The sequence below is a fragment of the Agelaius phoeniceus genome, chromosome 15 (genome assembly GCF_051311805.1).
Source record: "Agelaius phoeniceus isolate bAgePho1 chromosome 15, bAgePho1.hap1, whole genome shotgun sequence".
NCBI classification, from domain to species: domain Eukaryota; kingdom Metazoa; phylum Chordata; class Aves; order Passeriformes; family Icteridae; genus Agelaius; species Agelaius phoeniceus.
In genome coordinates, this window is record NC_135279.1 from 9,064,366 (window position 1) to 9,207,726 (window position 143,361).

The 143,361-nt window shown below is 46.4% G+C and overlaps 3 protein-coding genes and 1 long non-coding RNA gene across 6 annotated transcripts; 2 read left to right on the forward strand and 2 right to left on the reverse strand.

Moving 5' to 3' along the window:
* Positions 1-1,402: 1,402 nt before the first annotated feature.
* On the reverse strand, positions 1,403-16,026 carry SLC25A48 (solute carrier family 25 member 48). 2 transcript variants are annotated; one of them, XM_054643089.2, is made up of 8 exons: positions 15,853-16,026; positions 13,599-13,642; positions 9,769-9,840; positions 8,836-9,088; positions 7,400-7,648; positions 6,064-6,197; positions 3,643-3,772; positions 2,935-3,073 (listed from the first exon to the last, which is right to left on the reverse strand). In XM_054643089.2, exons 1-7 carry the CDS (start codon positions 15,896-15,898, stop codon positions 3,650-3,652), a joined length of 921 nt encoding a protein of 306 aa, XP_054499064.1. In that variant the 5' UTR covers positions 15,899-16,026; the 3' UTR covers positions 2,935-3,073; positions 3,643-3,649. The 2 variants fall into 2 exon arrangements, with proteins under 2 accessions (XP_077042639.1, XP_054499064.1); XM_077186524.1 differs by lacking the exon at positions 3,643-3,772 and having other exon boundaries at positions 1,403-3,073.
* An 18,571-nt stretch (positions 16,027-34,597) lies between these two features.
* LOC143695280 (uncharacterized) lies at positions 34,598-62,558 on the reverse strand. Of its 2 annotated transcripts, none has more exons than XR_013184381.1 (3): positions 62,166-62,558; positions 41,474-41,543; positions 34,598-40,560 (listed from the first exon to the last, which is right to left on the reverse strand). It is a non-coding gene; the product is annotated as an uncharacterized LOC143695280 (long non-coding RNA). The 2 variants fall into 2 exon arrangements; XR_013184382.1 differs by lacking the exon at positions 62,166-62,558 and adding an exon at positions 46,348-46,576.
* A 30,812-nt stretch (positions 62,559-93,370) lies between these two features.
* On the forward strand, positions 93,371-100,793 carry CXCL14 (C-X-C motif chemokine ligand 14). Its single transcript, XM_054643013.2, has 4 exons — positions 93,371-93,749; positions 94,588-94,693; positions 99,130-99,240; positions 100,710-100,793. Exons 1-4 carry the CDS (start codon positions 93,686-93,688, stop codon positions 100,723-100,725), a joined length of 297 nt encoding a protein of 98 aa, XP_054498988.1. The 5' UTR covers positions 93,371-93,685; the 3' UTR covers positions 100,726-100,793.
* A 16,586-nt stretch (positions 100,794-117,379) lies between these two features.
* NEUROG1 (neurogenin 1) lies at positions 117,380-118,803 on the forward strand. The gene is made up of 2 exons (XM_054643212.2): positions 117,380-117,466; positions 117,649-118,803. Coding segments are annotated over exons 1-2 (534 nt in total). The 5' UTR covers positions 117,380-117,464; the 3' UTR covers positions 118,181-118,803.
* The last annotated feature ends 24,558 nt before the right edge of the window (positions 118,804-143,361 follow it).

Below are 143,361 nucleotides of genomic sequence, written 5' to 3' on the forward strand. Positions count from 1 at the left end.
AACTCCCATCACCAGGTCCCTGAAAAATTCTTTGGAGATCCTAATTTCTATCCATGGATAATGATAGTGATTTTATTTCCAAAAATTAATGCATTTAATATACCATTCAGAAGATTATTCACAAGACACAGACTTTTCAAGTCTCTGTGTGTATAAATTTTAATTGCCATCCCTCCTCTTTGGGACATAGGGCTGGCCCCCTGTGGTGTCACACAACCCCAGCACCACTGGACCTCTCTCACTGGTGACACAGCCACACGCTCTCACTACTGCAAGAGCAAGACTAAACACCTATCAGGGTCAAGCATCACAGACCCATAGAAGGGTGTGGGTTGGAAAGGACCTTAAAGCTCATCTCCTTGCAGCCCACTCACCATGGGCAGGGACACCTCCCCTAAACCAGGGCCCTGTCCAACCTGGCCTTGAGCACTTCCCAGGGGTGTGATGGGTCACAGCGAGGGTATCACACAGTGCTGTGCCTCAAAACCTGCTTGGCCCAGCCCCAAGGTGTCCTTGGTCCCCAGCAGTGGCCCAGAGGCAGCTGAATCTCCTTCACAGTGGCCTGTGTTGCTGTCACCCTTGAAACCCTCGTGCTCCAGCCTGGAGTTGCTTTGCCTCTTTTGTGCTTTGTCTGTGAGCACTAATGGCATGATGCACTGATTCACCAGTTGTCCAGGGCTTGCCTCCACTGCTGCCAGACCAGGGCAGCCTTTGGCAGGGCAGGGCCACCCCAAAATCATCCCGAGGCTGTGCAGTGTGGGGCTGCCCATGGGGCAGGGAATGTGTGCTGGCCGGGCAGCAGAATGGACAAGGCACAGAGGGGTTTCTTGGCAGCTCCAGTGAGCCACACATGCCCTGCCAGGGATGAGGATGCCATCAAGTGGCCAAAGCTTTGTATTCACTTCCCACTTGATCTTCATGATTTTATATTTACGTTATATATATTTATATCATATGTATTTCTATTATTTAGAATAACTTTCTGCCCTCTGCTCCCTTTCCACACCAAGTTGCCCATGGCTCTCCCTGACAGCTCCTTCTGGCAGGTGTGTGCTACATGAGAGTTTTGTCCAGGCAGATCCTGGGCTCTGATCTCAAAATTGGTTTAATTGGATGAATAATACCATGAATGATCACTGTGCAACTCCTGTGTGGGTGTCAGGGCTTTACACCCAGAGAGCACTGAACAGATCAAACCTGGGCACCATGAGAGCAGGATCATGCAGATACACAGCTTGTTGTGAACTCATCAGTTTAAGCCATTCATGATCCATTTTACATTATGCAGGCAGATGAACACACAATTTATTTGCATTAAAACATAGTCTGCCCAAGTATTATCCCTGGGGACACATGATATTATCCATCCAAAAAACATGTTTTACATGCATGCAGTTAAATAGGCAACATGAAAAGGATGAATCTTTAAATGCAGCCAGCAACAAATACTCGTGTGAAGGATCATCAATTTTTTCCATATTGTTTATTAAAAACTGTTCCAGGTATCCTAAAGAAGATCAAAGGCACTGTGAGCCTTTTGAGATGAAGCAACACCAGCTGTTTCTTCCCCATTTTAAGGCCAGTTCTGGAAGCACCCACAGTTTTGTTTTTAATCTCCAGTGATGAGGAGCCCAAAGAAGGTGACCCCATGTCCAAGTTCTGCTCCAGACCCAAAGTTTTAGGCACTTTCTGCTGTGATCTTCACGTGTTGTGACCAATTCCCCCATTCATCCAGGGAAGAGGATGAAGGAGTTTCTCTTTCTTTTTCCTCATTTTATGGAGGAAAGCTGGACAGCTGCTCCACATTGTCTTCAGAAACCTTGTTTGGAAGGCATCTGCTGAAACTGCAATCACTGGGCTTTTCCCCCTGGGCTCTTCTCCAGAGGAAGAGCTGTTTCTCTAGAACATTTCCAGATGAAGTGTTGTCCTAGATTATTCCCCCATGTCATGCGTCCCTCTGCATGTGAGCCCCCTTGGCCTGTCCTGCCAGTGCCACCAGAGTCCTCCTGTCACAGCAAAGCTGGTTCTTCTTGGGCTTTGGCATCAAAAGCTCCATGCTTAGAAAATAAATCATATTTAACAGCATAAAGAGAAAAAATCATGATGTAAATGATCTTGGAATAACTGAGATGCTGAGGTAGACCAAAGAGAGACTGGGCCTGCCCCGGTGGTCTCAGTGGGATTCCAGCAAAGAGCTGGAGGTCTGAAGTACACTGTGTCCTAAAGAGACTTTCTTTGGTGATGGTCTGCTCATGGCTGCAAAGTTTTGTCTGCAGGTTTTGGCAGCTGGCAAGTCATGTCAGGGAGCTCAGAGGGTCTAAAGAGATACCTCAAGACAGCCCCTGGAGGGCTGCACCAGGCAAGCTGTGTCAATTAATAGGCAGCCTTCTATATGAAATGCAAACTCTTTATTGTTTTATTGTTTTCTGTATTAAAAAAAAAAAGCACCTTAGTCTCTGAATTTAACATCCTCTTGTTTCCCAATTTAATTTACACCTTGGAAAACAGACTGAAGTTGTTAAAGCCTTTACATTTTTCATGATAATGTGTTAAATTGTGCCAAACTGTGTTGTAGAGCACACGTGTTTGTATGGGAGGAGTCACCCTCTTCTTTGAACCTGAAAGCAAGCTAGGATTTGGTGGCAACCAGAAAAAGCACCTGTGTACCCACCATTTTCTCCTTTCCTTGTTCACCAAAGAAGATGAGTGTTATAACACCGTGTTGTACAAAAGATGCTCCCTTGGTGATTTGAGGTGGGCTGGGTTTGGGTACATCCCTTGGGAAAGGGAAGCTCTCTTCCTGGTTCAAGACAAAAGTGCCATTGGTGAAGAAGCCCACCACCACCAGCAGAATTTCTAGGGTGCTCTTAGTCAATAGAGAAAGATTTGATAATAAAATAGTCTTTGGGTTTGGTTGAGCTGGTGTGATTTTTGGCGTGCTCCATGGACCACGTGCCCACAGCAGGTGCTGTAGGTGCAGGATGGGAGTCTTCAGAGCAGCTGAGCCCTCACCAACACCACACTGCTGATCTGGCTCAGGAAGGCAGGAGACTTTCTGGTCTTCTTGGCAACACTTTTGAAATAAGAAAGAAGGAGATTTATGAAGTACTGCAGAAAACAGCCAAGATGGCCAAGAAAAATCTTGAGTATCTAGCTGCTAAAAAAGTTTCTTTAACCAGATATTTTTAATGCTGCTCCTTTATGCAACTCCAAGTTAATGAGGGAAAGAGTGAAACAGTGACTTGATAGTCAAGGCACTTTGAAAGAGCTTAATTTCATATCTTTGGGGCTGGAACAGAATACTGTGCAGGGACTATAGTAAAAATGATATTTCAAAATTTATAAAATATTAGAGAATAACCTCCTTTCAAATTTTTACTTCTGAATGATGTGAATTAAAATAATCACAACAATCAGAACAGATTACAGTGAAGCTCCAGGAGATGAGGACTGAAAATAAAATCCATTGGCACATTTGCAGTCTGCTCTGAATCCCACAGACCCAAATTGTGTTTGGCTATTCAGGTGTAGATACCCATGTAATTTGTGCAACTTTCAGAGGATCTATACAATTGCAACTCTATTTGATTCAAAGATTAATTCTGTAATTTTAATAAAGCTAGAGGGTCTTTATGTGCTGACCTGGAAGTTAGGGATTGGTCTCACTTTGGCATCTTTTCATTGCTTTGAGAGAAAGCTCATAGCCAAGAAACATGGCTGCACTCGATGGGAATCCTCTTATTGTATTGACCAGGAGGCCCCTAAAAAAGACCTGTTGGGAATGAGCAAGGTTAGAGCATAGGTATATATGGACTATTTTAAGAAGAGAAAGAAAACATTGAATGAAATCGTGGTGGGATTCTGAAGGACCAAATCTTTTGGGTTTGCTTGGAAGATGCACTCCCACTGCTGGTCTTGGCTGGGGTCTGCACTGGGGAAGGGGAGCACAGTGGCAGAAGTCACTGGTTTGGCATCCTGGTGCTCCCCACTGCAAACACCACACCCTGTGAGAGTGTGCACAAAGCCTTTACTGTGGGGTGAGTCTGCTCACAACGTGGTGGTTCCAGGAGGGATCTCTGCTGGCCTGCTTCTCACACAATCACTCCATTAACCACCAAGGCTCACCACAACAAGTCACTAATCTATAAATACCACAAGTTCAGAATAGATGTGAAAAAGAACTTCAGCAATCAAACTCCTTTCCAGGCTTTATAACAGCAAAATTCCCACACCTACTGTAAAAAAACATGAAAAATCTTGGCCCCAAGATCAGAAGACCTTTGATTTAAGCATATAACCAATTTTTGCCCTGAAATTACTGAACTCTACTAAACACCATCATATCTTGTGTCAAGAAAATCCTAAGCATAGTGCTGACTTGTTTGAGACAGAATCAAAATGCGTTCACATAGTTTAAATAAAGCTTGCAATGTGAAATTGCAGTATTGGGACATTTAGGATATTATTTGATTTCTTGAGATGTTTTGTTTTGTTAGGAAAGAGAAGTTTCTGGGAAGAAATTCAATGTTTTTGCATTATGCATAAAGTAACATAAGAGACCCAAGTTAAATAATAATGAAGGTTTAGGATGAAAAGCCCAGAGGCATAAATTTTTATTATCTGAGTGAACACACCTGGCTGTGGAGAAAGACAAGGGTGTAGTTGTGTTTCTTTGTGTACATCAGGCAGTATTGCCAGCACTGAGAATGCTGTTCCTTTGTCCCAGAATGAAAACATCCAGCCCTGGGTTTGCCATTTGTCAGTTGTGAGTCTCCCAACTTTTAAAAAGATTTTCCTTATGAGAGCAGATTCCAGTCTTGCTATCAACTAATCACTCAATCCTACTGATGGCTTTGGGGCAGGTGCCAGATGGGACAGCAGAAAAACTACAAGAAGTACAGAGCTTTACCAGAAAACTCTTTCAGTTGTTAGTTCAGGCAGGACAAGGAGGGCAGAGGATGAGGATGGAGAGAGAAAGGAAAACCCATGGAAATTCCCATTTCAGCCACCCTGCTGTGGAAGTGCACTCCAAGTGGAATGCACAAGGCAGGTACTGTAGAGCCTGGGCACCCTGTCCCCCATCTGACTGTCCAAGCACAGTCCTCAGCATCTCTCCAGGTGCTTGTGCTTCACACAAATGTGACTTTCTTCACTCAGTGGCAAAAGCTAAACCAGACCACAGGCTCCTGAGACAGCTGGCATAACACAGTGGAACGTTGGCAAATATTGAAATCACACTGACTTGTGATTCTGCAGGATATTTTCCTGTTTGTAACTTGTTACATTTCTCTTAGAATGTGAAAATTACCACTTTGGGGCTAAGAGACTACATGCTGTTCTGATGATAAATACAGAGTTATTTCAATATCAGACGTTACTTCCACAACCATGCCTTGGCAACACAATAAAGCTGCAAACCCTTATTCTCTGCCGTTCACATTTAATTGAGGCAAAGTTTGCAGGTAGAACAAATATCTTTTATTACACTAACAGACAAAATCAGAAAAGGGAGATAAGTTGTTTGGCACGCAGCCCTTCTTCATGTTTGAAACGAAAGCAATTCTGATATAAGAATGCTGACATTCAACAGTGCAAAAGCAGCATTAGTTCCACCAAAGCATTGCCCAAGGTGACCAGGCACATCCAGAATGCCAGGACAGTCCCACTGGAATCAGTTTATTGACACCAAAGTCAATGGGAAACATTGACCTCTGCATTTTGCAGAAGAATCGCAGAGGTAAGACTTTCTACTTCTGATTTATGATAACTCAAATTATGTCCATGATTAAGTGCACTAACATGAAATGTTGTTTGAAGTTAATTACACCAGCAGTGTGTGACCCCCCAGTCATTCATTTCTTCATTATGTAACATGTATTATAACTCTCACTATTTTGATTTTGAAGGAATCTACATGATAATTACCTACTGCCATAATAATAATTTACCACTAACTGGCTTTAACTGTCTCTCAGCACTGCAGGTAGGTTCTTAACAGTCACTGTGTTTTCCAGTTGACAATTACATACCTAATAACCAGATTTAACTTCAAATGTCACTTACTTTTAAGCCCTCATTCTGGTAGCTCTGCAACATGCAGTCAATGGTCCCTTTGTACTGGTTTGAATAAACTCCATCTGCCTGAAGTCGACTTTTCACAACATCCATTGGAGTACATACTGCCCAGGAAACAGCTCCTGGAAAAATGCAGAAGTATTTGAATAATTCCTTCTCTATACTTCCATGCCTACAGGTCAGTGCTCTCAGAAATTGACGTCTATCACATCATATTAATGTGATTTTTCATTCAGGGCATTCACCCTGCTCAGGCACAGAAAGAGTATTTCTGAAAGTTCCCTGTTTCTGGAAGGTGTTCATATTTTGGAGGCTATGCTGCTGATCAGATGCAGGTGACTCAAGAGGGGCTTCTCCAGGTGCAAATACATCTCCTGCTGTGCTCCTGGTGGAACATGGACATGCCATGGGAAGAGCCTGAGCTGCTGCTTGGGGCGACTTCAGAAAAAAATGAGTCTTCTGATAATTCCATTGTAAAGAGTGTGAGCTGAGGTTACAAATAATGGGTTGGTGCATCTCAGGCTGCCAGGACTAGGCTCCACACAGTGAGATACCCTGTCATTCCTTTAAAGAAATACCTGTTTCCATTGATCAGCCTGCAGCTGAGTGGGATGGTTTGCATCTGCAAAGATCAGTACATGACTGCAATCCATAGTCTAACTGGACAGACAAGAGTTGGTCTGGACCTACGTGAGTGTTGGGACACACTAGAAAAACCACCCAGAGGCACCAGGGGCCTCTTTATTTGAGGAGAAGGCATTTTGTTATCATTACCTGAGCTAAGGGTTGACTTGCCTTTATGGATCTGCAATTTATAAATGGCCAAGAAGTGGGGAGTGGGAGTAGGGGTGACCTTTCACATGGTGGGGGCACACATGCCAGTTTTACTGGCAAGGGTACACGTGGAAAAAAGAAGAAGATCAGTAACAGTCAACTGGGCTTCTGCTAGGTGTGGGTAGGTGCACACCCTCCTGGTGGGCAGCCAACAGGTTGAAGTCCTCTTCTGGAGGCATCTTGGCTACCACATACCCCTGCAATGGGCTTGGCAGGCTGCCCTGAGGCACCCAGGGAGATGAAGGCGCTGTCTGTTCTCCTCTTCGCTGACAATGAGCCCAAGGAAGGTCTGATAACATGACTTCCATAAAGTTTGTCAAGTCATAAAGTGCAGCTGTGGTGCCAGGGAGCCCAGCCCTGGGGAAGGAAGGTTCAGTACCATGTCCTCTGCTCAGGAGGATGCAGTGGCCCTTGAGTCACCCTTGTAATCTGCCCTGAGAACCTTCCTGTTCTTGTTCTGCCAATGCTGTGAGGAAGTAAAGGTGCTTACCTGCTACACCCCCTGCCACCCAGATGGAGAAGGGATTAGGAGCAATGCTTCCATGAGGGGTTATCCAGTCACAGAACATCGCGTACGGGACGAAATAGGCGCAGTACCCGGGAACATCCCTCAGGAGCATTGCTACATTGCCTCGGTATATTCCTGGAATCCCCTCTTTCTGCAGGATTGTCCTTAAGCAGTGAATTGGGCCTCGGTACACAGGAGATCCAGGAGCTGAGGAATTTAGTTTAGCATTTGCTACAAAAAAAAGAAGAAAAAAGATACAACTGTTGTAATAGATATATTGCCACAGAACTGCTCTCCAAAGCCCACTGCCATTCATTAGAAGTCACTGCCATCCAGTTTCTTCTGCTGGGGTCAGCAGATAACATGGGGAAAATGTTTTAGGAGAGAGTATTTAGGTCCATTTTCAGAAAACACGTAGACACTTCAGACAGATTTTCTTAGATGCATGGCATACCTCCCAATAGGTACGTGCCCAGTGAGACTTCCAAATAAATTTAAGGCAATGTGCCCAATTTTCATGGATTTTAACTTCAATTTATGCCAGGTCACATATCTGGAAGCCTTAACATCTTCAGAGTGTGGCCCTTCCCATGCAGACAAAGTTGTTTTTGTAAAAGGCATTAGGTTTCTAAGCTGCATGGAGGCTTTAAAAATGGACATAACATTGTTTTATCAAAGCAAAAGAAAAATGCCAGCATTTCACAGTTAAATGCCATAATTGTAATTGTGAGAAAGGTGAAATGCTGAAATCCAAGCTGTTCAGCTCTGAAGCTGCTCCATGTCTTCATTTAGCTGTGCATGTGCTCTGGTGGGGTTTGCTCCATGCTGGCAGCCTGCAATGGAATTCAGCTGGTGTCTAAAGCTGAAGCAGCCCCTTCTGCCTGTGGACAGGGAACAGCCACCCACTGCCATCCTGCTAGTGTCCCCTCCTGACCCATCCTGCTCACACCTGGGCTACCTGGCACCCTGTGTGAAATAAGTCGGGTTTTAAATGTAAATGGGAAACTTCTGCTTTTGAGCAGAGAAGAGTGGAATAGCAGAGGTTTATGGGCAAATATATGTGGGACTGAGTGTGCAGAGGGAGATGGGGAGCTGGCATTGCCACTGGCAGCCATGGTGCTGCTGCTGGGATCTCCAGGAGACCCCACAGCCCAGGGACTCACAATTTCTGCAGCTTCTGGTCTTGAGCAGACCTACCTCATGTTCCTTAGAGATCCCAACTGTTTGGAAACACCATTGATAAAAACCCTTCCCTTGAGCTGAGCAGGATGGGGTCTATCCTCAGGCAAAAGGGAGAATTTTTAGCCCAACTGCAGCAGCACAAAGCAGCAGAAAGCCCAACCTTGCCCAAAATTGTAAAGCTCTGCGTACGTACCAAAGACCGCCAGAGACAGGAAGACGAAACTCTTGCTTCCTACCTTTGGTGTAGGGCTGTGTTTGCATCTGTAGCCTGATCTTGACCAGTTCCACGGGGGTGCCAATGCCCACAGAGATGACCCCAGCCACGAGGCTGGCCAGGGTCATGTCGGCGAGCGAGGGCGCGGCGGCCGGGTCCCCGTGGCGGAGCTGGGTCAGAAACCGCTGCGTGTTGCTGAAGACCCCGAACACCACCGAGCTGTAGATGCCAATGCTGGCCAGTGGGAAGGACATGCCCTTGAAGAAGCCGGTCAGCTACCCAGGAAAGGGAGCAGGGCTTAGGAGACTGAGCAGGACTGAGCAGTGTAAACCCCAGCTTGTCTATCGGGTTAGAAATCACGGAGGCACGCAATGGTTTGGGTCGGAAAGGACTTGGGAAGTTGTCTCCTTCCAATCCCCTGCCACAGTCAGGGATGAAATGCAAATCCAAGTAGCAGATGTCTCCTGGAACCAAGTGTTCGCACATGCTGAGCAAAGGAAATTGGTTCATGCTGCTAAAGGCCTATAGAGATCGTGCAGAATATGGGATATGCCTGAAAGCACAGGAACCCCTGTAGAAGTGCCTCATATAGACAGTGTTTGTTCTGGCTTCACCAAAGTCAGCAAAATCCTTCTGGGAGACCTCTGCCAGTGGGATCAGGCAAAAGAGTCACTGTTGGATGCAACCCATGTGGACACACTGATCATTCCATGCCAGGGATCTCCCTTTTCCCTGGTGACTTGGTGACTTCCCTATAGGAGTCACCAAGTGGTGACTTAACCTTAGAGTTAAGCAAGACAAGGCTGTAGGGATTTGCAGGCTCAATTGCATCAACTTTATTGGTCTTTATATAATTGCTGGTGTCAACAGCATTTTGTACAATTGCTTTATATATTTATCTATTTATTGACTTGCACTTTCTACCAGCACGTTTAATGTATGATGAAGTACTTACAGACTCATTTCTGTACACGGTCAGAACACACTTGAGTGTATTTCCATATCCTTGTCCAGCTTGCAAACGAGTCTGCAAAAGACATTTGTAAAATGTGATTAAAATCCTATGTTTCCAGCCCAATGGAGGGTCATGCTATGTAAACAATGTGTACTTTGCTTTGAGAGCAAGTCCTTCCTTAGTCGTAAAGAGAACTGAGCAATAAAATAAGATATATGTGCATCCACCCTCTTGAACTTGGCCAGAAGCAAGGCTAAGCAGGATCTCACAGCCTGAAGCTCTCTGCAACATCTGGAATCAATGACTGCCAAAAATTGCTCTCCAGCCTGGACCAGCAAGCCTGACCCAGCACAGCAGGCTGCTGGTGTGCAGTGCTGTCATTGGCAAGGGCCTGATTTATGTGGAAATTGCAGTGGTGTGGTCTTCTCCATTTGGAGACTCTCAGGAAAGGCTGGGATGTGTTGCAAAGAGAGGAGAGGTGAGCTCCCCTGGGAGACTTCTGGGGCCCTTCTGCTCCAAGGTGGATTTTAAGACACAGAGATTCTAATTGGAGCTAAAATAATTCAGCACCATCTCAGAAATTCTCCATGCTTCACTCAAAAACAGTTTTATATAATTTCCAAAAAGACATTTTATTTCTGGAAAGCAAATTGGTTATACACCTTCCAAGAGATGTAAGAAATGGCACATAGGTCACAACAAAGCCTACAGGATTAGGCATTTCCCCTTCTCATATGTATATATTTAGATCATCTTTCATTCAAGCTGCTCACAAGGTTGCACTAGAAACATCCTAACAAGGGATGCCTTTTTTGAGCTTAGAGGTGTGCAAGGAAATGGAAACACTGCTCATTTCACAGTGCCTCAGGCTTCATCTTGAGGCCAGAGCTCATTTGTTAGAGAAAGACACACATGCTCCATCAGGAATATTTTTAGGAAATGGGGACATTTCTGACTGCGTTTATCAGCACTGCTGCTAGCAATGAAGGCTGAAGGGACACTGTGCTGGGCGGATGGTGTCCAATCCCATCCACTGGCTCAGCCCTGATTTACACCAGGGTGAAGCAGGAAATTATTTGGGAATTTAAAGCCCAAAGTAATGTGTGTCTGCCAGGGTTCACGGCTAGTGGGAGCTTTTGGATGGCAAACAGCATGTTGGATGGCACAATCACTTGGCCCAGAGCCCTGCAAGAGGCTGCCAGTGCTGCGTGGGACCCTGGCAGGAGCAGGAGGGACCAAAGTCTGTGTTCACCCCCCAGCCCAGGCTCACCCCTCACCCTGGGGTGGCTCCATGCAGCTCTTTGCACACATGGAGCATCCCTGCTCCACTCCAGGCCTGGCCAGAGGCCACAGGGAAGCAGCAGCAATATTTCCTGGGCACTCAGAAGGAGCTGGCACATGAGGCTGCTGCCCGGGCTCAGCAGCACACGCTGTGCAATGTGGGCAGGCTCAGGCCACGGGTGCACACTGGGCACACTGTGACTCACACTGGGGGTAGCAGGGCTGGGGGGACATGGGGAAGGTGGTTACACCCAGAGTGACCCAGGACAAGGTGACCCCAGTGCCCAGCCCTGGGTTCATCTTAACCCAGACATTTCCACTTCGCCTCCCTGGGCTTGTTTTTTGTTTTTTCTATTCTTTTACTCAGTAACCAGGTATTTAGAGGTTGAAGTTAATATATTTTTTGAGTAACTGGGGGGAACTGAGTGTTCTCACAATCTGGTTCTCACACACGTCCCTTAGCTAATCTGTTAACACCCAGCACTGAAATCCCTGCTGGCATCTGTGACAAAGTCAGCTACTACCAGTATGGATATACCTCTGCAAAGTTCTCCTTTTTGTTGTGTTTTGATTAGATAGGGCTCTTGGGTGGCACCCAGAAGCTGAAGAAAGTTCTGGGAAAATGAATGCAGTGGGTAGGATGAAAAGAGAGCAAAGGCACAAGTTTCAGAGTTTTGCAAAGGAAAAGGACGTAGGAAAAAACAGCTGCTGGGGTTTGATGGAAGCTGCAGTGATGGGAAGAGGTGGCTGAAGGGGGAAGAGATGATTTGATGGGAAGTGTGGTGTAGATGCCACTTACCCCACAGAGCCTGATACTCAGTCCTGCCTCCTCCCCCAAATGGGGAAAGACACCTGATCCCCTGGAGGCTGCAGATTCTGCTGAGAGCCCCTTTGTAAAAAACTCTCTTTTCCCCTTTCCTGCTCCTGAATTTGGAACATAACAAGTCTGCCTACTTGGTATTCCCGAGGCAAAGCCTTGCCCAAAGCCAAGAGCAACAGAGGGGGCAGCCTGACAGTTGTCTTTATAACCACTGAAGGATGGGCTTGCTCTTTCTTGGCACCCAAACTCGATGTTTGCAAGCAGGATTCCCATGGCCAAACTCCCCCAAGCCAGGCAGTGATGCCATGGCCACCAGCCTGAGATGGCAATTGCCTTGGCAATGCTGGGCAGAGCCTGCCTTTGCTGCCTGTGCCCTGCCCAAGGCTGGGTGGTGTGGGCAGCCTTGTGGTTCCTCCTGCCTGGGGTCTGCATCACCTTTGCACGGGGACGCCCTTGGGGCTGGTATCACTTTAGCAGCTCAGAATAAAGAATGGGGCTGGCTGGGCATCTCCTGATCCCAGGAGAGCCTGGTGTGTGCAAGGGGGGGGCTGTGATGGCTGGGGAAGGGATGTGGTGTGGGGCCATGCTGGGCCCTGCCTCCTTGGCATCACCCTCCAAAGGGTGGAGGCTGCAAACATGACCACAGCTGGGTTTGCCACAGCTGGCAGCCCTGCCTGGTGCCAGAGCCAGGCTTCAACCAGAGCAGGGAACACAGAGTCACAGAATTGCTGGTAATTTTGAGTTAAAAGGGATCTTTTAAGGCCATCTCGTTCAAACTCCCAGCAGTGAGCAGGGACATCTCCAACTAGACCAGGTTGCTCAGAGCCCCATCCATCCTGCCCTTGAATGTTTCCAGGGATGGGCATGTCCCCACCTCTCTGCCAGCCTGTGCCTGTGTTTTACCACCTTTTTTTGTATACAAATTCCTTATATATCTAATCTAAACCTCTCTTTCTGTTTAAAACCAGTACCCCTTGTCCTATCGCAATGCTGCTAAAATTCTGGTTTTATTTCAGACCTCCTTCAAGTACAAGAAGGCCACAATAAAATTTCTTTGAAGCCTTCTATTCTTCAGGCTGAACAACTCCAACAAGAGAAGCTAAAGTGATGAAAGCTGCCCAGAAATGCCTGGGCAAAAAAAGAAAGGAGCAGGATCCTCCTCCCTGTCTCTGCAGCAGTAGGGATGGTCAGCTTGGTTGAGTCAGGATGCACTGGTATGTGCATGGGCTTGTCTGCATCATGCTGACAAATACCTTCTTACTTCTCTAAATCCTTCCATTGGAGGAATAATTATCATGAGGGAATCATAAACACTGTGTGTCACAGCCCTGGGATAACGATTTCAGAACTCTGCCCTTCCAGCATTACCAGCACAAGGAAAACATAAAAATGTGCCTGCAGCAAAACAAATACAGTGCCCTCATTGCCCTTTGAATACTAGTCTGTGGCAAAGTTCAATAAAACATTGCCAGAACTGTTCAGTGAACCACACATTAAGGAAGGCCAGGTTAATTTTCAGCATTAATTCTTCACAGAGGAACTTGCACCTATCAGTCAGTTCTTTTAGTTTCTCATTCAAAATGAGCCTTGGACAGGAAGAAAGTCTGTGAAAACGTTCTAAATTCCCTTTTGGGATGAGTGAAGGCCCTTTGAGGCATCAGCTAGAGAGAAGGTGTGAATTGGTGGGGGTCTGGCTGGTGACATGTGAGCACAGCTCAAAGTGTTTTACCTTGACCGTGTCCAGGGGATGGCCCGCAACCACACTGGCGATTCCTGGGGATGAAAGCAAAGTATTATGCACAACACTGAAGCTTTTGTGGCAGGAGAGGATGCAATGGGTTTAGAGAAGAGATTTCCACAGGAACAGTGGTAAGGGGCCTAGCCAGAGCAAAGACCAGCAGGATGCCCCTTCCCTGACAGCTAAAAGCTGAGCTTACACACTTTTATGTGCACACTCTCCTGGACTCCTTCAGCTTTGCATCTCAAAGGCACCAGAGAAGGAGAACTCATGTTTGTGTATCTTGCCCAGGACCAACCCCTTCTGCACTCCTGAAAGCTCACACAAATGTTTAGCCTCAGAATGGTGAGATTCCTGTTCAACACAAGGCAGTGCTTTCTCCTGGCTCATAGTGATGTCCTGGTCCCATTGGCTGACTGCTAACGGGTCCTGCAAATTCCTCCTCCTTTGCTGTTTTAGGAGCAGTTTCTAGAGATACCAATCAGAGAGGATTCAGACACAAAGGATCCTGCTCTGCACAGAACTGTCCAGTGCCATCCTGCCTTCCTCCCCATGGTTCTCTGGGGAGAAATTGGCCCATATTCTCTTACCTTTCACCCACCTACTCACACCACTCACTATCAGGAGCTCTCGTGGCAGCACAGAGCACAGTTTGGTTTCCCTCTTCTCCAGAATGGAACACCTCTGTGCCATGGCCAGGATATGGCTTTGTGTCTTTGTTGCAAGCAACACTGGCAGGTTTTAGGGTTTGTGGAGAGTGGGTAAATTGTGATGCTTCCTCACCAACAAATCTCTGTGCAAACCAGTGCCCACAGGTGCTTTGGGCACTAGATGTAATTTCTCACTCATAGTGGATTGGTACTGAAAAGAGCATCATGTTCTTGGTCAACACATTATGACTTTTCTAAAAACGCGTTAAAAAAATGTCCCCTCTCCTCCCAGACCTGGGACCACCCATGGTCAAGTGCTATGAATGAAAACTCTCATCTGTCACTGCTGCAGAGCACTGGCTCACCTCCAGGACATCCTGTCCCATTGCCAGAGGCGTGCAGCAACAGCACAGGGCAGTGGGGCAGAGAGAGCAACCACAGCCTACAGAGATCCAAAAATCAGCTGCTCACACAAACATTTGGCAGAGGTTTTGGGTTTTTTAGTCTGCTAATTTATTAACCTCATCTGGCAGGACACCTGTGAGCCACCTCTCACCCTGCTCCTGTGCTGGGTCTGAAGGGTCACTTGAGCAGAGGTTTGTTCTGCTGTGGCTGGTGACCCTGTCCTGCTGCAGCCCCAGGGGCAGCAGAGCTGGTCGCCCTCTCAGCTGGCATCTCTCAGTTCTGTGAACCTTGTCCCATTACTAACGCCTCTGCGTGTCGTTTACCTTACTTTTATTTTTGTTTCCCGGTGCTTGCCATTGGAATTCCCGGCAGACAGGATCAGTCCCTGCCGTGTCCATCAGCCCTGTGCCGGGGTGAGGAGCCGGCAGTGCCTCCCCCGAGGATGGGGACGCGGGGAGCCCCGGGCTGAGCGCTGCCAGCCCCTTCCAGCCCCGGGGGCAAGGGCGGCAGAGCCGGCGGGGGCTGGGGGCGTGCGGGGGCCTCTGCAGGCCGGCCCCGCACAGCAGCATCACAAGTTCTAAACTCGAATTTTAACCATCCCGCACATGGAAGTGCGATTAAACCGCACTTGTGTAGCAAAGCAAAGCAAACCGGGGGAGACGCCGGGCAGAGGCACAGACCGTGGGTGACCCGGAGGGGTTTATCCCCGGAGCGGAGGGTTTTATCACCGGGGGGTTTTATCCCCGGGGGGTTTTATCCCCAGAGGGGTTTATCACCGGAGGGCTTTATAGCCGGAGGATTTTATCACCGGGGGGTTTTATCCCCGGAGCGAAGGGTTTTATCCCCGGGGGGATTTAGTCCCGGAGGGTTTTATCCCCGGAGGGTTTTATCACCGGGGGGGTTTTATCCCTGGAGGGTTTTATCCCCGGAGGGTTTTACCCCCGGAGCGGAGGGTTTTAGTCCCGGAGGGTTCTAGTCCCGGAGGGTTTTAGTCCCGGAGGGGTTTATCCCCGGAGGGTTTTATCCCCGGGAGGTTTTATCACCGGGGGTTTTACTCCCGGAGCGGAGGGTGTTAGTCCCGGAGGGTTTTACCCCCGGAGCAGAGGGTTTTACCCCCGGAGGGTTTTATCCCGGGTACCCTCGCCGTGCGCCCTTCGCCGCCTCCCCAGCCCACTCTCGGCATCACTCACCGCCCACCAAGCCCGCCACGAAGTCCTGCAGCTGGAGGCTCCCCATGCCCGTCCGGCAGGGCCGGGTCCCGGCGGGCAGGGGATCCCCGCGGGCAGCGCTCCCGCGGCTCCGTGCGGGCTCCGTGCGGGCTCCGTGCGGGCTCCGTGCGGGCTCCGTGCGGGCTCCGAGCGCTCCGCGTTCCGCGCCCGCGGCTTCCAAGCGCTGTGACATCACACACCGCGCTTAAAGGGGCCGGGGACACCGCCCGGCCGGGGCGGGGAGGGTCGCGGTCCGGGCGGGCGGGACCGGGGCAGACCGGGCTCAGCATCAGCCCGGGGCGGGAGGAGCAGCATCGCTCCTTGGGCGGGCAGCGGGGCCGGGGGAAAGGTGGGGATGCGGGAAGGTGTCATGTACACTTGCGAGTTGAAGATGGAAGTACGGAGATAAAGAGTATTGCACCCGTAATCAGTTGAAAAATATCTCCGTTCCCTTCATTGAAATGACTGGGTCATCGTTTGAGGAGATACCTCCAATTTTTGTATGATTTTCCCAGGAGATAACTCCAATTTCGTTATAATCTTTCCAGGAGATAACTCCAATTTGTGTATTTTGGGAAGCAATGAACAATTGCCCCCCTGAATGAGTCCTTCTATGTAATACTCACAATTTTCTTATACATCTGTTATGCTTCTCCCTTTGTCCTGTCTTTCCCAGACTCAAGATTCCAGATCTGGTATATTCTGCTTTCATACAAGACACTCCTTTTCACCCTCTTCAATCATTTTTGTTTAAAGGTGCAGCCCGAGCCACAAGTGATAAGAAAGAACCACTCAGCAGAATAAAGATATTTTCTGTTTTGACGTCAGCCCCTTTTCTGGGGATTCCTAACATGCCTTTCTGACTGGGGCTGAAGGCTGGGCTCCCTCTCTTGAATCACAAATACCTGATCTTGAGCCCAGCCTGGCTGTTGTGCCTCCTCTGTGGCACTTTCAAATAGTAAATCCAGTGTTTTACACCTGAACAGCACTTGGCCACTCAGCACAGGCCCTCCTCACCATCCTCAACCAGCTCTCCTTGTGCTCACCAGCTCCATCAGAAACGTTCTCTTGGACTTCAGGGGCATGGCTGCTCCCAAAAAGATGACTTGGCCCTTGGCCACTGTACACATACATCTGGCTGAGGTTTATACCACAGCCCAAAGCAAACTTTATTCTGTCTAGGCTAGATTTCTGTAGGTGGCAGTTCCTTGGGTCAGTTTTGGAGGCTTTCTGACAAGATTAGCATCAGGTTATACATTGCCTTCCTTAAATGCAAGGTTGGATTTTCTTGAAATGTATTTTGTCTACATGTTCTGGTAACTATAGAAAATGTTGGTAGCTCATGAGCAAGAAATCCTGAATGCCAAAATACTGGCTGAAAATATAAATATTTAATTTTTTTCCTTAAAAAATTGGTATTTCCATTGCTAAATTATATATTCCTCCAAAAGGCCTTAAAACAATGTTCCCTTATGTGCATGCACATATACACAGGAAACCTTATCACCAAGTTGGCTGAAGGGGGCTTTTGTCTAGAAATTGCTTATAGAAATTTAATATTGTGTGCATGGTTATCAGCTCAGATAATCTACACCTGAAACTTTAGATTTTTCAATGCATATAACAATGCTCATTCTTCCTGAGGAAGGTTTTCCTGAAGCACCACATCTTTAATGAATTTTGAGGGGGACTGGGGTCCTGGATAGATGTTGGAGAGAACATGTGTGCACAAGCACTGTGGAAACTTGTCAGTAATTTGTTTTCTTAAACTTGCTTTCTTCTTTTTAGAAGAAATATTATTCCACATATACACTAACACAGAAAAAGGATTTTGTCCTCATTTTTCACGCACTTTTTCTTGCAAAACCAGAAGAAAAGCTGGCTGAATGAGGTAATTATTCAGATAGCACATTAATCATTAATCATATGAATTCTCTTTAACTGGGAGGAACACATTTCCGTGACAAATTCAGAACATCTGCTAACTCAGGGAAAATACTGGACATGGTCTTTGTGCAACACTGGACCTGGAGCTGAAACCACATGTTATGGAGAGTTTACTCTAGAAACCCCTGCCTAGAGGAGGCAGCAGGGAGGCTGGGGCAGGCTGGAGGGAGATGCCCTTGCAGCTCAGGACACGCCCAGGGGTGCAGGATGCTCGGGGCTCCTGCTGACAGCAGTGCCCACAAACCTGTGGATGATCCCAGGGTGGGCAGGGACCTGTGTGCAAGCCAGGAGAGCCAGTGTTTGCTCAGCCCCTCAGTGCCCTGCTCCTCTGTGGCTGGCAGGGGGTGTTTGTCCCTGGAGCACAGTGGCTGCCACTCAGAGGGTTTATCCTTAGTGCCAGCAATGGACTGGGAGCAGGTGAGTCTGTCCCAGCCAGGCTGAGGCACCTCTCTGGTGATGCTGTGCTGCAGCTCCTTCTGCTGCTTGGAGCAGCCTGGCCTTTGGAAGGTGTCCCTGCCTGGCAGTTGGAACTGGATGAGTTTTAATGTCCCATCCAACCCAAACTGTTCTAGGATTCTGTGGTTCTGTGATTTTTACCAAACTGAACTGAACTGGGATCGCTAAAGCAAAGCTGCTTTTGAGCAGGGGCATCTTTGCTCTCAGGAGTCCTTTCCAGCACACTGCCCCATCCAAAGGCTTGGGGCTCTTATCTCCAGCTGCTGCTGTCAAATGCAGCTCTGTTTGTGCAGAGCTGTGCACACACCTCCATCTCCCAGCTGGCAGGACATCTCCTTTTACTGGTAGCAGGCAGCAGTGACATATGGAGAGCTGGGAAGGGATCCATCCTTTCTGCTGCTCTGAGTCCCAGCCTGGGCTTGTAGCCACTCACAAGTGCTGGTCAGAGGCAGATAAGTGTGGTTTCCATTAGGGATGAGGAATTCTCTTCCCCCTGCCAAGAGGAAAGCAGGGAGATTGTGTCATCCTGAACACTCTGGATTCTGCCTCCTTCTCAACCACAACCCCCTTTTTTTTTAGAGAACCACTCTCTTTTGACCAGTTTACATAATTTCCACAGCAGGTTTATAATGCTGCCAATGAAAAGGAAGGAATTTCCCACTGTCTTACCTCGGGCTGTGTATTTTCTCTGGGAAAGCACTGCAGTGAAGGAACTGAAACAGACTCAGGAACTTGTGGTAGATTCACACTTAACTGCTCTTGGAATTAAAGAATCAACTCAGCTGAGACAGAGAATGCTAGAGATAGAAGGGAGTTATTAATTTCATATCCATCTGTAAACTATTTCTGGGCTAGGATGCATTTCACTGTAAATTCACTTTCAAATTCCCTTTAAATATTTCTTTTAAATTCCTTTTAAATATTAACCTGTTAGTAACAAATAATGGCTTAATCTGCTGGACAAGATACACGTAAAAGGACATTCAACCTCGCTGCTGCAGCCAGAGTCACTGGTACCACATTCTAATGCTTGGTGTCTCTTTGAGGGGCTGAGTCACATGAGCAGAGCTCAGTAAATTAAAAAAAGCAATGTACAAACAATCTGAAGCAATGTGTAAGTGGTGATAGGACAACCTCATGGCTAGAGCAAGCAGACAGATCCAGGCTGTGGGAAGACATGTCAGGGGGCACATAGCAGAAATAGTTTTTCCCTCCAGGAGCTACCAAACAAGCCTGTTTCTGTAAGCAGCAAAACATGGGTGCTTGCTCTGCAGAATGTGCATGGCAGATGAATTAGAGGCTACAAACACATCAGAAACAGGCATGGAGGGCCCCACTGTGAACAGCTGGAAAGCTCTGCTCTGCCTTTCCTTGCCTAGGACCTGGGTAGGGTTTACTGGAGGAGAAGCATTCCAGGAAGAGGTAGGCAGTGAAGGGAATCCTCTGGTCTTTTCATCAGCTGTATCTATATCATCATATCATATCATATCATATCAATCATATAATATCATATCATATATCATATAACATATCAAACCATATAATACCATATCATTATCATCATCATATCATATCATATCATATCATGTCATATCATGTCATATCAATCATATCATATCATATCATATATCATATATAATACCATATCATCATCATATCATCATCATATCATATCATATCATATCATCATATCATCATATTATTATCTCTCTATTTATTTTATTTAGGGAACTCTTCTGATGAATGCCATGAGAAGATCTCTCTCCAGACCTACAGGCAAGCCCAGCTGATGCAGTTCCATGGTGCTGCACAGAGCTGGGACCAACTGCCCCCAGCCTCCAGCACCAGGATCTAACAGATCTAACATATCCAACATATCTAACAGGTCTAACATATCTAACATATCCCCCCAGATCCCAGCCTTGCTGAGCTCCAGCCAGCAGTCAGGGCAGATATTTCATGAGCAGCTCTAAACACCATCCAACACCTTTTCTTCCTCTCTGCAATCAATGCCACCAGGGAGAGGAATTGCAAACACAGTTAATAAGAGATTTCAAAGTAGCAAATACCAATCCTGGTGCTTGAAGGCTAAAGGAAAATTTAGATGAGAGAAGCAAACACCACTGCTTTGTGGGCAATGCTTTGATTGAATGGGCACAGTGAGACAGTTTCTCATTTGTGTTAATGGAGAAGCATCCTTTGTTTGTGTTCAGTCTCGCTGATTCCCTGCTCACAAAGTCCTATTTAAGGCCCATTAATTCACTGTGGAGTCTATAGGAAGAATTTGTGTTCATCCTTTCTGGAAGGCCTTGCAGCATCACTGTAGTGAAAGGAAAAATCAAGACAGCATCAAGCTGAGAAGGGCTTGGGTAGGAAAACTCAGCAGAGTGAAGATGGGAAAGTGGGGAGCAGAGCCTTGGGTCTGCTGGAGAAATCCTGTTCACCCTTTGCAAATCCCTCCATGGCAATTCTCTGACATTATAAACAGGACTCCAGGCAGGTCCCTCTGGAGGCTCCTTGAAGTCCAGTAAAGCAGGGAAGAGTGCTGCACCCTCAGCTGGGGCTGGATGTGTCCTTGTGCATTTTGGCTCCAGGAGCTGCTGAAGATGAGGAAAGCCCCAAGAACAAACACCTGCTCATGGCTCCTTTCCCTGGGACAGGAGGTGTGTGACCTGCCCTGGAGCTCATGGGGCTTGTGTGGTGAAGAGTTGCCCATCTCCTGGACACACAGGGAAAGCAAATGCTCTGGAGCAAAGAGCCAGACCTTCTGCTGGGCTTTAGCAGAGGGAGGCTGTGACAAACATTGCAAAGGAAAAAACCCAGCCAGTGAAATTCTGGCAAAAGCAGTTGCTCATCACCCATGGTCGCATTCCCAGGCAGCTGGGTCTCACAGTGAGGGGCCAGGTCCCTGCAGGACAGCATCTCCCACTGGTTTTTGTTGCCATGGGACATGGGGATGTCTCAGCACCCACATCCCCACGCTGGGCTCCACACAGCTCAGGCTGCTGGGCTTTACAGCAGGAGCTGGGTCCTGGGGTGCAAATTCTAGAGTTTTCATTCTGCAAGTCTGTGGATCAGAGCCCAGGTCTGGTCTGAGCTGTGTTCTTGTGGTGTTGGTCCAAAGCTCAAGGAAATGTTTCTTCTTCAAAATGTATTATTTTGGCATTCCTGTGCATCCTTGCTGTCATTCCAGAGACATCAGTGTCTACAGCACTACCAAAAGGAACTTATGCAGAAAAACTTCAGGTGTTTGTCACAGATGCAATGCTAAGTAATTACCTTGTTGCATTTATCAAAAATTTCCTCCAAAACCTATGAAAGCAACAGAAACAAATTGCTCCAGTGTACTTCCCACAGCACCAAGAGCCACATTTTGGTACCTTGAGAACGCCAGAGCCCCAAGGACCTGGATCTCGATGTTTGATGTTTGATGTTTGATAATATTCGGGCCGAGAGTGCCACCAAAAGGAAACGGGATAAACTACTCGTGCTAGAAATGCATCCTGACGGTGTTTTTGGAGCTGTTCCCCCGGCTGCCCTCCCTCCAGATCTCTGCTTTATCCCTTCCTCCCTACATCTGTCTCTGTAAGAAACACTCACAGCCCTCCTGAGGCACCGGGGAAGGAAAATTATTGGTTTAGCCGGGAGAGTGTCTTTTTAGCAGCTGAAGATATTTCCAGCTCTATAAAATCATATAAAACTGCTTGACTACTAAATTACAGCACATGGAAAATTTTTTTCTTCGTTTTGGAAAACATATTCCCCATATGCTGCAAAATAGCATTTTCTTTGCTTGTGGTTAACTGGAATAATTTTATTATTTTGTTTCCAAGCAGGCACTATGACAAGAAATGAAATATATTAGAGTTTGCCCAGATCTTTAAAGCACCCATTGCTGTAGCTGACTTTGCTGAAGTAAGCCTTTCTGACGGGCTTTACATTCAGCTGGTTTCACGACTGCAAGTTTATCTTAATTTGACGAGGATTCCCGGTCTCCATTTGATTCAAATGCTTCTCGGAGGCTGCTTTTCCTGCTCCGGCAGCCGGGCTGGCTGCAGAGGGTGCTGTTCACACACCGGTGCCGAGATGGGCTCTGCACGCAGGACACAGCCCTGGCACCCGGGGGATGTTCAGGACTTTCCTGCTCGGTGTCACTTCAGGCTCTGCACAGACCTGGCTGCTAAAGCTGCATCCGAGCGCTCTGATTGAATATGACAGAGAAAAGCACATCCCACCCTGCCTTGCTTTGGTACCTTGGACAAAACCCTGTTGGATATTAACATAGCAGGGTCTTGTAGCTCCTGCTGGGTCTCAGCACACCCCAGGTGTCCCAGACTGCTGTGGTTGAGGGGGAAAAGCCAGAGAAGGGGGTGCAGTGAGGGCAGGCTCATCACCTGGAGCAGAACAGGAAGGATCCATCAGCTTTGCACAAGCTGTGCTGCCCTTGCTGTGGGGGAAGGATCTGTATCCCTGTTTCTTTTTAATCTGACGATGAGGAAAGCACAGCTTGGCCTCCCTGCACTGATGAAGTGTAAAAATAATCTTTTGTCACAGTCCTAAGGATCTTTGTCTCTTCCCAGCATTTGGCACAAGCTGTTATTTGTTTTACCAACCTGAAAATGTTCTATTTGTTCCTGAGGAATGGTCCAGGCACAGCCAGGCTCAGTCCCACCCTCAGGGCTCAGAGCTGGAGCTCTCCTGCAGCATCACATGTCAGGAGTCAGTAATTCACTCCTTTGGTATCATTCAAGACTTCATCTCTTCTTTTCAAAGGCAGCTTCTTGCCCTCAATAACGATAAAACCAGGCTGTGCTCCTACTACCAAATGCTGCTTTCTGCCCTTTAGTTTGATTTTCTCTGTTTCAGAGGAGCATGGCACAGGTTTCAGTGTGGTGCTTGCAGGGGACACCAGGATGGGGCAGGGATGAGGACAGGGGTGCAGGGGCAGGTGATGGTGGGGACCACGAGCCCTCTCCAACCATGGACATCCTGAGGAGCTTTTACAGGACTCAGCAGCTGGGATAATTTTTTCATGATGGCTTTTAAACCCATTTCATTTCAGCATTAAATGCATTTGCCTTTCTCATCATCAGCTACCCAATGGTTTAGGAGTCTGTTTTCTTCCCTTAAAATTCCTGCCATGGTTTTGCTCCTGGTTGCCCTTGGGTTTCCTCTAATCCTTCCTCTCTAGCAAAGGCAGCTGCAGCTCCCCCACTCCTCCAGATCACCTTGAGGACCATGATTTTCAGCATTTGGCTCATCACCTATGCAATTATTTCCCATTTAGAGGGTACACACTGGTGCCAGCTAACAGGTGCAGCCAACAGAGTGGTCTGAATGGGCCAGAGGTAATGGTGACTTTTCAAGTTGTGGCTGTGACATTTTTACTGATGGAATATTTTTACCTGCTCAGGTTTTCTGGGTTTGTTTTATTTCTGATTTTTTAAAAATTATAGTTTCAACATCATTTTTCCAGCTTTCTGCCTATTCCTATCAGGAGGAGTAATGTCAGTCAGTCCAAAGCTGGTTGAATTTCTGTTATTACTGCTGTGTGAGCATGTGGTGAGGAATAGGTACTGGAGAGTGAGGGTCCTCCCAAGGGCAGGCTGGGACTGTGCAGGGAGGAGGCAGAAAGCTCCTGTTTCCAGCCTCAGCATCCCCCTCAACAGGGCATGTGGTATCCAGCCTGTCAGCCCTGCCTCTCAAACCACAGGATTTTGCTTGCAAAAAGACAGAAAAAAAAAAAAGAAGGGAGAAAAATGTTCTCAGTGAGGGACTTAAAAGAAGCATCAGAAGACTTGTTCTCAAATTATCCCAAGATCATTCCATTCCATCCATCGCTGCTGCTGCTCAGTGAAAAAATCACATAAATAAAACTAGTCCAGACCTGCTGTACATGAAGGCAAGCAGAAACTTCCAGCTCGTTTTATTACCCCACAGCTGCTTGCTGCTGCATGGAGTTTGCTTTAGTTGGTGTGAACCAAATCTCAAAGCTGTAGGCACCACGCCTGAATGTGCAGTGACTTCATCTCAGGTATCTGCTGTTCTTCAGCAGCAGATCCCAGGGAAACAGGGAAATAACTGCAGCAGGTAGTGCTGAGGCTGTGTGCTGCTATCCCCAAAGTCACACAGTTAGTGCAATTAATGCAATTAGCAGTGCTGGGGCCAGGATTGAGCCACCCAAGCTGCTGCTCTCACTGCAGCTCACCCCAGCACAGACTCACAGCCTCTGTGTTCTCTTTTTCTTTTCCTTCTGTGAGTTTTTATGTTTATAAACTTTCAGAGTTCCTATTGTCCTTGTCTCTCCCATCTTTCCCTCATGAGACAGCAGCAATGATTGGTGAAAAAACAAAAAAGTTGTTTGTGTTTTTTCTCCCCAACTCTTTCATTGCTGGTGATTCACGAGTGCCGTGATTTCCCTTCGTTTCTGCTGAAGTTTTCAGTAGTTCCTTCCCCTGCCCATTCTGTGTAACAACTCAGTCTGAGAAACATCTGCACCCCATTAGGAACAGCTTTGGGTACATAAAGCTGAATGCAAAGGGTAAAAAATGTTTGATGGCTGAGTTACACTCTCATCTAGGAAGCAATCTGGCAATCGGCACAGGGTCCCCAGGGCGCCCGAGCTGAAAAACAGCTCAACCCTCACTCCTAGCACATCACTGAAGCTACTTACCCTGCTAAAATACTAAAACTGCTATCAATCATACCTGGAGCATGAAGAAGCTGATGGCTTCTGTGTCACCTAGCAATGCCAGCTTCCTTTTAAATAAAAATTACTTGGTGGAGTGCTGTCCTGGAGTCACCACCCAGCCACCACCATACCCAATTTCTGGCTGCCACAGAAATCAGCTTCACTCCACAGTTCCTCAAAAGCTGGAACAAACTGAGACTGGGAATCTGACTTCTTGTCAAGGGGCTTCAGGTAGATCTGATTTTGGTTACTCAGGGACTATTTGGCAAGTGGCCCATCAGGCAGCAGGGGGTTTGTGGTTAATCTTGGCTGTACATCTGAAGTCAGCACAGAGCTTTGCAGGGGCTGCCAGCTCGGTGTGGGACCAGCAGGATACATCTCCATCGCACTCGAGTCATGAATCCAACCACCTCCCATGGGTGGTTTTACACCCCATCTGCCTGCCCTGCTTGTTTAAGCATATCCTTTGAAATCTTTCCTCAGGAAATTCTGAACAACCTCCAATTTTGGTCTGTTTTAGAATTTTTGTGCTCCCTGCTAAAGGATGGTCTCTTCTCTCTCCAGATGACCAGCACATTCCCTGAGAGCTCACCTCCCCTTTCTGCCACTGTCCTTCCTCTTAAAGCTTTGATTTTCCTTTTCTTTCTGAGAACAAGCAAAGATAAAAGTGTTTATCAGACACTTAAAGATTTATTTTTCCATTTTTGTAATCTTCTAGGATGAGAGGAAACAGTCTCATGTTGCACAGGGGAAGTTTAGGTTGGCTGCTAAGGAAGATTTCTTCACCAGCAGAGTTGTCAAGCACTGGAATAGGATTCCTAGGGAAGTGATGGAGTCAGCATCCCTGCAGGGATTTAGAAGATATGTGGATGTGGCACTTGGAGACGTGTGTTAGTGGTGGACTTGGCAGTGCTGGGTTAATGGTTGGATGATCTCAGAGGGCCTTTCCAACCTAAATTGCTCTGTGACTCTATTTTGAGGCTGTTCTGACTGTGAAGCTCCTTCATGCCCATTGCTGTCCCCAGAGCCCTCTGGTGGGTGAGCTCAGCTGTCCCTCCCTGTGTTGGACATGGGGAGCCACATTTCCCAAAGGCTAGAGCATTCCCATCAGTTCCTGGAGAAAAATCACAACTGTGCCAGCAGCTTTGTGTTTTATATACAACCTGTTGGCGCTGTCCCTGTGCCAACATGGTTTAACAATTCATTTTGGAAACTGTAAGGTTGAGGGCCCTGTGGGCTGAGGAGTGTTTCAGACACAAAGGCTGACTGTATTTCACATCCTCATCTGCTCATTTTCTTAGTCTTTATATGAACATAATTGCAAGATTATCCTTCCTACTTTCAAGTGAGAGCACCATCAAAGAAAAACAAAATCCAGCCAGCAGGTTCAGACATGTCTGGGGAGGGTAATAAAATGCTAAAAAAATGGAAAATGTTTTTGATGCTGCCTGTTGCTACAGCTGTGAGTGCATTGCTGAGAGCCGGGAGGAGATTCCTCCAAATTTCCTAGCCAGGACATAGATGGATAACTAGAAATAAATCAAGACAGTCACAGACCAGAGCCAAATGGTTTGCAGTGGTGTAGAGAGAGGATCTTGATTTGGGAAACACTATGATTAATTTGTTTTCATAGAGTACTTACCAATTAATCATTTGGCTAATTATGTTGTGTCATGAATTAGTTATAAACAGACTTCAGCCCAATTATGAGGACTCAACTAGATCATTTAATTGAATGTTTATGCTTCCAAAAAGGCTTCAGAAGACTTTATTTAGAAGCTGAACACATACATCTAACTGGAAAATGGCACACATTTAATCACTGACAGCTAAAGATGCCTTAAATTACACCCTGTTGTAATTAGGAGGCTTAGTGGTGTATCCATAGCTGAGCTTGACCTCTGTGATAATGCCAGTTGTTTAAGTGTGTAATCATTCCTTTACATCAGATCCTTTTTTTTCATGAAAATGTTGGTATCTAAGGGAGTTCTTTTACTTCATCAGATGAAGAGACCTAAAATAAACATTCTTCTCTATGCTGACACGTGACAGCATTAACAATTGAAAATAAAATTGCACATAATATGCTCTTTCAAAGAATGTCCTCAAAGTTTCTGGAGAAAATACCAGCTGTACATAGCAGACTAATACTTAGCAGCTCAAGTTATCCCTTGGGGGTACATCTGCCAAATATAAATATTAATGAAAGAGAATTGTGGCAGGAAGATTAAGATTCATTAATCATTATTATTAGCCATCATCAGGCGCTAACGGGGCAGCTGCTTGGAGTGAGACCCCCTCAAGTTTACCCAGAGCACCCATTCATGAGGATGCCATAAGAGAGTGAGCCCTTCAAAGGAAGGGATCAGCACTCTGCTGCCAGAGGAAATGCATTTAGGGAGTAAATCCAAAGCCTGGTAGCTGTGGGTGTGAGTTGGGTCCCAGAAAGGTTGTAGTGAGACCAGGGGCTCAGTCTCTGGTTTAAGGGAAAATACAGCCAGAGAAGCCAGGAAAAGCTGCAGCTCCCATGCTCTGGTGGGATACAGAGGATTTCACAAGCTTCCCCATCCCAGGCGTTGTTCAAACACTGTGCAGCTGTCAGACCCTATTGTTAGCTTTATATTGTGCTGGGGTTTTGATGTCTCACCCATTGCAGAGCTTTGGAGTGGGAAAGAGTTCACTGCCTCCTCCCAGGCAGGTTGGTGTCTATTTTCACAGCTCTGGTCAGCCAGGCAAGCTTAACCCCTCACTCTCCACCACGCTCCCTTTGCATTGCCTGTGTTGCCAGTTTCCTTTGGGTCTTGCTCCTGAAAGAATTTCCAATTTATTTATTTGCCTTTGATGATTTTGCTCGGTACAAGCCACCATGGAGCATGCTTGCTCTTTGGCATAATTGCAGCAGAAGGAGCTCTGTGCCACCTCTAGGCTTTGGCATTATTTTTTTCTCAGCTAAAACCATGAGAAGGTGGCCCAATCTCCCCTCAGACAGGCAGGTGGCTGTGCCCCACCCAGTTACTGATGCACAGGAGTCAGGGAATGGTTCACATGGAAGGGACCACTGGAACTCACCCAGTCCAACCTCCCTGCTCAAGCAGGATCCCCTCGACCACATTACTCAGGATTGTGTCCAAGTGGCTTTGGATATCTCCAGGGAAGGAGGCTCCAGAGCCTCTCTGTCCAGTGCTCACTCACCCTCCCAGTACAGAAGCTCTTCCTCATGCACAGAGGTGGGTGCTCAGAAAAGCAGAGCACATTCCCCTGCACAGTGGATATATTTCAAACATGAGTTTGGAGGAGTCCACAGCTCAGGTGATCCTGATGTTCAGCTGTCCTTGGGGATGCATTTCTCCATTTATATTTGCCAGTAGCAGAAAGTAGCCCAAGGACACCAGCCTTGACAAAAGGCTGCAAACTAAAATACAGAGCACATGCATTTTTCCACATGTGAAACTCTAATGATTGCTGCAGAAGTCAAGGACTACTTAATTTGGATCAGGTGCTGGCATTTCTGCCTTGCCCAATGCCTGCAAATCCCATCAGCTTGTGTTCCTGGGAAAGGCAAAAGTGCCCCCAGGAGCCTGGGAGGAGTGAATGGGAGCTGGTAGCACGGGGGTAGGGACAGATAGATTTATGGGGGATTATGTAGGTCAGCAGGCTGTTTGCTTTTTCACCATCCCTTCCCACCTGCATCATTAACTGAGAAAGGGCTGCAGACTGGGCCAGCCTGTGCCTTCACCCCAGCCCACCTTTTCATATTTTAAGGAACAGTTTTATTTTGGGCAGGTACCTCACTTGGGTCCAAACACATTCATCCTGTTGAGATCTAGGACGTAGCTCTAGGTGTGTACAGGAAGATGTCAGTGTGTCAGGACAGACTGATGGAATCCATTCCAGGGTCCAGGTGTGACAGAAGCACAGCTGCTTCCCCTCCTGTTGCACCAGCTTCCCTGTGGATAACCAGACCTCTCAACCCTTGCTTCTTCATTCCTTCGTGTTTCCACATGTTCCTGCTGCTGATCAGCACTCAGCACAGCCCTCAGGCACTGCCTTCAGCCTCCCCCTGCTCTGCAGAGCACAGCTCCTCCTCATCTCTGATGTGGTTCCTGAATTGCATTGGCAAAGCACCGAATCCTGGATTAGGCTGTCCCAGCAGCAGAGCCTGTGCTGTTCCCCCAGCCCTGGGCTTGCCCAGTGATGTGCATGTTCTGGTATTTGCATGGAGGTGTATGTTCAAGGTATTCTCCAGTCACTCACCATAAATACAGTTCTGAAAGGAAGCCAAGTTGTTTCCTATTAATGACTCACTTCCATTCCTTCCCATCACGTTGCTGGGCAAGGACCTGTTTAAGCTTCTTTGTTTCATGCTGAGTTCTGCTCTTCTGTGATAAATGCTACTTGCCAAAAGCTTCCTTTCAGGCAGACTTCAAAAATAAAGTTATTAAATCATATCCATTGACACAATCCAGATTTGGGAGAGAAAGGAGAGCCCTGCTAACGCCAGTCCTTGGGACAGGGGGCACACCAATACATTTAAATGTTGGGGAGCTAATTTTCTCCCTAAAACAACACTTAGTGGGGTTCAGGTTTGTATAAGGAATGTGCTGTTCTGTTCCACATGGGGAGACTGGGGGCCCAAGCTCCACCTTGCTGAGGCTGATGCAGTTCTCTCATTGATTTTAGGAATCTTTGGGTCTAGATCTTAAGGCCTGCAGTGTTTTACTAAAACAAGTCTCTTGTACCTGACTTCAGAGACAAATTCCATGACCTGACACATCTCTGTGAGTCTTTTTATTGACTTTGAATTAGGTTTTTCCCAAGGGGTACACAGACTAACAAATATTGTGGCTGAAGTCTTCTCCCCTCTTTCCAAATGAAATCTGACATCAACTGTTGAGAAAGAAGAACCTGCGTTATCAGAAATCCCCAAAGACATCTATAATCATCACCACTTTTGCTATTAAAGGGCATACTTTGCCGTGGTTTGTTTGGTTTGTTTTATGAATTAACTTTGTGAATTCATGAGATTAAAAGCTTAAACAGGATCAATGAAGACTGCACAGCATGCATCAAAGTAATTGCAGATTGTTTTTCAAACTTCAGAGGATTGCTAGTGTTGAAGAACTGAAGGTTTAGGGCAGTAATTATGAATTTTTCAAATAGAGAGATGAAAGGAAATACATTATCAGTACACAAGGATGAAGCACACTGTGTGACCAGGACCACTCTTGGGGTGAAGGCACATGATGTCCTCACCAAGGCAGGAATTTGATCCATGGAGCAGTTTGAGAAAAATGGTTTGCTGCCTGTGTACAGGATGTTAAATATGTGGAAAAGTAATAAAGTAGCATAAACCTTAGAGAGAAACACAGACACTTCCAGAACTGCCCTCCATCCTTTCCTTTTTACCTCTGAGCAAGACTGTATGGAAAAAACATTAAAATCATGAGTTTTGCTCAGCTCCGATTTCAAGATGGCAGCATATGACATGATATTTGCCAGCTTTTGATTAAAATTAGGCTTCTCTGATCCATGAGAATAAAGCTTGTGATATTCTCATCTCCCAAATCCTTGATTTCTGATGTTCACTGCTCCCATAAATTATCAAGTACAGCCAATAGAAAGCAGCTAACTTCTATCTTGTAAAAATCAGGCAGATTTGTGGATTTGATACTACATCGTTCAAAGTATTTTAATATGCCAAATTTATGGAAATGCTGAGTTTAATATTCACAGAACAATCCACACCTGCTTTTCAGACAGAATTCCTTCCCTCCTCTGCCTGATCCCTTGAGTTGGATAATCTCACTCTATTTTGTATGGCTTTCTTTCAACGTTCCCAAGACATCAGACTTCTTTGTGCTTAAAACCAGAAGCTGTTTCAGTCTGACTTAGTTCATCTGGAATCTGATTTATCTTGTTTTTCAGTGGGAAGGTGGCACTGGGTGCCCCTGGGAATGCAGGGATGCAGAGGGCATGCTTGGTGCTCTAGCTGCATTCCTGATTCCATCTGTGTGAGGACATTGAGATGAATTTTCACCAGCCTGGATGACCCCATTTTTTAAACAATTTTTAAAAACCTGGGTGTGAGGCAGCACTTCATCCTGAGCAGTGCCCAGAAGAAAGACTGGGATCAAAGCTCCTGCCTGGGAGCTCTGCTGATTTCTAGCATCTAACCAAAACCCCTTCCCAACTGGTCAAAAACCACTGAAGTGCAGTGTAAGCAGAAATTATTATTAAAATTATCGTGTGCTTTGCATGGCTGTAGCACTCCTGGTCTCAGTGTCACACTTACCACAGGGAAAACTGGTTTACCTATAGAGATATGAATAGTGAATAGTGAAATGTGATGTGTTTTTCTTCTTTGATCCTTAAAATAGATAACATTGGTACATTTACCTGGTCTCAGTGTAAATTTCTGCTCAATTTTTGAGCAGAAATTGTCTGTGCACAGCACAGGGATGGGAAAGAGCCTTGTTTCATCAGCTCGTGCGGTGTCTCGGGGAGGTGACATAGTTGGCAATAAGGGGAGGATGTTGCAAGATTTCACAACTGCAAAGAAAATACTGAGCTGACCTTTTTTGGTTAGATTCTCATCTGGTGTAAATCAGTCAAGATTCACCAATGCCAAAATGTTTCTGGATGCTGTTTCCCAGTTTTCCAGCATCAAAACTGATGTTTATAGAAGCTCCTAGTTGCACATATTAAAGTAATCAAGAGTATTTTCATTACTGACTGTGCAAGTGAAATGAAGACAGACATAATGGAAATGTGTTCAAAAAATCATATTGACAAAGAATTTAAATAAAAATGTGGTTTTTTCTCCTGTGTATGGCTGTTGTGCACAGGTCTAACAGATGCCAGTAATACAATGGAAGGATTGTAGTGAGGGGGAAAGGAAATGTATTTCCCAATCCCAACTGGAAATTATGTCTCTTTTTAATTCCTCCAAGCAACTTAGATTTAAATAATTCTTAATTTTTTCCCATTGGCCATTTCCCATAGCTGTGCATCCCTTGAGTGAGCATCTTGCCTTTGGGATTAGCTACAGAGACACACAGTTCTCTTCCTCACATCTTTATTGGATTTCCCAAGCTCCTGCTCTGCTTCTTTCTGCTTCCATTACACAATCTGGGATATCACTTGTTGGGTTTTTTTTTTTTGAGAGAAGGAATATTTTCATTTTATTCAAATTCATGCAGATTTCCATATTGTCATAGGTTTCAAGAGTTTCTCCTTCACGTCTGCATCCACAAAACCCCTTCTCTCTTCTCAGGACACCAAGCAGCTGCCACGGAGATTCCAAACACTCGATCCTGCCCTTTGTCCTCCCTCTTTGATCTCCAGAACTTCTATCCTGGTGAAGGACTCTGTTCTTTCAAGTGGGCCAGTGCAAATCCCTGCCTCAGTCCTGTAGTAAGGGAAGTACCCACTGCAGGGAGGGGGCTGGTTCAGGGCTGGGAGCCCAGTGGGGAAGGAGGGCATGGGCAGGCAGAGAGCAGAGCTGCTGGCTCCCAGGAGCTCCTGGGGCTCTTCCTTGCTTGGAGGAGAAATCGTCCTCTTGCTCAGCTCCAAACTTGGCAGGGTGCTCTGGAAAAAACACGCACAGGACCAAGAGCTGAGGTGTCAGATGATGGGGTGTTGGGATCAATGCTGCCTTTGGGAGCACAGCAGGGGGACAGGTGCCCCCCAGAGCCAGCAATGTCCCACATAGCAGCAGTCTGGGTCCACAGGCTGTTCCAAGGGAGAGGGACCTTGCAAGGGCTGCTGTATCTCATCCTTGCAGATAGCTCTGCTCCTGCTTTGTGTTTTCAGAGCACAAGTCATCATTTTGTTCCTAAGGGGCTAACTTTGAGTAACATTTTGATGTCAGATGGGCCTGTCTCTCTTATTCCCTTCCTACTCCTTTTAGAAAGATTCAACATGAGTTCACCTTGCAGGTATTTAACCCAATTTAACCATATATGTAATCTCTATGAGTGGTTGGCCAAGAAGCTCTTCAGATGTCCCACAGCATGGAAGATATCCTGTGGAGTGGCTGAATAACTCACTTTTGGCTGAATAACTCACTTTCTTATCCTGCTTAGTGTAAGCCTTGCCTTCATTGGAGCTTCTTTCCCTTTCTGTGCAGATGTGAGGTGCTGGGCAGACACAGATGTGGGATGTTCTGTAGTAGGGCAGGTACTCAATGTCCAGCACCTGGGACTCTGGGCCAGGCTGCTCATTGCAAAGCAGGAGGTTGGGATTGAAGCCTTCAGGCCTGTCCCTGGGCAGCAGGATGTTTTCCAAGCCTCCTGAGCAGGATGACAGGGCTGTGGTGTTGTTCTGTCTCCACATCCTGAAATAAAGTTATATTTGATTGAACATGATAAATTTGTGCCATCGGTGGGCAAGGGCCACAAGCAAAGTCCCTGATGCTGATCCCAGGCCATGGCACCTTGGCCATTGCTGAGAGAGAATCAGACCAGTGAAAGACCAAGGATTGTAAGGATTTCACATTGCCTTTCAGCTCTTTCTTCTTGACTCTTGAAATGTTTTCTCATGTAGGGTTTTCAATGAAATCTAAATACCAAGTTAGCTCCTATACTCTCAATTAGTCTTTAGTAGTTCACACAGAAAAAAAATGTGATTTGGTGTTTTCTCCTTATTGATTAAGAGCAGCAATAACAAAACTCAAAAAACAACCCCCCAGTCTCACTACCTGATTTTTCACAGGCTACTGTTCAGCACTGTATGAAATCATAGCAGAGAGAGTGCTTTTACCTCGTTTGAGGTTAAACTTACATCAGATTTCATGAGCTCTTTTGGAAGATTCCAAGCCAAAGAAAAGAACTCCCACAGCCTTAGGCTATTTAGGGTGATTTATGGTCTCCTGAAAATCTTTGTAGATCAGCAGTGATTATGAGCATTCTGGAAATGGAAGAACATTGAAATTTGGGTAGAGTCTGGAAAAAAATATTGTAGAACCCTCCTTCCTCCAGATATAATTTTTTTGTTTTCTGTACAACCAAAATGGGCATATGCAATTCAGGTCTTCAAAAGAGTTTGAAGTTTCAAATCAATTCTTATTCTATCTCTGTCTTTATTTGGAAAGCTAATTTAACATATCATTGCTATATAAGGCAGTATTTTACTGGGGGGAAAAAATGGTCATCTTGCCTGTAACAACAGGTAAACACACACAAATATTTTTGCACTAGAAAATTTGTCTGCTTCTTGGCTATTTGCTACTGTGGTGCTGTTATTTGCCCATCCACACTGACTTTCTCCTGTTTTTTTCTTACCTAAAGCCCTGTCTCCAAGGTTTTTTGAACTTTAAGGATACCTTAAAAATATTTCATTCAAATGGGCCTGAACCTCCCCATTGGGTAATGTAACTGCCAAGCACCTGTTCACCAGGGTGACACAAAGGACGTTTTTGTGGTTACCACATGCTCAAGAAGAGTCCAGGAAGGGGAAAGCCAGCAGGGAGAGAACCTTCATCCTGCATCTCTGGCTGCCATGGTGATGGGGTTCCAGGGGAGCATCACAGAGGGAGAGCACCCCACCCAGGCCAGCTCCCTGCTGGCACAGGGGTCCCTGTCCTCCTCCTCCTCCTCCCCATGCAGTGCTGTGGGCATCCTGGCTTTGCTGGGCTGCTGGCAGATGGCTGGCTGCTTTCTAGAGAGGCATCAGTTGCTTTTCTCTCTGCCAGTGAGGTAATGAGCTCCTGAGACAGGCCCTGGTCAACCAGACATCCCCTTCCTTCACCTCCTTCTTCTCTGGTGTGGGAGAGAATGTTTGATGGACTTCCAACCATGTCACCAGCAGCCAAAGTGACACATTCAAAAGGATAGATTTTAATAGAAATAGCTTCAGATTAATGCAGGGGTTTTTATTTTCATGCTAATTATTGTAAAGACAGTGGTAAGTAACATTCCATTCTATTGCAACATTAGCACAGAATCACAGAGTGGTTTTGGTTGGAAGGAACCTTCACTCTCATCTTGTTCCAGCCCCCTGCCATGGGCAGGGACCCCTTCCACTGTCCCAGGTTGCTCCAAGCCCAGTCCAGCCTGGCCTTGGACACTCCCAGGGATGGAGCAGCCACAGCTTCTCTGGGCAACCTGTGCCAGGGCCTCACCACCCTCTGAGTAAAGAACTTCTTCCTAACTTCTAACCTAAATCTCTCATTTTTTTAGTTAAAAACCTTTTCCCCTTGTCCTATCACTTTGTGCCTGTGCACAAAGCTGCTCTCCTAGTATCTGCCTTTATAATAATGCATTTCTGGTTTATAAACATAGAAGAAAGCATGAGAATGCCTCAATTGTGGCTTTTAAAGTATTTCTAAGTCATGTATTTTCATACTTTAGAAGAAGAATTTTTGCTGTAAATAAAAAGAAAGAGACAGACTTGATGATATTTCACACTGCAATAGTTATCATGTTGTGTCTTCCATTTAAACTTAAAATACATTTTGCTACATTAGAGATTATTTTTCTTATTACTGAATCAACATGTATGTATTTCAGAGCTTAGCTGGCAAGTGTAATGGAGTGGAGCAACTTCTCTGACAATACATTAAAAATGCTCATAAATAGCTGGGTAATGGAGTAATTCTGAATAAGATTCATTTCTGCACAGTATTTGATCTATTTACTGAAAATCCAAAGCTCTAAAGCACAGGAATGATTTTGAATGGACTATTATTATTCATCCCATATATTATCCTGGTTGGTGCCTGCAGTAAAAAGTGGTTTATTATAATGTGATTTCTCAGCTGCAACAGTCTGATATACCAGCAGCTGATGAAGTATTCAGGCACCCAAAACCCCACCATCATTGAAATTCATTACCACAAAGGTTCTGCCAGAACTAATTGCTGTCAAGGCTGCTTATGCACATCTTAGTTTCATTTCACAGAATGACAGAGCTAGTGCTGGTACAAACCAACAGGAGCAAACCCCTCCAGCCTGCAGCACAGCCCAGCACCCTGCTGGAGCTCCCTCCAGTCAGTTAACACTCTGGAAGGGCCAAGAACACTCGGAGGATTTGGATGTGCTGTTTTCCCCTTGAAATCGAAATGTGGAATTTGTGGGCAGAGGAAACAATGACTGAATATGGGAGGGACTTAGGGGAAAAGTGGGGAGGTCTCTGCTGCCTCCAGTGCACCCTGAATCTCTGGGCTTTGGGCAGGGCATGGGCTTTGGGACACAGGGCAGCTCAGAGACTCAGGCTTGGGGTTTGGAGATGAGTGCTCAGGGTGAGCACCAGCCCATGGCTGCTGAGGTGCTCCAGGCTCTCCTGCACCCCTGGGTGCTGATCTCCCACCTCCAGCTCCCACTGCCCTTGGTCCTCCTCTGGCCAAGGCACAGATCTGCCTGTGCCCCTAAATTTATACCCACAGGCTGACATCCACACACATCCTGAGCTGCAAAGGCTCTTTAGCAAAATTAGTGCATCTTTAAAGATTCTTTTATGGCAAAAAACAATAGAATTATTGAATCATTAAGATTGGAAAAGACCTTCAAGACCACGAAGTCCAACCTTTGACTGAATGACCACATCCACACATGTCCTGAGCTGCAAAGACTCTTTTGCAAAATTAGTGCATTTTAAAAGATTCTTTTATGGCAAAAGACAATAGAATTACTGAATCATTAAGATCGGAAAAGATAATGAAGTCCAACCTTTGAATGACCACAAAACCATATTGTGAGTGCCACATTTACTCATTTTTTAACACTTCTAGGGATGACGACTCCTCCATTTCCCTGGGCAGCCTCTTCCAATGTTTAACCACTCTTTCAGTGAGCAAATTTTTCATAATATCCAGTGTGAACCTTCCCTGGTGCAACTTGAGGCCATTTCCCCTTGTCTTTTCTCTAGTTCCCTGGGAGAAGAGGCAACCCTCACCTTGCCACAACCTCCCTTCAGGTATCTGTAGGGAGCAATAAATGCAATTTTCAGGCAAGGAAGGGAGAGGAAGTTTTGAGCTCAGCAGAAATGTCTGAACCCTGGGACTGCCTGAACAGATTTGTTGAACAACTCCATTTACATGCTATTTGCACATTCCAGTTTCAAAAGTCAGCCTGCGCGGATTGCTCCTGATACGCCTTGCCAGAATCCTTGGGAGGGATCCAAGGCAATGATCTTGACTGTTGCAGGTGGGTTGTGGACCCTTGAGAGGTGCTGGAGGTGTCAGGGAGCTCACTAATTACAGCTCATTACAGCTTGCAGGGGAAGGATGTTCTCAGCTCAGTGACTTTGGTGCTTTAGCAGGACACCTTCCCAGACACCTCCTGACATGGGTGAGCAGCCATGGGAGTTCTCTGCCTCAACCTCCTGCTGTTGCATTTTGCTGCTGGGATCAGTGGGAGCAAAGCTGCCCTTTTGTGGAGCCTTTCAGTGTTTTCTGCAATGATTGCCCTGTGACTTCAGACCTCTGTGACTTGGCCAGTTTGTTTCAACAAAGACAGTTTTTATTATCTCGGTGAAAAGTCTGGATGTGCTCGTATGTTGTGCTTGCTACATACACATTTTCAAGCATTAGTCATGCCATAACATCTGCTTTTTATTGGTAATTACACTATCCCCATTTTAATAAGAGGTAATTCTTAAATTTCTCATAAAATATACATGACTCCAGGGAAAGAAGGTGAAAGGTTTTGCAGGCCTCTCACAGCCACAGACCAAAATGAGTTGAAATAAATCCTTCCTGAGCAGAACTTGTCCAGCCACTCACAACAGCACACACAGAGATGCCTGTGTGACTTGCCATCCCTCTTTCTTCTAATTGCTCAAGCTCTACAGAACAGACCTGCAAATTCTGTGCACCACAGCCCTGCTGGGGGCTGTTAATGTGCCCAAAAATGAGGACCTGGTCCTAAAATGTCACATATGTTACACCTCCTGGGTGTAACTGGACTGGAATTAAGGGGGTTCTACGAGATCAGGTCTGAAATGAGGAACAGTGAAAGTTTGTGGGGTGTTTCCAAGTGGTTTAGACACTTTGGAATTGCAAATAGGTGTCTGGATTCATGGACCATAGCTTGTGTGCATTCATATTTATGGTGGACTTGGTGTAATAGTGTACCTGAAAAATGAGTAATATCTGAGAAGAACAATATCCAGATAAAGAATCATGAAAAGGAATATTTTGGGGCTCCATTGAAAGCTTCCAGTTTCTCATTTCCCACTGTTTCCCTGTTGTGCTGCTTTGGCCTGTGAGAACTGGGCTCTGCAATTCCATAGCCTGTTTCCAGGGATTTTCCTAGCAATTCTGGACAGGGAAGGCAGTGACAAATGACACTTTTGCAAGGTCATCCCTAAATCTTTGAAAAGCAGAGAGCTTTTTCAGTGGCTCCTGCCATCCACTGAATGCCAGCAGCCAAGCCCATATGGAGCATTGTGTGCCGAGCTCATTGTCGATGCAAATGCACACAACCAGTTTTGATTAAGAACAAAATGAAGAATTGACTCAATCTGCTTTTTCTCTGTTTGAAACGCTTCAAGCCTCTCATTATCATCAGGGTTTCTTTCAGTGCAGGAAACCAGAATTTCCATAAAATAATGCTGAAAGGCACAGGGTGAAGTCAAAGAACATTTACGTTCCTAACGAATGGGAGGATAAACATGCAAAACAGATCTGGGGACACTCAACTAAACATTTGGGGGCATGTTATAGCATGTGGATTGTTTAAATTATTCAATATATATTAAGCAGCCACATACACAATGGTAAAAGGACAAAGCAGGGGGTTTGAGAGAGGCCTTTTCCCTTTGCACAGTAACTCACAGCTATCCAGGGTGTGATTATTGCATTCAGCAGCCAAGGAGAGTTTGCATGGTAGAGTGCCCAAATTGCAATGTTTCCATTTGGGGGTTGGCTTAGATGACCTCTAAAGGTCCCTTCCAATCCAAACTATTCTATGATTCTATGATTTATGGGAACAAGGAGCTCCTTCCAATGCCAGGAAGGTCCCATGGCAGCATTTGTAGCCTTGGGGTCACTGAGGTGGGATCAAAAAGACTTTGTGTAACCTCAGGGCTGTATTTGGAAACGCTGATGCCTGGAGGGATGTGCTGGCCACTGAGTTCAGCCAGCATGCAGGTGGTCCAGCACCATTTCCCATCCTCAGGATGTGCTGGATGGCTGGAAAATCCTTGTGCCAAGGGAAACTGGAAAGTGGCAATCACATTCCTCTCTCTTTCAACATCCAGATGATCTGGCCAGAGAGACCCTTCATTTTATATGGGGTTTAATCATAGCCAGGGCTGGCAGTGTTCCTTGCAATTTCCAGTGCCAGACCTGGCTGTCCAATGTGTGACACTGCAGGGCAATTGTTCTGGGAAGAGGGAGATCAAGGGAAGGGCATTTTTACTGAGGATGACATTAAAGAGCTATATTGCAAAGACAAGCTCTCCAAAATGAGAAAATGGGGGAATTGAAGGTGCTTTTCCCCTATTTCTCTTCATGCCTCATCATGAAACATCAATAACAAAGCCAGCTCCTGATTCCTTGTGCTGCCTGCCTGCCTCCCCTGGGTGGCACACGGAGGTCAGGCTCCTTCCACATGGGTGCAAAGAGGGAAAGCTGTGCTCAAGGGACAGCTTTGCAGAGAACAAACTACCTGTGAGCAGGTGAGGTGGCCATTGCTTTGCTCTGGTCCCAGGGGATGTTACTGGGAAGGAAATTGTCCTTGAGACACTTACAAATGTGGCTGTCATTTCCAGAAATATCTGATAAATAAAGAACCAAAAAAAAAAAGAGTGCTAAAATAGATTAAAATCCTTACAGTAACACATATGAGGGAGATTAACCATCCAATTGTCTTTTGACAAAGTTGGTGATTCCTATGTGCTGTCTTAAAGGCAAATGTTCCTGGTGTAGTGTTTGCTTGCATCACCTGGGACACCCCAGTTGAACCACTGTCCTAAACAACACAAAATACCCCTTTTTCTTTGGTTTGATGACTCAAACAACAGCTCCCAGCTTTTTGTGTTGTGTACTCAGAAGAAGGCAGAGACAGTGGGATAATCCTAGAGACAGGAGAATATTTCCCCCAGGAATACTCCCCACCATTTGGGAGCTGGGAGACTCAAAAGGCAGATTTGAGGGTGAGTTTGGAGAAACTTGGACTGAAAAAAAATAAAAACTAAAATGTATGTTCTTATAGTTGGTGCACCCTGAGGAAATATTGCTTTATCTGTGCAGGACAACCCCAAATGTGGGAAAAAATTACAGCTGGCAACACCTGGGAACCAGAAGAAGCCTAAAGCAGAAAGCAGAGAGGGAGAATGTGTCAGAGATTGACACCATTAGGTTTTCTTAAAGCAAATCTATCTCTATCTTCACAGTGGTAGGTGGAAGTGGAAAGAAAACCCATTGTGTGTTTAAAAAACAGGTCATCTTCAAGAAATGTCACAGAAACCTTGAGCAGACATGAGCAAACAGCCCCGGGGGAGTCATTTGTCTTTGCTGTCAAGAGGAAAATTAGGACTGCAGGGGACACTGGGTTTGATGGATGCTTGAAGCAGAAGGCAAGTGGGTCATCATTCCTGTCCACCAGGAAAACAGGTTCTTCCCCTGCAGAAAAGTGGCTGTATCAAGTGTACACCTGTGGGGAGGAGAGAGGCAGTGAGAAGATAAATGGTGGAAAGTCCCTAAAATCTCATTTGGCATTGACAGCAATAACCCCACCCATGAGCTGGGGGTGGTTGTGCTGCCTGACACCTTTGTGGGCAGGGGGCTGGAGATAACAGCAGTGCTGCTCTCCCCAGGGCCCTGCTGGGTGCTTCAGGGGATTGTGCAGCACTCAGGGGTTTCAGGACCCATCCCATTCATCTCCAGCACTCAGGGGTTTCAGGACCCATCCATTTCATGTCCAGCACTCAGGGGTTTCAGTGACCCATCCCATTCATGTGCAGCACTGAGGGGTTTCAGGACCCATCCCATTCATGTGCAGCACTCAGGGGTTTCATGACCCATCCCATTCATGTGCTGCACTCAGGGGTTTCGTGACCCATCCCATTCATGTCCAGCACTCAGGGGTTTTATGACCCATCCCATTCATGTGCCGCACTCAGGGGTTTCATGACCCATCCCATTCATGTGCAGCACTCAGGGGTTTCATGACCCATCCCATTCATGTGCAGCACTCAGGGGTTTCATCACCCATCCCATTCATGTGCAGCATTGAGGGGTTTCAGGACCCATCCCGTTCATGTGCTGCACTCAGGGGTTTCAGGACCCATCCCATCCATGTCCAGCACTCAGGGGTTTCATGACCCATCCCATTCATGTGCTGCACTCAGGGGTTTCATCACCCATCCCGTTCATGTGCAGCATTGAGGGGTTTTAGGACCCATCCCATTCATGTGCAGCACTCAGGGGTTTCGTGACCCATCCCATTCATGTGCTGCAGCTCTACACCATGGCACAAACCAAACTGCCCAGGGTGGAGGTGGCTGGGAGATTTGCTTCCAAATTCTGATCCTAATGACAAACCTTACACAGATATAGCTGGGTACCTGTTAGGAGGACATTCCTGTGATGGATATTGCTCTGCAGGCCCCAAACCACACTGTGGGAAAGCCAGCCCTGTAAAGGAAGAGAAAATTAAATTTTTTTTAATGAATATCCAAGAAAATATTACCTCTTGTGTATCCTTGGAGCTCTTCTAGATCAATTATCTTGTCATGCTCCTAACATACACAGGCAGGGAAGATAACTGCTGATTAATAGCCTGAAGTCTTTTTGGTTGACCCCTGGTCAGTGTGCAATATGTCTCTACTCAAAACCAAAATTTGAATTCTATAAGCATCCTATTTCCATCAGTGAATTTCCATCATGGTGAATCATGCCACTGGTTTTACTATGTTTCTTTCTGTTTTCTAATCAGATTTATTTCAGCCATAAAACAGAATCTGGTGATTAATGTTCAACAGATTTCTGTTCTCTTGGGTTATTAATACAATGAAACAAGGAAAAAATATTCTGATACTATTTCAATATTGTTACCTGCCAATGCTGGAAAAAAAAGCCACAGACATGCTCCAAGTCTTGAGGTCATTTTAAATAATATTAAAAGTTTTCAACTTTTTAATTAAGTTAGTTTCCTTGACTACTTTTTCAGTTCAGACATTGAGGATGTACTGAAGCCTTTAAAGGTGCTTTTCCCTCAGTTCTCACATAATCATGGACTGCAGGAGGGGGAAGCAGCACGAATAATGAGACATCTTACTGAGCTGCACGGGTTGGCAGGCACAGAGCTCTCTAAAGAGACTCAAGGTGTTTATAGACATTTGAACTACGTTAGATCTTAAGGGCTGTGCTTTAAATTCTCAGCATCTGCAGCTGTTTCCGAGCAGGTAGAGAAGAAAAGGTACCAGTGACACAGGGGGAGGACTGGAAAAAGTCCAGACCTGAATAGCAGTCCCTGATCATGGCAATCACCTCCATCAGTGAGTTCCTAGGAAGGGACAAGTTTCTGCTCATTATGGTGTCCTCTTAGAAACATTAAACTTCCACTGCATCCTGTGACATGCAGCCCTTGAAGGGGAATAAGAAAGGAAATTGCTGAAATTGCTCTTTGGGTTGCCAGCTCCAGCAGCACCTCCATGGCAGTGACCATTGGTGATATTGATGGCTCTGTTCACTATTCAATTTATTTTAGGAATATATTCTTCACCAAGCAAGCTGGCCGGGTGAAGGTGTCCCTGCCCATGGCAGGGACATAGAACAAGGGGAGCTTTAAACTTCCTTCCACCCAAAGCCCTCTGGGATTCTGTGATTTGCCATCTGGGACTGTTTCCTCTCAGGCAACAGCACCAACCCAGTTTCACTCAAGCTTCCCTCCTTGGCCTCTGGCAAGGTTTGGATGGTGCAGCTGGGAGCTGGCTCCACTCCTGCCCCCAGGGCAGTCTCACACCAGTCAGGCTGGGGTTGTTTTTTATGGGGTGGCCCATCCATACTCACTATTTACCACAGCAGCAGCTGCAGGCAGCTGTGCTCCTCCAAAACACGGGTCCTGGTCCTTGTGCAATTCCCCCATGGCCAGCCTAAGGTGTCCCTTTGGAGCAGGCTGAGCCAGCAGAGCGAGGGAGGATGGTCCTGGCAGAGCCAGGACAGCCAGCTGAGGGAGATGGATGCAGCATGTCCAGGAAACACATTCCTGGGACCTGAGAGCACATCCCAGGGGCCCAGGGGCTGCACTTGTGCTGACAGGGAAGGACTGGGCTTGCATTCAGGCTCCCCTTCTCACTTGGGAGCAGGGTTTGAGCACATTTTCTAAAGCTGCTTCTGTGTTTTTCCCAATCTCCTGCCTCAATACTTCTACTGTGATTCTGAAGGGAAAATAATCCATCATCAAGGGTCAGCCTGCAAACTGCTGAGTGCCTGTGTCCTGGCCAGGACCCCACCTGCCTCACTTGGGTGTGTGCACCCACATCTCCCCATGCCAGGAGGAAACCCCTATGGAAAAGAGGAATTTTTTCCCACAGCAGCTCACAGGGGGTCCCCAGTGAGGCACAGCATTCCCAAACACCAGGCTGGCACATTCAATAAAGCTCCAGGACAAGAAGGATGCTCCCAGGAGGTGTAAATGAGCTGATGTGGAGCAGCTGGACACCGCTGGCTGTGCCCTCTCCTTCTCAGCAGTTTCATGGTCACATTCCCCATGTGGTGAGGGCAGCTAGAGCAGGGCCTGAATATTCAGCCTCATTTCAACTGGATCTACTTGGCCTGCAGTCGTGCTCAGTTTTGCCCAAAAAGGCGTTTTTAAGGAAGGAATCAAGATCAGCCACACAATGCTCAGGTGAAATTTGGGTTCACCTGCCATGGTCTTCTTGCTCCAGAGTCCTGATTTCAGTGTTCACACTTCTACAACCCAAGACTGACAAAATCTGCCATTTGCTCTTCTCTGCTGAACTATACTGAACTATACTGGGCAACCAAACTCTTTAAAAGGATGAAAATGAGATTACTCATTTGTAAGTCATGGGTATATCTGAACATATATTAAAAGCAAATGAGAAATGTGGGATGGAGCCAAGGCAGAGCATGATCACACCCCAAATAAGATTTGAAAATAAACCATCGAAATGGATGCAGGCTGCCCCTTGATGATGGGCTTGCAAGACTGCAGAGGAGCTCTGGGCCTGGAATTTGCTGTGAGGGAGCTGTGGTTGAATTTCTTATTGTCTCTGTTGTTTTGCAATGCCATAATAAATGTTGGTGAATTTGTAAATCATAAAAGCAGGGACCACGGGTGGGTGCTTTCATCCAAGGACTAGAACAAACATTTTTGGTGTCAACCCATGCTAGGGAGATTCAGTATTATAAATTAAAAACAAGGGGAAAAAATTAAAAGGCTAAAGAAGCAACAGCTGTTTGGAATGGGGCCCTAAACCCAAAATCTATAAATGATGTTCAAACACATTCTGAGAGACAGTGACAAGAAAATGCTCAGCACAAGAACTACGGGGTCATTAATCACTGTTCTGCTCACAGGGCACTGGTTTTGTCCAGCCACATGAAATAAGTCATTTTCAGTGCTTCCAGGAGGTTTTGGTGACCCAGCCTCTTCCACACCTACCTTGGGCTGCACTGGTCAGAGCTCCCTGTGACACCTTTGGGACTGTGCAGGGATGTGGCACAGCCTTGCACAGCACATTAGCAAACACTAAAAACAGCTGAATTGGGAAAGTGTCAGTGGACATTTTAACGCTGGGGATAGCAAAGCAGAGGTAATAGAGAATAAGTATGAAAAGAAAACAGCAACTGCCATTGAAAGCCTTCTAGAAGGAGATTGTAGACATATACACTCTCCAAGATGAATTATGAGTATTAGTTTGTTTGGAAAGGTATTTGCCCTTTGGACAGCCATATTTTTGTTTTGAGCTTCAGAAACATAAATTACAGTCATTTAAACCCCAGGCTTACATTTTACTTCAATGACGTAAATGTGTTCCCAACTTTCAAAGGCCAGCTGTCCCTTACAGCAAGAGGTAGCAATTATATAAAATTCTTTTATTGCATGGAGGTATTTTCAGTCCTTTAAGTTTATGTGCCCCAGGTGAAGCAATATAAACAAACTATAGCTGTCACAATTGTGTTAATAATGGAAACTGCATTTGGGAAGTTTTAGGGATAAAACCTTTAACTTTATACTGCTGAGGTGTCAAACCTTTCCAATGTAAAACAGAAGTGCAGCTGTGCAAGGCACCAAGAAAGGTTTCTGCAGAGCCAACATTCACAGACTCTTTAGCTGTATAAAGGTGGTGGATTCCAAGACACAGTCGTTAATCAGAATTGCTGCAAAAAATAAGGTTAAAAATGCATTTAAGTGTCTCTGGGTTTTGGGTAAACTTCAGGTACACAAAGTCAAATCCACCCCTAATCCAATCTCACTGAAATCCATATTTTACAGATGTGCTTGTGTTCATGGCTGATGGCAGCAATGAAATGCTGAGGCACAGCCTGAGCCTGGACACATTGGACAAGCCATCCTGACTCTTGGCTCAGGGAATTGCTCCTTCAGCCTCAGTGCTGGACTTCTCTGTTGTGGATTCCTAATCCCTTGATTTAAACTTCAAAAATAGACCAGGCAAAGCAATTGATTACAACAGTGCAGGTATTTGGGTTTGGGGCTTTTTCTCCTAACCCCAGTAGATGAATAGAGAAATGCTACAACCTTAGAAAAACTGTTAGAAGGTTCAGAGCCAACAAAAAAGACACCAAAAAGTGCTGGTGTGCCTATGGATGGCTCTAATTTGCTGCTCTGTGCACCCTGAGAGCAGAGCACGGTGCAGCCTCCAAAGGCACTTGGTGTTCCCAGCTGTGCGCACACCTGGAGCTGAGCTGATCCTGTCTCAGTGACATCCTGAGCCATGTGGGAGACAATCCTTCTGCTCCACAACAATTTCTCAAAGCAGTTGTCATTCTGCAGCCAGAAATCCTGATTTTCTTGCACAGAATCACTGAATGGTTTGGGTAGAAAGAGACCTTAAAAATCATCGCGTTCCAACCTCCCCACCATGGGCAGGGTCACCTCCCACTGGCCCAGGTTGCTCAGAGGCCCATCCAACCTGGCCTGGAACACCTGCAGGGATGGGCCAGAACAGCCCCATCCTGGTGCCTCACACATGGAAGAAATGATTCCTGATATGCAGCCTAGCCCTGCCTGCTGTCTGAAGCCATTCTCCCTTGTTCTCTCACTCCAGGCCCTTGTCCAAATACCTCTCCAGCACTCTTGGAGCCCCTTTAGGCACTGGAAGGGGCTCTCAGGTCTCTCTGGAGCCTTCTCTTCTCCAGGTGAGCACCCCCAGCTCTCCCAGCCGGACTCCAGAGCAGAGGGGCTCCAGCCCAAAACCATTCATGTCCACAGAAGTGAGCTCACACTCACCCATAACAGAGTCAGGGCATTTTCTGTCAGTCAGTCTTCCAGCAAGGCAAGGCAAGGTTTGGAGGCAGAGAGGGAAGATTTGGATGCAGTTCACGTCTCTTTCTTGGTGAACTGACAACGAGGAGAATTGAACTTCAAAGACTTCCATTACACAGTCAATGACATTTAGGAAGAAAAGGAAAATTACCACTTTTTGAGGAGATTTACAAATGCCATCCATGTCCATGGGTGTAATTTTCCACTGAGGAAAAAGAATTTCAGAGGCAACATATGGACCATGCAGTAGTTACCATAGCAACCAGCCTCCTAAAATTCCCTATATATGTATACAGAAATCAAATGCATGTAATAATTATGGCCACATATCTAAAGTAATTTATGAGTTCCATCTTCCTAGCTTTTTTGTCTATTAAAAGTCTAATTCATGCTTTGAATATCTGCTTACTCTGCTGCCTCTTGAACCTCCACACATTTTGCAACTGAAAGTTAAAAGCATCACAACTGACAGTCACTGACAACAGAGTGAAATCTAATTTAGCTAATTCAAAATATATGCTATAAGCATAAAAGAATGGTTATAGAACCAGAATGATTTAAGTTCTGGGAATACAGCTGAGGTGACATTTAAGTTAAGGAAATGTTAGCTGTTAAAAACAAACAGATGAAGGGGTTTGAATGTCAGAAGAGTATTTCAAAACCAGGGTGTTTTACTGGGAAGAAGGGAACTGGGGGGGTTTCAGCTCTCCCTCCCCTCAGTGATCCCTGTGTCATGGATGAGTCCTGGTGCTCCCATCACAGTGAGCTCATGCACATTCACTTCTGCTGCATTTTGAAATCTCTGGGAGGATCTTACCAGATTCCATGGCTTGGCACAGCACTCTCCCATATTTCTCTGTGCTCTGGCATTAGGAACCAGAGATATTCCCTGTTGTCTGCTGGATACTCTGGAAACTTAACAAAGATGGATTTCCTAGAGGGGAATCTGGGAATACAAAACCTCTGCTGCTGAGAGCAGATGGAGTCAGTGCCAAGAGCAGATCTCCTGCCTGTGGGACAGGAGGCATCAGGTGCACTGACATTTCCTTCCAGATCCTGCTTCCAAAGATGCTGTGAGGAAATATTTCACCCTTGCTCCTGGTGCACCAACCAGTCTTTTTGGCTTGCCAAAGTGGGGAGAGCTGAGCTTAATTAAATGTAGATTTTACAGACTGATGTCACAGTTTATGAGCTGAGTGTTGATGTCAGTCCCAGCACCCAGAAGCCCCAAGTGAGGTTCAGGTCCCATTTTGTTCTACCTCCAGCCAGGAAACAAATCAATTAAGTGCATAATAAATGAACAGACTCTTTATCAGTGTTCAGGCTCTCAGTGAGCTGTGACACATGCTCTAACTCAGCAGTGTTAACCTTAGCCTGTTACAAGCATTTTTTCACCACACCTAATCCTTGTTCCTGCAGGAGGGAGCCACCTCTGTCCTTGCAGTGCCAAATTCAGTGCCTCAGTCCCTGCACTGCTGTTTGTGAGGTGCTGCCTCCCCATGTGCAAACAAGGCTCCCGCTTCCCTCTCAAGCAAACACTTGGAGCTGCCAGGTGAGCCCCTGTTTGTCCCTGGGGCTTCTCACAGCCCCTCCTGCCCTGGCTGCTGCTCCCCTTCATGCCCTGAGCATCAGCAGCTGAGCACTTGGTGCCAAAGGAGCTGAAATGCAGCCTTGGGCAGGTTTGGTGCAGGTTGCCTCCACTTCCATCCTTCCAGCCCTTCCTTGCTTGTTCTTTCACCCTTTCAAAGCAAGTTGAGCAGCTTGGGAAGAACAAGGTCCTGCAAATGTCTCTTCTGAAGGAATGCATTGCTAATGCTCTTAAGTGGACGTTTATCCTGCACTGAAAACTGACAGAATGTTAATAAAATCACATTTCTAAGCCCCTTGAGCACTTGTTCCTGATGAGAGTTATTTCTATCACAAGCTTTAGCTCTCTCCCCCTGGCTAATTTGAGGCAAAGTCGCTCAGGAAAAGACCAAGATATTCTTATTGTTACATGAGCAAAGATGTATTTGTTCTCCCTGAGTGGAAGTCAGCACTGTTAGAGAGCCAGAAGAAGACCTTGGCTGAACTTCAACCCTCTCTTTAGCATGAGTGGATATAAAACTAGCTTTTGCTCAAATGTCATTCCACTCTGGTTACAGACATTTGATTCTGCCTTGCTCCACCATAAAATAAAAGGCATCTTTGCACCTTTTATTTATTTACCCATTTTTTTTGCAATATCTCATGGGTCCCTTCTTCCTGCAGTGGGGACTGGTGTTTTTTTTTTAGTTTTGCTTCATTTTGTTCTTCTGTTTAGGCAAGACAAGAGGTGCTCCTAAGCCAGGAATCTTCAAAGTCCACATCACACCCGGACTGAATCACCTGGACCTCATCTGCTGGGGAGGAGAGTTCCAAATGTTACCCCAGTGTGAAATGCTGAAATTACAGCTGCTGCCTGCAGGTAAATGGCAAAGAATCCCCAAACTTGAGGGTCATGGGAAGATATTCCACCTTGCTGCTTTGCCTGGTGGCATCTCTGTGATTCCACCCCCCTGACAGGGGTCACCCTCCCTAACCACATGGTAGGAGCAAAGCATTGTCCCCAGGGAGGAAAACAGCTCATTGTAACAGTTTTTCTAGCTCACACTAAGTCATAAATGGCAAAACAGATTACTTTTAGGAAATCTGGAGCCATGTTTGCTGGCTAAGGAAAGGCCACACTTGTCACTCTCGGGGGCATTACAGTTCCACCCACATCCCATGGAGAATGTGTGTGTTTATGGATGGCACTAAGTGTGGCAATTATTCCTTTAAAATGGCCTTTCATTTTCATTCTGGACATAGAATATTCTTTCTGGTGGCTAAACACATAATAATTCTTCTTAATAATTTCCCCATAAAAATTCACTTTACAGAGGGAACTCCAAATGCCTTTAGGACTCTGAGGGACACCAATCCTGAATAGGGTAGAAAACCAGCAGCATTTTAAAGTCTGGCAGCAATAACAAAGAGCCAGCTACAAGAAGGGTGCAGTGAGCAGTGTCTTAGGGCTGGGTATTCTGTTTCTCACACTGCAACACTTGATCTCTCATGAAACACAGCACCCTTGGGTCCTTAGCTTAGCACCCATAAGAAGTAAAGATAAAAATCTGTCTGCAAATCCCCATGTTTATTGTGAGAGAGAAACAATTGAGAGGCAACAAGATGCAGAACCTGCACAGGTGCCTCTGACACAGAGCACACAGACTGAAACAGAGGGGACTTCATTGGCAGAAGAAATTATTGTACACACAGAGACACTGGGTTTTTTAACTCAGGCTCCTGAGGATGATCTGCAGGGAGCATGCCAAGTGTGAGCTTTGAATATCTTGGTGGTTGTCCTGCATTTCCCATTTTTCCTGGTGCAGGGGAATGTGCCAAGGCTGATGCTGTGATCTGTGGGCTGTGTGCTGAGGAGGCAGCCTGTGAAAGCTGCTGCTCTGCTGCCCTGCTGGGCACAGTCTGTGCATGCTCAGGGCACAGGAGCCTGTGGGCCCAGACTCACTGGCAGTGTCAGGCACCCTGGCACTCACAGGCTGCTCCTGGCTCTGCCCAGGGCAGCACAACAATTGAATAAAATTGAAATCATCGCTCCTGTCTGCTCTTCAGGAAGGATCTCTAGGAAAGGACTCACATTCCTTTGGAATGAGACTTAAACACATGCACAGGTGTCTCCTGGAGCAAAATCTCTGTGCACATGATAAAGGTGAGGAGGTGGCACAGCTCACCTGGCAAAGAACAGGCAGCATTCCCACAATCTGCCCTCCAACACCACCCTGCCCCAGATCCACAGATTTACCCCCCTAGGCTGGAAGAGAGGCCGTTCATGGGACAAATTCTTGTGACCTTTCCAAAGCTCTCCCCAGGCTAGAGATGCCAGGCTTGAAAAAAGTCATTTGCTGAACGATTTCTTAATGTTTGTGTCTGCAGGGGAAATTTCTCATGCTTTTAATTTATTGCAGAAGAAAAGTGGAAAGAGGGAAGGCTTTATGATTTTTAAATGTTCTAACATTTATTTTGGTGTTTCAGTTTTTATTACAATTATGCTTGTGACAAAGGAAATTTCTCAAGACCAAGAGCTAATGTTTGCTCTCAGCCACTAATGCATTTTCAATTAATGTCAGAATATGATAAAACTATTCTTTTGCTGCCTCAGTAGAGAAGAAAAGCCTCTGGCACATGAGTGTGCAACACTGTCAGTCCCATTACTTGTGAACACTGCTCAAACACACCTTCCCCTTACTGCCCCTTTGCCTTTACTGGGTCATGATTGTCCTCTCTGGAATTTCTCTTGAGCTGGATTTCTCTCTGCAGACTTCTTGGTGAGCATTGTGCAAAAGACACTCAGTTCTCTTCGGGCTGGTGTGTGAGAGGAAATCCATTGTTTTCACTCTGATCTGACCAGAAATGCTGAATATTCATCTCTTGAAACACTTATTTTCCTTTCCTGCTACCACACCTGCAAGTGCCACATTTCCTGTTGGAGCAATCGGAGTGGTTCCAGTGATGTGCAAACTGGTGTCTTCACAGAACCACAGAACAGTTTGGGTTGGAAGGCACCTTAAAGACAGAACCCCCTGCCATGGGATGACACCCCTAAATCAGATTGCCCAGAGCTCCATCCAAGCTGGCCCCATCCCGGCCATCAGCTGGTCTGGATCTCATTCCCAGGCTCTGGGTTCTTCCATGAGACATCTGAATCTCAAATAAAATGTTTCATACAGTCACTTAACTCCTGATCCCTGGATTTCCTACCTCAGCGTGGTTAATAGCTTACATCCACTTCTGGCATTATATGATATTTATTATAGCTGTGGAAGCCAGGCCAGCCAGTGAATTAGATCATGTTATGACACTTCCTTGACCTCTGCATCAGCACAAGCACAAAATGATTGTCTAGGTGCTGTTCTACCTTTTTGTGTTTCGAGTTGAAAACCTTGCAGGAATTCCAGATCTCATAAGTACCAACAGAAGATAAGTACCAACAGAATAAAGGTGCTTCTCAGTGTTCTGAAGCTTTGCTTGTCTAATGCTTCCCCAGACAACACCTGTTGCTCAAATCCTTGTGTTTTCCATCCCAAGAACAGCTTCCTGAGACGTGCAGCTGCCCCGTGTGTGCCTCGGGCGGCAGCAGCAGCCCCGTGCCTGGCGGGGCAGGGATGCTCTGCCCCCCTCCCGCAGCTGCGCTTTGATCCGCCCGGGATGCGCCAGCCCCGGATCCGGGCTCTGGGGAGCGAGGATGTCAGACCTGGCCTCAGAACAGACACGGGGAATGGAAAGCCGGGAGCAAACAGCTTCCTCGGGCTGCTCGTGATCGCCTGAAATGGTTTGACCCCTAGTATTAGAAGTTAAGATGTGATTGTGTTGAGTACAAGGAGCACATGTGGCGTTCTCAGAGGTGCAGGATGCAGGCAGCACATCTTGAGCGAGTCAGGAGAGCTCAGTGTGTGTATGTGGGGCATGAATTCACAGGCAGCACGGTGGGAGGGGGCCCTGGACCAGGATGTGCAGCTGGGTCTGATCCTCCTGGTGTGCAGAGCCCTGGCTGCAATTCCTGCCCAGACACTGCACTGGCAGAGGCTGTTCCCAGGCACGGGACTGGGGTGGGTGGGAGGAGGCAATTGCACTAAAAGCCTTGCATGAGTCCCACCATATAGACAAAGAACACAGGGACTAGAGGGGGATTAAAGCAGCCTGAGGGAGGAATAGCCAGGATAAGGAAAATCAGGATGGAGAAAATGTATTTTATCCTGGCAGTAAGACAAATGGATTAATGGAAAAATGTGAGAGAGGCTACAGTGGGGCAGTGAGTGTTTAACTACCCTGGGAGCCTGTGGTCACCTGCAGCCAACACCACATCTGAGGACCACAGACCTGACTGCAGGGACAAGGTGAGTGTGTGCCCCCAGTTTACTTTCCCAGCTTATAGGAAGTGTTTTTAAAAGCTGTTTTATTTAGGACCCCTACATCCTTTAAACTGTTGTGTTCTTCTGCTTCCTAAAAATATCCTGGGCCACTTCATTCACCAGCACACTCAAAGGGGAGACTTGCAGGTGGGATGAGTTGCCCTGCTGGCACCTACCCCCCTGCAGGGCAGCATGGGGTGTCCAGGCCTTGTTCCCTGTGTCTGTCCAGACCTTGTCCCTGTGTCTGTCCGACCTTGTCCCTGTGTCTGGCTGCAGAGGGAGGCAGCTGTGGGGCTCAGGGACAGCAGCATTAGTCACCTCCATACCAAGGCCCTTTGGAGCTGTTTGCTGTTTGTGAAATGTTGCCATGAGTGTTTGGTTTCTATTGGTGACATAAATCAATCTCACTGCCTTGGCACTACTTCTCCAGAACAAAGAATTCCCAGAAAAAGGGAACCCCACTGCTGGGTTGTATAATACAAATGTGTGATCCTGTTGGCCAAATGGTATTTCCAATATGGAATTTTTTTTGTTGCAACCAGGATGCAACCAGGATTCTAATGAAAACAACACATGAAAGATCTCAGGATAAGCCCCAGTGTCTGCTCTGGTCTGAGTCCTAAAGCAAACACAGATGCACCTAAAACAACCATCAAAGGGAAACAAATGTGAGGCAAGAAGGAAAGTCTATATGTGCTGCAGATTAATGGCTGCTTTGTCCAGGCTGTGGGGTTAAATTCCGGGCTTTGGGTATGAAGAAGCAAAATGTAGCAATAGGAATGGGATTGTGTCTAGAGAAGGGCAATGGGAAAGGGACTGGAGCACAAATCTGATGAGGAGCAGCTGGGGGAACAGGGGGGGCTCAGCCTGCAGAAAAGGAGGCTCAGGGGGGACCTTCCTGCTCTCTGCAGCTCCCTGGCAGGAGGCTGTAGCCAGCCGGAGTTGGGCTCTTCTCCCACGTAATGAGAGGTAGGACAAGGTAAAATGGACTCAAGCTGCACCAGGGGGCATTTAGATTGAATATTAGGGAAAATTCCTTCATGGAAAGAGTGGTCAAGCATTGGAATGCACTGACCAGGGCTGTGGTGGAATCACTGTCCATGGAAGTGTTCAAAAACTGTGTCAATGTGGCACCTGGGGACAGGGTTTACTGGTGGCCTTGGCAGTGCTGGGTTAATGGTTGGACTCAATGATTTTTGGGGGCTTTTCCAACCTTTATGGTTCTGTAAGCTCAGTGTGTGAGTGGCCATGGAGGGAGTGTTGGGTATCACTGTTCCAGCTGAGATCAGAGAGGAGCTGCTGTTCCCTGTTCCCTGCTGTTCCCTGGGCTTCTCCCCATCCCTGTTTTGTTGGCTGATGAACCACAGTGAATTGCCTGAACCTTCAAAAATCCAACCCCAGATCCCTCCTGCATCTTGGTGCATGGAACAACTCCTAACAGAGAGATAAACTGTGAGAACCACAGCTAAAATCAGAAAAAAACAAAGCCTCCATTCCTCAAACCAGAGCTCTCTGTCCAGAGGAATTCAAGGAGCAACCTGTTTCTCCTGCTGTGAAGGCAGAGGCAGCCCTGGGATAAGGTCTCCACTAATATCATTAAAATATTTTCACTTTTAAGCAAAATTTCTTCAGGGCAAAATCCTCTCTTTCAGGTGAGATCACACAAGTGACAAACATGTTTTTCTCAGCTATAAAGGAGAATATTTCCTGCAGTTTTTTGACAGTCAAATTTTATACCAAGCACAGACGATAGAATACAAATATCCAGAAGCATGCCTTGGCAGGCTGATTAGAAAAAAACCATGATTTTGGGGGGGGCTATGTACTCAATGAAGAAACCAATGACTGAGCAGAATACTTCAAGATAAAGTTTAAAAGCAAGCCCTTAAGGTGGCAGAAACCTTCCAGCCCAGTTTCACAGTGGCTGGTGGAACACCTACCCCTGTCTGCACCAGCAGCACCCTCCCTGATTGCTAATGTGGGATTAATTATATCTTTTGGGTCTGTTTCCTGCATTTTCTTCAGAGGGAAGCACTAAAGAACTACAAGTGGCAGGAAGTCATTTGTTTGGGATGTGGGGTTTAGGTTTTTTTCTGCCTGAAAATATCTCTGGCAATGTATGAAGTACATTTCCATTGACATTGGCCATTCAGTACATTCTTATGAGATTTCATCTTGCCTTATGATATTTGCCAGTTTGTTCCATGGAAAACTGTGTTTTTGGGCGCATTGTAGCAATACCCAGGAATTCAGAACATGGATTTCAACATCCCCTGGTTGGAAGAATCTTGGAGTGACAGCAGAGCTGTTTTCCAGTTTACACAGTAAGCAGCATTGCTGTCCTCCAGGCAACAGCTCCCTACATCCAGCCTTGCTCTGACTCAATGTGCAGAGCAGAGCAGGGCAGACTTTCATCAATTCTGATTTCTTTGAGTGTATTTTCAATTTTTCCCTGTTTCCCATGAAACCCAAAATAAAATAAAAGTACCCAAAAGAAAATAAAAATGGAAGTGATTTTGCATTGAATCCCTGAGGCACCAACCTTTGGAGACACACCTGAGAAGGGATGAGGAACCCATCCAAGGATCAGGAGTCAATGCCATGAAATTCAATATTTCTTGGGAACAAGGATGAGAAACCGTAGAGCTGAGCACTGAGTTCAGCACATTGGGATTTACGAGGGTGCAGTCACTGGCACCTGGGGCAGACCCTGCTGTGGATATGCCAGGCAGGACTGGGGCTCTGAGGGTTTAGGAATGAGGTGCAGGTGGGCAGCGTCCTCCATGTCACCAACACCACCAGAAAGTGACAAAAAATTGTACCTTTTTCAAATCTCCCAGAAGAGACATTTGTTCCTCTGATATCTAAATTTATGAGTCAGGCATTCAAATCCTGAGGATTTTCTAATGCCCACAGTGTATCTGTGTACTTTCTGACCACACTTTGAATATCTGAAATGACTAACTATTAGGAGCAGGAAAGTGGATTGAATAGAGACATCCTAGCTTCATCAAAATCCCTCCTATGCCTCTTCTACCCATGAGTTTTAGCACCATATAGCTGCTCTTTTCTTTAAAAAAAAATCTGTTTCCATATTTAGGTTCCTCTCTTCCTGTGAATCATACTCAGATGATTTTTGAGGACCTTTCGTTCTCTCTCTGCCTTACATGTTAATCCAAATCTCCTTTCCTAATTAAAGTTTTATTCTACAAGAGTCTTTAACATTCACTTCTAAGTGGCAAAATCACATCCAGCTCCTCTTGATAAGGAAAACTCATTCCTGGTTGATTGACAAGTTTAATTAAATACCAATATTTTCCTTTAATTGCTAGATTATTACCAAGACAGCAGCTTCAGGGATTATTAGGGGTGCACAGGGAAATGGCACCTGAAAGCTGAGCTGCACAGCTATTTCAGGTTTGCTGCTTCCCCTTTCCCAGAAGGGACTTTGTCTGCTTAACGTTACCTGGAGGAGCAGGGTGTGGGTAGGGTTTGAGCTCTGCTCACCAGTGACCTTTCTGTGCTTTACAGTGGCTGGAAAAGACCCCAAAGATCATCAAAGATCATCAAGTCCAACTGTTCCCCCAGCACTGCCAAGTCCCCACGCAGCACCTCACACCCAGACACCCTCATGGCCTCTGGAGGGATTCCCCTGCAGCCCCCCAGGCTGGGCCTGGAGCATTTTCAGTTTGCTGAGATACAAGATGTGAGCAGCCAGGCTGTGCCAAGCCTTGGTCTAGAAATATCTCTGTTTGCGCTGGAAATTGCAATTAATAACCGAGGTGGCAGGATGGAAACTGCATTATGAAAAACATCCTGTCCACATTCCTGGGGCTTCTCCATGTTACAATGCCCTGCACTGTTGCAACACAGGGCTCATCCCTGGAGAAAGTGGAAAAACCTGGTTTTGGGTCTATTGCACCTCTGTGTGTGCCAATAACCAATAGCCATCTTCCCAAAACCACTCCATGTCCAGAGAAAACAGGGTGGCTGTCCCAGACCAGGGATTCTCTAATTAATTCCAACTTCATTTGCCATGAATCACTGTTTATTTCAGCTGCAGTCTACAACTGAAATATGTACATATGTGAAGCTTTACTTTCAAGTATTTATTCTTACCTCTGTTTTTAATAAATTATTGGTGAACAGTAGGCAACTACAACTGTCTTTTTTTTTTCCCCAGGTAGTAACATTTACTTTGGTAAATTGTTATTACAGAAAATAACCTAACCATAATAAGAGGCTAATAGTTTTTCTTTCAACATCAACTAAGCCCTTCCCCTGTTGTAGCAACCTTCTTTGTGGGATATGAGTCAGACATTGTTTTTTTATGAAAAATAGAGTAGCAGAGCTGATTCACATGAAAGATATCATGGTGAAGATCTTGGTGACAGGATAAAGCCCCCAGAGCCAAGTCAGATAAACTTCCCTAGCAAGACCTTCCCCTGTCCTCCATAAACCAGATAATCTGTGCTCAGATAGGAAAGCTACTGAATAGAGCTTTCAAAGAGCAATTTCATCCCAAGGCTCCTTATCTTGGCAGAGATGTTGTAGTGATGCCAAATTATTCATCACAGCTTATTAAGATGTCAAAGCTGGAAGTTCTCTTTAATTTGTTTATGCATCTTAGGAAACTGTTTATGGTTTCCCATCTGTTAAAGAAACACTGTTTAATATGTATTAACAGGGCTGTAATTTTCATATGGTCTCTTTGATGATAGGGATGAATGAGATACATGGAGGGTATTCTGATCGCTGATCAAAGAGATGCAGGGCCCTTGATACCACTCCCAGGCTTCTTTCTGACCAGTCAATTAAAACATCAAGCCACAAGTTCACTAGAGCAGGACCATTTCTGATCACTAAAAGCAAAAAATCTTGGCTCTCTGCCTGGTTCAACCCAATATGGACTGGCAGAGAAAATATACAAAAATACCATTCCCTTAAACTTACCTTTGAGATCTACTTCATTTTTTAAACATTTATTTGAAGGACAATTTAACCAGAGATTTTCAATTATGATTCTCACTAGGCACCTCCACCAAATTTGCATCAACATTAGCATGTAACTGATTAGGTAATGGTTTCATTCTCATTAGGTAATGGTTTTCATTCATGGATCAATTGAATCCAATTTATTCCAATTGGATTCAATGAAAATCATTCCTTGATTTTCACAAATGAACTCAATGCTGTCAAACAATTCAGATACTCAAATATTGCAAAACCAAGTGGTCTCCTGCTGTCCTTCTGAAATCCTAACATGGCCACAGCCTCTGGGAAGTTCCTCTACGTTAATATTACCCACAGCTCAGTCCATGTTTGCCAAGCAAACACCATGGATCAGAAGTGCTCATGAGAGTATGGAGTCACAATAGCATAAGATAAAATCAAAATCACTGGCCATCAATAGTTTCTACCAAGGGCAACCTTGACACATGCGAGGTTGACAATATGAGGGATTCCAGCTATAACACTCCCATTAAATTGAACAAAAGACATGAGACTGATTTTCCACATATATCACAGGCTTTATGTTGGTCTAGAGGTTTAAAATTCAACTTTAAAAGTGATGTGTTTTATGGTTTATATTCCCTATCCCATATTTCCATTCATGTGCTGCTGTTTTTCTGTTACATACACACTCTAGGTTGAGCTGTTGAATATTTTGGAGTATGAACATATGTGACATGCTAATGGGGGTGATCTTCATACAACCAAGCTGCTCTTCCTTTTTTCAACAGATTTGATTACTCCTTCTCCAGTATTTAAAACTTCCTTTTCATTGCCAAGAAGAGATTGGCTTCAGCATCTCAAGATGCTTTGTCTCACCCAAATTTCCCTGTTTCACTGGCTCCTTAGCTGGCACCTGGGGTGAAGGGTCCCAGAGGATTGCTCTGCCTCATGGGCAACTGCATCCACCAACTCCACCTTGCAGCCTCCAGGCAAAGGAATGCTCACACATGGATGAGATGAGGGTTATCCCACTGAGTGGGAGCAAACCCTGAGCTCTTGCTGAGCGCTGAGAGCAGGGAGTGTGTGGGAGCGGTATCTGATCCGCTAATTAGTGTTGATGGTTTCATTTCCAACATCCTGTTATTTTACCCTCGTGGTGATTTACTGATGTTAAGAATTTGGGTTGGCAGGTGGAGTCTTCCTTGTTGCTGGTAGCTGCCAGAAAAGCAGGTGCCTTGTTTCTGGTTTTATGAGGCTTTTTGTTTTTCTTTCCATGGATACTCTTTTCTTTTTGAATACACTTTCCTCTCCTTGTGACTTTTTTCTTTGCAATTCCTATCTTTTCTTTTTTTTTTTTTTTCCCCTAATCTCTGACTTTGGAATGTTTCCATATTTGACTGTCAGTGGTATTTAAACAACTTCCTAATCTCTAGGATTTCCTTTCTTCTGTAAATCACCTTTAAAACCACAGCAATCCCTTGTTATTTCCCCTTTCGTTTTCACTGTTTCATCCATGACAAGCAACATTCAATCCAGAGAGCATTTATGACCAATTTCAATTTCTGCATGAAAAAAATCCCAACATTTAACATTTTTTCAAGGCTGAGGGAGGATTTTTGCCAGAGGAAATATTTGTTCTCTCTAGTAACAAGGTGACATGGTGCCAGTTTTGTCTAATTTCAGGTGGGGCCAGGAAGGATTCATTGAAATGGCTGCAATATTCATTCAGCATTTCTTTCAGAGAGCGTCCCAAAGAAACCGAGAGCTGCGTGATGTCCACAGAGCTGCTTCCTTCCTCCCAGAGAAATGGGGGGCCTGTGCTTATTCTCACAGGTAGCAACAAAAGAGACCATCTGCTTGGCTATTTTATAATCAGCTTATTTATCTGCATGTGGGCACTGCAGGAGGCTCCAAACCTGCCCCCTGATGCCGATGGCTGGAGGGAAGCCGCAATGGATGCGTGTTTGTGGGGCAGGGAGCAGGCACCTGGTGGGTTCTGTGCAGGGTCAGGAGCTGGACTTTGATGGTGCTCATGGGTCCCTCTCAATTCTGTGATTCTGTGATTCCTGAGTGTGTCCTGTGAGCACCCCCTTTGGCTGCGCTCCCAGCTGATGTTACTTACACGCAGCATTATGTGCAAAACTGGGGCTGAAAGCCAAAAGGGCAAGAAATCAGCCATGTGGGCATTGCACAGGGCAGAGACAGGAGCAATGGGTTCTCCTGGCAATTTGCTGCCTGCAGCCTTCAGAGGTGGAAGGAGCCCAGCAGTGACAGTAATTGCAGTAATCAAAGTAAATCACGTCTTGCCACTTGCCCACATGACATTCTTCTCCCTGTACATGAGAACAGAAATGAGTTTTCCGGTTGTGTTTGAAGATGATGATTTCAAAGATTTTACAGGAGGATTAATTACACATTTCAGCTTTCAGCACTGGTAAAGGAAATTCTATGGGAAAGAGAACTCCAGTCCTTTTTGTGAGATTTTGAACAAGGCTGGGGAGAGCATAAGTCAGATCAAAAATGGACCCCATGTACATTGGATTGGTGATATCCTCAAATGAACACTTGTGCTTTGAAGTGCAGTGAGAAAATAGAGATTTTTATCTGAATGAAATAGGAAGATAATTGCACTCAGAAGCTTTAATCAGCATGCTTCAGATTTAAGCAGATGGATGCACAGGGCAAATCTGTGAAGGATGAATTATTTATTTTGGGCACACTAAAACTTTGTCTCTTAAAGGTCATCAAACTTTCAACAGAGTTGACAAAGTCTGCTGCATTTGTGAATGAGATTAATCTTCTCATTAGCGAGAGGCAACATTTTCTTTTGAACTTGATATGCCTGCTAGGGGAACAAAAAAAACCACAGAACAAAATCGTTTATGGAAAAGTACAGCTGAAGAGCATCTGTTTGTCTTACAGCAGTGGTTCTGCCCAATTGATCAAAAAAAATTAAACTGGAAGCCTTAGAGCAGAATAATATGTTCTGTCCAGCAGGCACAAATATTTGACATATCTATCATTCCTAATGGGATTATAAAATTAAAAGCCACCCCAATCAAGCAGCATTTATCACTTAGTGAAATGTCCCTGTAGTGACTAAGGGATTTTGGTGTCAAAGGTAATGAAAGAGTCATTTACACTCTGTATCAGAAATGAGCAGTCAATAAAGAAATGGCACTGTTGGTAATTAACTCCAATGACACTGCTCGCATGGGTGAGCCCAAATGCACCCAGGGACAGTTGAAATGATTTACAATCCTTCACATTTACTTCACTAAAACGATTTACAATACTTCACATTTAAACCAGACATGGGTCCAAACTGGGTTCTCAGCTTGAGTTTATCCATCTGGATCCTGATCAGTGGGGCCAGATTTTTATTTCTGTGGTTATGTTGCATTTCAGACAACACTGATGGTTGCCTGCAGAGGCCTGGGAGCAGGGTCATGCTGCCAGTCCTCCCAGCTGGAATCTCCATGGGAATTCCACACGAGTGAACCTGATGCCCACATGCCAAAGGGGTTTGTAGGCCAAGGCAACTTAGGCTCTTCCTGACCACCACAGGGAATCAATGGAAGAACCAAGGACAGAAACTGCATTTTTAATGGAGATAAATGGTAAGATGAAGGCTCAGGCACGGTTAAAATACCATGGGTTCAGTGTATGGGACTGCAGACAGGAACATTGGGCAGTTGAATGTATGTGAATATTCAAACCCATGTGGGATAGGAAAAGGCACCTGAGATCCCAGCAGCTACTCAGAAGCCACACTGAGTTAATGACACAGACCTGAGTTGATTTTCACTCTTGGAGTGGGGCCAGGATAAAATTAATGGTAATTTTTGTGACTTTAATAAGAGCACAAAGTCTTTATTGTGCTCAGCAAACACAAACATTTTAAAAAACAGTCTTTTTTTTAATTGCATGGACCTCAGCCTTACTACTTTGGAGCACACATGTTTCACTATAAGCTCCTCTCTACTCAGGAAAGTATTTCAAGATGCACAAAAGTCCCTTTTTTAATCAAGAAGTGAGTGAAATAAAAAGCCTCAACAATGAGCCAGCTTGCCTTTCATAAATAACTGCTTTGTAATAGTTTCTTGAAAATAATTGCACAAAAAATGCTGCAGCAGTTTCAAAAACCTGTATCCAACCTAAGTGCTGCCATAGATATAGCTTTGTCTGAAACCTGACCTCCTAAGAGGAATAGGTCACAGGAGTTTTTGGATTTCAACTTAAATAAAAAGCCCTTGGGCACTGAATTTGCAGCAATATGGTTTAGACAGGGAAAACCTCATCAAAGAACAGCAACAGCCTGAGCACCCAGAGCCAGGGCAGGGCAGGCTGGTGTGATGCAGTCTGGGGACTTCATCACGTTCTGGTGGCTTACACCAGCCTCAAAATGACAGTCAGGAGAGCTGAAGCTTCATTTCCAATGGAAAACTGGTCTGAAAGTTGGATACTGAGCACCCTCCGACCTGGAAATCCCCCAGCTGCATGGCAGGGATCTCCCTCAGCTCCCACCTGTCCCATGAGTACCCATATTTATTTTCAGGACAAACCTAGCACAGAAATCCTCAAATTCAGCTCTGAGATGCTGTGCCTCTACCAGGAGCACAGCAGTAATTAAAAAAGGGAAAGGTCTTTGTCCTACACTGCCAGCGTGGTGGTTTTTGCATGGTGAGGGCTGAGCAAAGGGAGGCCGTGTTCTGTGCAGGGATTTTCTTTCTCAAGAGAAGATTGTAGCCAAACTACCCTGAGAATAAAAGGGCCTTTGAACAACATACTCAATAAAATTCTAAATTTAAATTTGAACGCACGCACAAATCATTTCTGGATGTTTATTTCATTTCACATCAGGAAAATCCCCCTTCCTTTGGTTAGAATTATTACCTTTTAATGGATACCAGAAGATTTGCTCACTGATGCAATTTTTCCCAGGATTTCTCTTCCTTTATGTGTCCACAGTGTTTCCATGTTTTGCTCTTCCAGGAACATGCCCTGTATTTTATGAGACAACTCGGTGGTTTCTGCAGTTCCTAAAATTTCCAGCCAGGTTGGAGTTGGCAACTTAGGCAGGGATTTTAGACTGGAGATTAGATCTAAAATGGAAAACATGGAAAACAAAGGAGTAAGGGATAAATGGTTGATATCATTAGCAACTTCTTTGCTGTAAGGCACTGCACATAACAGAGAGTGATTTTACAATTTCTCGGCAGTTTGGAGCTGCCACTTTTGGGATGTCTGATGTTCCTTGCTTAAAAAGAAGAGACAAACTGGTGTGAAAATCAGTGGTCTGGGGTGACATACAACTCATGCTTTCTGGCTGTGTTTTAGCAGAAGGAAAGTGGCACATTCCTGCTGTGGGCATGCAGCTCCCCCACCCTGGAGAAGCCTTTCAGCCCTGGGCAGGGGCTGGGAGCAGGATGCAGCAGCACAGCCCCTGCTCCAACAAGGGGCCGAGCTTGGAAGCCACACTGACTTAATTTATTGCATGGAGGAGGGTCTGGAAAGTGGAAAATTACCCAAGAGTGAACAAAGAGGCTCATCTGTAAGCATGGGGGCACACAGAGGGGCCCAGCACCACCCAGCAGGGCTCGGTCAGGACGGAGGACACACAGAGGAGCTGCTGTGGAGGGGGAGCTGGCTGTGCTCTCACTGGGGACCCAGCATGGTTACAGGGACAGAAACTTCCAGCTGCTCCACACACAAGTTATAATATGTGGAATTAATGTCTTGGACAGCCCTGGATGGGTTTGCCCCCTGTGACTACAATGCTTGTGTCAGTAGTGCCATATTTAGCAGCATAAGGTTGCCCAAATTTGTCTCAGCCTCACAAATGAGAGCTGTGGGGAGCAAAAGCAACCAAGAGAAGGAGAAGCAGATATGGGAAGCCTGATGTAACAGCCAGGACTTCTTGTCTCCTTTCATTTAAATGAAATAATTAACCCTCTTAAATCCCACTGTCTCATGGAACTGAAAGCACAATCCCATTTACTCTTTAAAAAATAAACCAATACCTTAAACCTTATCTTGGTGCCCTGGTCAACCCAAATATTGTCACAGGGTTTCATTGGATTGCTGGAACTATTTGATTTGCTACTGGTAAATCAGACTTCAGTTTACCAAAGACTTAGTAAACTCTACTTACCACCTGTTTATCATCTGTTTGACACAATATTTTTAATGAAAAAATTATTTTTAAATCACTTTTTAGTCAAGGCTATCATTGCTTAAGAGAGGCACTTTACAAGCACATTGCAGTTACACACAGTTGAAAAGCTGGCAACAGGAGATTAACACTCTATAGATGAGTAAATGTTTGGGAACCTGTTAAAATAGTAGGAGATGAGGAATCATGAAGACATGCCCCACTAGAATCCAGAAATTTGTTCATAGCCTCCTTTCATCCATTTCAGTGAACCCTCACCATGTCATGAACCCTTCTGCACATGCACAGAGCCCCTCTGTGGAGGCAGAAATTCATTGATCTGGAGCAGGAAACAATTCCCAGCCCTGCTTTGAAGCCAGCCGCTCTCAGTCCAGCCACAGGAGCAGCTCCCATGGCCAACACCCCTGCAAGCCATGAGAGCACTTGGGATCTGGAGATAATCTTCACTGCCCACTCCCAGCTTCAGCAAGGCTGTGCAAACATCATCTGTTTGATTTTATCTGCTCGTTTTCACTTAAGGGGTGCAAGAGAAGAGGAAACCAAAAAAAAAAAAACTTTCAAAAAATTTCTCTTTTTTTTTTGATGTGGCTACTATCAGAGGCTTACAGAAAACTGTATCAGCCTCTCTAGAAATCTCAGGCATTACATTATGCAGATATGTTGTGGAGAAGAGTAGCAAAGGGAAAAAAAAAAAGCCTAATAATTTGAAATGCCTGGAAACAATTATTTCAGCAATGTTTTAGATCTTTCAGCTAAAAGGAAAAGTTGCTATATCTTCACTCTGACTCTCCAAAGAAATTGCTTTGATATCATAATTTTTAAAAGTGGCTGAAGAACAGGCTACTGAGCTTGCCTCAAGATCTCAGGTTGCATAAATCAGAGGAGACCCATAAAAAGGCACTCAGTGGTTTCCACAGGCTGTGAATCTGTCCCATTTTTGCTATAAATACCAGCACTGGAATGTCACATACACTTCCACATGCTAATGGCAGTGTCATATTAATGCTGTGAAATCACACTTGTGAAACACAGATTTAAATGTTATTTGGTTGAAAGGATTTTAGAGCAGAGCACATAAGTTTTGAAGGCCTTTTTTTGGCTGAAGGATAAGGGAAATGGACAGGCCTTTACACTTTCATTTGTGACTCCTCTGTCAATGGTGACTGGCTGTGGCTTATCACATAATACAGCTGGCAACTTCCCAAACCCCAGTGAAACCAATAGAGAAAATCACCATGAGCAATTTGGGGCTAGAATTATGAGTTTTGGTAATGAATATTTTAAGCTCCTTTTACAGCTCTCATTCCCAGGGCAGAAATGGATTTAAAAGAGAAGCAGGGGATCCTGATGGGCTCTGACATCACTTGAGCTGTTGTGCTCAGCAAAACCATCTAATTACATGAGTTCTAAAGTCCTGCAAAACCTGCTGTTTCTGTGGGTTGACCTTAGGAGTTAATGCAAGTCTCTCCTTTAGACCATCTCACACTTTGCATTTTGTCTGGAGTGCTTTTCATTGTTCTACATTTAGCTGTATTTAATTAATTAATCCACTGAAGTGCTGTCAGCTTCATGTCAGATGGAGCTGTGTTGTTGTGAGATGTGGCTGTGCTGGGTTGCTCTGTCCATGAGCAGTGGACAAGGCTGTTGGGGTGTGTGAGTTTTGACTGTTTTTCATCATTCCTCTGATCCACTGAGAGGTAGGAGAGCCTTGTGCAGACCTTGGAGATGGCCTTCAGCACTGCTGATTGCCTTGGTAAACCTGCATTGTCCCCAGAGGAGAGACTGTATCTGATATCTCACAGGCTTTGGCTTCAATCTCCAGTTTTACCAGCTGTTACACCATTTGACATCATCATAATTAAGTTCCTTCATTTTTTTTCCCCTGCCTTGTGGGCTTGAAATTAGGCACCTAAATTGATATATGGGCTTTTAAAAGCATGACCTGGTTTTCAGAGATCCAAGTACTGCCATCTCCATTACTTTTCATTTTAGCACCCTGAAAATCAGTGGCCAAAGCTCCTTACTCTGTATTTCTCTCTAAGAGTGAAAGCAATTGAGAAGGGAAATATCTGTCTACTTTTGCATAACAAAAACTAGTGCAAGTAACTTCACTGATCCTCTCATTTTTCACACAGAACCCACATTTAGCACATTTGCATGGGTTTTTCCATGCCTAATGCTCTGCACAGCTCCCAGGCCCAGAGCCTGCTTGCTGCAGGTACAAAGAGCATCCAGGCTCATGAACCTGCATGCCCCAGTCCCCCTGATAACCCAGAGCTATTGCTCTGTGACAGCATGTCACCATAAAATAGCACGGGAGTGACTGGGAGTGGGCGAGGTGCTTATGGCTTCTGAGCCTCAAACAACACCAAAAAAAGAAAATTAGCTCAAAATAGAGCTTGAGATGCTCCTCCCGCAGAAATGGGAGATGTTGGAATGTGGAAGTCATCTGTGAGGAAGAGACCCTGCACAAATCTTTAAGGTTGGAACCAATGTCATGTTTCAGCTCTGTAATCTAGGACCGTTAAATATTTATGCTGTTGGAATAAACACAAAGAAAATTAATAGCAGTTCAAATGAAAAGGATCAAGCAGGATGGAGGTTAAAAGCAAAAGAGAACAAAATAATCAAGCTGGATTTTCTTTCTCTTTTTATTCTCAGCTCTCCTTCTGCTAATGTGTTATTTCACCCTCAATACCTCCGACAATACCAGCTGCTTTATCCCTAAGGCTTATTTGCTCCCTAAGTCAGCAAGTTTGCAATAGCCTAAATAAACTCAGAAAGGTTCAAAGCCCAACAGGAGAGAGAAAATATACTTTTAAAAGACATAAAGTCAGGAAGGCATGTGTTCCTTAATGACTTTCCTGGAGGCATTATCTCTTCTCACCCCACACTCCTCCTCCTCATCTACCTTCCTTCTGTTTTCTGACTTAAATTAGACTGTAAGATCTTCTGGAAGTGGATGCATCCTTCCTGTGCAATGGGCCATAATCTTCACTGGAGCCCCTGGTAATACTGGGACTCATTTTCCATCTGTTGTCAAGGGTACTTCTTTGGTCCATTAACACATGGCAAAACAAAGAAAGAAAAAGAGACCTGTTTACACCTGATGTATTAATTTCCATCTCCACATTGCTCATTTCTTGTCTCCAAACACTCCTTTTAAAACACAACAGGTATTTTCCATGCATGCCAATGCAGTGGAGAGGCTGTGGACAATCAGAACAAGCATAAACAAGTTATGGAAACTGCAGTATCTGCTTCTGTACACAGTGTAATTTATTACCTGTTGCATTCAGCTGGTGGCAGGATTATGTCTGTTTTACAGTGTCCTAAAGCTGCAGCTGTAAAAAGCAACTGAGTGTAGGTGTGGGGAAGGAGGAACAAATGCACTAGAGATTAATTGGTTTTCTTTGAACATCACAAGGATTTTTGTCTGTGACAGCAGTGAGATTAAGGCCATGTCTTACCTTGAGTTATGGTCCCTTTTCACCCTCTTTTTGGAGAGTGATATAAATGCTGCACTTCCATATATTGCAGGCTTCTGCCCCTCTCCAGGCTTTCTCAGAAGTCGAATGCTAAGGGCATAACCAGACAGCTTTGCCAGGCTCCCAGGACTTCAAATGCCTCAAGTGAGGCCACACAGTCTCAGAACACAAATTCTCCAACATTGCCAAACTTTGTCATCCCACAAAATGCCCGGGGAGGGTTAATGCTGTGAGAAAGTTGGGACTGTAACTTTCCCACTAAATGGAGGGAAAAAAAAGAGTTGAACATTATGTTTGCTGCCAGTACTCAAGCCTGGCCTAAGATGCTCCCCACCTTATCTCCTCCCCTGCACACCGTGGCAGAGGGATGGGCCAGGCTGGACTGGTGGCACCACAATCCATACACAGTGTCAGCAGCCTGGCAGAGAGATGCCAACGTGCCATCATCTCCCCAGGCCCCTCACCAGCCTCTGCACAGCAGGCTCCACTCTCTTCCTCCAGAATTTGGGAAATCTGGTAAAGATTAAAATATATTCTACTCATTTTCTCACTAGCAAATCCAGGAAAATTCTTTATTTCGTTTCCTGGCAGAACATGGTTTGTTAAATTATAATTGTTTGCATTTCAAGTAGAGTGGTTTTATGGAGAGAGGTTGCTCATACTCGTGAAGGATGATGGCATCTTCCCCTCTCCTTGTTGCTTGAGGAGAACAGGGAGTCTCTATTTCACCTCATCTGGCATCCAGCATTTTGCCATGTAGCCCACACACATTGCTGGCTACTGCTGATTCATTTCACATGTAACTTCTCCTCGTCCAGTTTGCATAAAGGAAAAACACTGATGTGCAAAGCTTTGGCAGGCAGGGAACAGAGGGGCACTAGGAGACACAAACCCTTTCAAAATCTACAGAAAATTTGGTGTATTAATATAAATCCCTGCTACACCCACTAAGGGAACAGTCAGAAGTCAGTCTGAAATCATTACAATCATGTCCCCATGTGCAACCTGTCAGGGGGTTGGAACAAGATCATCTTTATGGTCATTTCCAACCCAAACCATTCTATAACCCTATTCATGAGCATCTTTATTGAAACAGCCTCTGATTAACAACATTCTGACACAAAGGTCCATCTAACTCTCTTGTAGAAGCAATTCCTGGATCTGATCTTAATCCAAGGTCTTCCAACAGTAGAAAGTTACTGTGTATTAAAACCACATGTATATCTTTGGTAGATCATGTCCAAAAATGCTGGGAACAACAAATATTCACATTCAACCAGTAGCCACCAACTTTGTAATAAATATTTATATAGGAAAACAGGCACAAAAACTTTGTTTACTGCACAGCAAAGCACTCAAAATTAAGGAATTTTAAAGTGCATACGTAACATTTGTTAGCTGAAAATCTGTTTTTGAAGTGACAGATCCTGGGTTTAGTCAGACAGTTTGATTCTCCTGAAGTGAACCCAAGGACTCCACATCAGTGCTAGCAGCAAAATCAAGTTCCCATGGTCCATTCCCAGGGATGGCCAGGTAAATGCACTAAAGGCTCCCAGTACATACATTGAGTCAACAGTGACTGCACAGCTCCAGCTTCACCCAGTCCCATTCTTTGGTTTACACCACATTCACATCACAGTTCACAGTCCTCCAGAGCAGACCAAAAGATCTTCATTGGCAGCACTCTACTCTTTCTGATATTTTCATGAGGTGCTTATGCAGAAAATAATGGTCCAGAGCACAAAAGGAGCCCGAGCCAGCAGACACTTCCCAGCTTGCATATTTTCCATGAGCATTGCACGGCCTGGCTGCTGGAGCCAGCTCCTGGGGTAAACACAGCTCCTCAGGATCCTGTTCCCTCTGGTTTGTGCCACGAGTTCTCCCTCAGACCAAGGCTTTTGGGCTGAAGCTGCCTCCCTTCCTTTGCTGCAGGGCAGGAGGAAAAAGCCTGAGGAGCCAGCTCCTGACTGCAGATTGGTAACAGAGCTGGAGACCAGCCAGGGGGATGGCAGGGAATGGGCACCACCCCAACAACAGAGTCAAGAACAAATCCTTCCTGGTGTCTGTGGCCTCTGCTGGTTTCTCTCCCTTATTCTCAGCCTGTTGATGAGCTTTGTAAATTTGTGTTGGGATTTTTTTCCAGGATCCTCAAGGAGAAGAGACTGGGCAGCAGATATAATTGGCTGCCATCCATCAACCAACTGAAGGAGACTGAGGATTAGTGATCAAGCCACAGATGGACAATTGTTCCTTGAACCATCAACATTTTTCTTTTTTTGTGCAGCAAGATGTTTTGGCAGATCCCAGCTCTACCTCCCCAAGCAAAGGGCATGGCTGCATGCTAAAGTAAGGGGATGAAGCAGCCTGTCCTTGGGGGACAGGGATGTGCCTCCTGTCACAGCCAGGGGGACCTGGACAATGCCCTGGAGAATGAGCTCAATCAAGAAATTAAACTTTCATACATGCAAAATTAATGGAGAGGGGAATATTTTTTAACCCTTCATTCATGACCACACAGTGTCCTTTAATGAATGGGTGTCCCCTGAACACAGTTCCCAGGAAACAGCTCAGTTAACTCAGTCCTTGGAAAGAGAGGGGAGAGCACTGATGAACATCTGATCTCACATAGGGACTGGCTAAAAAAATTAAACTTTTTTTCCAATGGAGAAAACAATGAACTGTAAAGAATACAAAGTAAGCTGCAGATGATCAAATCTGGAATATTTCACATTATATGTAAGGAGACAAGTTTTGCTAAAGGATTTAACCTTTCCTCAGTACCCTGTCCTACCTACTTACTTTCTCTATTTCCTTTGGATTTCATAATCTTGATCATTTCCTTTTTTGGATGCAAAGAAAGAAGTAATAGTCACTTAGGGAAAACTGTATCAAACATAGGAGAGGATTTTTTTCACTTCTGCTGCTTAATAACTTTAGGAATGTGGGTAAAACTATTTCTTTCTCTACTTCTGTTACATTAGTGACACATGTAGATTGCTGAGAGCTCCATTTGTCCTGTTCCCCAGCATCTTTTTAAACTGCATGAACTTAAAGCAAGCTTTATTTTGAGACACCCCCAAGACACTGCTGTGTACTGACTGGCACAGAGTCAGGTCATGCTTTGAAAAGCTCTGGAGACCCTCAGAATAATACCTCAAATCAGAGGCATCACCAGACAGTTGCCTTTGCTATCCCTGCTGCCAGTGTGGGATTTGGCAGACTTTTTCAGAGAAAACCTTTGAGCATCCAAAAGCAGCATGCAGGAAGGAAAGGGACAGCAGGAACCCACAGAAAGGTAACAAAAGACAAAAAGAAGCTGACACTTGTTAAAGACAAACAAAAAGCCTGTCTTCAGAGGGCCCCAAGGAGGCACTGAACAGGGTGAGAGCAAGCCACAGACTGCCTCCTTTCTGTCAGAGGCAGGCAGGGCAGGACTGCAAGGAAAGGGGGTCCCTTAAAAGCATACCTGAAGGTTAAACCCATAGGATTAATTCCCACCTGTGTAAGAGACAGCTCCCTATCCCTCCTTGCATTGCTCTCCTTGCATTGTAGGGTGGATTTTTTTATGAGAAATACATCCTAATCCTCAATATTGCTAGCCAAAGAGTAAGGGAAGAGCTCAAATTAAACTCTGCTCCCAGCCTAACCAAACCTTGGTGCAGAGGGACTGCATCCTCTGGATGCCACTGCCCAGCCCAGCTCCTGGGGACCACCCCAGCCCCTGTGATCCCCTCAGACCAGGGGGGATTTATCCCCATCCCACCTGGCTGTGGCCCACCAGCACCCACTGACCAACTCAAATGCTCCTCACAGATAAAAAGGGAAGGGCTCTGGTGTTCCCCTCCCCACAGACCTTCAGTAGCAGGGGTGGAGTGGGAGCCACAGGGAAACATTCAGTGTGTGCCTTCAAAGCAAAATGTACTGGGTTGTTGGGTAATTGCTGGGTAATTCAGTAAATCTTGGCCTGATTCCTGACAAATGAGGTCTGGCCAAGTCCTTCCATGGTGGCACCAAGATGTTAATGAAAGAATTATATCAACAGCTTTCAGGTTGTCTCCTTTATTTATACTAGAATCTGGTAATAGACACAATTACAGTAGATTAACTTTGGCATAGCTTTAGTATAAAAACAACATACCAGGGCCAAATTTTACTCCAAGTATAATATATCTGTTGCCCTGCCCGTATTTCTATTTATTTTGCTTGGACTGACAAACTTTAATTCAAAGAACATAATTACAGCATAACTTGCTGCTAGATTTTTTCAAGACTATATTATTCACTTGAAGGGAAAGTAAGTTTACTTCTCATTGAGCTTAACGATGAAGGTTAATTTTCTTTGAGTTAAAGGAGTTTGGTTTTTGACTTGATTTCTATGCATTTGGGGCAACCAGCACAGCTGTGAAAACATAATTGTTCTTAAAAATTTCGGGATGTTCATCCTCATTTTCAAAATTGCTCTCTCTTTTGTGTGCTTTCCTAATTTCAGCTCGCTGAAGCGGCCGCTGATTAGCAACCACAGGTGCAATCCTTCTGGACTGCTCACTACCTCCAGCTCCAGCACTTCCAGCCATGTTCTGCACTGCAGAAAATAGCCTAATTAGAGGCAAAAAGCTGATCTGTTAAAATAGCAGAGGGACCAGCTAGAGAATCAGGGAGAGTTATTTGCCCCATCAGAGTCAAGGGGAAATTTACCCTTACATCAGCATGGGGAGGGAGCAGGGAGATGCAGAGGATGTGCAGCTCTGTGGATCCAGGGTGTCAGGAGTGAAAGATTGGCAGTAACCTGTTATTTATGAGCCATTAATATAACCAATAACTGTACAGCAGCAGCATCCTCAGGACCTCACCCCTCTGCAGGACAGGCTTTTCTCTATGAACACACAGAGGTGAGGTCATGCCCCTGCTTTGGGGGACACACCAGTGAGGCACAGGGCCGTGTCCAGAGCTGTGGCTGCAATGAGCACACAAATCATCCCTAAGGACCCCTGGGCCAGGCAGGCAGTGTGGGGGACAGCGAGCTGGCCCACGCTGCCGTGGCTGCTGCAGAAAGGCTTCGGGTTGCAGTGAGCACAAATGGCTCTTTCACACGTCTCAGCAGATGTTACTCATTTTCTCCTCATCTGACTTTAAGATTTGGCTCCATTCTTTCCCCGTTCCCAAAGCCCATCAGTTGTCCTAGAAACCTCTCCCAGCTCTCCATGGGCAATGGGCTATCCCAGTGTTCAGCTGGGGCTGGCCCATCTGCAGGCATCCCACTCCTCCAAGTCCTCATCTGGATTGCTTCTGTTCCCCACTGAACCTGGCCCCATCCACTGGCCATTTCCGCTGCTCCGCTGCTCGTGGTGTTATTCATCAAGGTGCTGCTCCTCCTGCACAGCCACAGCCTCTCCAAAATACTTAAGGACATTTGCAAAGTTTGGATGGAGGTTAGGAATAGCAAGCAGGACCAGATGTTCACTGGGAAAGACCAACACTGCATCTCAGTAACTCAGTGTCCAAGGCTCACCCTGGGCCACAGGAGGATGAGGAGCAGCCAGCAGGGACAGTGCAGCTGGTCCTGGGATGGTGATGCACAAGGGCATCATCTGCACAGGCCTGACAGACACACAGCTTTGGCTGAGCAATTATCCAGGTGAGTAGGAGTCTGTAATTCACAATTCACTTTCCCATATCTATCTTTTAATTTTTCTAAGAATCCCAGAAAAAAAAAATAGCCTCAATAGATGCTTGAAGGTTTTTGAAGGTTGATAGCTTAAGCTGTATGGCACTCTGTAAAGGGAAAAGATAATATGAGCAAATTCTTAGAAATGGATTGCTGACAATACATGTGTGTGTGGTTTAGCTCAAATCTATATACCAGTTGTGCACCATATGACATAGGAGTCACTCATCAATCTATCACTCAGGAAAAACATTCCCTATGGATTCTGCTTATATTAAGCACACAGATCACCCAAAGTCACCTGTCATCACCAGCAGGAATTGACTTAAAATAAATCATCAGTGAGAGCTGCAGTGCTCAGACTGGGAGCTCAATGTGGGTGGAGGAAGATCTGATTCCTCTTGGTTCAGGGAGGAAATGTTTGCCTGCCTTGGTACTTGAACCCCCCATGCTCTGCAAAGTGAGGGGACCTTCCCAGCCTGCAGCATCCCAAGCACATTCTCAGCAATCCACAATTTCATGAGAAATCCTGAGATGAAAATGAACTCCACAGTAAGGTGTGTTCATGGGAAATACAATTAAATGTTAACACAGAAGGAGGAAACCATCCATACAAAGTGCATGTTTTACTCCAGCTCCAAGTTCTCCAGAGACAAGTTGAGAAAAGCCCTGGGATCCAAAGTAGTAAAATAAAATCAATCAGAACCACATTTAATCAATATGTAACTCAAGTTTGCAGCAGAACTTTCACCTGGAGGAAGATTACCAAGGCACTTTGTTATTGCTCCACACTTCTCACACAATGAGGAAAATACAGCTCAAGAATAGCTACAGGTACTCAGACCCCAGCTGTCAGAAGTAAAAGCTGTGTCCAACCAGTGATTTGTTTTTCTCTGGGAAGAGATTTGTGGTGTTCCTCAACACTAGAAATGTGCCCACCTACTACTGGATTTATGAGCATGCCTCCATGCCATCAGAAACCCCACAGTCACCAGTGAGGGACAGCACATCCCACTGTCATCCATGCAGTACTTTACCAAGGAAAACACTCAGCAATTCCTTGTGGATGTGGTTTAATGAAAAGCTGTGAATATTTCACAAGCACGGTAGCAGATGTTTGCAATACCCCAACCCAGAAATTAGGAATGCACAGAAGGTGAGCAGAGCCACATACAAGTTCAGAAAATTACCACGTGCAAATACAAAAGCTTTGCTCCAAAATCACCAGTTTTTGATGACAACCCTCACCTCTACTGTTGCCTACAGAAACTCAAAGAATTATGGAATCATTATGGTTGGAAAAGACCTCCAAGATAAACAAAACCTTTGACTGAATACCCCCCATGCCCACTAAACCATACTGCAGAGTGCCACATTTACTCATTTTTTCAACACTTCCCTTTAGCTTCTTCCAGCATTTAATCACTCTTTCGGTGAAGAAATCTTTCCTAACATCCCACCTGAGCCTCCCCTGGTGCAGCCTGAGGCCATTTCCCCCTGTCCTGTTGCTGTTGCCTGGGAGAAGAGACCAATCCCCCGACCTCTTTCCGGCAGTTCTGCGCGCAGCCGGGGCTCCCTCCAGCCTCCTTTTCTCAGGACTAAACAGCCCCATTTCCCTCACCCCCTTCCCACAGGGCTCGTGCTCCAGACCCTTCATCATCTTCTGATCCTATCCCATCCCGTTACCCCACCAAGGAACGTTTTTCTGTGGATGCACTTCCTGCCATCCCTGCGGGTGCAGCTGCAGCCCCAGTGCAGGGAAAGGCTGTGGAGCACTCGCTCTGCAAAGAAAATTAATTCAAAGGGAACCATTTCCCCAAACAGAGGCTGGGGGGAACCATCAGAAACAAATTAAAATCAAAACAACTTTTCAGCAGGAAACAATGGAACAGATGGAATAATATTTATTACTGGAAACTGCTAAACGTGCCAATTAATTTTGAAGGGGATTAAGTGGATTAAGCACTTTTTTACTAGAAAATATGAAGAAAAAGTCATGAATCACAGCGATACCTTCGGCATTGTCAATGTATTTTCCTGGAAGCCTGTTCAGAAATCAAAGGAAAAAACAAATTAAAAAAGTCTCAAACTGGACAGTAATCTTTCTGTTGCACAAATAGTATCCATGTCCCCATAAGCATGCCCAGAAATATTAGGGGGAGGCAAAAACCAAACCATTGTTTCCACACATCAAGTTGGTAATTTTTGTCTAATCCAGAAAAGCATTTGACAGGGGCCAAAATTAGCCACGTAAGCATTTTGTGGTGCTCTGAGCACAGAAAGATTTCTGAGTTCATTTGGATGTTGAAAGCTGTACAGATGATTAAATGCTTAGACAGACCAGTGTGTAATCCAAGCCTGTTACTACACAGAGGTAGTATTATTAAAAGTAGGAAATTATTGAGCATCTTTATTTGTTTATCTTAACACAAGAACATGGAAGTCCTTTCCCACAAAAATGTGTCATGTTTAAAATATATTCATCCTACATCCTGTTTTACATGGAGTAAAACATGAATAAAAAAATATGTAATAACCCAATTCAATTTTAGGAGCACTTAGGGTGAGGGATTTTTTCGTATTTTTACATGCTTGCTTAGAAGCCTTTTATCTACATTGCTTCCTGCCAAAAAGAGAATTGAGAAGTGCCTTTCTGGGTAAGGCTAGGAAATCCATTTAATTTTTCCAAAAGGAAATTAAAAATACTTCACAGCACTGAAATTTGCCCACTGCAAATATTGATTTTGCAAAGGGACATTCTCCTTCAGAACTATCCAGAAACATTCTGCTCAGCTCCACTTATCATCATTGCCTTCCCTTCCTTTCACATTTTATATAACACTTCATGCTTTCTTATGCAAAATTGTCATGTTCCTCCCAAAATAGTGCTATGTTTAGAGAGGTTATAAGGAGTAACTAATAAAATTGTGGTTATTTAAAGAGTACAAGATAAATATGACACACACGTTTTCACAAATAGAAAGCAGCTGGAAGAAAACTAACAGTGTCAGGGTTTTATGTAAACTCCATTTTCCTATCAAAAATTATGGAAACAGAAAAAGAAGAGAAAAAAAAAATCACTGTTTGCTTAAACTTGCTTAGACTTATTGCTGCTGATTCTGAATATGGCTCATACAAGAGACAAATTGCTTCAAGTTTCCAGGCTTTGCTATTTGTATCTCAGCAAGAAATTTCTGATTTCTTCCTTAGTAAATTCAATCTATTTTCTTTGGCAGCTCCATTGCAATTGTGAAAGTATTTTGTCACAGGCTTTCTTTTCTGTTAAGTGAGATTTTAACCTGTTTATAAATGCTGAATAGTTGCTCAGTGGGAACTTTGGCTCTGTGAGGAACCTAAGGCTTTTCACAGAAGAGCATGGTGGTAGTCGAGCTATCTCTGCACAGTGCCTAAACAGGGAATGAGGGGACTCACCTCCAAAAACTGATCCATCCTAAAGGCATTATCTGGGAGGGAAGGAGAAAAACAAAGCATAAGTTCAGTCTTACCTTGTTCATTCCCACCTGAGGACAGCCCTGAGTTCTAAACCTTGCCATCATGCATCAGCCACAGGAGCCAGCCTTGTGGAAAGGGTTAAAAAAGCCCTCAAGTAATGAGACACGAGCTGCCTCAGGGCACTTCAGCTGCTGAAGTGCAGGTGTCACTTATGGAAACCTCACAAAATACAAGCTTTTCCCTACCACCAGTACTAAAGCCCGCAAGGAATTACTCTCACACTTACAACCAGATGCTGCAATCGACCTCACTCCGAGCAAGGGGGAAGGATCCAACTCATCTCACACTTGGCTTTCCTCAGGCCGAGGACATTGGAGCCACTCTGCCCTCTGGGTGACACTGGCCATGCTGCAGCAGCCCCAAGGATTGCAGAGAGGGACCTGCCCCCCTGTCTCCTACAGAAACAGGGAGCCCTTTGAGCCAATTTGCTCTTACCTATGGGCTCTACTAGCAGCCAAACCCATTGAGTCCTTGTTTATTAAATATTTGACTGCTAACTCTCAATGCCTCTACTATGAGGACTTTTTAAAAATTCAAACAGGGCCCACATTCAGGAAAATCTGGCATCATGGGACATAGCTTATTGCCTGCTTTCTCTGGGTGATGCCCTGTTTCTTCTGGCCACCCTCAGGTGATGGGTGAGGCCACAACCTGTATTTAAACCCCAGGGGTTTAAGTGGTGCTCAGGGGCTGCATCGCTGCCTGACCCCATGGAGCAATCCATGCTTTTACCCCTCCCTGGGCATCAGGCAAGGCACAGTGCTGACCCGGGGAGGGAGAGGAGTGGCAGGTAGAACATGGTTCAACAGAGTCCCAGCATCCAGACATCCCTCACTGGGCACTTTCTGGAGTTTTAATCAGGACTAACATGACTGGTAACCAATAACCCCATTTTCACAGGCCAGTATACCTCCATTTCCAGCCCATTTATGCCCCTGTGCCCATGACTTCTCTCAGTTATTATGCACCAGGTACAAAGTTGAAATAAATCTTTTCATTTAAAGCAATCTTGATTTTGTGTGTCCTGTGGCCCTTTATCACAAAAGGCAGTTCTGTACTGTCCCTGGCTCAGCCCTCCTCCTCCCAGGTATTTGGGAAGGGAGCAGCATCTCCAGCCCAGGTGCCCAGCCATGAAACTTTTGGACTTGCTTACGGATGTCTCCCCTGTCCAGAGTGCAGTATTCAAACACTCTGTGTGCAGTATTCAAACACTCCAGAAAAGCATCCTGTTTTTCTGTATCAGTATCTCCTCACTGGATAAAGTATGAGACAGGAGATTTCACAGGAATGAAAGAATTACTCTGGTTGAAAAGGGTAATAATGTCCATCAGCATAGGCCAAGATTCAAGTTGACATTGCTGCAGAGGCAATAAGACATGAGCTGTTTGCAGCCCACATTTCTTGAGCCAAACACACAGCAAGGAGCATGGTGAGGAGGAGGGGGAGAGGCTGAAGATGCCCTTCACCCACTTCTGCCACAATGGGTGTTCACAACCCCTTTGCTCACATCATTCCCTGTTTTAAAGAAGGACAAATCCACCACAGAAGCCATGAGTGCATGGAGAGAAACAAAGCAACATGATACTCACTTGGCTTAGTCCCTGGAGAGGCCCTGTTTTACTAAATTAATAATCTAGTTAGATCTGTTCAGCTTCAGCTTCTTAAGAAACTAATCCAGACAAGCCCAGAAGTACTAATAACATTTCAGTCTAGGCTTGAAGAGAGATTAGAGAACATTTATTTTGCTTCCAATATTTTCTGATTGCTCCTAACCTTTCCCTGCACAAGCATCTAAATGAAGAAATATGAACAAAATGAGTAAGTAATAGGGCTTATGTTGAATTAAACTCCACTGAGAAAAAAAAATCAAGGCAACCACAGGAAAACTGAACCACTTAACATTCAACAAAATAAATATACAGGAACATGCTGGGCTCTGAATGTAGAAAATTGGAGATTTATAGGTCCATATTTCAAAACTACTGCAATGAACTCCTTCATCTGCCACTTAAATCTTAGCTCCCGGCTCACCTACAACTTATAGAAAACTGTCAGACTTGATTTTTCCTGCTTTGATTGTTTTGGAGAGATTTTTTTGATACCTCAGCATGAGCATGTTGACTGAGGTCACAGAAACACCCCCTAAGCTGGATTTTTTTAACCATAGAAAAAACTCAACTTTCTCATAAAATCCTACTTTTGTCCTGAAAGCCAGCATAAATATATCAAGGCACAGAAAAGTGGGAAGGCTCAGAAATGCAGCTCTGGAATTCAGGTTGCTCTGAGTGCTCTGGCCATGCCCAGGCTCAGGGAGAGGGCAGAGTGCTCTGCTCCCCATGGGACAATGTGTGAATGAGGGCGCTTGCAGGAAACACCTCCAGGTGAGAACAGCAAGTGGTACTGGCTGGAGAATAAACCTTACCCAGGTTCATGGCAGGCAAAAATGGGCTGAGGTGTTTGCTGTAAGCACCAGTGCAAAAATAAATTGTTTAGAAAGTGCCTGAGTGCCCCAGCCCAATCCCAGGGAGTCCATCCCAGGAACCAGCGAACCCTCTGTTATGCACTGCTTGGTCCTGCTCAGATTTATTGGCTGATAAGTGGACCATGCAAGCAGGTACAAAGCTGTAACAGGATTATATGTGAATGATAAGGAGGGTTTAGTCTCTAAGGAAGCACAGGGCAGCGCAGGGAAAGGCTCTGGTGATTAATGGCAGGGAGGCACGGCAGGGGCTCGCACAGCACTTGGCAGCGGGACAATGTGCTAAAGCTGGATGAGGTTGTGTTAGAGACATGAAAACAGAGGTGTGGGGCCAGCTTCACTTGCCCTACAATAGAGTGAGATAAATCATGGCTGTCAGCACCCCCTGAGCCCTGGGGCTCTCATCTCTCTGCTGACCCTCAGCAGGTTTTTGCTTGGCTGGTGCCTCCTCACAGACCCACACAGAGGAGCTGCAGCTACTGCATTTCATGGGGACAAACCCACAGTGAGTGTGCCTCCTGCATGCCAAAGGATCAAAAGGTTTATTGAGGCTATTTCATTGGTTATGCACATTTCAAAACCTTAGAAATCCACAATGGGATTTTTTTTAAGGAATCAAACAGTGTGATTTTTGTCCCCACAGACTCATAGTACAGGACTGAGGAGTACTTTCCAGCCTTGATATAAACATTTCACCTTTGCTTCCTTGTCCCCACATACCTTGTTTTTCACTGGGAAAGAAATTCAGTCATTTGTTTTGGAACAGAACTGCAATACCTGCATATATATATATGTATATATATGTATATGTATATATATATATATATATATATACACACACATATATATATACCCATATATGTATATGTATATGTGTATGTATATGTATATGTATACATATATATGTATATGTATATGAAGTATATACATATACATATGTATATACTTATATACGTATACCTATATATGTTTAATCATATATTCATAGAATCATTTAGGTTAGCAAAGTCCTCTAAGACCACTGAGTCCAGCCCTTAACCCAGCACTGCCACTCCCCACCAGACCATGCCCCCAAGGGCTTTATCTGTATGTATTTTAAATCCCTCAAGGGCTGGTGACTCCACCACTGCCCTGGGCATCCTATTCCAATCCTTTTGGTGAATAAATTTTTCCTAATCATCAATCTAAATATTATTAACATAATCCAAATAATCTAATAATATTAATATTAGAATACTGTGAGCCTATGTCTTGGAAAACAAATGCTTACTTGCACAAGGACGGTTCATGCTAATTCTGATTTAATTGTATTGAATATTTATAGATATAATAGTTTCCAACCTTTGCAAGTACTTAACACTCCACCTATTTTTGGATGCTAATTGGCACTACTAATTTACAGGCAGAGAGAGCAAGACAAATGAGCAGCACACATTTTCCACACTGAGCCACAACCTGGGAATGGAAAGCTGCAGCCCCAGGCTGTGCTCCAGGCTGGGTTTTTCCCCAGGCTCTGTGCTGCCAGCCCAGCATTGTGTGGGCTGGAAATAGCCCCAGGAGATTCAAGAACCTGGCAGTGACATGGTGGAGACAAGCAAAAAGAGATACAGTGGACAACACCCTGGGAATAGAAGAAGAAAATTCTTCTTTAGGGGAAGGGAAGCACAAACACATGCAGAAAAATCCCTTAGGGCTCTTTTTAGTGCCTGCATCCCCCACCTCTCTAAAGGAAAGCTCCAGGCAGGGCCACAGGCTCTACTTCAAACCCTTGTGAGGGTGAAAAGCCACATGCACAGCACAGCCAATATTGGACCTTCACATCTCCACATGTCACAGAAAAAAATCAGTCAGACACAGGTGCCCAGCACTGTCACCTGTCATCAGGTGTAAGTCCTCTGTTAAGCTGAAAATATCTATAAAGCTGAAATATTTATTAGGGGAGAAGAGAGAGACAGTGCAATCCCACAGCCTCATTTCTGTAAGCACATGGCAAGAACTGCTCACATTATCAGGTTACTAAAATGCTGCCTCAGTGCAGGATGCCTTCATCATGCCTCAAATAATTGCACATTTGATCTGCTCTAGAGAAGGAAAATTTATGGAGGTATTTAACACTGCTGACACCTGTCTTATTATATTATATTTATTATATGGTGTTTTTTAATAAATCAGGTTCCTCACTCTGAGACACAAGTCTTAACATGAGAAACAAAGAGCTGAGGAAAGACACCCACATGCAGTCCAGCTGAGGGCTTACCAAACCCACAGGGTCCTGGGCCACAAGAGCCAGAGCCATCAGCAACCTACCCATTGTCATAAACAATGTTTTGACAAAAATTAATACAGAAAGGGATTTGTCAAGTTAGTTTTCCTTCATGGGTCAGAATCAAGGGTGATTTATAGTATGTGTCTGGAATGAATTAGGGAAAGACACAAGATTTGGCTGGTGAGTTTGTTAAAAGTATGCACTGAAAAGAACCAGAATATTCTATAGCAGAGTTTCTGCTGGTGGAGTTATGCTGGCTTTTATGGCCTGAAGGTCTCATACATGGTTTATACTGTTCAAGACATTCCTCAAACAATGAGCAATACCCTGTCAATCCCATCAGCCCCACATCCAGCAAATTCCACTATGAAAATTAGGGAGGGGAAATTGCTATTTCACTTCTCCATTTTTTTTTTTGCTTGGTTGGCTTCTGTCAGCTTTCAAGCAAGCTGGATGAATCATGGTGACATCTGAGAGCTGAATATTGGTATCTAAACAAGAAATTGGTTCTATTGCATCTCTTTTCTTAGTCCTGGTAAGGAGCAGTACCAAGCAGTCTTTGCATGTCCAGAGAGGGGCAACAGAGCTGGGGCAGGGTCTGGAGCACAAGTCTGGTGAGGAGCAGCTGAGGGAGCTGTGGGGGCTCAGCCTGGACAAAAAGGTGACTCAGGAAGGACCTTCTCACTGTCTATAACTCTATAACTGAGGGGAGGTTGCAGCCAGGTGGGGATCAGTCTCTTCTCAAAGGTACCAAGTGACAGGACAAGAGCAAACAGCCACGAGTTGTGCCAGGGAGGTTTAGGTTGGATACAAGGCAAAATGTCTTCACCAAAATGGTTATCAAGTCCTGGCACAGGATACCCAAGGAAATGGTGGAGTCACCACCTCTGAAGGGATTTAAAGCTGTGTGGATGCATCACTTGGGGACATCCCTTGGGTTTAGTGGTGGCTTTGGCAGTTCTGGGGAAATGGTTGGGCTCGATGAGCTTAGAGGGCTTTTCCAACCTAAATGATTTTAGGGTTCCATGATTCTAACCATTCAAAGCAAGAGATGTCAGGAGGCCAGGAGAGCACCTGAGGATCCTTGTGAAGCACAAACACACTAAAACACATGCCTGCCCTGTTCTGCCCTGTGTGGACTGGAGGGGTTGGGCTCCCTGGGTTGGTGCAGGGGTAGGATCTCCCCACCATGGTCTGGGCATGCAGGAGCAGACCCAGCTGCTGCCTCAGTCATTAGGATTATTGTAATTTGCACCACAGTTGTCATTTTGCTTCTTTCAACTCCAACTTTTCTCCATAAGTGTAAATCCAGCTGCCTTGCCCTGAAAGTTGTCTCCTAGCAGCAAAGAACAGAAGCTAAAGAATGCTAAAGGGCAACTTGTTTTATCATGCTCTAGCTCTAGATGGATTTGTGCAGACAGAAGCACAAATTGCAGTTTAAAACAGTGGTGGTTGGCATCAAGAAAGAAATTACTGCACCTTTTTCACCACCTATTCTCATCAGCCAGATTCTCTGCAAATCCAAGTTACATCCAACCAAATTACACATGAGGCCAGGGATGAAGTACGGGGCTGTGATGGAAATCCCTGGTGTGTGTTATACTCAGTGGACAGAGGTCAGCCCAGAGGGGATGAAAGTTGATATAACAGGCTTTGAAAGCCACCTAGGTGTGCTACACCTGCTGCTGACACAGGCTGCTGCTTCTGCACCCAGAGTTTACAAAACAAGCAAAGGAGAAAATCCGAGAAATACCCTGAAACTTCAAATACCCTTGGACCTAACCACGGGGTTGAACAGAAGGGTAAGGAGCTGGTCCCTTAGCTTGAACTGGACCATTTTAAGAGCTTTTTTAAGAAAAACGAGTCCACCCTTGGACTTGTGCATATACAAGTCAAATTAATAAAAACTTTCTTATCTGATATAACCCTCCTGACCAGCTATGGTAATCATGGATACAAGATCAGGCCAGGGTTGTGGGAAAGGCAAACCTGTCCTGGATTTTTCCTTCCTGCATCCAGCCTTACCCATTATCTTATTTGGAGTGATTTACATGCCAAAGAAATTAATACATTGGGTACAACGTGGGTTTGTTTGGGTACAAACACATCTAAAGGCTGCGTGGGCTACTTCTCATACTTAGAAACTTTATTTGCTCTTCAAGAGCATTAAAGAATCCAATTTTCACTTCCAGACAGCATTTCCCAGGCGACTTTCTTCCGCTGCCCCGCTCCGGTGAGGAACATCAACCACTGCAGACCTTTGAAGAACTGGCCAATAATTTCAACATCTCCTTGGCAAAAGCAGACCCTGCAAGGCAGCTGTCCCACCTGACAGCTCTGAGCAGAGGGGTGGGCTGTGCAGGGAGCAGGGGCACAGCTGCATTCACAGCAGAACAGCCTTTCCCAAGCCAGGCACTAAATGCAATTAGAGAGAACAGAAAATCTCAAGTATAAGATAAAACAAAACACGTTCAAAGTCTGGAAGCAGAGTGTGGGGCAAGGCTGGGATTGTTTGGAGCTGGCCTCCTTTCTGCTGGCACCCACTGCTTGCAGACACAGAGAGCAGTGCAGTTTAAAAGCTTTTTTTGTTGTTGTTCTCTGTATCCGTGGGGAGTTTCAGTTTTGGAGTTTAACCTTCAAAAGGTTAAAGCCGAGGTATTCTTACTGCTAAAATGTGGCTCTTTTGTCATCAATGTGCCATATCTATGGGAAATTTACAGTGCCAAGGGGAAGAGACACTGCCTGGCATAGCCAAAGTCTCTACTGGGGGAAAGAAAAAGCCATCCAGACACCTGGAAGGGAAACATTCCTAACCTAGCAAATATCACCCGCAAACATATGCAAAGTACCAGAAATACAAATGCTAATGAAGAATTTATGAAGGTAAACATGTTCAGTAGAGAGATATCAGTCTCAAGAAGCTCTGACAGTAGCACAAGGACAAATCATTCATCTTGGCCTCTGGCAGCAGCTGCCTGCGACCAGCCAGGTGATCAGAACATCAGACCAAGGGCTTGTACATCAGAGAAGGAGGAAAACCAAGGGCTTGTACATCAGAGAAGGAGGAAAACTGGGGTGCTTGTGCACTCCCAAAGAGGAGGTGGCTTTGGCAGCAGTGTGTGGCTACAAAAACCTTGAATCTTTGCTCATCAAAGGCCAGTGCTGGCTGGAGTCAATCACCAACCACCGACTGCTGGTGCCCCAAGGACCTGTTCACCCAAGAACACAAAAAGTTCCCTTTCAGCCTCCAGTGCAAGAGTTTTGCCCATTGACTTCCACCTGGGCAGAGGCTTGGAGATTGCAGAAGAAGACAGAGAGTGTATGACCCATACAAAACTCAGCCATGACCTGGAGCTATGGAGTGGGCACAGCAAGATTCTTCAAAAAAAGAAAAAACAAAATCACAGCCCTAGGGAAGTACAGGAATCAGAGCTCCTGCTGGAATGACAACTAATAGAAAGTACTTCTTTCTCTGAGGGCAAGTCACCTGGGACACGAAGTGCCAAAGCCCACAGCTAAGATCCTTTCTGAAGTCCCAGAAGGGATCTGCTGGATCTGCTTTAAGGCATGAGGACTGTGACTCCAGAAGCACCACTGAAATGTTGGAAGGGTAGGATGGAGATCCTGTTCTCTGTCTTGTTTCTGAGCATCTGCCACACTGCTGAGCCTGGAGAGGGAGGTGTGTGCAGCCCAGCCTCCCTGAGGTGCTGAGAGCAATCCTGTGGTGTGGCTGTGCCAATGTCCTGGAATTACAGCTCCAATAACCCGGCCCTCCAGCCCTGCAGGCAGCCACACTCTGGCAGATGCCACAGCTCTGTGTGGTTTCTGAGAGCACCAGGGGAGGGGACATCCAGCAGTGTCCCACCACTTGTACCTGAAGTGGATTGTTTCCTTTTCAATCCCTGCAGGGGACCAGTCTCTATCACGAGTTTCATCTTTGCACTCATGAGTTATCCAAAATCTGTTTAAAAAATAAGGGAATATTTGATCCCCTGAAGGGAAAATTTCCCAATTCACCATATGAAATAAGCTGTAAAGCAGCAATTCCTTTGATTTCTCATTTCCTTTTATTTTTTCCATTGATCTCATCACATTCTCTCATTGTCTCATCTTATAGAGCAAGGCAAGAGGACAGCTAATCTGTTTTCCCTCTGCTCTTCTTAATGTCTTCTTGATTGAAATTCATGTTAACTCTTAGGCACCCTGATCTCTGAGGGTATCCATAAAGCCACATCCAGATCTAGAAAATTCTGCTGCTCTGAGACTTCTCTTCCCAGCTACTGAGCTCTGGGGAGCTCTCAGGAATGGGACAGATACTTGTGTAATCCTTAGGAGGCATCAAAACAAATGCTGGCTGCTGAGTTCCTCCAAAATTTTCCTTGGGACAGTGCATTGATCTGAGACAGGGGATGAAGAAGAACAGAGGAGGACCTCACAGCCACCTTCTCCTTCTAAAGATGAGCTGCTAGCACAAAGCCAGCCCCATCCACGATGGGAGCAACCTTGGGTGCTGATCCTCTCCTGCTGAACTGAGGTTCCAGAGCACCACTTCTGCTGCCAAATCACTTTAGCAACAGCTGCCTGCCTTTGCAGAAGGAGCCAACTGCCAGGAGAGGCTGCCAAAGGCCTTTGGAAGGGATCACAAGCTGGACATGTTTTTGTCCTGGAGAGTGAAAGCGGCAAAGCCCTGGATTTAGGGAGGACACCTAAGGCAGCCTACAAAGAGCAGGGGCTGCACCACCAGTTTTCCAGTTCCCAGCCCCATACCATCACTGTCTGTGGCATTTATAGACTTTATCAGCTCTGTCTTGCTGTCTAGCTCATTTCTCATTTAATTTCCACAACAAAAAAACACTGTTTCTTCACCCCACCAGTTCTGCAATGTGCCATCTTTGTGGGATTCTTTTTGGATTGTTAATAAAAAACCAAAAAAAATCACTTCTAATTACTCAGGGGTATGACAGTGCATCAAAGCACAGCATGAATTTTCTGTGCTTTAGCTGTTCTTCATGCAGGCACCATCAGGATGGCCAGGCAGGGAGGGGTTAGCAGGGTGTAACAAGCAGGGGGATGCTGCACAGGGGTCCCTGCTCTTCCCTTGCTGCTCTCTCCCTGTGATGATCTGCAGGCCTGGCCAAACCACCCTGCTCCCAGGGAGTGATGAACTCCAGAATATTTGCTGGCAAAGTGGGCCTGTGGAGTGCTTGGCCCAGCTCTTTTGCAGCCCACCCAGACCACACATGAAGAAGAGATGGGTGGCAAGGCATGCTCACATGTAACCAGGTGGAAAACTTGAGAAAAGTGGGCAAATGCAGCCTGAAGGGAAGTTCAGAGCAATGAAGTCCCTGCTGGTTATACCACTGCCAGGAGAAGTGCACAGCTTGTCTGTAGCAGTAGGATGTCTCTTGGTTTGCTTGCAGAAATTCTGGTTTATTTGCAGAATGAACTGATTTTCTTAGGAACACTATGCATAACAACTCCCACTTCCCGAGTGCTATGGTAATTAAGCTTTTATCCGAGTAGATAAAATAATTAACATATTTATTACTCAGAAGAAAAAGATCTTTTTTTGATTGATTGCAGCCTACTAATGTTTCATCAAATATTCAAAGTCTCTATTGTTAAGCCATTAATTTTATTTATTTTTAAAGCCACTACATATGTTTCCTATCCCAAGGGGAGGAAAAAAATCATCATATGAAAAATTCCCATCATTACTAACACACAGCTCAGCAGAAAATGAAGAGAGATAGGGAGCACCCTTCCTGTCTGCAGCAGAGTGGGCTTCATTAAGCTTGCAAGGGATTTTTGCACATTCCAGAAAGCACTGAGGGGGTGGGAGAAGTCCTGCAGAGCCTCGTGGGCACCTACAGCTGTCGTGGCTTTGTGCCCAAGCCAGTCTCAGTGTGCTGCAGGGCTTGGTTCTGGCACTGCCATCCTTGCCTGCACCCTCTCCTGTGGCACCCCAGGCACTCCTGCACATCACAGGAGATGCTGTGAGATGATTGCCCTCCATACCTCACCACTGTACTATGATCACTTTTAGCTAATGGCTTTAATTCTTGGTGCTGGGCAGTTGTGTTGCTGTGGTTACTCTGTGGGCAAATGTAAACAGCTCCCATCACCAGGAACAAGCACAAAAACAAACCCCTCAAAGGCTGCCAAGAAGATCTTCCATCGATTGCTGTATCCACACACCCACAGACTTTGGGTGTTGGGTTTTTTGGAAAGATGAAGCCACAAGTCCAAAGGAAAAAGATGCCAGAAGCCACCAGAGAGAATACTTTATATTAAGGCCCATAAAACCATTGCAACATGGACACCTCAGCAGGGTCCTGCTCATCAGCTCTTCTAAGGAACTCTCATCCCATGGAACTGTGCTGGAAGCAGATATACTGAAGCATTTTCCTGCCATTCCTGGAAAAGTTTGAAATTATGCCCAGTTCTAACAAGCTGCAGAAAGGAGAAGTGTCAAGAATGGGTTTCCTTGTGCCTGAGCATTTGTGGATCTTGCTGTCACCACTCCCCACCTGAGCAAGCACTCACCTGGGACTGGATTAGGAACTTTTCAGATGTTGATCTCATTTGGTCCTATTGTCTTGCAAAAATAAAACACTTTGTGGTGTTTTGCACTGAACCTTGTGGTTAAGTTTTCCACATTCCCCGTGCTTTTCAATATGGATGGCTTGGCAGCAAAGCCACTCCTTTTGAGAGAAGTCGCATTAATAGCACAGAGAGAAGCTGCCTGTGATTCATTACATACAGTGCCACCCTATTCTACTCCTAAAGCCTTTCATTGGAAAAGCTGGAACCCACAGATGACCCAAAATTATGCCCACACAAACAGAGGTGTGATCAGCAAATCAGGATGGCACAATGTGTTTCCAGTCCTGGGGCAAAAAGAAGGGTTTTCCTTCCAATTGCTGGTGTGTTATCCAGTGCTGTGGTGTTCTAACTGCACACCTGGGCACTAACACCATGTCCTCACCCCAGTTCTCATCTGACTCAGGAATTAAAAACCAATTGGGACAGGGAGAACACACAAACAAGGACAGGGCCCATGCCACCCCCATCCTTGTCCCAACCATCCCTCAGCCCATACAACACCATGGGGACTTCTCAGGGGTTTGGGCAGCACTGCCAGGAATGCAAATCAGTCAGATCAAACAAATTCCCTTTCTTACCTTCACATTATTCCCTCTACATTACAGCAAGCACCGGGGTGGATGCTAAAGGAAGCCACCCATCTCATTGTGTGGTTAAGCACAAAATAAATACCTACAGCCAGTCAAGCTGAAATGCCTATTAACAAAATTGTGTAAAGTGTAAGCTGTGCTTGCACATAAAAACCAATGGTAAGTTGTAACACGCAAGGAAATGAGTCAGTGGGAAATTAAACACAACTTAGTATTTTCTCAATGTAACAAGTCACAGTTGGGATTAATCCTTTTGTGCGTATCTAGAGGTGACTCTCAAATCACATACACAAAGAGCCAATTCTCCCTTTTGCCATTTTATTGCAGCTCTTTTTAATGATTCATGACAAAGAGCTTCAAAGAGCTCCAAGCCATGACAACAGTCCCAGATCCGACCTCCTTGTTCTCATCTCAGCAAAAAATCCTCCTTGGTGAATAATTTAGGTTTAGGAAGAGAGCTGTCTTAAAACTATTCCCAAGGGAAGAACTAGTGTCTAGAATTTAATCTCATTATGGAAATAAAAATAAAAATAAAATATCAAAAGAACACAGTGACTGCAACAACAATACAAGCCTTATTTTGCAGAATTCATCCGTTGTGAAACTCCACAGAAGGGAACACAGCTGTTTTCCCTGAAATATGTTTCATGTTTCAAGAGACCAAAGATGAAATCCAAAGCTTTGCCTTTCAACTTATGATAGATAAATACATGCAAGGATGACACAACTACTGTTCAGGCTATTGAGGAAAGAAAAATGTCATTTAGAGCTAGAGGTGAAAACATGGGCTTGACCACAGGCTGCAACACATCCTCCTCTGAGTTCAGCACAATGGGAGCAGGCTTGCAACAGCCTCCCAAAATCTGAGGCAATTCACCCCTGACTTCAAGCTTGGAATCGAGTTTTATATTTCCTTTGTTGCAAGGGCTGAGGTCTCATACAGCATGGTTACAACACCAAAAAAGCATAAAAAAGGAAGTGCAGCACCCAGGAAAAAAAATGCATACAACATGCATCACATCTGTACACCTCCACCTTAATTTCTGAAATTTCTAGTGAGTATTTAATTCCTCCTCCAAATTCCTGACATGATATGCAGGGATTTTGCCACTTCACTTCTAATGTTTAATCTTCTCCTTGACGAGCTGATAGGGATATTCTTAGACATTAAACTCAGATGAGCCATTCACAGTTTGCCTTCAGTTTTCACGGCCATTTTGCAAAGATTTCTCCCCTTCATCTCCCCTCTATGATACACTATGGTATTTGGAAGGACAGTTAATCCAAGTCATAGATTGCCCTGTGCTTGAAATAACCAGCATATCCAAAGCCAGCTGAATACTAAAACATTTCTAACCATGGGGATGACTGTAATAGTGCATATCCTGCTCCCTGGGATGCAGATGAGCACCTAAAGGACACTGTGTGTGCTGGCTCAGGAAGTTTTGTACCTTCACAGAAGGAGGAAAAGCCTCACCTAAGGTCAGGTCAGGGCATGGATCCCACCCAATCTTGTTTGAGCACAAAGACACAAATGTCCTTGCCCTGGCAGATTTAACAGCTCTTATGGAGCCCTCCCATTTTGCCACCACAGCTATTTATTGTGGGAGTGAACTGCCCCATTCCAGTAGCTCCCCTTCAAAGGGCAGTGTGCATTTGGGGGTTGTCCCTGTGTCTACAAGCACAAATATTCTGCTCCAGCTCAGCTACACATTGCGCTCAACAATGTATGATTCCAGCCTCCAGGTGGATAAAAATGGTGAGGATTTTGCTTCAAATAGTAGTCCCTTTGCTAAAACTCTTCTTTCTTATTTAGGAGGAGACAACCACTCATCCCTGCCCTCCATTTTGCAAATCACCCTTCCAGGGTGACAAATCACCTCTGGTCCCTCTGGGTCTCACCCTCACAGGCAAAGCCAGGCTTCAGCCTTGGTTTACTAGACAGCCTTATGCTAGGGCAGAGACCTGAAAAGATCAGAGTATGAGATGAAATGAGAGTCCTTTCAGCAGCAACAATGCCCCTGTAATTAGCCAGATGAGCAGGTGACACGCTCTGTGCACAGGTACAGTGATGCTCCCCTGGGGACACATGGCTCTCTGAGCATGGCCCATCTGCAGAGCTGAGGACAACAGCAGGACCCTGCTGACTGTGTCTGCTCTGAAACCCTTCCTTTGTGTGGGGCAAAACCCACGCCCTGATCAATTACTCTGTGACTGGGTGGCTTTGTGAGGTCTGAAAGGGATGCTTCAGCCGCTTGCCCTGTGCTCACCTGGCCAGCCCCCCACAGCCTGTGGAGCACTGGCTGCTCATCAGAACACATTTGTGGGGCTTAGCAGATCTACTGGAGATACCCCAGGCACCCCAGTGTATGCTGAGCAACTCAGCTTATGATTGCATCAAGAAAATGTATCTGAATTATCAGAGTTTCTTTTGGGACAGAACTGTAGTGAATTCCATATCTGTTTCTTTTTAGTCAAATAATTTACTAAAAATTCTTCTGTGGCTGTCATTTTAAGACAGAGCAGGTGTCAGAGAAAGCTGTACATGGCCACAGAAATCTGTCACGCCAGGCAAGAGGCACCTTTGAGCTCTCAAAAACAATTACTGTCAAAAACAGTGCCTGGCATAAACACACTGACCTGCTTGGGCACACGGTGAGAGTCACCATATGTGTACACACACCTCAAATACATCCATTTCTACATGAAATTTGGAACTAAAACAGCAGTTTCCTTACTCCATACTTAATAAACTTGGCTCTTTCAGCATGAGAAGAGTCATAGAAGAAAATGGGATTCACTTGTGGAAAGCACGAGAATTTCCTTTAATTTGTTTCCAGCCTGTACATGAGTTCCCAGGTTTGGGGAAAGTTCAAATTGCCGTCAGCTAAAGCTGCACCCAAATTCTTATTAGCAGAGGGGGAGGGAAAAAGATTTTTCCTTACCACAGCTCTCCCTGAGGCTGTTCCTGCACACAGTGCAGAGAAAGCTGCAAGGAGGGAAATACCCTAAGATGCAGCAGGGAAGGATATCAGCTCTGGACGTGGGTGCTTTTCAGCCAATTCTCCCCCGTGCCCAATGAGCATCTTCACCACAGCTGATAGTATTCTGAAAAAAGCCTTTTACATTCTCCTTGGGGTTTTGTGGGTTTTTTTTTTTTGTTTGTTTACTTGTTTTTTGGTTTTTTTGTGTAAGAAATTGAGAATATATTTGAAAGGTTTGAACTGATACCTTGCATACATCAGCTGCCTGTTTTCATCCCAGGCTCTGGAACAAACCTCTGTCTTGAATCCTGTTGGCATTTAATAACCAAACCATTCCTGGCAGGAAACAGTGAGAGTCACTGGAGCTGGGCTAGAGTTGTGCAGCAAAAATACCAAAAGCACAACAGAAACTATATCATCCCTTCTCCCTCCTCTCCACTGCACCAGCAGCAGCTTCACGACCCCGAAACAGGTCTTTCACCCCAAAAGCTCCGTGCCACGTCAGCCAGTGCCCCCAGCCTTGTCCCCGATGTGCAGCCCCCAGCACTCCCCCACGGCAGACAGGGCAAAGGCAGGGCAAAGGCAGGGCAAAGGCAGGACAAAGGCAGGGCAGGGCAGGGCAAAGGCAGGACAAAGGCAGGACAAAGGCAGGGCAGGGCAGGGCAAAGGCAGGACAAAGGCAGGGCAAAGGCAGGGCAAAGGCAGGGCAGGGCAGGACAAAGGCAGGGCAAAGGCAGGACAAAGGCAGGACAAAGGCAGGGCAGGGCAGGGCAAAGGCAGGACAAAGGCAGGGCAAAGGCAGGGCAGGGCAGGGCAAAGGCAGGGCAGGGCAGGGCAAAGGCAGGACAAAGGCAGGACAAAGGCAGGGCAAAGACAGGGCAAAGGCAGGGCAAAGGCAGGGCAAAGGCAGGACAAAGGCAGGGCAAAGGCAGGGCAGGGCAGGGCAGGGCAGGGCAAAGGCAGGGCAAAGGCAGGGCAGGGCGGGCAGGGCAGGGCAAAGGCAGGGCAAAGGCAGGGCGGGCAGGGCAGGGCAGGGTAGGGCAGGGCAGGGCAGAACTGGCAGGGCATAGCGGGCAGGGCAGGCAAGGCAGAGCGGGCAGAGCGGACAGTGCGAGCAGGCAGAGCAGGGCAGAGCAGGCAGGGCAGAGCGGAGAGGGCAGAGCGGGCAGAGAGGGCAGAGCGGGCAGAGCGGACAGTGCGAGCAGGCAGAGCAGGGCAGAGCAGGGCAGAGCGGGCAGGGCAGAGTGGAGAGGGCAGAACGGGCAGAGCGGGCAGAGCGGGCAGAGGGGGCAGAGCGGACAGTGCGAGCAGGCAGAGCAGGGCAGAGCGGGCAGGGCGGGCAGAGCGGGCAGGGCAGAGCGGGCGGGCTGTTCCCGGCATGTCGGCACGTCCCGCATGGGAGCCAGGGCCAGAAGGCTGCAGCTGCCTGCGCGCAACGTGCAGGCTGTGTGTGGTAGGGCTGTACTCGCAGCCTGCCAACACCCGGGCCGGGAACGCAGCGGGATGGCCGCTGCCAATGGGAGCCGGCAGGAACCGAGCCATGTGGGAAACTTAAAATGCAAGTGGAGCTGGGAGTGCGTGGCGAGTCCTCCCCGAGCGCTGCCCGGGCTGGCAGCGGGGCTGGCTTCGGGCGGCTCCAGTAACGGGGATGCGAGTGCGGGCGGGGAGCCGGGCAGCGGGGCTGGGAGCGGGGCCGCAGGGGCGCTTGGCTGCGGCGCGTTTGGAGCGCACTGCTGTGAAGGCGATTAGACCCCACTCTGATCTCCACCCGTTTCATTTAGACAAAAATCTGGAATCTGGATTTGAAGATGCTCTTTTAGCTGTTTCTGAAATCAGAAACAGACTCTGCAAGGGAGGAAGAATATCTATTTACATCCATGAAGTTCCCGCGTGTTGCTACCCTGTTCTTCACGGAACAGAATATTGTTCGAGTGTTCATTAAAGCAACAATAAACCCAGCTTATTTCCTAAAATCTTACACATGCTAAACACACCTAACAACGCTTTTAGGAACACTTTTCCCGATTTGATTCACTGAACTTTCCTTTAGATTTAGAAGCCTGCTAAAGTTAGAAAAATTAACATTTAAGTCAATCTGTGGCAAAAGGTGACAGCCTTCCCAGGTGAGAGTTCTCCAAATCTTATTTCCAAGGTGCATGGGAATTTCCGCGGAGCGCGGGCATCCCTGGAGCGCTCACAAGCGGATGGTTTCCAGCTCTCAGCCCCATTCATACAAATGCACACATCACCCTCCCCAGCAACCCTCCGCTGATGGGGAAGGTCCCAGCTGGGCAGGGGCAGCAGCAGCCGCCCCACCGCCTGCGCTCCCCACGGGATGCTCGGGGCGGGGATGGGGGATGTTCCCCCCGGGGTGCCGGTCCCCCCCTCCCCGGCGGGCTGAGGAAGCGGAGGGAGCCGTGGAGTTGCTCTGCATATTAATGAGCCGGGAGCGAGGGCAGCGGGAAGCGCTTTAAAGGAGGAGAAGGCAGCGGCAGAGCGCAGGCAGCGCCGGCAGCCGCTCCGCCGGGAGCCGCTCCGCCGTCCCCTCCCTGGCCACCCAGCCCCGGGACAGCGGCATCGGGGCACGAAGCCCAGGCGAACACACACACACCGACCCCCCGGCGTCTCCTCGGGTACCTGCTGTCTCACAATGAAGCTCCTGACAGCAGCTCTGCTCCTGCTCTTCATCGCGATGTGCTTAGCCAGCGCGGAAGGTAAAGTGGTTTGTTCTGCTTATTCCCGTGTAAATCTCCGGTAATTTGTGTTTGTGTCTTGACAGCCCTGGCTTGGGCTGAGCTATCCTTGCACGGTGGAAAGGTGTGATTTGTGGAATCTGTGAGTAAGGGAGCTGCAAGTTATGTAAAGGTGGAGGAGAGGTAAAATTCAAGGGATGAAGTTGTGTCTTCATTTGTGTCTTCAGCGCAAGGCAAAGAACTCGCAGTGGGGCAGGTCGTGCCATGTTCCTCGTTATTCAGGAATAGAGCTCAAGCATCTCCTTTGAAACTGAGCGTGGTTTTCTGGGCAATTAGAGCAGAGCTGGATATGAGGTGGTGGCACAGTCTGCGTTTTCTGCTGTGCACAAAAATGATGGGTAAAAAATGCTCAGCTTTTGTCTGGCTATGACTGCACCACAGCATCCATGCAAGGAGAAATGACTCAGTCCTACAAACTCCAAGTGAGACACGAGTGAATGAGAAAGTAGCCCAGACATGCACTTGCTTGCTCAGTTTAAAGCAAGTTCTGATTCTTTCATTTCCTTTTGTTAAATACAATTATATTTAATCACAGCAGGTGCACTTTAAAAAAATCTGCTATTTACAAAGTCCCAGAGCATATGTAGTGCTCTAAAATATATTTCCCAGAGAGTCACTACCTTTTCCTGGGATATACCAAAGGAAAAAAAAAAATCTCTTTTTAAGCTCAACAGCATTAAAAAAATTCATCTTTTCCCAGCAAGGCTTGAAAGAGCAAACTGAAGTTTTCCTGGAGGGGAAGGGACGCTTGGTATGCAGGAAGCTTTGCAGGCGCATGAGAAAATGCTTTCTCTTGTAGGCGTGAAGTGCAAATGCTCAAGAAAAGGTCCTAAAATAAGATTCTCTAATGTACGGAAGCTGGAAATAAAACCGAGGTACCCGTTTTGCGTGGAAGAGATGATTATGTAAGTTTTCCTTCATTTATTCCTTTCTGTTTCCCTGTCAGCTGAACTGCTTCACCTTATCTGCAAGTTCCTTCTTTGTTCTTTGTTTTCCTCATGCCCTGGCATGCTAATTCCTGGGCATAGTAAAAAAAAAAAAAAAAAAAAAGGGCAATTCTGACCAAAATCACAGGTATCATTTTTTGGCACAATTTTTTTTCTTTTTTTGTCAAATAAGTATTTCCAGAATGGGAAGCAGTAAAAAGATTATCATTAGTTCAAGTGAAAATAGGGGAAAATTCTACTCCAAGCTGCCTGATACAACACTCAGAACTATTTACTCAAGTTATTCTGAGCATGCAGAATAAACATGAGCAGTTTGGTCCGTGGTGGTTTCTGAAAGGAAGAGTTACCCCAGCCTGCATTGTACCAGAGGGATCTCCTTCACCTGCTGGGGTTATTCAGCATGTAATAAAATTCTTTCATCGCAGTGTCCTGCAAGTCAGGACCAATGCTGATGTAAAATCTCAAGCTGATGTAGTGGGTAACCAAGCTGAGGCAGGTACAGGGATTTTTTTACATAACTGGCTAAAAAAGGAGGGGGCTTTTACATCTTAAATATGGGTGGGTTTGGCTTTTTTCCTGACCTGTTTGAATATCATAAGATTCCCCCAACAAAGCACCATTCAGCCAGCACATGATGCAGCTGGGTGGGAGCCAGAAGGGCAGATAACCCAACAGGACTGCACCAAGCCCCCTGCCACCTAAGAGGGGGGAGAATTGTCCCAGGATCAGCCACAGCCCAGGACCCTAAGGACTGACGGGACCCAGCATTGTGCTCCCCCGTGGAACCCTTGCCAGTGGCTGCCCAAGGGGATCTGTGCAGGCCGCACACCCCCCAGCACCCTGCAGTGCCCACAGTGCTGCCTCTGCCCATCCACCTGGCACAGATACCTCAGGAGAGACCATGGAGTGCCCACATGGAGCTGCCAGGCTCAGCACAGGGCTCCTGGAGAGGGAATGGAGATTCAAGCTTCCTCAGGCTTCCTGCAGAGCCAGAGCAGCATCCCTGGGAGCAAGGCTGAGCTCAGGGAATGTCAGACCCACGTCTTTGAAGCCCAAACCTGCTGGTGGTGACCTGAACAGAAAAGTTCTTGCAGAGAACCCTGCCTGAGTCAGCTTGACTCTGTTTGCTTTGACCCTTCAATAGTAAAGTGATGTCATAGAGGGACACTAACTCTTGGCATCCCACTCCAGTTATTCGCCCAAAAGCAGAGGGTGACCAGGGGGTATGAAATAAATCTCATTAATGTGACATTTTACTTCCAGTCAGAAATCAGGGAAAGCAAGAAAGCCCTGTAGGAGCAGTTGCTTTTCCAGCCTGACAGGGCAGATGTTGAGCAATACTATTCAAGGCTGAGGCTTGTCCAGGGTTTGCAGCAGCTGCTGGGACAGAACTGTCCCATCTCTGTCTCATCACTGGGGGTGTCTGTGGGGCAAACCCACTGCCATCACCACCTTTCCAGCCCTCCTGATGCAGCCTGAACTCAGCATTGAAAGCACTGAAATTAATATTCTGGGAACCAATTTATCCGGGAGCCTCTGGACACGGCACAGAGGAGCTAAATTCCTGCAGCTGAGTTTTTGTTGCTGCAGTGATCATCCAAAACAAGTTGTCAAAGCTGCATCTCCTTCTGCCCTCCTTGAAAGCTTTCATATAGCAGAAACATGATATAAATTGTGTTGGAATGAGAAATAGGGGGTGCAGTTAGGGAGGTTGTGGCCATATCCCCCAGCAGAGCTGTGCCACAGGGTAAGAGACAGTTAAACTGCGGCCTCAGTCTAGTCAAAACCTATCAAGATTCATGGTACATCCAGCAGTAATTGTGTGTATCTGTTTCCTGGAATGAGGGGAAGCAGCAGAAAATAGAAGGGAAGTTTAACTCCTTCTACTTGAAATGCTCTGAAACACCCCCACCCATGTTTTGCCCCATGCCAGAGTGTGGGGATGGGTCAGGCTGAGAAGAGCTGATGGGAAATGGGCTCACAGCAGTGCCTCTCTCCAGGGGCAGGAAAGGCAGCTCCACAGCAGCCTGGGATGAAAGGGCCAGAGCCAGGATCCCTGAGGTTCTGGAGACAGGATATGTGTAGGCAGAGGTGCAGCCCCCATCCCTGCAGATGAGATGTGTGGGGGCACAGGGTGCTGGGTCACAGATTGATTTGGGGTGTTTATCACAGCCCTGGAGGCAGGGACACAGATTGATTTGGGGTGTTTATCACAGCCCTGGAGGCAGGGACATGCTGGGGAGAGTTTTGGCACAGGGACACTCAGACACCAGGGTGAAGGCTGCAGCCACCAAGCCCTGGGCAGCAAAGGGACAAATCCCACTGCAGGAATCCTACTGGAGGTGTGGGTTCTGGTGCTTCATCCCTTCTCCACCTCTCTCAACCTCTTCTTGCAGCCCATCCAGGTAACTTCTCATTCAGGCAGAAGCTCCCACAGCACCTCTTAGGCACATTCCCCTACATTTGTCACACCAGCATCCCCAAAAGCAGGCCCAGGTCATCTTAGGGTGGCCAAACCTGCTGCCACCAAACCCTGCATCAATCAGGGACTGTCTGAGAATGGCAGAGGACCATGGGGCTGCCTTGGGAACATTTCTGCTGTCCATCCTGCAGAACAGAAGCAAAAAACCTGCATGTGATGTAAAGCAATTCATCTTAGCCTGAGGAAAGAGCCTTTCACCTGAGAGGCAAAGCATGGATCTCCTCCTGCTGAGACTGCAGCCTGGTAAATCCAGAGTGTCCTTCACTGCTTCTGGTGCAAATGCAGAGCTTGCAGCTTTTCAGAGGTGTTCCTGCTCCTCTCCTGCAGTTCAGCTTGTCCATCACTTTCTGGAAATATCCTCCATGGTCTGTCAGAAGAGAGAAATGAAAGCCAAGTGGATCAGCCAGTGCAGATGGCACAGCTGAGGTGGCTGCTGCATGGAGAAACCCCGCTCTGCCCTCAAATCCCTTAAAGCTCACAGCATTCAAAGCTACAGGAAAACTCCCCTTCTGAAGCACACACTGCTCTCTAGGAGTTGGTTGAGAGCACCCTTAGAACAGAGTTAGTCCATAGTTTTGAGCACTGACCTTTCCCTTTCTGGTACCTGCAACCATTAAAGGCTCTTCCACTGCTTTCCCATGCATTGGGGGAAAGTCCACATCCTCCCAGAAAACAACCTGGAAATTACACCTTAATATTTCGTGACCTTAGCTGGAGATGAAGCAGAAAAGAGGAGCAGGGAGGAAGGTTAATTGAATAGAAAAACCTGTTTGAACACCTTGTAAAACCTTGAAATTGGAATTGTGGTGAGAGCCTCAGTTCAGTTCATGCAGGCAGCATGTTTTAATTTGTGAGGCACCAGGAGGGTGAGATGGGAAAGTCTGCAAGGCATTTGTCTTCCTTTCTGAACCAAACCATAAAAGAAGCCCTCCAGTATACATAGGTATTTCTGGATTTCTGCCATCATTATACTCATGTCTCTAGCAGCATTTAATTAATTCCACTATGGGGTTTTCGTTAAACCAATGAATGGTTTTCCCTGTTAGAGATGGTATTTCCAGAAAATTATTAATTCTAATACAAATTGTCATTGTGGGTTGGTTTTTGGATATTGCCTGGGGTTTTTTTAATAAGAAAACCAAAAAACTGCTCAATTTTGAGCCCCAGAAGTGGGGTGGACTTGATGTTTCTGGAAAGCTGTCCAGACCCAGATCCCTCATGTCACCTCAGCTGTGGCAGCCTCACCGAACCCTCCAGGAGGGGACCTCAAATGATGAAAAGACTTTTGCCACGTTTTGTCTCTCAGCATGCTTGGTCTTGACAGTCAGGGGACACCAAAGTGGCAGGGAGAGCAGGATCAGGTGGTGATGAGAGGAGACTGAAGCCCCCAGGGCCAATGCTGGGGCTCAGGGCTTGGCTGCTGGGCACACAAGCACTCTGCCATGTGCAAGCATTTAAAATACAACAGAATTAAAGGGGAAAAAATTAAAATAATCAGTTTATTATAAATAATAAGATCAAGATAAAAAGAAACATAATCAGATCAATGGAGCAGTTCTGATCATTTCTCTTGGATGAAGTATTGTTGAGTGTAACGGAGCTGTCTCCTCATGCAAAGTCCTTGTGGTTGCCTGAATGAGCCCAAATTAAATTAATTATGCTGAGAAGAAGATATCTAACACTTAGGCAGAGCAAACCCACTGGTTAAAACCAGCAGGAACGTTTTCATCTGATACAACCTCAATGCCCTGTACTGAGGGCGAAGAGCTCCTCTGACCTCACCATGTAAACCCAAAATATCTGAGTTGATCTCTGTGCTTTATGGCACAGAGTGGAAAGCCCTGACCCTGTGTGGCACGGGGTGGGAGCAGGGGTATTGCCACATCCCTGTGAGCTGTCCCTTGCCTTGCAGTGTGACCCTGTGGACACGGGTGAGGGGGGAGCAGCAGCACTGCCTCAACCCCAAGCGCCAGAACACCGTGAGGCTGCTCAAGTGGTACCGGGTATGGAAGGAGAAAGGCAGGTGAGTCCCAGCTGGCTGCAGGGGGGAGGCTCTTGGAGACAAGTCAGGCAACCAGCAGCGCTCAGGAATAGAAAAAACAGGAAAATGCACATGCTGGCAAATGCTCCATCCAGCACAGAGGATGCATTTCATTACCAAAATTACAATTTTAAATGGGTGTTCTTGATATTAATTATTTCCTGCCACATGCATTTCTTGCTTCTATTTTGGCATTAGGCTGTTCTGACTACAAATAGTAATTATTTTTGGTTAAAATATTCATCAGCTGATGTTCTCAGTTATGTACATACACTCACCTCCCTTCTACGGGTAAAAATCCAAGATGAAAAGCTAAACGACTTTCACACTGTCAAGAGAAAAGCAGTCAGGAGAGGCAGAAAAGGGGAGCCCTGTCCCACACTTCAATCACACCACCTCGACCTCATCAAGACTTGATGACGCAGGTATTTGCCACTTTTAACTAGCATATCCTTCCCAGAAAAATTGTAATTTTCTGATAAAAATCTGACAGCTTCTCCTTTGTAAATAGGGTTGGGATTTTTTTCTAAGTCATAGGCAGAAGATAGAGAGTGAGAGATGAATTCCTGATGGCCAGTGGTGATGTCTGTCCCCATCTGTAATCAGGGGAGCAGCACGACTCCTGCCATGTGTCCAGCCACAGACAAGAAAGAATCTCCACGCACAGGACAGGCCCCTCAAACCCTCATCCTCCTCATTTGGTGGGGAATTAGCTCCCCAAAAGTGAGCTCAAGCAGGGCCAGGGAGCAGCAGGCTCCTCTCCCTGCAGCCCCAAGGTGCCTGGTGGTGCCTCAGGCCATGCCAGGGCACAGAAGCCCCTGGGCATCTCCCTGAATTCCTGCCAGCTCCCTGCCTCTGCTTCACAAACAGAGCACGTGGGGAAGCCCTGGCTATTGCATAACCACAGATTTACACTCTTCTTCTGTTTCTTTTTTTTTTTTTTTTTACATAAGGCCATCACAATGATGAAGGATGCTCAGCCCCAGGCCATCAAGTTGTGCTGTCAGGAAATAATGTAGAAAAATTAAACAGAGTAATACGATTGCAAACAACAGATATTGTGAACATATTGTCTATATACAGCTCATGATAACCTTCAACATTTGTATATGAGATAGGGATTTTCCAGCATTTAAAGTGAGTTAGTAGATGTGGATTTCTTCATGTTATTTACTCAGATAATTGTGGTAGAGTTTGTCACTCTCCACATGCCTCTAAGATGTGACAGTGTCAAAGTCCAACACTCCTCCCAGATCCTTTATGGATATAGGTAGCAATCTGGTGACTGCTGAAGTCAATCACTTACTGACCAAATTACTCAGGCACAGGCTAAAAATCTGGGGTTTGTGGTTTTACTATTTTTGTGTTATTTTTTATTATTGTTGCTATTTGAAATGGAGTTTTTAAATTCCTAGTTTAAACACCCTGCTCTTGGCTCTTCTTTTGTTTAGGGTTTATGAAGAATAAGAGGAAGTGGTACAAGGAATGGAGTGGACTCCCTCGGCTGGCATAGGACTGAGCTCTACAGAAGATTATTTCTCTCTCGCAGACATAAGACACAAATTCTATATTATTATAAAGCACTTTTTACCAAGGGTCAGTTTTTACATTTTATAGCCGTGTGCAAAAGGCTTCCAGATTTCACAAGCATCTGTTGCACTTCTGATTTCATACCCGTCTGCTCCATACTGAAATTAGGAAAACACCTGCTTTTCGTTTTAAAGAAGTTCTTTTGGGAGTTTTTTGGTTTTAATTATGATTCATTCATACTTCACTATGATGGCAATCGAGCTTTATAAGCTCACTAGGCAAACAGAACTGTTTGTGATGTGTTGTACAGCCATGGCCCTCACCCCTGGCAGTGGCCTGGGGATGCTGCTCGTGTTTGCAGCCTCCACCTCAGCCAGGCAGAGCAGGGACCAAAGACGAGTTTGCTGGGGAAGATGCCACGGAAATGCTGTGGCTGCACCTGCAGAAGTGAGGGAAGATGCCACAAAAATGCTGTGGCTGCACCTGCAGAAGTGAGGGAAGATGCCACGAAAATGCTGTGGCTGCACCTGCAGAAGTGAGGTCCCTCAGCACCTCGTCAAGTGAGTGTGAGCATCACTTGTGTACCTCTTCTTTAATGGACTCGAGGTCCTGCTGCAAGGCAAAGCATCCTGTATCTCCCTTCTAACCTCTCATGCATTAGAAAGCATTTCTAACTCATTTTTATTACTAAGAAAATGTGTATTTTTTTTTCCACCTGAAGCACTTAAAGGAAGTTTGTGGCTTCAGTACTGAGACATCTTAAGCTTCAAGACTATTGTGTATGTTTTCCTAGATTTGTAGCAACAACAACAAAAAAAAAGCCTTTAAAAGGTACCTTTTTATGAAAAATATGATAGGGCAAACATATAAATACGTATGTATGTTTTAGTCACAATACAACATATTCATTATTTTGAATGTAATACTTCAATGTTAAGCAGTGCATTCCTCTTTTTAATATAACAAAACTACCTTTTCATTTGTAAATACACTATAGGAAGTCTCCCTATATTATCTCACTGTATAATGTACTGTACTGCTAAATTATCATATGCTATTTAAATGTTTGAAATATTTAGGAAGTTGCATGCAGATTTCATATTTCTTTCTAAGACAAATGAAAAAAAGTAATAAAAAAAATATTTAAAAAAAATTTCACAGCTGTTTGTAAATTTCCTTAAGCCACCAGGGAACTCCTGCCACTTTCAATCACTTGGTAGCTGAATTGGTTTGGGGGGGGGGGGGAATAGTAGATCAGAGAAGCTGATTAGAGATTGGATATCTTGATGGCACTGGAATTAGAAAACACTATTCCAGCACAGTTTACTTTCCTTTCTCATTTTAGGATTTGGACTTTAGCCAAACACTGAGGAATGCTGCAACATAAAGAAGGACGATGCCATTTGCCTGTAACCACTGGTCTAGTGTTGTGTTAAGTAAACATAAATCAACAACTTCAGTTCATAGAAAACCACATAAAAAGTGATTTGGATGAAATCTGGGTTAGATTAGGGACAGTCATACAGCAAAAGTCAGGCAACAAAAACCTGTGAGCCACCACCTCCTCTTCCTGCCCAGTTTCTGCCCTCGCCCACAGGGAACCACTTTGCACCCAAGTGCAAACTCTACATCCTCCCCAGATGAAAGGAAGGTAACAGCTTGGGATGGCAAAGCCAGCAAGAGTTTAAACACATGAAAAGCTCCTGGTGCTCCCTGAACAGCCCTGCTGGCCTTCCTGCCTGCTCCCAGCTGGGCTAGGGCAGCTGCACACGGGGCTGCTCCTGGCATCAGCACGAACTCGCTGACAGCAACCCTGTCCTGCAGAGCCAGGGCAATGCCTGGCCTCAGCTCAAGGGCTTCCTTTAGTTCAGAGAGACAAAATAGGGAAAAAAATAAACATACTATATATGTGTGTATATATATATAGCCTAAATTACTGAGATAAGGACCTGGCAGAGCTGGAGGAGAAAGAAGATTTCAAAGTAGTTTCCTATTCTGCAAAAGAACGAAGATCAAGTTTCACATATCTATGAGTAAAATTCTTGAGAAATATCCCAGGGTATTAAAGAAATTAAGTCTCTGGGGATATCAACCACAGGGAGCTGTTTCTGGCTGAGTATCTGAACCCCATTTCTGGGCAAACCCAGACCCATGATTGAGCCAAGCCACCCCTCTCCTTTCTTGAGAAAGAACATTTTAACAAAACCAGTAGTTTTTCCTTGACAAGATTTGATTTCAACATTCTGGAAGACTTCAAAAAATGTTTCATTTTATTTAGTGACTACTGGGCAATATATTTCCTGGGAAAATATTGCTATGGTTGCACAAGAGGTGGTTCAATCCACTGGAAATGGTGTGCACAGCTCTGACTGCCCAAGCTCAGGACTCACTGACTCAGACCTCACAGGACAGAGCTTGTACAAATTACTTAGCTCCAGGTTCATCTGCTGGACCAAAAAAACAGCAGCAATAGAAACTAAGCACAGATGAAATCAATTGCAATTTTTTTCCACTTGCCAGAATGGGAAACCAAAACAAAAAACCAACACCACAACAACCCCAAACAACCAAAAAAAAAAAAAAAACCAAAATCACAAACCAATTAAAAAACAAACAAACAACAAAAACGTTGCTGGTTTCAATACTTTTATTTCCTTTAGCCTAAAATCCTTTGAATAAAACAACACTCAGAAATAAGAATTAAAAACCTAAAGAGAAAAAACTGACTCTGAGTTGGTTTTCCCAAGCCTGTAAGCCTGCATCTCCAGGCAGGGTTGTTGATTTTCCAGGAACAAGAGGAGAATCCCTTGCTGTCCCTGATATGCAGTTGTAAAGGGAAATACTGCATCAGAAGGTAACAGCCACACACAAAGCATCAGCCACTTTCCCTCAGACTGAAACATCTCTGCTAAAGCATTTAAATAAATATAATATACATATGTATATGTAGGTCCTTCCTCCACTGAGATTTGGCAACAATCTTAAGGTTGGGTTTTGTTTTCCCCAGCAGATTTCAGGCTGTGAAGCAGCAGGAGACCCTTCAGCCCAGCCTCCCTCACACACAGACCATTCATTTGTGCTCTGAGATTGAAAATGAAGCTGCTGACACATGGTCTGAGCCCACACCAGCCAGCCATGACTGCTCCCCAGCCACCAATTCACCTTCCTAGGAGCCTGAACACTTGCAAGGGAAGCAGGAGCCTTGCTGAATCCTGGGGTACAGGAGCAGGACACACAGACCCCAGAGCTCCTTTACTTGCTGCCCCACAAGCATGTGAACCCATCCCAGAGCCTCCAAAGAGGGCAGCAGGCAACGGGAAATCCTCTGCAAATCTGCTCCCTGGCACTCTGCAGGAGCACCAAGCCTGCACTGGAGAGCTGCCCACACAGCCCATCCTTCCCCTGGCTACCCAAGGGCTGCACCCCTTCCAAACCAGTCCATCAGATTTTATGTTAAGAAAGGCACAGGCTCACCCAAGCAGCTGCAGGGACAGGACACAATAGCAGGGAGCCCTGCCTGGCTTTGCAGTGAGAGCACTGCATGGGATTAGTAATGTTACACAGAGCCTTTCACCACTTGCTTTTCACTTGTTCATATATGGTTGAGGTCAGCAATGGCCAAAAGAGTTTATTAAGAAGCGATGGTTGCTCAGTGCTCTCAGCAGGCCCTGCTGTGCCCCAGCTCCCACAGGCTCCCTAAATCAAGGCACAAGGCCACACCAGACAGTCACACACATGTCCTGAGCACATCCATGTGGTGGAAGTGGTGGTTCCACACCCACAAGGTTTTATCAGGGCTGTGGGAGCAAACGTGGGGATCCATGGTAAAGTCATTGTTGGGGCTGGGGGTCTGCACTGCTCACCCCTGGGACCTGAGGGGGAAGTTGAAGGCAGTGTTACAGCAACACAAATGCTCTCTGAGCTAGTTCAACAGCAGAGCTGGGTCCCTTCTGGGCCCATATTTCCAGAGAATAGGAACAAATGTGAATAAAAAAGTTACCATCCCCAGGATTCACCATCCCAGTGGGAATCAGAGCCAGGGAGCTGTGCCTGTTCAGGGGTAAAGGGCCCCTGTGCACCCTGACATCACTTAACAGGTTTTATACAAGCCCAGACTTTATACAAGGCCCTTGCACTCTCCAAACACACTTCCCTTAAGTCAAATGAAGCTCCAGTCACATTTGGGGTATTTTTCCTCCAAAGCCAGTTTTCAAAATTGAAGCACTGAAATCCAGATGTGCCCAGCATCTGAATACCTCATTTATTCCTGGTTGTTTCAGCACCTTTGGGAAAAGATAGGATGTTTAGGGCTGGGTTTGGGCTTGAGATCCAGGAGGATGGAGAGCCCATGGAAAGCCCTGACTGCACCAAGGCCGTGCCAGGGCAATCTGTGGGTCTGGCACTCATGCTGGGATTTGTTGTTCAGTTTGTTCCCTTCAGTGGGTTGGGGTGTGCATGGCCACAACTGGAAATCAGGTATTTTTGAGGATTGCTGTTTGCAGTGCTCACTAACTCTGGGTTTGCTCCATCAGTAACTCTGTGTCTGTTAGTCATTGATTTCCCTCTGATCCTAAGCCACAAAGAGCCAAGTGTTTCCTGGAAATTCCTTGTTTGCCTAGAAAGGCTGCACCCCATGAGCCTCCAGCTATCCTTGTAACCAGCACACACTTCTGGCAAAGATCTCCTCTAATTCCTTTACCCAGAATAGCAGCAGGGATTGCCATTGCCTGAGAGACAGAGGATGCAGCTGCATTTGCAAGCAGCTCCAGGTGCTTGTAGATATCAATACACACCTTACAGAATTGTGAATTGTTTTCAAAATCCTGGGCATCCAGGCAACTTGGAAAATCTCACAAAATATTTGGCTGTGCTTTCTGACAACACATACCTGCATCTCTGTGGAATATGCCTGCAAAGATATTTGAATTACAGTTTCATACTTTCAGAGAAAGCTGAACACCTGAATTAAATGGGGTCACAATCCTTTTTACCCTCCAAGGCTTCCCCTTGGGCCAGCACCTCTGCCATCCTCCAGTGCTACAGCCACAGGCCCTGAGCCATGCTACAGGTATTAAAGTATTTCATATCCAGTACATACAGATCCAGAAGTCGGGTTTGGAGCATTTCTCTGAGCCAGCAGTGCTTGAGGCAAAGCCAGGGAGATCAGAAGGATGCCTGGGAGGCCTCAGCAGCCTGACCTTCAGGCCCCTTCCTTTCCCTCACCAGCACTCCGGGGTCCAGCAGCTCTTCGGCCGTCAAATCCAGCCCAGGTGACTGCTCCGAGGGAGCAGCGGGGAAAGCAGGGCTGAGAGGACATCTAGTGGCGACCAAAAACCTTCTCAGTCAGCCAAGGGACGCCTCTACAGCTGCCTGCATCATAAATCAGTTTGGAGCCTGCTCCTTGTGCTGCTGCTGCTGCTGGGAATGCTCTTCCCCAGCTCCACGAGAAAAACCTCAACTATTGCATTTGGTTTAGGAAACGCTTCCAAAGAAGATTTTTTTCATAAAGAAAAGGAAAAAAAAAAAAAAAAAAAAAAGGCAAAGCATCTGTGGTTTTGGGAAGCCTGCTCAGAGGTTCACACCATCTTATTATCCCATCAATTTGGAACTTTTACACTAAGGGAAAACAGAACACCTGGCTGCTCTGTCTACAGGAGCCCCATCCACCACACCAGCATGGGGAAACTGGATTGCAGCACTACCCAGGGCAGACTCATTCCCAAAACACCCATCCCAAATCCTTTAAAAACACCAAGCCTTTCTGACCAATATGGTTTTCTTGCCCAGAGCTTCTCCCTCCTGCCCCCTGCTCTCCAGGAAGCCCAGGGCTGCCATTCCTCTGGTGTTGCATTGCCATCTTGTCCTCAGGTAGGTCCCTTTGACCTCCCAGCAGCAAAACCCACACATGCACAGCAGCACCTGCAGTGCCTGAAGGGGACACCTTGCTCCCTGTTGTGGGCACCAGCACAGCAAAGCCAAGATCCCTGCAGGAAGTGCCTGTAGGGCTGTCACACACACAGAGTCTGTTCCCTGAACACCCAGTGTCACTCTGCATTGCTGGTCCTGTCACCAGCCTCTGAAGTTCTCAAATTCCCTTTGATTTTTCTCCCCTCTTTCGCCTGTTTGTGCCACCAGCTCTTGGGCAGTGGCTGCTCTGGCACACACATGGAGGGCATGCAGCCCAGCAGGAGCAGTGACATGACATGAAGTGACAGGAGGAGGGGCAGGCAGCCAAGGCCTTGAAAATCACCACCCCTGTGTCTTTGGTTTTCCTCCTGCTCAGTGAAAGATGTTAGTGAATTCCTCTTGAATGGGTTTCACAACCTCCTCCAAGGAAAAAAAAACCAACAAAAACTCCTGTTCATGTTCACTTAAGGCTGATAATTACAGGAATAATTATGATTTATTCCCATCATAAATCTTGGAGGAGGAAAAGGGTTTTGAGGTTTGCAAGATTTGCTGGATGACAAAAGGAAAACACAGCTCTAATTGCCCTTCTTTGTTGTGTTTAATTAAGGATTCTGAAGCAACTGATCTCAGGGTTTTTTTCATGGTTAGAAACCTGCAAGGAAAAGAAAATCTTTCTGCAGAGGCACCAATCAAAGCTTTGTTGGGTTACTAGGCACTAAGTGTGCTACATCTGAACACTCAGGACACCCAGAAAAAGAAGCTTATTAAAGGAAAAGAAATGCTACAACAGGCTTCTTTCCACCACCACCCCCCACTTCCAGTAGGCCTTGGCAATTTTGAGCTCACTTCTAATCCTGGAAGAAATGTCTTTTGTCTTTACCCCTCAGCGTTTTTACCTCATTATTGACCATTCAATTGTCTTGCATAAAAACACTTCTCCATTTCGATTACCTTCATAATTCCACCATTTACACATTTCCTCGTGGTTTGCTCCAACTTTCTTTTTTTATCTCTCCAGACTTATCACTTCTGTGACCACATCAGGAAAATCAGACCAGCCCAGAGCTCCTCAGCTCCTTCCCTGGGCCAGCAATTCCCAGTCAAGCACCACATCTCCCCAGCAAGAACCAGTTTGCCAAGTGCTGCCTCTCCAATTCCAAGTGTAAGTGGCTGGCAGGGTGTTCCCTCTCTATTTTTGTGCAACAGCTGCCAAAGTTGTGCCAGGAAAATCCAGTTCCTCATTGTAGCAACCAGTGTCAAATGATCCCGTCTGGCTCTGAGCGATGCCACCAGCCCACGAGTGAGGCTGTGCTCAGCCAAGGCTGCAGGGAGCTGAGGAATAAAAAAAGGCAAGGAATCCTTGGGATTGCTTTCAATCTGAAAGCACTTGGGGCTGTGCTTTTGCAGAAAGCAGTGGTGCTTGAGAAGGGTGGCTGAAAACAGGACCAGCACACACTGCCTGCCCAAAGGGAACACAGAAACACAGAATATTCCACAAGAATCATCAGGTCCAACACTCACATGAATGGTCCTGTGAGGAAACAGAGGTTTGGGTTGCCCAGAAGGTAAAATCCCAATACTTCAACCGCACCATCCTAGACCATGATGCCTTGAAATGCTGCTCTACAAAGGAAAAATGTCAGCTCTAAAGGAAAAAAAAAAAAAAATACTTTCTGGGTTTATTATGATATTTGGGAAATGTTCCTTTAGGGTCAGGAGAAAAGGATGAAGGGAAAACACTGAATTTGGCTAAAACTCGTTGTGGAAAATAAAAAAAAATAAAATAGAAATGAAGAATACGCATAAAGCATAGAATGGAAGGGAAACAATAAATTTTCCGTGTTATAGGAGATATTTCCCCACTCACTTGAATCAGGTGCCCGGGTTTTCCAGCAGAGCCTCTGCACAGGGTTATCCATCCCAGGGCTCCGAGCTGCAGCTTAGTGGAGGTTGACACCTTGTGGCAATTCCCATCACTTACAAGTCAGAAAAGCTGGGGTTTTGTCCTTTTCCTTTTTTTTTTTTTTTTTTTCTCCTGTGGTGAGGTGGTGGCTGAGGTTCATAGCCCCAGAGGTCAATTCCCAGCACCTGGCACCTCATCTGTGGGGTGGGGGTCTGGGGCCATTAACAGTTTAATGAAGATAAATAACACCAAACACTGAGAACGATATAAACATAAATCCAAGTCATATCCTATTTGTTTCTGGGGGAGAAAATAAGAAAAAGGAAAAAGATTCCTTGGGACAGCACCAGCTGTATATACACAAGGCCCACAAGACAAGAAATAAAAATTGATCTTGTGAAAGATATTTCTCACCAATTTTTCAGTCTCATTGGATCCTCTCCTGTTTGCACAGTGGGGTAAGAGGGACAGAGCCCTGATTTACTCCAACAGCTGCTTTGGAGAAGTGAAGCTGCACCAGCTCCAGAGAAACATCTCTATATTCTGTTTATTCCCACTGGAATAAACAGAAACAGCTCAAGACCTGACACACATTAAACCTGAAGTGAAGGAAAAAATGCCTTGGGTTTTATGCCTTGGGTTTAAGAAGAAGTACATTCACTGCTTCATTTATAATTAGCTATTTTAACACGATTTGCTACATGCTTAAATTGGAAGAGAAAGAGGCATCCCCTCAGCAGAGGCCCAGCAGAAACATGTCAGCCAAACTTGTCTCCCCTCATTAGCCAAGCACTTGTGTCAAAGGAGCTTCTTATTGTGGAAGTGCACCCAGCCCCAAGGGAAAAAAACTGCACCTAGGACAACATTTGCTTTCCCTTAATCATGCTGCTGCATTGTCTAATTTCCTGAATACTGAATTCCTGAATACTAGAACTAGTACTTTGTATTTACTTAGCGTTTTGCCCCTTCAAGCCATTCCAAAATATGGATTAGCAGGCCTAAAACCTAGAGCTACACCAGCAGACCAATGTTCAGGGACTATAAGGGCTAATATGTACCTTGAAAACTATTCTTTCCACTTAACTGTGAGCCAGCCTAGCTGGATCCTTCACAGTCCCACTCCAGGCATAAAGCACAGCACCTCAAGTGTCTTCCTGCAGAATTTCTCCTTCTCTGCCCAGTTCAGCTACACCATTTTGTACTGGTGCCAGCAAAGCCAGCAGTTTGGATCCCTATGCTGCCTGAGAGTTTTCAAGGGCTGTTACACTTGGAGTTTAGCACTCTTATTTTTCTCTTCTTTTTTCTTTGTACCCGGAGGCGTTATCACAAACAGCTCCTGAGAGAGGTGGCTCCTGGCTGTGAGCATGATGGAGAGCAAGATGGGCTCCCTCACCTTCACAGCTGCTTTCACCCACCAGGGGCTGAATTCAGACTGGAATTTCAGCTGTTCATGCCTGTGGGTTTGTCCCTGAAAAATGGGACCTTTAAGGGGTACATTGCACATATAATACTAACATAAATGGCAAGTTAAATGAATAGCCAGCAGCCATTTAAGTCAGTGCAAAGGGTTCCTTTAAATTCCAGAAAGCAGGGCAAATGTGCACATCATCTACCATATGCTGAGATGCAAACCCTTGTCCCTGCATGGCCGAATTTGCAGCACTGAGCCTTGGGGTGTCACCCTTGTCCCTCTCATGGCCAGGGTGGCAGGGCTGCACCCCAAAGGGTCATCCCTGGGGTCAGGATGAGGGGCAGGACCCTGAGCCCAGGACTGTTGGCTGGAGCTGTCTCCTCTCCTTTTCCACCTGCCCACTTTGCCCAGGTTCTGGGGCTCCTGCAAGTCCTGGCAGGTCCCTGCCTAGCCCTCACATCTCATTTGGGGTGAATTCACCTGCTTTTTTTTTTTTTTTTTGTAACTGAAGAACTGTCAGCTTCTTCCTCAGTGATATAATCTTTTACTGCAGATTGCCTGTATTTATGTATGTAATACATCCAGCTTCCTTTGATGTGAAGAACATCTGGATGGTTTCATACTGATGTTCCTTTAGAGAAAAACCTTTCATACCTGCCCCAACAGCCTGGAAGTGAATGCACTTCAAAATCGCTCCACACTAAAAACCACCTTACCTTAAGAATCTGAATTTTCTTTTATGTACATTGTGCTCTAATTGCTGGGGCAGAGCAGAGAATGAGGTGTGACAGGGAATTTTGATCAAGGCTCCCTGGGAATGTGAGTGACCCAGCCTTCCTCTCCTATTCTGTGTGCAGAAGTACATTTATTTATGTGTGTAAAACCAGCATCGTCACAGGAGCTGCACGTGTGCCTGTGTGTGACTGTTTCTGCACAAATCTGGGCGTGCAGGGGCCCTGGGTACATGGCTGGGGGCACATGTGGGACACGTGTCTGTGGCACATCCATGGGGGGGCTGCTCCCCAGCGCTGCCCTCCCACCCCAAATCCTGGGGAAGGAAGCAGGCAATTCCCTTCGGGTGCAACCCTTGTCCCTACAATGCCAGAGGAGGGATTATACCAGGGATTAACATTTTAAACTCCCCTTCCAGACCTACTCAATCAAAGATCCTCAGGCCAGTAATCGCATTTCTGTCCTGGGATTACCGCGTTCCTGAGCCCAAACCTCAATTTTGGGAGAAGCTGGGGACAGCTCCCCCCACAGTGCCTGCATACCCCAAACTCCCTGGGTCGGGGCAGAAGCCTCTGCATTTAGATTTTCTTCCTTTTTTTTTAGCCATTCTCTCCAATTCCCCTGCCAAGGTCAGGGGAAGAGTCTTTTCTTGTCGCCTGCCCGCTCCTAATTCCCAGTAATTTATCCCGTATTAAAACTCCCTTAAGGAAGAATGGCCCGGGACCAACACCTGCTATGCAAATGGCAGCAAATCCCCCGGGCCCCGCGGGGCGCTGGGGACCTGCAGGCTGCCCTGGGCCATCCTCCCCCGCCTGCAGGGCTGCATCCTCAGACCCCCAGAGCTGGGGGCACCCCCAAGGCCCCCCAAGAGTTCAGGCTCAATTTCACCCCCACTTTGTGGTGCTTAAACATTTTGGGTTGTCTTTGCGCCTTCTAAGCAGAATTATTGATAGGGAAGGTATAAAAGAAAACCTGAGCATGTAGTTAAGCTTCCTGGTCTGGATGTGGTTGGGGGATTTCTCCTGCAGGGCAGTCAGTAAATTTTGTCCCTTTCTTTAAGGGTAAGTATTCTAGTTTCCATTAGCAAAATACAAGTCAACAAAAGAGGGAGGGAGAAGGTGGAAGAGGAAAAAGAAGATAAGAAAATTCTCTTGCACAATATAGGTGTGGGAGGAAAGGGCTCGTTTCCCAGAGGTGACAACATCCTGATCTCATTTCTCCCAGTTAATGTGGTAGCCAGGAGGCTGGGGAAGGGCCAGGCAGGGAGTGTGCCCCAGCAACAGGACCACACCAGGAGGGTTTGTCCCTTTTTATTGGAGAATTTGGATCAGGGCTGTTGAAACCTTGGGCAGCCAGTTGCATTCCCAGGCACCTGCACCCCACACCAGGTCCAGCCCATCTCCCTGGGGGCTCCCATGCTGGGGAGCCCCACAGGGACCCCACGAGCCCCTCCATCTCCAGAAAGAGTGATGCTTTCTTCCCGTGGTCCTTTACCATGATCACACATTTCCCAGCCCCGAGCACTTGAGTGACATTTGGGCTATTATTCAAGGAGATAGATTGTTTGGCCTGAAGATGCATTGTTTGGGCTCCTCATAAAAGAAACAAGTTAAATGCCACAGCTACCACACACAAAAATGACTCCTTCTGGCCATAAAACCAGTGGGACAAGGAAGTGGCTGTAGGAGTCAAACATAATTGATGCTCAGAAAGATGTTATAAATAATCTGCGCCGAGTCCTCTCTCATGTGCCTCAAAACCACAGAAAGTGGCACTTTTTTTTTTTCCCTCTTTATCTCCCCTTGAATTCAGAAGCATAATACACCGTGAGCACCAATAATTGATGTATGTTATAATTCTTCATTACCCTATCAGTGGTCTGGGAAAATTGGAAGAAAAGAAAATGCCAGAAAGTTATGGTAAAACTTAAGATGCGACAGAAGTAGCTTTCTTTGCTCATGCTGTGAGTGTTTGAATAAGAAGAATGTCCCTGCACTGTAACAAGCTAAAAGAATGAGGAAGACAAAGGATTTCACGAAAAAGGTTTAGATAGAAGACAAGGCAAGTGAAACTGAAAGGAAGGAAAAAAAACCATTTACAATGGAACAATGCATGTACTAATCGCTTTGATATATTATACAAACCCAAAGACCCAAAACATTGTGTAATTATTTATAAATGACTTCTCCACTCCTGTGTATAATACCACAGAAAGAATAAAACTGCAGGCTACTCTCTAAACTATTTCTAAATAGACCTAGCTCAAAAGGAAGCAGAAGTGTTTGAAAAAAAATAATTAATGGTTGATTTTATGGTTGTCTCATTAAAACATTTTAATTACAACAAACAAAATACATTTGTGCTTGCAGGGAACAATCGTTTACCAACTCAACCCCCCCTTTCAAAGAGAAGCAAAATGTTACATCACACGTTAAAACCTGAAAATAAAGCATTCCCACTATTTCTGCAGATCCCCCAGGAGGGGCTGAGCCCTGACTGCAACTCCCAGGCACTTGTGCAGGATTTCAGGGAGGATTTGGCTCGCTGGGCCAGGACCCCACTGGTGCCCTGTGCTCCCCCAGCCAGGCAGCCTCTGGCACACAGCCCAGGGCCTCACACTGGCCACAGGCAGGTAGGAGATGAGGCTAAATCTTTAACAAAGCCCTTGAGCTGCCCCCAAGGTGTTTCCCTGGCAGGAGAACTGGCTCCTGCTCCAAAAGGAGTTAATGCTGCCTCCCTGCAGGCTGAGGTCCCTTTCAGACACTGGGCTGCCAGGGCTGTCCATGAGGCAGCAGCCACAGCACCAAGCCCTGAACCCCCTGAGAGCCTCGGGCTGGGCACTGTAAGGTGACTCCAGCCAGGGAAGGGTCCCAGGAGCACAGCACAGCATGTCCACCCCTACCCTGGCAGCCCTCACCACAGACCAGGCTGGACAGAAGCCACTGTGCTCTGCACCGTGTCCAGACAAGCACAAGGAGACAAAACTGCCCCCCTGAACCTTCTCCAGGTTTTCTACCTGCTTTCAAAATCCCTGCTGCATCCCCCAGGCATCTCCAGGGGCGAGGGGGCACGATCCTTCCTTTACTCCTGCAAGGCACCAGGTCCAGCTCTCAGCTTTCTTCTGATGGCTTTGCCATCAGCCATGTCAGCTCTCCAAATCTGGCTCAAGCAATCTCCACAGGCAGCTCTGTCTTCCCTTTCTGGCCATGCTTTCAAACAATGAGGGAGCAAAAAAGCAGTATTCTCCTGGTTCATCTGTTATTTTGCCAGTCATCCCAAGAACTCATCATTAGTTCAAGACCTCTTGTAGTGATGTAAGAAAAGAGAGTATGCTGAGTTGCTGTAATGATGTGAATCTTAAGACCTGAAAAAAAATTATGTACCTCTGACTTCTCTGAAGCATTCCAATTGTAGGAGCAGTTTTACTGTGAACTGCTCATTTCCATGCTTGAAGAGTGATGCTAACACTGCTCTAATGACCAAAATTCTGGTTTGGTTAGAAATGTGAAGTTGAATAATGTGGAATTTTATTTACTTTTACAGGGTACAACAAATACTCACCAGGGAATGGCATCTTCTCATGGTCTGGCTTTTTCTTGAAGGAAAAAGTGCATCCCAAGAGCTGCAGGGAGCCTTGTGGTGGCACATTTTCTCAAAAAGCCCTTCCTCCACCTTTATTCATCAATTCCTACTTTTCCTGGAGTCCAGCCATGAGTGAGACCCCACTCATGATGTCTCATGAGTGGAACCAGCTTCATGCCTCAAGCCTTACAAATGTGAAATGTGGTGCATGGAAGTGTACCCACAACAATTTGGATTTTGGATGAGCAGTTTGCCATGGTGTATAAGGAAGGATGGGCTGATCCAGCTGTACTTTTGCAGTTTTCTTAGTAAAAAATACCATTTGAATCTTTTTCCCTCTCACATTTTTAAAGCGCTGTTTCTCAGAGCAAATGATGAAGTATTTCTGAAAACTTCTTTAGAGTTCAAAATGTGAAATTAATAGCATCCATGAATGCAGCTGAGCCCAGCTACATTTACATTAAGGTGGAAAAATTAATATCAAAGGTTAAAACTCAGAATAAGAACTATCACATCAGTGAGATGCTAGCAACACATTGCTGTTTCTTGAAATCACTGTTTCATTTTGGAATTTTTTTCTTTTCCTATCCCAAAAAACTTCACATAACTTCAGCAGCTGACTTCCATAGGAGCAGGCCCATAAGGTGTAAGAGCTATTATCTGTGTTGGCTGAATAATTTATCTGCAAAATTAGTAGACTGCCTGTGATAGAACTGGTTGAATTATTCATCGGGAATAAATTATCCAAGATATTTAGCACTTCTTTCTGTTTGCGAAGGCTTCCTGAAACAATTCTGGTTCTGTGAATGCATTCGTTATTCATAAGTACGCAGTGAATAGATTATGCAAACAAATTTCAGCCTATGGGTTGTTTGTGAAACATTCACTTCAGCCCTGGCTATTCATGGCTGTGACTGATCACAGAGACACATGGTGCTCTCTCCCCTCCTTGATTGGAGCACAAACTTTTAAAACAAGAGAATAACAAATGACAAACTGCAAATGATGGATAAGGACTAATGAATAATGCGCTTTCACTGCAAACTTTCAGACAAGTGATCGGTTGTGCCAAAGTCTGTGGAACTCTAGGGAATCATAAACATTTTAATGAATAAACTATTGACTGCTCAAAGACAACCAAACAAAAGACAATAAAAGTGTTGCAGACAACACTGGAGTTTATATCACTATATATAAAATGCACAGTAACAAAAGTTGAACACTTTTTGCCATATGCTTCCATAACCTCTAAATTTTGGTCCCTTCTGGCTTTCTGGGTAGTGCTGGAAACTCCACCGTCGGTCTGTGCCCGCTGACAGAGCCCTCTAATTGTGCCGTCACTTAAGGACATGAGTAACTCAGTGAAGTGGAACTGCTTAGCGCAGAAAGTCACTTATGTATGCAGAGGCCCTAAAAACATCAGGCTGATTGCAGGTCCGGTGACCGGGAGAGCCCGGTCCCTCCCGGGAACAGCCAGCCCCGCTCGTCTCCTGCCGTACCTGGGCGTACTGCACAGCCCCGCTCCGCAAGCGGATAAAGACGTAAAAAGCAGAGAGAGAGCTGATCCTGCAAGTTCGGCCACTGCCAAACTACTTCTAGTTTGAGACTCGTTAATATTCATCACCCAGGGCTTCTTGGATTGCTCACTTCTGTGCATGATCTTCTTGGCACAAAGAAGGTTGTTTGTGGCCGTGTGCTGGTGTCGTGGGTCGTCGCAAAGCGAGGAGGGTGGAAAACAGAAATAATTCTCATAGAATTCCTCGCTCAGGTTCAAGTAAAGAATGGTTGCTAAGAACTTAAAATGCAGAGATATACAATAATTTATGCTGTCGATTTTCCCTGTTTATCAAAGATCAAAGTCCTAGAAGAAAATCAAAGGAGGGGGACTCAATCTACATTTTGTGTAAGGGGAAATCAGGTAAATACATGTGAGTTTAGGCATAGGCACCTGAAAATGGCTATTGATGGGCAGTGAAACTGAAAACCTTCCAGGGACACAAGTGCATGAGTGCTGACAATGGGGCTTCTCCCAAGCAGGGAGAGCAGGATGCAAAGAGCCAGATGTCAGAATTAGGAAACTTTTTAGCCACTTACAAAACTGTGGCTTCCCAAAATGTGAGATAGCGATACCCTAGCACTGAATGGGGACTAGCAGAAGCAGCAAGAATTTAACAATCAAAACAGCACAATTCTTTGTTTTTGTCCAGACAAAGAATTGTATCTGTGCATTGTATATACAGTGCGTATATATGTATATACAGTGTATATGTATTGCGAATACAACCATCAAAGCTTGTAAAATAATGTCCTTTGGAACTTTTAACTTTCTGAACATCTGCAAAATCCTTTTAAAAGCGAAGCACGTGAAAGCCAAGGCGCGTGTTGATATCCACCTGAGAAACGCAGGAGAGAAATACCTGCTTTGAGTTTCATCATTTTAGAGCATTTTCACTTTGACGCGTGGACGCAGAAAAAGCCGCAAGGTGCAACGAAAGCCTGACAAAATCCTCCGCCCGCATCTGGCTGGGCAATAACCCACGGCTCATCCTCTGGAAATCCAGATTAACCTTTCTCTTTCCCCAAACCCCCTGCTCGCAGCGGTTTAAACTCCCGCTGGAGCCCCTCCGGCCGGAGCGGGACGGTGACCCCTCCACCCCCTGCCCCGCTTTGTCCTGCCGCCTCCCTCCCCGCACACGGGGGGGACAAAGCGGGGGGACCCCCCCTCTCTCCCCCGTCCCCCGGGGGCGCGGCAGATGCGCGGCCGCCCGCGGTAATTGCGGGCACGCTCCGGAGGGCGCGGCGCACGGGGCCGACCTGCCGCCTCGGCGCGGCCCCGCGGGGCGGCCACGGGGCCATTGTCCGCCCGCCGCTATAAGAACGGGCGGCCGCGCCGTCGTGTGCCAAAGCCGCCGCTCACACGAGCGGATCGCAGCCCGCAGCACTTCAAAGCCACGCGCGGTCGCGTGTCCCCCCCGCCCCGCCTTTCCCCGGGCTTTGGCTTTTTTTTTTTTTTCGCCTTTTTTTTTTTTTTTTTTTTTTTTTATCCCCCTGCTTTTCCCTATAGCGGCCGGCTCGGCTCTTTCCTCTCTGTGTTTTCACACCGTTATTGCTTATCCGCATCCCCGGGAGTGCCTTTCCATGTGAGTACGGGAGCGCCGGCACCTGCCAAGCACCCGCACCGCCACCCTCTCCGTCATATTTTTTTTTTTTTTTTCCTTCCCCCCCACCCTTTCCCCGGCAGCTTCGCACCTTCCCCTTCGCTCCCCCCTCCATCCTCCCCTGCCCCGGCTGGCAGTGACAGGCTCCGGCTTCTCTCCCGCAGGATGCCCGCCGAGGCGCCCGGCAGCGGCGAGGGCGCGGAGCCCGGCGCTCCGCGAGAGCGGCGGAGACGGCGCGGCCGTGCGCGGGCGCGGACCGAGGCGCTGCTGCACACGCTGAAGCGCAGCCGGCGGGTCAAGGCCAACGACCGGGAGCGGAACCGCATGCACCACCTCAACGCCGCCCTGGACGAGCTCCGCAGCGTCCTGCCCACCTTCCCCGACGACACCAAGCTCACCAAGATCGAGACCCTGCGCTTCGCCTACAACTACATCTGGGCCCTGTCCGAAACCCTCCGCCTGGCCGAGCAGTGCCTCCCGCCGCCCCCCGCCTTCCGCGGCGCCGCCGCGCCCCCCAGCCCCGGCAGCGACGCGGGGTCCTGGCTGTCCAGCGCCTCCCCGTCCGCCCCCTCGCTCTGCGCCTCCGCCTCCGGCCCCAGCAGCCCCGCCACCTCCGAGGACTGCGCGTATGCGCCCGCCGACAGCCTAAGGGGCTTCCGCGGGCTGCCCGCCGGCCCGGGCGCGCCCCTCCGCTAGCGCGCACCGCCCCGCGCCCCGCGCACCGCCCGCAGCTCGGCCCGGGGCGGCGGAGAGGGGGGGTGAGGGGGGGGTCTCGTCCCGTTGCACTTTTCATCACTCTCCTTCCCCCCAGCCCCTTCCCCCCGACCCCCGCCTCGCCTCCCGCTCCGCTCCGAAAAACTGGGAAGAAGAAAAGCGACAGATTTGCTGCCGCAGACGAGGTGAAAAGTCAATTTTACAATTTGTAGCTCTCCAGAGAAGAAAAACGAGCATGAAAATTTGGTTTGAACGCCCTGACAATGCCATGAAAAGGCTTAAGGGGCCGATGCGGCCCGGGGCGCAGCGCGGGGCTCAGCGCGGCTCCCCGGCCCTGCCCCGGGGCGGCTCAGCCCCTCCCGGGGGTCCCAGCACCGGCCCCGATGGGACCCCGCGCCCGGCGGACAGCGGAGAGGCTCATGCATTATAGATGCTGACCCCCAGCGCGGCCGGCCTGCCTCAGAGTGGGAGCAGACACGGGGCATTCAGCGACTGGACCAGAGAGCGGTTTAATTTATTCAAGATGTTCATTCATATGAAAATTGTATTTTTGTACATAAAGAGCTTTATTCTATTATTATACCTCTTATCAAAGTGGGGGTTTTGGTTTGTTTTGGTCTTTTTGTTTTTTTTTTTAAGAAATCATACTTTACGCTGTAAATAAAATTTTTAACGTTTGTACTGAATTTTGGCAGCGCCTCTGGAGTTTTGTTTCTTGAACTCGAGGGGTTCACTCCTCGGAAGGAGGCTGGGGTGGAAGGGAAGGGATCACCCCAAGGCAGCAGCCAGCACCTCTGACACGCCACTGGCCACAGACACCTGCACACACCTGCTGGCCCCCAGTGTCCCAGGGAGGGGATCAGAGCCCCGGTCTGATGCAGGAGATGCAGGCAGAGAGCAGGAGCACAGCGGGACACCAGCGGTGCCCGTGGTTCAGGCTCACAGCAGGAGCTGCAAGGTGTCAGGAGCTTGGGGCAACAGGAAGGTGCTGAACCCCTGAACAGGGCACAGGTTGTAACTTTCCCTGAAGCTGTGACACTGGCAGAACGTGACTGGCATGAGCTGCCTCTTTTCCTCAAGGCACAAGGTGGGACAGAGGCTCTCGCAGGTCACTCACAGGCAGGGAAAGGAAAGAGAGTGGCCAAAGGTGCCATCTCATGGCCTTGGCACCAACTGTGGCACAGCTCTGGCTCTCAGAGAATGAAGGCATCAAGAGTAGCCTTGTCGCCAGGAAATCTGCTCCACCATTGCAAAATCCCAAACTTTCCTTTCTCCTGCAATTGTGCGCAATGGGGGAGCCCTCTGACCCCCAAAATCCTACTTTCTACTCTTCCTGAATCTATCCCCCCTCTCTTTAGAGTTGCCCAATGCTCCCATATTGCACTGGGCACACAGACCCTTAAAAACAAGTTTTATCCTCTTTGCCTTGTTTTATTGGGCAAATGAGGCAGCTCAGACATGTCTCTACAGCCATCTCCAAAACATGGGTGAGTTGGAACTGTGTGTGCAGGTAGCAGGGAGTTTGGGGGAAAGATGGAGAGATGGTGTTGTACAAACCCAGATAAATCAGATCTCTGATGGGACTGCCACGGATTATGGAATGAATTGACTTTCATTTTTCTGTGCCTCAGTTTCCCATCTGCAAAACTGGGGTACCACCATCCCCTCATCAGTGAATTTAAGGATTTAATTATGCAGAGTTTTCAGAGCACTCAGATGCTCAGAGCTGCAGTAAAAGCCCAGGAAGGAATTCTTCAGGACATGATCATACATGGTGTGGGGAAAAAGGCAGAGGGCAAACACTGAAAGCCTCAGACAGAACACTGAGGAGTTGTTCATCACACAGGCAAAAACTCTGCCTGAAAATTAACCCTCCTGTGGGAAGAAGAAGGAGATATCATCAAAACGTAATTTGGGATCATATAATTGTCACAAAAATTAAAAGGAGAAGAGCTGAATTAAGTTTGCACAGATAATTCAGTGTCAGCATTTCCTCCTTTGTAAGTGCCTGAGCCTGCAATAGCGATAAATATTTTTTAACACACTTATCATGTGCATGTCCATACAGACACACACCCACCTCTGCTTCTCAGTAACTATAAATGCTGAAAAGTGTTATTTTTTTTAAATCCTAATAGTAGCATAATACTTATATTAATTAAAGACACCATCAAGCAGTATAGAGCAGCTCCTTAATGATGTCCTGTTAAATAAAAGAGATTTTTGAAATCTAATTCTGGCAGTAACAGGTCTTAATCTGTGATGCAGTGAAGCTTTGCTTGCACCTGCCCTTGAAAGCCAGGAGGTTTTGTATGCAGGAGCCTCCAGGGGCTGAAATTTAGTACAGTCCATGGAGGCGGAAGGTCATCTAAAGTCACTGGGTCCCAAGACACTGGACTTCAATCTCAAAGAAGAAAAAAAAAACAAAAAACTCCACAAAACTTCAAAATATCCTCTATTCTTTTGTGTTTTCTTAGCTGCCAGCAGAGATCTGTGGACATTATGCAGTATATAAAGACCATACATCTAGCAGCACTCAGTGTATGATGTTAATGTTCCTAATGGGCAATGAAAGCTGCAAATTGCATGAGGACACAATTAGATTCATACATTAACATGAGTCAGAGAACAGTTTTTCCCCGGAGCAGTGATAGGTTCAGACATAGTTGAACAAATCTGCCGCCGGGACAGATGGAATGCCCACATTCAGAGGCTGCAGGACCAACCTGCACCCCCATTTACAACAAGGGGGTTTGGATTTATTTTTATCAAAAGAATAGTTTGGTGAATTGGAACAGGCTTCCCCTGGCTGGAAGCAGGAGGCTATTTTTAATTGCACTAAAATAATCTCCTTGCATTAGTACAGGGGGAAAAAAATACGTGAATTAAATACTGGGGTTGATGAAAGCATTAGCAAATTTTTTGGAAATACCAGATTGTTCTCTGGTAAAAAATATCTGTAAATAGGCAACAGTCCCACTGAAACCAATGGCAAGATCCTTACTGACTTCGGAAATAACTGAAATAGAATCTTGATTTTTTAATCCTGGCACCACATTGCATGTGTGTATATGCATTTTTTCATATGTCTGCTGATAGGTGTTGGTAGCACTTTAGCCCTGTTGGATCCACTCAGCCACCTCCAGGGCATGCAAGCATTAGGGACCCTCTGCCAGGAGGCTCTGCAAGTCCTTAGGTCCCTTAATTCCCCTTTAGTTAGGAGAGAAAGTCTGAGATGGCTCCATTGATAGGGAATCCCTGCTGGCTGGGAGACATCCAGCACAGACTTTTTTGAAACACAGCTGGGATTACCCCACTTTCTCTCTGTTGGGATTCACTGTGGGGAAAATTCCCCTACCAAATACAAGATGCTTGAGAAGGGCCCACAGCAGCTGGAACTACTCTGTTTAACCCTTTTCCAACAGATTTGAAGCTCTGGAGATTCTCTGTGAATTACCTGTACTCAACAAGCGAGCAAATAACTGCAAATGCAAAATTCTGTACAGGTTTTAGATTAGGAGTATTTTCTGTAGTTTCAATGCCATGTGGTGCCCTATTTAGTGTCATACTTGACATGGTGAGGCTCAAATGATGCTTAGCGTTTTGTTATGAACAAGCATATCCTCAGAAGGGTTTCCATTATTGGGCCTCAATCTGTCATAGATTTTGATTTTACTCTGTACATGATCTGTAAAATACAGTCTGCACTACCACCTCCGAGCTCATGAAACTTAATATTATAATTACAGATCTCTGGGGCTCAAATGCTCCATTAAGACTGATCTGTATAGTAAGTGGAGATTATCAGAGCAGAAGCAGGTGAGAACTCATTTTCAGGAGCTTTTTTTGTTGGTGGCACATGCAATTAAAAGAAGTCATCTGGAGGAGCAGAGTTACTAAGGGCCAAGCAGATTTACTGTCAGCAGTGTGTGTGAGCAGGACAGAGATGCAAAAATACTGCATGAACACTTGCAGCTGATACTTTGACTCTTACTTGTATAGTCTTCAAATAACACCCCTAGCAGATTTTTGAGTATAGATTAACAAATTAAATGCCTTGTTAGTACTGGGTTTATGCCCAGTGGCCTGGTAGCAGTTCATGTTGCCCATGAACAACTAATCCCTGTTCTCTCTTCCTCCTCAGCCTAATGGTGTCTGTGAAGAGCTGCTGAAGACCCCACAGGTGTCACAGGTCCATGGTGCAGTGACAGCTCCCTTTAAAAGCCCAGCCCTGCTATGGATCCCTGGGGCAGTGAGGGGAGAGGCTGAGCTGGGGGTGATGGAAGCAGGGCTTTCCCCCATGCTGAGGCTGCTGCTCTCTCAGGAGGGATGGCCAAGGCTCACTCACGTGAGGCTCTGCTGGTGCAGGCCCGGGCTCCACACGCCGAGCAATGCCCCTCCATTATCATCACCATTACTTTTCACTTGTCACTCTTCCAGTGTAAGATCCACCAGACAAGAGTGAAAAGACTCTTCCCTATGGATAATGCTCTTCTCTGCCAGCGTGGAAATGTTGATGGCACAGCACTTGTTGTTATTCAGGTCTCTCACTTTTGCCTCTGTTTGACTTTGCAAAGCATCTGTTGGAACCTCTCATCTTGCTGCTAGAAAATTTTATGAAACTCTGCTCATTTGAAAAGGAAATGAAATATCACATTAGAGAGGTTGGGACTGAGATGCCACCCTCCTCCATGCCATGTGTGCAATTCCACAAGTACAAGAAACTCTTCTCACTCAGCCCCTACCCCATTTGTTTTACTCATTGACTGCCAGTAGGACTTTGGCAAAGGTCAGTGGGATTTTGGCAAAGGTCAGTAGGACGGAGCACACAGCATAGCTCTGAAGAGAGTAAAAACTTGTGGAAGCAAGACTTTTAGAGAAGAGATCCCCTTTATTCTTTGAGTAATCATGATTAAGGATCCACAGACACAGACTTGTATGCACTCTGCCAAATGGAAGTGTTGAAATCAAGTCCAGAAATCTGGCATCCTAATACAGAAATTGGAAAGAAAATCTTTGAGTGTCTCACTAACATCCCTGCTCGAGCTCATTCATTTAGTTGCACTATTCAGCCTCCTGATCCCTTGCTTTCAATCCAAGAGATTCATTGTGCTAAGGAGAAGGACCTGCCTGTGTCAGTTCATGGTCTCCCTTCCACTCTTCCTTCATGCTTGTGGGATGTACTTAATTACAAATTGAAGCATCTGAGGGACTGATGCCTCTATTTCCCAAACAGGGATTTGGCAAAGTCCTCAGGACTTCACTGTCTCTTTCTTGGATTATTACATTCTGCACATTCCAGGATAATCTTTTTCTTTAACCTGAAGATTTCACAAAATTGCCTTCTAGGAAAGCATTTAAAGCTGTCTAATGGCAGTCCAAGGTGATTACAGACCTTAATGGTTTGTTGCACAAATAATGGATTAAGTTCCATCTGTAGGAGTTAATTTGACTTATTCTTACAAACAAACCACTTGCTCTGCTCCTCTCTGCATGGCAGATGTCAGCAATCTTTATAAAATCATACCCAGGTAAACAGCTCCAGCAGGACTGTCCGGGACAGCACCTGGCATCTGCAGCCCAGCACAAACCAGGCAGAGCATCTTGCTTTTCCAGCTTGCAGCTTCCATTGAGGTGACAAGCCTGAAGAAAGACAACTTTTGCAAACATGAAATAACAAAATCCCAAACCTAGGATGGTGTTAGTCCACTTTTGGAGGTGGCAGGAGAAGAGACACACAGCCAAGGGACACTGTGGAATCAGAAGTTTGTCCTGTCTCTGTTGTAGGGACCGAGAGATCTGGGGGCCCTTGATGAACAGTTTGGATAAATGAGGCCAAACAGAGAAGGCAAATGTCACAAATTAAATGGAGAAAGAGAAAATTCCCAGCACGGTCATTTTCACGTTGGATTCCCCATGCTGACCTTCAGGATAATGCACTGACAAGAGAGTCTCAAATACAGGGTCAGAAATAATGAGAACCACTATTTGCAGGTAAAAGTTGATCAACCTACCCTAAACAGTCCTTTCCCACCTGGATTTCTCCTTTAAAACATTCACTTTGAGGAAGCAATGTCCTTCTAGGCAAGGCTGCTATCTGTGTGGAGCAATGGGACATGGCCTTCAGATGTAAATTTAACATGGATCAGAAGTAGCATCTCTTCCCCTGTAGCTTTCCAGTTTGGTCTCTGGGACTCACAGAAAATAGGTAATATTTATCTATACATTATTTTCCTCAGACCCTGGAAAAGCTAGAGACCTTGCCAGTAAAGACCAGCAATTACAAGCAGCTAAGCCAATCCCTCCCTTCAAAGCCCAAGACCTTGATTTACTTTCTTACTTTTTCACTTGACAAGCCCTAGATATAAATGCAGTTTCTCTACTTCACTGGTAGTAGTACTCAAACCGAAGGGATTTAACTCCTGAGATAAAAGAATATGGAAAGAATTTGGTATCTTTTTCCCTTCCAATTTGAGTACCATCTCTTCTGCAACAAGTCTTTTGTAATCTGAAAGGAAAACCCTTCCTGTCACAACACCAGTAATGGATATTGCTCTCTCAATTACCCCTTGCTTCACCAGGAGAGCAACTGATGCGCATCGTGTTTATCCAGCTCACTGAAGTGCTTTCATTATCTAAGAAAAGAGGTTAATTAGTATTTAATCAATCTTTTCACAGGGTACAGTTTCCTCCTCTCCTATTTGCAATCCAAAAAGATGTCAGCTTCCAAAGCCATAATGCCCTCTTGATAAATCAAGTGGCAGCTAATGAGGTCCGCGGTCCCCGGGCAGGAAGGTCTGGGCTACCTGTCACCAGCGCGGCTGTCACCTCGGCTGTCACCTCACTGCTGCCCGGGCAGCGCTCTTTGGGATGCCAGGAGATGCAGGGAGCCACACGGGATACAGGGAAGGGAATCATCAGCTGAGGGAAGGAGCTGGTGACTGTGTACACCCCGAGCTGGAGTGGGAGTGTGAGTGTCCAGTGCATGCCTCACTCTAACCCAGCTTGGAGGGTTCACGGATAAATCTCACAGAAACTCTATGCTCAAGAAGGAAACAGGTGAGAATTCTTTCTTTTCTTTCTCCTTCCTTCCTTCCTTCCTTCCTTCCTTCCTTCCTTCCTTCCTTCCTTCCTTCCTTCCTTCCTTCCTTCCTTCCTTCCTTCCTTCCTTCCTTCCTTCCTTCCTTCCTTCCTTCCTTCCTTCCTTCCTTCCTTCCTTCCTTCCTTCCTTCCTTCCTTCCTTCCTTCCTTCCTTCCTTCCTTCCTTCCTTCCTTCCTTCCTTCCTTCCTTCCTTCCTTCCTTCCTTCCTTCCTTCCTTCCTTCCTTCCTTCCTTCCTCTCTATCATCTCTATCTCTATCTCCTTTTCTTTCCTTCTTTCTTAAAGATAACCCAGGAGCCGTCCCTGCATCTGCATGGGCTTGAACTTCAGGGGTAAGAGCCACTAATTATGCTTGTTGCCAAAATGGAAAATAAAAGCATTATCCCATTTCAAAGAAACATATGTAAACGATGGAGTTTTCTTCATTAGGCAGTAGGGAAGTATTTGTTCTTCCCTGAAAAATGCCAAACCAAACTCTCTCTCTTACCATTTCCACTGTGTTAGTTCTGTGGCTGTGGATCTGCACAGCTCTGCTGAAGCTAAACTCGGCTGAGACTGGGCTGTTAAAGAAACAAAACTTAATTTTGGCCAGCCTTAGAGAGGCTCTTGAGTGATCTGGTCGAAAAGAGCTGTTCCAACTGCCCAACCTTTGCATCTTTAAAAACACCCAGCAGCACTTGCAGTGATATTTTTTCTGAGATATCTAAGCAGAGAAAGTGGCCCATGCATGCACATGCTCAAGCCCCCTGGCTGCTGGGCTGTTCTCCCCATAGCCACTGCTGCTGACAATGAGGGACTGAGCCTCATGCCCTGTGGTAGCCATGCTCTGGATTTCTTTCCCTGACTTTGGGAAATTCATTGTCTTTAGCGTGGTCTGTAGGTTCAAAGTCCGCTTTCACTCCGCAGGGCGCCCTTTCTGGGTTCATAAAGCTACGTTCAGAAATCTTTGGGCAGACCCAAAGCTGACAAAAGTGTCATTAAATAATGCTGCCAATGAATGAAGCTACCAAAGAAGACATAGTCCAGTTTGCATCTCAGTTACAAGAAGAAAGTGCAATGACAGAGTGAGTAATTGGCTAATTGTCTATACGAGCTCTATTTTAACAGTGCAGTCGTGCGATCGCACCATCTGGGGGGAGCTGGGGAGGGAGCCCCAGCGCACACAAAGCCAGCGCGGTTCCCGACACGCAGGCCAGGCAACTGCCTCCTTCCCAGGCCAGAGGTGGGAGCCGCAGCCCCCCGGGTCCCCCAAATATCGGCCGAGATGCTGAAGCTCCGCTGATGGTGAAAGTCGGGGTGGTTGCCAAGCAATATCTGCGGTTTTTGGAGTGCACGCCGAAGCCCACCTAAGTTGCACGGTGTAGTAAGTGAGTGTTAGTGCACTCACAGCGATATCAGCCTGATTGCAGGGCTGCTAATGAGCACAATTAGGCGGGTGGTTGGTGTCGTGAGCCGGCATCCCTGGCCCAGACGTGCGAGGGTGCTGCCGGCGGCAGTCAGGGAGCTCAGCGCTCTGGTGTGATTCTGGGACGTTCAGAAATGATGGCATTTCCCCCTCCTTGTCTTGAAAAAGCTGAATTACTGCCTTTCAGTTCCCATCTATTTTCCTCCAAAGTTACCATGAAGAAAAAAGTATAAATCACACTTCTAAGTGGGGCTGGCACTCGGCTCACAAGAAGGGGAAAAAAAAAATAAAGAGGTAATGCCATAATGTAAAATAGTTAAAAGCTTATTAGAGCCGTTCAGGGCAGTATGATTTCCACTTTGTTTCAGAACACCCCAAGCCCATCCTTTCATGCTATTGTGAAGGCAGCAATTCAAATCTCCCTTTGTCAGTATGAATGGCCCCTCTTAAAGCTCTTTTATGCCAACATATTCCCTACAGGCATATGCCCTTTAGCTCTATTACTGATTTACCCAAGTATTCAGCCCATACCTTCTGCTTTTCTTTTTCACTTACTGAAGTTCCACATGACACGAGCTGCAGGCTCTGCTTTGGTGCCTGCCCCACACCCGGCCCCAGCCAGGATGCTGCGTGCTCTGCCGCTATCTATCTCACCAGGAAAAGCCACCAAAAAAACTAACAGAGGAGACTTTTCAAATGATTGATTTTTCTACTCCCCCCCCCCCCACACACACACCCTTTCTACCTCTCCCCCTTCTTTTCATTACATTTGTTAGCGCAAACAAATGGGAGAGGGTATATACCACCACCACCCCCCAGCCACAGGGGAAAAAGAACCTTGCAGGCTTTGAGGGAGGAAAAATTCGAGTGTAAAAAACGCAAGTAGGCCTATTACCTCTACTTACCCTAATTAGACTTGCTTTGAAGGGCTATTCAGAGATTTTGAAAGGCTGTCCTCTCCCTGCATCTCATTGTGCAATGTTTGCAGAGACATTTGCATCTGTTTGTGCTTCTGAAAATAGCAATGGATGCTTTCAAGAAAGCAAAGCCACCTCCGAGCCCCTCGCACCAAGCCAAGGGCCGCAGCAGTCGAGGTATGTGTGGCCGGCGCTGGGCGGGGGGACACCCCGGTTTCAAGGGTTTCAGGGTTCTCCACCGGTCCCCATTTAAACAATTCCCTTTAACAATGCAATTTTAGGCATAAAATCTGCTAACTAGATTAAATCCAGATGACACAGGACGTAGAAATGGAATAAAAAAATCAACGCTAAAGTAAATGGTAGGCATCCTAACAGGATAGAAAGTGTGAAATCCATGCAGAGCTAGAGAGAATAGCTGGCAGCACAGCTCAGGCTTTCATACGCATATGGCCTTGACCATTTGACTCTGGTCCCATTGAGGTGATCAGCTGGAGATGTGAAGGGGCATCTCTGGCAACACACACGTCCCGCTCGCTCCTTGAAGAAAGCCCACGAAATAAAGCTGCGAGAAGGTGAATGATAGTAAACATTTTGTAATTTGGAGGGATTAAACTTGTGGGATGATCTTGATCAGGTTCTCAAGGCATTGCCAGAATGCGCTTACATTAGAATAGCCGCTGCAGGATCGCTGCTGGCAAAGCCACAATATCCGCCAAAGAAAGGGGGTGTGAATGGGACAAAAGGGTTAATTTGAATACGTGCTGAAAAGACTGGAGGTGGACAAGGAGCTCTGCAAGGACTTCATCAGGAGCCATGGGCAGAAGGAGACGGTTTTGCAAATACAGAGGGCGAGCTGGGAGGATGTTTGTAAAGCACACTTGGAAAGGGGGGAGAAAAGGAGAAGAGAAAAGCCCCACAAAGCTCAAACTGCTTCTTTCTTACACTGCCCTTGGCTACGCTCAGAGGAGCACTTTAGATGGATTAATCACAGGGAAAAACAATGGGATAAAAGTCTTCTTCTCCTCCGTCTGTGCCCAGCCGCGCTGATCTTTCCCCAGCGGCGCACGGTGAGCGCTGGCTTCTGGCCTGGGATGGAGCCACCGGGTCACGGCGGGTGACCACATCTCCTGCTCTGCGCGTCTGGGAGCTGGGAGTCCCACTGCCCTTTTCTGAGCGACATACGATTAAATTTATGCTATCAGCAGGTTGAAGATTTTATCAGATTACTCCTTCAAAAAATGCTTAGTGGGAATTAAGCATGCAAATCCACTTGGCCGGCTCTGGGGACAATACATTCCCTCATGACGGTGAAATTCTCCTTCTAGCTCGGGCACCCATGACACGGGCTTTTCTGCTCATCTTTTTAATCTTTAAACACACGCTGGCATCTGGAAAATGCTCTCATGCATGGGCCAGGCTTGGATGCTCTGGGTGGGCCGGGAGGGGGCACTTCCCGCCTCTCCAAGGTGATGGAAAGGTGCCGCACTGTCACCTCCTCCCCATCCCTGTCCCCGTCGGTGCCACAGAGGCAGAACACGGAGCACATCCTGCTTCTCTCAGAGACGCTGCAGAGTGCAGAATCCGAGCAGGGGCTGAAGGCAGTGGGGATGGACGGCACAGGTGGAGGAAGCCGGGATTTCAGAGAGGAGATGGGAACACGATGCCATCACTGCTGGCTCTGATTTATGGCAGATCTGACACTCTCTGTGCAGTAGCCAGGGGCTGTATGAGGATGTCGGTGTCTCAGTGAGGCAGAAAGCAGCAGCTGGGCATGGGCTTGAGGCCAGGCAGGGTGGTGACCCTCAACACCCCAAACCGGCACAAAGGTCCTGGAGGGACGTGGCTGTTTGCACAAGCATCCCTCCCTGCAGGGAGCCACTGCTTGGGGCAGGGTGGCCTCTCTTGGGCATTAAGAACGGTTCAAAGTGAAGGGCTGGCTGTGCATTACAGCTTAGAGACCCCTGAGCCATCCTACCTGCCCCCACCGCCGTCCCCTGCCCCTGGGACAGTGCCAGACCCAGTGACAGCGCCAGCCCGATCCACCCATTGGTGATTGCACCCTCTAAGAGATCAGGTCATCCTTGGCATCCCCCACAGCGCAGAGCTTGGGCTGCTCCAGCCCTTTTTGACATTTGAAACTCCAAATGAAGCTTCGCCGTGTTTTGCTGAGACACGAGCAGGGCTGAGCTCTGCTGTTTTCCTTTGGGACATCTGGATATAGCACATAATTTCCCCACTGTATCTCTGCCCCAAAGCACTCCTCAAATGCAAACCCAGCCCATTTTCCTTCTATATTTAGAAATACAGAACCCACGGGGAAGCCCATTTTCCATGGCCCCACTCCAGCTTGCTCAGCCCCTCCTGAGCGCAGCCCAGCCCCAGGACGGGCAGAGGGAGCCAGCAGTGACTTTCTGGGGTGCCTTTGCCCGGAGCACGTGTGCCTGCGCTTTCCCCCCGGCTGCCCCTCGCTGCCAGCTTGGGGAGGGCTATTTTCCACTGGGTTTTTGTTTCCTTTGAGAACACCCTGTGTTTGTGTTGCTCTTTCTCCGCGGCACAATGCCCCTCTCCATTTCCTCGGCCGCCAGCCTCACATCTCGGCAGAGCGGAGTCGCAGGGGTCGCGGGTCACCCGAGGGCATCGGGGACACACAAAGTCTCTTCAGCCGCTAATGTAAGCCGGGCTAACGGCACGCTGAAAGCCCATCCACTTGAGACTATCTACAAGGCACTCAGCCCTCTCTAAGGGCTTATAATGTTGACTCTCCTGTCATTGGATCCAACCTTACTATAAGCCCTGGAGGTATGAGGAGCTTAGAGACGTTCATTCAGAAAAAATAAATCCCCCTGCTACCATTCTCTTCATGAAGATAAATATACCACAAACAGAACAAGGAAAGAGGCTGAACTCCTGATCTCTGCTCCAGCCGCTTAAAAAATTGCCATTAAAAAACCAACACTTTATTGGACTCCTTTATTATTTGCCATTAAAAAACACAACGCGGGTTATGAGTCTCCAAAGCAGTTTATTAGTATATTTTACTAGCAAAACTTGCCTTCAGTTCAATGCCATTTCTAGTCCACTCAAAAGAGAAAATTTTGCAACGAAAATGGGGTTTGTTTGTATTTGAACTCGCTGTTTCTCGAGGCGTTGCAACCTGAGCTGCTCCAGCCTGGGGAGAGTTTGTGCTCCATGCTGGAGGGGTTATTGCTCAGCTCCAAACTGCTGTGCTTTGCTTTGGTATTAAACCTAGGAAGGTTCCTTGGCCATCAGGACTGCAGCTTGTCTGGGGCTCTACAGACACTGGGCAACACAGAGCACCAGTTCTGAACCTGGCAAATCTTTCTGGGCACCATGACATGTGCCAGCCCTTCTCATGACCTCTTTGGCCTCCATATTTCTGTCCAAAGCTGTGTCAAACCCGCATGGTAGGGATATTTTCAGCTCATATTCAGCCACAAGGTAAAAGAGCTGCCATGGGGATGTACTGCCATATAGCAACTGCAGGTCAGCCTCCATCCCCACCCCTCCTCTTGCATCAAATCTTGCTGACATACCCCATCCCTGGTTGTACTGGTAGAGTTTTTAGGGACTGTGAATCTTTCCATATTTACTGGTTTTTTTTTCCTGAGGAAGGTGCCTTAGCGTCCCCCAGAGTTCAAAGAGCAGAGGTTGTCCCTAAGTTCCTGTCTTTAAGTGCATCCAACCTGGCATGTTTCCAGTGGATACAGATTGTAAATTCAGCTGCTCTGAATCTCAGGCAGCCTGGGAAGGGGATGTGTAGAAGGTCTCCAGCAGATGCAAAGCACTCACAGGTCTCTGCTCAACAGGTCTGGGCTGGTGTCTTCTTCCACTCCTCCATAGCTGGCTCCCTTAAAAAAATTACCCAAATAATTGATTTTTAGCAGAATTTTAACTTCCACTGCAAACACTTAGCTCTGGATGTAGATATGAGTTTTGGACCATCTGGTTTTTTCTCCAACCATCAGGCGTTAAAGCAAAGTCAGAGGGCATTTCACTATTATATGCATCAAATTCTTTCTTCTTTTAAGAAAAATATCCTGGTGGATGCAGGTGCTCCTGCAGGCAGATTTCCCTCCTCTACCTCCACCCGGTCATTTTCTGGCACGGTGGGGGCAGCAAGTCAGTGCCACTTGCAGGGGTTCAGGGAAGAAGGAGCCCAGGCTCTGGGCATGGTGTGTGTACATGGTGAGGTGCTCAGATTTTGAGGGGAAAACATGCACAAAGGGAGAAAGTTGTTGCCTTGGGGAGGGAAAAGGCTGAACTGATCAAACTGCTTGTATAAAAGAGGAATAATGGGATTTTGTGGGATTCACATTGATGTTCAGATGAGAAGAGACTCTGGTTGCCTTTTTTCTTTCAAGCCACTGAACAAGAACTTTAAAGCCCCTTTAAAATCTGCTTTGGCTGAGCTAATTATTATCACAGGAGTTATTAGACAAAAGCTCAATGGCTTTTCCAGTGCCTCTTCAACAGTTTCTGGGCTGCCTCGACAACAAGAACCAGAGCTCCCTTTTATCATTGCCATATTCCTTCTGAGAGCTTTCAACTGCTGATCCTTACGTTAAGCCTTACAGGAAACACAGACAGACAAGAGGGGTGCCCACCAGCCTGGCTCTCTCTCCTCTCACCCCACGGCCTGCAGCATCTCTGCTCCCCACCTGCACACTGCTGTTTTATCTTCTGACATGCATCAGAGGAAAAACAAATGTCACAACAGAGTATCTGGTTTTTGAGCAGTGAGACAGCAAGAGGCAGCAGGAAGCAGCAGCCAGCCCGGGACTGGCCAGGGCTATCCAGTGACTCATTCAAGGCAGCCATTCACACCTTCTCCCCAAGGAGAGGCTGCCCTGGAAGTGATCAGCCCCAGCACAGAGCGGTGCTTGTGGCTTTTCCATCTGAGGTTCCACTCCTGGGACACAGCCCGGGCTCTGAAGCCCCAGTACCTCAGCCTTTGTTCTTCACCAATGCTTCAAGACCTTCCCAGTTTGATAAACTGACTTTTTTTCCCCCCCGTCTTTAGGAGAAGCAATAATTACATGGTTTTTAAACAGGGGTATCCAAAGAAAAGCAAAAAGCAATAAACAAAGCAATAAGGAAAGAAAAGTGAGGACAGCAATAAAGGTTGCTTGTGGTGTTATTTCTCCAAGAACTCCTCAGCACTGAAGGGGGCCTGGGACCTCATTCAGCCCCACTGAGACAGATAAACCTTCAGTATTCCCAGGGGGGAGAATTTCCTCCCTCCCAAGCAGAATGGCAGGGCATAGAACATGGAAACCAGCTACCAGTGCCCTTGCAGCTCTCCCAGTCCCCACCTCTGCCCAGCCCAGGGGCTGGGGGTGCTTTGTGGATCCCACTGTCCAGCAGTGAAAGCCCCTTTTCCCATGCCTCCTCCTCAGAGGTGCCAGTTTAGTTAGCTCTGTTTTCCCTTCTTTTTGGAAACCTCTGCTACAAAGAAGCTGCTGATGGTGTAAGCAAACTGGGGATAGGTGCTGGCACTGGCTGGAAGCTATCCTGGAGCAGAATGGGAGCTGCTGGCTCCATCCCACAGCTCCCAAGCCCACAGGCTGCTCCTTGCAGGACTCTCACCAGTAGCACCAAACTTCTGCCCTGATTTCTTTCACATTGTTTTCAGAGGGTCCTTCAAGATAAATGGATTTTTTTTTTCTTCCCTAACTGGACATCTAAACAAAAGCTTTCCAAGGACTCAGGGGGAGATGCCTGATGAGCAGACAGGAAATGGGAATGATTGATCAAGTGCTGATGGCCACAGCACTGGCACCTGGGCTCAGGTTTCAGGCCAGAGCCCAGCAAGGAAGCAGCTCTCACCTGCACAGCTGCCACACACTGTGCTGCCTGCACGGGCAGCTCCCTGCCTTCCTCTGCACAGGGTGACCCAAACGTTTGCTGCCCCTGCAGCAGCCATCCTGGCAAAGCAGGAGCTGGGGCAGCTGACACAGGCACTGCCTGCATGGAAGGAGGAGGTGTGGGGCTTTCTCCATCACTGGAGAACTTCTCTTTTAGCACACAGGTGAGCTAACAACCAGCCTGCCACATTCCCTTAGTGTTATCTCACCAAAAAGTTGTTTTAAGGCAAGAGAGGAAAGTAGAAAAAAATCTTCTGTGCTAAATGGTTTAGTGTTTGCCCATGGGTGGGGGGTTGGGACTAAATGATCTTTAATGTCCCTTCCAGTCCAAACCATTCCAAGGTTCAATGATTCTGTGAAATAAATCACAGGTGAGCTGAAATGGGCTCAAGGCCCATTCAATGCTTCCTTCAAGGCCAGGCAGCTGCTTTCAGGTGTCATCAGGGTGGGACTAGGACATGTAAATTCCGACCTGACTCATGTCCCTGTGGGTAACATTTACTCTCTCCCAGATAGCCTGTGAGCAGATCCACTGCTTTTTGCAGGGGCAGAGACCAAGCACACACCAGGTCAGGGGTGGCTGGTGACTTCACCATGTCCCCACAAAGCTTCAGCTCCAAATTTGCCAGAAGGAAACACCATTTCTACCTGCATTAAGCAGTGTAGGGGTTTATGATAAGCTGGGCATCCTGAGCTGGCCAAGGTGGGAATTTTGAAGAAAGATGAGATCTATCTTCCCCCACAACCTTTCCAATTAATATTTTAAGTGTTTTGTAGGCTTGTCCTCTGTTTCTGCCCAGAGCTGGGTGTGAGGTGAAGCACTGACCAAGCAAGAAGAAAGGAACACCCCCTTCTGATTTCTGATTTCAGCATCCCCAGTCCACAGCCTACAAAAGCTCCAAGACAACTCCAGGCCAAGACACCTCTCCGTCTCTGCAGAAGGGCAAAGGCTCATCACTCCTCTTCCCCCTTCCCTTCTTCTGACCCTTTTTCAAGCCCCTCTGTCCCTGGAGGTGTGCACTGGGGCACTCATGGGTGACACAGGGATGTGCAGATCCCCCGGCCGGCCCCCGGCTCCTCTCCCTTCCCATCTCTAGAAGTCATCTATTTTGTTGTGTGTACACACAGAAAACAAGGGGCTGCCCCTTGTTCTCCTCCAGCCATGACACATCAAATTATCCAGCCTCCAAATATCCCATCTGGCTGTTAGTTTTTAGCTTTTTTTTCCCCCTCCTTCTAGGTTGTTTCTGCTTTCCTCCTCCTCCTTTCTCTGCTCCCCAACCCATGTGTAAAAGTAGCAGGGGGGCCTTTATTAAAGGCAAAGCCCCACGGCAGCAGCTTCCCAGCCAAACTGCTCTTGTATTACTTTTTGATGAGTTTTCAATTTAGGCCTTTGCAGACAGGGGGAAGAAGGCGACTTGAGAGACAGAGGGGGGAAAAAAATGCAACAGATGGGGCCGATTGTGCTCTCTAGGCAAATTAAGGAAGACATCTGTAGCTCCCAAATACTGGTGGTCTAAAGCAATTAGTCCCCTGTGAAAAGGGGCCTCTCTGAGCCTCCTCCAGCCAATCCGCGCTCCGGCAGCACTCACGTTACAATGGCCTTGACCACAATTCACTGAGCCAAAAAAAAGAAAGATTAATCCAGGAGGAGCTGTGCGGCCAGGCTGGAGTTGCTAGGCTTAAAAGGGAAGGTTACGTCCGTTTCTGCCTGGGTTTGGGGCAGAAAAGCAGGCGGGGGGAGTGTTTTGTGCTGCTTCTGATGGTCACCCACAGCGTACCTGGGCTATGTGGGGTGTGTGGAGCAGGCCTGTGTGTGCACACACATCCCTGTACCAGGACAGAGCTGTAAGCTGTAAATTGCTCAGGGACCTCAATTTTCCACTGCCTTGTTTGGAAAGTGATGAATGAAGACGCAAACCCCTGTGGTTGGAATTATCTCCCCCAGCCCCCTTTTGGTCCCGCTCCATCCCGAATAAAAAGAAGCTGTTATATGATAAGACCCCTCTGCAAGTGATAATTATAATGATTGTTATGATGCCAGGGCTCTGCTTTTACAATTGGAAATAGGAACTCCGGCTGAGCTAATCCGGTGGTGTGGTCCCTTATTTCATCCGACGTCAGGAAGCCGAGAGTGGAAAATTTAGAAAAGGACTTTATCCAAGCTGGTTATGAGCCCCCTTCCCCCTCCCCTCCTCTCCCCTGGCTCTTTTATTCATGCATATTTATGATCAGGAGATTTCAGTGGAGAAAAAAAAAAAACACATACAGAAAACAAAACCGGCCTCACAATGGGGAGAGCTGCTCATGGGAGGTCACAGCACCTTTAAATTACACCTCTTGGCTTTGTTCACCCCCTCACAATGGTGCTAAGAGATAGGAAGAATAGCACTCTGCGCCCTGGCGCATCACAATTCTCCCAGTGATTTCAAAAAGGACACAGAGCCCCAACTAATTTGATATCTTATTGCATTTCTGCTAACCTAAGGCCATGCCTCATCCCAGCCACAGAGGCTTGGCAGGGGCCGGGCTCGTACAAAGAGCATGGCTGTGGCTCTGCAGAGAGCTGGGGTTTGCCAGTCAAAGCAGATCTGTCTTGGTCAGCTTTGAATTTGAGCTGAGTTAACTGGTTTGGAAATACAAAAGCACCACCCGCCCACTGAACCTTTGCCCCTTTAAATTAATTAATTTAATTAACATGTTTATTGTCATGGCGCCCGTCAGAATGGGATCTTCCCGGGGCCACACCAAACTCCAGCCTGCCCTCACACACAAAGGAGATGGGCTCATGGGTTTGGAGATGAGTCGGAACCAAATGACTTCTCAAGGCACTGAAATTTGAGCCCATAATTTATTTCTCCCCCAACTTTTCCCTAGGATAGGAAAAACGGGTGACCAAAGCTGTGGGTCATGATGGAGAACATGAAGGGAGCAAAGTTAAAGTGAAAATTGCTGCTGTCTTGAGGCTGATACTGTGCACCAAGCTGGTAAATGTACCAACCTGAATATTTGGTAATAACTGCCTCCAAAGGCAAACTAGAAGGAAAAAGGTGAAGCTGGTGTGGATAAAGAGCCAAATAATGACAAGGCTCCAGGGACAGCAAGGCTCTTTAGGGGAGGACCTGCCAATTCTCCAGTTCTCCAAGAATACCAGATAGTCTGTGACAGCCAGCCCATAAAACCCAGTCTTTTCCCTCTCTCTTGTCCAATGTTGACACAGTTTCCAGATTAAAAGCAGGACAGGAGAGCAAAATAATCCCACAGCATTTTCAGATCCTAAATATTGAAAACATTTAAATGTTGCAACTGCTGCCTATGTTAAATATAAAATGCATTTCTTGGCCAAAGAGTTGCTGGAAATTTAGAAAGCTATTTAAATTTTCTAAATGCTTAATGGAGTCATTACCATGCCATGATTAGCTGGAAGAGCATAACTGGAACATACAAATGTGCATGGAACATACAAATTTTTTTGGAGTCCGACTACATCCCATTGTCTTGGGATTGCCACACCTAAGAAACATTAAAATCTCTTTGTTATAATCATTCTCAGATTTCCAAGTCCTGAAAAGACATATAGAAAGCATTCATACTTTATCCCTTCACTTTATTATCCATAATGACCAAAATAAATGTTCAAATTCATTTGCATTTTAATAGCAAGTTATGTCCCTCCAAGGCTACGAGACTCCCAGATCTGCCCAGGAATGCCATTAGAAGGAGAAGGAAGCTCTCCTATCCATCCCTGAGGAAGGAAAGAGACAGAGAGGCTTTCAAAGTGCCTTCCAGCAGCAAGAGAATGCTGCTAGGCAGTATAATCATATCTGCTGCAGGCCTCCTGCAGAAAGCCACTCACCCTGGCCTGTGCAGGAGGCTGCTGGGACAAGGTGTGGATTTCTCTGCCTGGGAGCCAGGGTAGGGCTTGACTGACATCACCATGGGGACTAATGACACAAGATTTCCCCAAAGACACTGAGGGCTTTGAAGAATGGTCTTTCATTCTGTGTTGAACATACAGATAAAATGTCCACAGCAGAAAACTAATCAGATCATCTGTGGTTTGCTTTGCTGTTTGCTCAGGCCGCTATCCCGTGGTTACGATTATCTCAGTCAAAAACCATACAGATGTCCAAATTGGCTTCCTGGCTTTTTCCTTAAAGAGTTCTGCTTCAGAGAACAGTGATTTCTACCAGGAAGTTCTTGGCCAAGTCTCGTATGTTTATACCAATCTCCAAGGAAAGAGTCCCTCTCTGGCCTCCAGGCAAAGCTGGAACATCCCACCACCACACATTGCCAAAATAAGCATTTAAAAATCCTAACTCGCACATCAGAAGCACAGATTTATATGTGGAGAGGCAATGGGGTAGGGAAAGGAGGTGAGACACACGAGATGTCTGTGGGATTAGATATCCTCAGCCTTCTGAAACAGCTGGGAATTCATTGTGCACATTTTGGTGTATCTCTGGGAATTTCAGAATTAAATTCTGCAGCTTTTCCAGGGAGCATAAGTGCTCATGTGCTCCACTTCACTCTCCTCTGGTGGCTTAGGACTGATGTGTAGTTAAAGCAGCAGCAGTGTAACTATGGAAGTCTTTTGCTGCTTGCTCAGGGCATCAATCTGAAAAATTTGCTTTTCAAATAGGAAAACCATTAATAATCTACTTAATTACACTGATGGGTATAATGAGGCTGCATGACCATGAGGAAGCTTTTGCCTGTGATGGAGCATGGTGGGGATGTCCTTGGAGACACTGAAATACCACTGGTAAGGGAAATAAAGGCCCCAAAGTCAGACCCTCTGCCCACCTTTCTCTCTGCAGAAATCTGGGAAATTGTTTCTGCATTTGAATTTGTTCTGGTTTGATCTTGCAGAAGCAGGATGGGGCTTTGAGCAATCTGGTCTAGTGACAGGTGTCCCTGCCCGTGACAGGGGGGTGGAGTGAGGTGAGCTTTAAATTGTCTTCCAACCCAAACCATTCCGTGATTCTGCATTATTTATTTTTTTAACCACATAAGAGTTTACAAAGCTGAAACAATAATCCTTAACGTATTTAATACCTAACACATCCTTAAATTTGACTAGCATGAGGCAGAAGATCATGACCAGTAACCTGCAGAAAGTTAAGTAAGAACTTTTTAGGAGCGCTTTAGAGGCCAGACTCGGGGATGTTGGGTGGGTGAGCTGAGGCCGAGCATTGCCCAGCCGGATGGGACACGGCTCATCCCGGGCAGCCGGCGCTGCTCCCCGCGCCCGGCCGGCGCACGGCGGCAGGAGCCGGAGCCAGCAGCGCTTGCATCGAGCACCACCCTCCGGCCCTGCGCTAAACTGAGCCCGGCAGCGTGGAGCAGAGCTCAGAGCGCTCCGGGGACGTGGGGCAGCTCCGGAGGAGGCCGTGGAGATGCTGGAGCCCCTCTGACCTGGACAGACTGACAGAGCTGGGGGTGCTCACCTGGAGAACAAAAAGTGCCGCGGAGACTTTGAGCTCTCCAGTGCCTGAAGGGAGCTGACCAAAACGATGGGGAGTGACTTTTTACACAGGCAGAGAGTGATAGGACCAGGGGGAATGGCATTAAACAGGAAGAGAGTAGGTTTAGATTGGACGTTAGAAGGAAATTCCCTGTGAGATTGGGGCACAGGCTGCCCAGAGGAGCTGTGGCTGCCCCATCCCTGGAAGTGTTCAAGGCCAGGCTGGACAGGGCTTAGAGAAACCTGGGATAGTGGAAGGTGTCCCTGCCCATGGCAGGGGGTTTGAACAAGAAATTTTTAAGGTCCCTTCCAACCCAAAGCATTTTGGGATTCTACAAAGACTCCTTTATGCTGAGGCAGATTGGGTATGGCACTGCAGCTCTGAGATGCTCTCGTGCAATTACAGTAGTTACAGGAAATTAATTAGTACTTCTAACAGGATCTGCCGGGCTTAGAGTTTGCAGGCAAAATGCACCCCCAGAACAAAAGAGCAACATGAAACTTCTAGAGCTGCGCTCCTGGGGCCTGTGCTTGACTGCCTCACTGTACTCCAGAGCTGCAGCATCCTGGGCAAGTGTCTGCCAGGTACAACCACAGCAGCCAAAGGGAGCCCAAGCACAGGAACCTAAATTTGGCTGCATAAACCAAAATGCAGCTAGTGGAGGGGGAGCCTGTTTGGCAGACACTGAGCATAGGGCTGTGGGAAATCTCCTGCATCTTGAATGGCAGCATCCTGTGTCCCTCAGGCAGCATCCTGACACTGGGTGGGCAAATGTCAACACCTGGGCTGATAATTTGTGCACTTGGGGTGCCCCAGCCTGTGCATGCTGAGGCCACTCAGAAAAGCTCTGAAATAATCTCTGAGCTATTTCTCTTCTTTTTTTTCCTAACTGAAAGGCCAGTGAGTGACCACAGTGCTTTTATGCTCTGGATCCTCTGTCATGCCATTCCAATTGGGGAATAACTTAAAAAGGAGACAGAAAATGCTGTTTCTCTGCTGGCTTTGTTCTCAGATACATCCAAAAGCCAACCTGCATGGTTTAGCCCTGAAATGCTTCATCTCCTTCTCCTTACCTGCAGCTTGGGTTTCATTTAAACACTGCCATGTCCTCCTTTCATATTTTCTTTTTCTTGCAGAGGTGTTTTAGAGAGATTAATTACAAATTTCACGCATTATGAAAAGGATTTATTTGTGCCAGACATATTGCAGGGCCCACATTTGCAGGGCGTTGTTACAAACTCATTATACAAGCTCAGGCTTTGGGAAATCTCTACTTTGTCTCACTTCCAGAAGATGGAGCCAGAAAGCCGGGACTAGTGGCTGCGATGCAGGAGAGCCACCTTCTCCTCCTGCCCATGCACAGCCCCTGCTCCTCCTCAAGAGCCACCCTGAGCTGATGCAGTGGCTCTCAGTGGGAGAGGAGATGCCATGGGGTACCAGAGGGTCGCTGGAAGGACACTGATTTTCATCTTTTCCTCTTTTTCACAGCCCTCTGCACCCTGTCAGAGGAAGAACACGCAGCTTGTTAGCAGGGATCAGGAGACAGACAGGAGTTTTATTTGCAGCCCTGTGGCTGATCTTGTCCAAACTAGAACAAGATCCTGAACCAGTCAGTGTCCCTGTGTTTGCTGAGGGGAGCAAGGGATGCTAAACCTGCCTGTGATGAAAGCAGAGGTGCTGCACAGAGCACATTGAAGTCACTCACAAATTATAACTCAGTGCCAGGTTTCATCCTCTTTTCCAGCTGATGCCATATCCTGGATCAGTGCAGTTTCTGGGAAAGTATTCCTCAAGCACAGTAACCTTGTGGATATTTTCAAGGCATTTTGGGTTTTGATTCATAGCACAACTTCAAAACTTGGGGCAGGAATTGAATGATTTGGATGATGTTTCCATAACAGTTATCACCTATTATTTTTCTGTCTGCAGAGCTATCCAGAGACAGTTTGTCATTTTCAGCTGTTTCCATTACAAAGATACCATTTTAAAAAAGTGACCTCTTAGTGAAAGACTTCCTACTGCTTTATTTCTTTTGGGTTTACTAGTTTCATTTTGGCAAGAGGACTGCTCACACCAGACCAGTGCTAGGAGGATCCTGCAGGAAGATTTCAGTGCTGTCACCCTGGAGGTCGATGAGTCTGCAGAAGGGTCCTGCTGGCTGCTCTGTCCCCTTCTCCTGGGTGCAGGTCAGAGAGAGCCCCACAGCAGGAGGCAGACAGGGCCCTCTGTGTGCCCTTTGCAGACCTCACCCTGCTGTATCCCCCAGGATGCTGCCATGCCCCAGCAGGTCTGGGTCCAGGCCTGAGGGATGCTGATTTGGGTGAGCACCAGTTTGGACAACATCCAGGGTAGAAAAGCACCAGAATGTTCCAGCTTTCCTTCCTCATGCCAGGTAGATGCCTGCAGTGGGTTGCACCCCTTTTTTGGCTACTGATCCTTCTAGCACATGTAACTTCTCCAGCTAAATATAGCCTGACTGACAATTTGAAGGCTTTTTTTTTTTTTTTTTTTTTTTTTTGGCTGCAGTACTTTCCTCTTTCCAGTAGCCAGAAACAAGTTGTGTTTTGTTTTGTGTATTCAGGTAACAACATTGTTTGAGTGCTGCTGATGATTTATGTCCCTTTCAGCAGCAGGACTCTGGAAAACTACTTGGAAGATATGAACACCAAGCATTTTTTCATTTTCTCATCAGATTTCAATTGTTATGATATATGCCCTCAAGAGATTGTGAGGAGGGGAGAGGGGGGCAGGGGAAAACCTTTTATGGCATATTGTGATCCATATGGAAAAAATATATATTTCCCACACATCTGATTCAACACAGCATGCACATTTGTAAGGCACATGTGAATGAATGCCAAGAGAAGGGAATTTTTATGAAAGCAGACTGATTACATGGCAAAAAATCTATCGGCTGAAGTTAGATTTATTTACAGCACAGTAAATTGCATGCTCAGAGGGGCTGGTACTGCATTGGTGATCAAGATGTCTGGGGAAATGTCGAGTTATGTTTGATAAAAGCCACCTGGGACAGCATTCCCTGAGCCAAACTATCCATGTCTTGTGTCACAAGAAGCCCAAGTGCTGAATGCATTTGTACCAGTCTCCTGCAGATAAAGCTGGAGAAGGGAAGGAAGAATGGTGTGGGATTGAAATGTCCACTAATGCATTAAATGAGGCTCCAGAGATGTGGGGCCCTGGCCAAGCTATTTTCCTGTTTTCACATCAGCTGGAAGTAAAGAAGCAAAGTGCCTCCTCCACTGGGACTGCAAGAACTGCAAGGGAAGGGGAGGAAGAGGAAGGTGGGATCCTCCACCCTGGGTTGTGTGTGCAACCACCTTGGCACCATCCTTCCAGGCCAGGGATGCTGCCACTGCACATCTGGGCCATGGAGGGTGGAGATGAAGCTGGTGGAGGATATTTCTAGGAAAATGGGTTTCCAGAGAAAAAACAGGAAAAATCCTGTCTCCTCTTAGTGGGCACACAACCACTCCTGCCAGTCTTCCTCCTCTACAGAAAGAAAAAACATCTGAAAGAATAGGAATTTTTCTATTTTCCTTTAGCAACTTCAGGCTATGGGTTTTCAGCATTAGAAGGAGTTTTCTGTAATTCATAGTTGTTTTTGGGTTAGCTTTTTCCTGTATTTCTCATTCTTGTTGTCATTTTCATCTATGTCCCATTTCTAAGGTGTAAAAAGAGATCCATATTTTATCTCCCCAAGATCAGGGATTATTTTAAAATCCAGTCTTTGTAAGTAGGGGATCCCCTTCTAACTGGAGATGAACTGGAGGAAAAGGATAATGACAAACCTGAAGAAAATGTGCTGAACTACAGTGCACCTCTGGAGATGCTCAGTGGATGGTAAAGCTCTTGCTCTCTCACAGCTCTACATTGTCCCACTGGATTTCTTTCCACTGAAGTGCCAGGGTAGGTGGAATCCATCAACTCTTCCTGGAATGAGGCTAATTTGGGAAAGAGCTAATGAGCTTTGAAATATTTATTTGCAATGCAAAGAAATATGAAATGAAAGAAGACACCAGAATCTGGATTAAACACTCTCAAACCTAACCCTAACCCTAAGCAGAGCAGCAGCTTGACCTTGGGGCTCAGGTTCCCAACACCATGGCTGGTGCAGATCTGAAAGATGCAGAAGCAGCAATGCTGGGGCCCTGCTGGGGTCACCCTGGGACACCTTTCCAGCCCCAGTGCTCCTGGAGCTGTAGACTCTGACTGTCCCTAACCCTCCTGGTGTCTTGTGCTACTGCTGAGAGCCCCAGGGGTGGCCCCCGTTAACACAGGGCAGTGTCAGCAAGGCTGAGGCCCTGCCATGATGCCCTGGCAAGGCCTTTTCCAGCTCCACTGTCCCTGGAGCTCCCTGGAAGCC

What these genes read in the sequence shown, in the direction of transcription:
- CXCL14 (XM_054643013.2), top strand. Translation starts at nt 93,686, where the DNA reads ATGAAGCTCCTGACAGCAGCTCTGCTCCTGCTCTTCATCGCGATGTGC. An exon ending in GTGCTTAGCCAGCGCGGAAG is followed by an intron (nt 93,750 to 94,587) that starts GTAAAGTGGTTT and finishes TTTCTCTTGTAG; the next exon opens with GCGTGAAGTGCAAATGCTCA. An exon ending in TGCGTGGAAGAGATGATTAT is followed by an intron (nt 94,694 to 99,129) that starts GTAAGTTTTCCT and finishes CTTGCCTTGCAG; the next exon opens with TGTGACCCTGTGGACACGGG.
- SLC25A48 (XM_077186524.1), bottom strand. Translation starts at nt 15,898, where the DNA reads ATGGGGAGCCTCCAGCTGCAGGACTTCGTGGCGGGCTTGGTGGGCG. An exon ending in CGTGGCGGGCTTGGTGGGCG is followed by an intron (nt 13,643 to 15,852) that starts GTGAGTGATGCC and finishes TTTCATCCCCAG; the next exon opens with GAATCGCCAGTGTGGTTGCG. An exon ending in GGTGGCAGGGGGTGTAGCAG is followed by an intron (nt 6,198 to 7,399) that starts GTAAGCACCTTT and finishes GCATTTTTCCAG; the next exon opens with GAGCTGTTTCCTGGGCAGTA.